Raw genomic sequence first — 144,179 nt, forward strand, 5'->3', positions numbered from 1 at the left:
ATAGCCAGTAATGACGGAATTCCATACTAATTTCAAAACTATCGTTGAAATTATCAGGCATATTATCGCTAATAATCCAATCACTACATATTCCTGAGACTTCTGTACTGCCCTATTGTTAGGAAAATAAATCCATGCTGTTGCAACGAGGCCGCTACTGAGAGTAAGCAAACTAACCCATATTTGCCAAAATTTCTTCATACCATTTTCTCCGTCTTTTTCCGTATTGCTCATCTCCTGGACAGCTCTATCCTGATAGTTCCTGGGTGAACAATGCCCGATTCTCCGGCGATACCGGTTATCTGGCATATTCTCCGTGTGAACATCATGGAGAGTACCAGTGGCAGGCGAACTACTTAACCCAGAAGCTGCTGGGGAAAATATCTGATTTCTTAAGCAATTCTGCCTTACCTGAGAGAGCGTTGGAGCCTGAGTTGATGTCCTTATTGTTCTTCTTGGTGTCTCCATTGTATTATTAAACAAATACAATTATCACTAACAAGTTCGTTGAAGTCACACACAGTAAATCCCACCGCTGCCACCAATGTGACGAAAAAGTGTAGTATGGTACCTGAACTAAAGTGTGTATTCTTGTGGTTGTGTTGTGTTGTTGGGTGTCTAAGTTTCACTCATACACGGACGACAAATGCCAAGTATACTCTTTAACAGAGTTACCCTTGAAATCTACTGGTAGCGTGATTAAGGGAATCCTGGTCACATAAATAAATAAATGGATCCTGGTGTAGTCTGAACGAAGTCGAATAAAAGTTCAATACTGTATTATTAAAATCATAAGACTATAACAAAGTTACAAGTATAACACAATGTACATCTAACTTCAGTCTCAACAATACGGCTCTCCTCTCTACTAAATAAACGCAACTGTCCTCTCCTCACTATAAATTATATATAATATGCTCCGGTAATCCGGGTGCTCCGGTGATCCGGGCTCCTAGTGTTCCGTGCTCCTTACATAAATTTACTAGGGTACCATATGCAAATCATTAGGGCTCACTAGTCAAACAAAGAAATCTAAATATAACTCCTAATTAATATAATCTCTGATGATCTCTAACTGTATTAAATGGCTATGTGTGAAAATACAGATGTACGTAAACCTGATACAATCAGATAACACACTTGACCTAACATATAAAAATGTTACAGAACATTTGCGATCCAATGAACAATGGAAGAAATTTCAGTGTAACCAATGTTACCCAAACAACTAGAAAATATTGTTCGTCCAAATGTCGAATAAGAAAATAAAATAAACTAAGCGAATAGATATATTAATCAATTAATCCCAATCTGCTCATATACTCAAACATATAAATATAATATACTCAAACATATAAATATAATATACTCAAACATATAAATATAATATACTCAAACATGTAAATATAATATACTCAAACATATAAATATAACTAGAACACACTCGCGACATCGCGGGTCCGTGACTGAATAAAAGTTCCTATGCCTTATTTTTAGCCTGGATTTTTAGTATTCGTATTGGACTTTTTTGTGCGCAGTCTGTCACTTTTTCTTCTGGCAATCTCCATTGTTATAAGTTATAATATGGTTCAGAAATATTACTAGTATCGTTTGAATTCTGTAGCGTTTTATGCAGTAACAGCTTGGCTTGGACCTTCCATGCCTTCTGTTTACATACACAAAAAGTAAAAAGTTTTGAATTCAGATCAATTAGACACTATTTTGCAGTTTCTTTTATGCAACAACAGCGAGGCTTGGACATTCCATGCCTTCTGTATGCATACACAAAAAAAATAGTAAATTTTCAGTAATTTCAGAACCAGCAGTCCTTTTGTATTTGCTCTCCTATTTCAATCAGCCAGACTTTTGCCAGATGTTGTTTTGGATTTACCCCGTCAGCATATAATTTAAAATTGTAGAATTTCTTTACAGCTTTATTCCCCCCCCCCCCCCCCCCCCCCCCCCTCTTGACTTGTTTTTTGTATATAAATGATGACTGAAATGAGGTGAGTGGGTATCCAAGTTGTTATTTATGTACGTTATACTTTCATTAATTTGTAATTTGTTCCATTTTTCTCTGTAACTGAATGTCCTGTGCTCTTTAAAAATTTCAGGGTTTGGATGTTTGGCTGCCTTGATGTATTCATAGATTGAGTAGATCGGAATTTCTAATAGTGTTAGCTTGCAGTTTGGATGATTTTCAGTAATGGTGCCGAAATTTTGTAATAATGCTATTTTTATATTTTGATCTGCATCTACTTCTTGAGACTTTAATGAGATGTATCTGTTTTATCCCTTGTGGTTGTGTTACATGTGCCAAGCCAAACGTAAATGTGAAGATTTCCGTAATGTTTAATTTTATCAGTGATGTTTTTAACCAGTCAAGTCCTTGTTGGATTGTTCTACCTTTAGCACACCACCATATAATGATCCTGTCAAACGGGTGGATTACTTGATTAGCCAGACGTAAACCTTTGCTGTCGGATATCATGCACAACGGGTGTAAAGTGTTTCGTCCCTACTGGTCCGAGTACACAGTTATTTCGTAGTGCATTTCTTTTAGACAATAAATGAAAATTAAAAAAATCCCACCTGCGCTTTCCCAATAATATTTTTACAGTGTGTTGTACTACTTTTGGGACAAATTATATCAAAATTATAGAAAACTTCATCGGCTCTAACTCAAAATATGGACAATTTCATGTTAAGGGGGTCTTCAAATCTTTTGACAGCTTCCGAAGTGCTAATTTTTAACCTTTTTCAGCTGGACCAAATCACTACTTTACTTTAAAATTCATGACCCAAATTTTTTTACAGTGTCATTTCACCCCCCTACTTACTATTTGATTCATAAAACATGGAGAAATAAATTTGGAAGGGGTATAAAAAAAATCGACAAGTAACACACTGTCCACACTAGGGACTATATTCGTGGACAACGAAAAAGGACAACGAAAATCAAAGGACGATAACTGTGTACCCGGACCTAATACTAGAGGTCGCCTCGGTTTTTGTAAAAAGTCTAAGTTTTTTCTCGGACATAGATTTGTAAAGTTCGAATGGACACCAGCAAATAAAAGTCTATATCTACAACTAAAACCTCTCTTTGTTTAAAATATTGGTGAAAGGGTCACATACACCAGCTTGAGAAATATTTACATGAATATGTCGGGCGCCAAAAATTCAAATATGGCCGACCTGGGAAGCAAGGCAAATTTTGAGAAAAATATGTACACACGGTTTATTGCACTGTTTTTTTGTAAAAAAATCAATGTTACTTTGTTAATAGACTCCAATGAATGTATTTACAGATGATAACTTGAACACAATGTTAAATATGTAAAATTTTCCTCCAAGTCAGGAGCTATTTTCAGTGCGACCGTCTTCTTCTAAGCCTCTCGCAACTGATTTTTATAGTTTGTTCTTATGTTGTGCTGTTACACCACTGTCCCAGGTAAGGGGGAGGGTTCGGTACCTCGAATGACCGAATAACACCGTTATTATCAGAATAACACTTGAAATTTTAATATTAGCACATTTTGGTTACTTTTAAACATTGATTTATAAATAATAGTATATTATTAATGTATTTTATAACTTAAAAATGATTAAAAGAAAGCAGGTTAGTTCATAAAGATTATTTTAAATATAGTGTGTACATCCAACATGGCGACCAAGGAAATCACAATGGTCGCCATGTTGGATGGACACATTAAATTTAAAACGATCTTTATAAACTTACCTGCTTTCTGTTAATCATTTTTAAGTTATAAAATACACATATACTATAATATTATTTAATAATCAATGTTTAAAAGTCACCAATATGTACTAATATTAAAGTTTCAAGTGTTATTCGGTCATTACAAGTGTTATTTGGATAATAACGGTGTTATTCGGTCATTCGTGTTACCCGGGTGGGTTGAGCGCTCACAAACATGTTTAAACCAGCCACATTCTTTATGTGCCTGTCCCAGGTCAGGGACCTGTAGTTCAGTGGTTGTCGTTGGTTCATGTCTGTCATATTTGTTTTTCCTAGATTGAATTGTTATAAATTGAATTTTCATATTTTTCATGTCGGGGCCTTTTATAGCCGACCATACGGTATGGGTTTTTCTCATTGTTGAAGGCCGTACAGTTGCCTTTAATTGCTTACATTCACTTCATTTGAAATTTGGTGGATAGTCGTCTCATTGGCAATCATACCACATCTCCTTATTTTTATATGTGTACACCTTACAATCATTTCATACACCAAATATAGTATACCTATTGAATATTACAACCGAGAAAAGGACCTAACCCTGAATACTAAATATTGTTTTTTTTAGTAAATTGTTTTGTTATAAATTATGGTGTTAGTTTTCTCAATTGAATTATTTCATATTTTTCATGTCGGGCCTTTTATAGCCGACCATACAGTATGGGTTTTTCTCATTGTTGAAGGCCGTACGGTTGCCTATAATTGCTTACATCCACTTCATTTGAACTTTGGTGGACAGTTGTCTCATTGACAATCATACCACATCTTATTTTTAAATTGATGCATACTGTAAATTCAGAAATTATTGTGATGTTTTTATTAATGCGAATAATGCACCCTTGTGAGTATCGCAATAATAAGAAGTCGCATTCTGATAACTGATGCATATACCTGCCTTCAGCTTTTCCTAAAATCTCAATAATTAATCTCACATTATTGTCCATCCTTCAAAAATCGCAATAATAAATGCACACAATAATTTCTGAATTTACAGTATTTAAGCCTGAAAAGGACCAAACCACGAAAAAAAACCATTGAAAAAGGAACGGTTCCCCCCCAAACCATGACCACCTTACAATCAATCCATATGCCAAATATAGTTGACCTATTGCTTATAGAATCTGAGATTAAGGCATAACCACTTAGACATAGCATTGACAAATAAGTCATGAAAATATATCAGAAATATAGACATCCTGTTCTCATAATAAGCAAAAAATTCACATAAAAATATTTTAGAAGTGGTCGGACCATAAAAATAAGACCAAGGACAAATGTCTTTGCTCAACGGAAACTTATAAAAATTGGTATGCAAGCATCCAGGTGTTCTTCCTCCTGAAATATAAAGCTTTTAACAAATAGTTAATGCCTCATCACCCCTTGATTAGCATATAAATGTCTTCCATGGAGAGCAAGACAATTCATTAGTTTTTTTCAGTTTAGTTCCGTGCCTCATCACCCCTTGATTAGCATATATATGTCTTCCATGGTGGGCAAGACAATTCATAAGTTTTTTTTCAGTTTAGTTCAGCATGTCCAAGCTATATGCCAAATCTAACAAAAATTAGTGTGGTCTACCATTCACTGTTCCATGAACTTCAGGAAACAGGTTGGTTTCCAGTTATATGTGGTAAGTTATACCTATTTCATTATGTCACCAGACTATATTTCAATTCTAATTCAAGAACATTACTTTGGTACAGCAAGAATTAGGATATCTAAAATGTTAGAATTCAAATGTTAGAATTCATCATTATGAAGCTGATGACCAAATATGAAGTCATTCTGTTCAGTAGTACTTGTAAAATGTGTAAAGAAATATGTTAAATACATTCAACATATTGAAATAATACTATAGGACAGACAGGAAGTAGGTGTCTGACATATCCGATACATGCTCACACACTAAAACTCATCACTGTTAAGCTTCAGACTAAATGGTTCTGTTTTGTGGTTCCTTAAGAAAAATGTGACTAAAACATTTGTTGGATGAACAAACAGCAGGATGTGCCACTTTGAGAGTATAAAATAATATCCTCTCATTGTGGTTTTACACAGAGCTAAAAATAGAAATATTTGTTTGTAAAATTGACACAGTATTTTTATTTCTATTTTAATATTCTGTATAAACGATGATAAAAAATGCAATATACAGTCACGATTTCTTATTGATCCATTTTACAATGTTATCGATACAAGTTGTCTCCCTTACCATATGATTGATACTCAATCTTTATTTATGTCCATGAGTAAGATGACGACTTATAATATCAGTTTTTGTTTCATACTTGGTTTCATAATCAAGGTTTGCATGAAACTTGTGGCGATTAATGAAGAACTCTGACCAAAGACAAAATGTTTAAAATGTACAATCATGTATCTAAAATGAATAATGGTATTAAACTCAGACTTTACAGTAAGAAAATTTAATCTACCGCCATGTAGCTCCTCATTTTATCATTTATAAAATCTGCAGAGAAAAGCCACAATCAACATTGTAATAATATGGCTTGAACAGCACTATTTTTCTGGAAAAGTAAATGGAATGTAACAAATTCCTAAAGAAGAAAAAAACACCTATTTAGGCATCTAAACATTTTCTTCATAGCTTCATTCAAAGTTCATATTTTCAAAACCTAAGTCAGTTTTTTTTAATAAACTAAAATGATTGTCCATGTTTTTTTCACTTCAAAGTATTTAAAGAAATAATAAATTTGACCAGATTTTGCAGGGATGAAGTTTAAATTGTAATACAAAAAGTTGAGTGTGGATGACTCCACAAAATTTTCTCAACCTATCAAATTGAAATTGACAGGAGCAATGACCTGCAAACATTCTTGATAAAATATAGGTTGTATCACACAATTAACCTTTCCTCAAATAGAATGTATGTACCTTAATTATTAAGTCATTTAGAACACATCTAATCAGGTTTAATGAATGTAACTCATAATATTCTCTTTCAAAACAGAATTCCACAAACTCATGAGATATGATTTAAGGATGGTCCTATAAAACAACATTTACATTGTCATAAAATACATCAAAATCTCTGATTAAAAACATCAAATCAACATCATATAAAACATCAAAGGTTCCGTCAGTCTTATAATATCTCCTTATAATTTGACAGTAAAACAATAGTTGAAAGGTTTCATCATTCTTTTAGTATCTCTGCCTCTATAATATGCATGATTTAAACACATTAATATAATTTGTACCTAGTTGTTCAATTATCAGTCATAATTAAGAATTGTTTTTGTGTTTCAATGACAGCATATCCTGCATTGTTTTTTTCCTCAATTTTGGTAAATAACTGTTTATTTAATGGGCATAAAACATTCATTGAACTAAAAACCACCAATATGGTGACAATAATATTTCACTGCAAAAATTAAATGAAATTGATTTAAAATAATTGTTGGTCTATTTTGATAGATGATAGTTGATACGGACAGTTTGAGTCAATAACTTATCAAGACCTTTGGATCATTCAAAGATGATTATTGCTCACTTCATCCAATAACCTTTTTTAAATTACATACAAAATCAAATGACGAAAGTATCTACATGACAAATATAAAATGGTTAAAATTTAGGATTCCACAATTTTTCTAGTATCTATTATAACAATTAACAAACATGAAGATTTTTCTGGAGTCACGATACTACGTCCACAACATTATAAAATTCAGTATTTAATGTTTTATTGTCAAACAGTTCATGCGTCTTGCTCAATTTCTCCATTACCATGGTATGACATACTCCTTGACCTTGACCTAGATTTTCTAACATCTTCAGCTGGTCTAGAAACTGATCTCGACCTTGATCTTGATCGGGACCTGGATCTGTACTCCTTTCTTGGTGATTCTGACTTTTTCTTTTCAACGGATCTCTTCTCTCTCTCAGAGTCTTTTCTGCTTCTGCTGCGCTTGGGTGATTTTGATCTTGAACGGTTTCTCTTTACAGGTGACCTTGACCTGAAATAAAGTTTTAAGACAGGACATGAAACAAAGTTCCAAATATTTTTAAAGTTCAAGTAATTATACAGTGCAGACAAAGTAACCTGATTTTGGCAAAATATATCTATTGTGTTGAATAACAAGCCTTTGAAAAATATAACCCATGATGCCTTAGATTTTGAAAAATTGAATAAAGTTATTATTGAAGATATGAAGGACAACAGCAATAAAACAGTTACTCCACAGCACATTAAACCGAATAACAACATATAGAGGTCAATCAAATTCTTCAGTGATGGAAAAGTGCCTGTGTTATATGTCAAATTCTAAATCATGTGAAGACCATACAAGTTGTAGATGTAGGTTAATATGTCCTACTTATCAAACTGTTCTTATTTTTAAACCCAACTCTAGTGGAAAGGCTGAAGTTTGTTTAGTTTGCAAAATCATTCCAACAATAAATGGCATATACTCTACCTGGTTCAGGACCTAATTTATTCCTAACAATCAGATTCAAATGAAAATACTTACCAGTAATACAATTATTTATTTTCTACGCTAAAAAAACAAGCCAAAGGAAAATTTTTTAAATTGTATAGAAAGAACAATAATTGTACAATTAACTATTAACCATCCAACATAAACTGTATTCCAATTACCATGATTACCGGCAATATATTCGTTTGTTTTACATCTTTCTTGAAAGGAAACTGACTTACAGGGAATGATTGCAATGAAAGTATCATTCAGTATAAATAAATCATATGTAACAATTCCATTATTTCTGAACTTAATATAATGTTGTTAGTGGTAATGATGGAAGTCTTGTAGAACAGAAGTAAGTGGAACAAGTCAGCTGATACCCAGCAACACTTACACAACTTACAATTGATGGTTGCTCAATGTTAAATAGTTCATGCATATTTGATATGAAAACAAGTTAACATTAATTCACATAATCTGAAAAGTGTGTGCACCAGAAGATGGTTGGGATTATTTTGACCATATTGAAAATGACCTCAGAATGAAGATTAGACATTTTGCATCATAAGTCACTTATGAACCCCTTTCCCAAGTTTCCATTTATACCGTCCAACAGCTTTCAGTAAACCATGCTGATTATTCTACTACATGTATTGTTATATTTCAATAATGGTTAGCCATTTTATCTTATTTACAACTATTAACATATCATAAACAATTTCCTAGGACAGAAACAATATTCAACATTTTAACTATAACAAGAAATTATTCCTGAACAAAATACTCAACTGCACTGACAACCAATAATATCTTGATATATATCCAACTAGAATGTGTCCATAGTACACGGATGCCCAACTCGCACTATCATTTTCTATGTTCAGTGGACAGTGAAATTGGGGTCAAAACTCTAATTTGGCATTAAATTAGAAAGATCGTATCATAGGGAACACATATACTAAGTTTCAAGTTAATTGGACTTCAGCTTCAGAAAAAACTACCTTGACCAAAAACTTAACCTGACTTTACCAAAAACTTTAAACTGAAGAGACGGACGAACAGACCGAAAAACATAATGCCCCTCTACTATAGTAGGTGGGGCATAAAAATCTAAATTCCAACTCTCAAAGTCTAAAAAGGAACTGATTACAGTAACCATTCAATAGTACAAAGTATAAATTGAGACAGACTAGATTTGACATAGATTATGTTGCAGAATCCTTGATTTTGGAATAGATAATCAATTTTTCCCAAAACCACCATTTCTCTATCTACATTTTGGTCTTCTATTAGATTTGCTTCTGGCATTATACTACACAAACAATAAACTGTGGCAGAATTTGTTGATGTGCGCTTCTGTTTCTAAGAGTTAGCTCCCATTTTTATCAACGTTACGCTCAGAAAGCATAGTTATTTTTGTTAAACATCTTATTTCTTAACCATTAGAATGTATTGATTGTAGTCAAATTTAGTTTGTTCAATCTTGAAAATAATTTGTTGGCATAATAATTCCTTCCATAACTAAATTGCAATGTACGAAAAAAAGAGGCAAGGTAAAGGGAGACAACTCTCAAAGACACACTTAAAAAGGGAGTTAACTCTTATTAATCAGAGGAAAATTAGAAGGGGTAGTGAATTGTTAGATCCATTGATGGCTATCATATACATACCTAGGACTTCTGCTTCTGCGTCTGTTTGAACGTGACCTTGACCTGAACAAACGACAACAGACATTTTTAAGAATTTCAAGGAGCATATAAAAGGATGCTGATTAACATTCTTTCCTATCGAATCACAATAAATAACTTTGGTTGATTTGTACTTTACTTGATGATCACAAAGTATTCTAGAGCCGAATAAATCATATACGGTCTCTTCCAAATTCCTGGTATGTTTCTCACTAAATTCTGAACAAGCTTGTCCTCTTCTTACAATCACCAAAAGCTTGATACAAATAGCTGGTAAAGATACTGATCTACTTCTAAAAATACCTAATCATTAGCATACTCTAATAGCCAACTCATCTTTGCCCAAATAATTCTCCATGCTAATTGTTGACAACTGCACTTAAATACTTGTTTCTGAACTTGATCTCAAAATACCTATGGCATGATATAATACTGATTTACCAACCTGCGATTCTTGGTTCTCTTTGGTGATCGAGATTTGGATCTGGACTTGGAGCGCGAGTAACTTCTGCGTTTTCTTGCAGTGAAGGTATCTCCTCTGTCCCTGAAAATATACAGTAAAACCTTTATGTAATTTGTGAGATTTAACAGGCAAATGTATAAACATGAATTATTTTCCCATAACAGCGGGTGCAGCAAAGGATTACTACTTTGCATATATTTCTTATTTTCCAGGGAAATTTTTTTAATTTTCTCAGTAAAACAAGAAGCAAATTAAAAATTGTTATTCATCTTAACCGAAGGGGGGAAGCACAGTAAATGTATTATCATTTTCTGTCAACCAAAAATATTTTACTCAAAATGATTGTTTACAGATTTAAAAGGATAAAAAAAATGAATTATATGCCCAAAGAAAACCTTATACTTAAGTTTTCAAATATGGTATATTTTATTCTGTATGTGGTATATCTTTTCTAATTTATCACTATATATCAAAATTTTAAAGCAATGATTACACGTCAATCTTCTTACAAGTGTTCAATTCTTTAAAGTTGATTACTGGAGCTAGAGGTTGCTGATTCTATCAAACAGGTTTATCAACACTTAATATTTTATAAGCATAGGCACTTAACATTAGTTATATAATTCTGAATTCTTTGCTGTAATACTGCTAGCGGTTTGCCAATGTTTTAACACTGCATAAGAAAAAAATCCATGTTTATACTTAAATAATAATGAGGCTTTTCTTAAAACACTAATCCATTTGTTGCTGTGTAAAGTACCAAATTTTATGAGGAGCATTCTCAATAGTTATAGGTTGGCTGTTGACTGAGTGGCAACACTTTCTGATGAAGCAAAAGACAAACTTTCAGAAAAAAGTCTGTTTCTTTTAAGTTTAAATTTGGGGGACAATGAAAGAACAGTCAACAAATGATCAATTTTTACCTCATTCCCTGCACCATGTTTATAAAGCCAAGCTACATGCAACAGACTGAGAATGTTTACATATGACTTCTTTAAAATAAACTGTAAAATCAAGGTTCCTCATAATGATTTGTAATGAAAATGACACTTAATAAATTTTGCGTTCGAAGTGATTTTCTAGATTTACTTTCACTACTGTTACAGTTTTTTCAAATGGTATGGATCCTATGTGTCATGTCTATTGTTTTTTTTTCTATTGTTGTGAAAACATTTCCTAACAGAAGTTATAATTGCCAACTATACCCACTATCAATGCCACCAATACAGTTTAGAATCAATATACAGTGTATTTTGTGGTCAATCTTTAAGGGTATTATTTTAAATTATATTCGACTTGACTAAAATGAACTTGGTTTATTCCCTGAGGGTTTATGTATAGTGGGGACACCCTAATATTAATTATGGGGTGATCCTTTTAAAATTTGATATTTTGTATTACCTCTAGAAATATGAAAGCCACTACCCTTTAAAATTTCATAACTCCCATCTTTTCAGTCGATCCTTCAAATAATTTCTACAGAAAAAATTGAACTAGGTAAGTGAAAAGACTCTTTCAAAGTTTTCTTGCACTTTTAATAACGTATTGAAGAATATGGAGATCTCCCTTGATTTTACATTTTATTTCTAATGATTGATGATTGAAATGAGACAGAAAAATAATAAATGTAAAATGCACGTTTTACAAATTAGGTCAATTATTTCATAGACGGTGTTGTAAACGGTCATACTAAATCATATATCATATACTTATAAAACACAGTCATAACATTTATAATCATAAACATTTGTTATCAACACTCTTTTAACTTGAGGGGGTATTTCTGATTATTTTGGAAGTTATAGCTACCAGGAGGACAAAGCTAAATGGTCAATATGGCAATAGAGGTTAAAACAGGGACAAATATTTGAAACTATCTCTGAATACTCAAAATGTATTTACAATTAGCTAAGTCAACACATTCCTGTAGTATCTAGATAGTCATGTTTACTTCAAATGTTTTTTTATATTCAATTTGCAGTTTATAACTTTAAGGGTGCATAGATTGCCAAAAGAAGACTTTTAGAATACATTAAAAGATATTTTTAACTTGAAACCGGCATAAGTTAGGCAAAATTTTGTCCCTGTTTATGAACCTCAAAGTCATACTTGGAAGGAGATTGGATAAGAATACTTATCTGAAACTAAAATTGATTTTATAGTGCTTCTAAAGTGCTTCTGTTTAAAATGGAACTTGGTGGTGATGAGTGAGTCACTATGAAACATTGTTGCTGATCTCTGACCATACCATCTCCACTGCTAATGTATGACCATACCATAACCAATGAACATACCATGTTCAAAGCTGATCTATGACCATATGTACCATGTCCACTGCTAATGTATGACCATACCATAACCAATGAACATACCATGTTCAAAGCTGATCTATGACCATATGTACCATGTCCACTGCTAATGTGACCATTCCATGACCACTGCTGATCAACGAACATACCATGACCTCTGCTGATCAAAGAACATACCATGTCCACTGCTGATATAGTGTGATATATTTCACAGTGACTCACTCAAAATCACCATTATCAATTTTTGCTTTTTACTAATTTACTCTTTGTTTGTTTTTTTTTTTTAAATTGTTCACACATTTTTGTCTCTACTTACCTGTTACCTGCTATAAATAATAACAAACGCAACCAATATGACACAAATCAATGACACATTCTCTCTCATCACATCACTTACAACCATTACAATGGTTTTCCCAACCAATCAAATGGCTCCTTCACACAGAGGAACCAATCATAAACCATGTCATTTCAAATTCAAATTTTGACCAATCATCACCAATACCATTATCACATAACCACTCTTTGATCTGACACATTTTACCAGTACCACTTTCCTGACAAAAATATTTAAAAGTCAGTCAAATTTATTCAAACTGGCATTTTGCCAATTATTTTTCAAAACTTCAAAATAACATTCCATGATTGTTGGTTAGGTTGTGGAGGATGTTAGTTAGTCCGCAGGGAAAATTTGATCCATGTATATAATGTATGGTGTCTGGCATATGTAATTTTACATAAAAACAATTGATCAAATTTAAATTTGATATTTAATTATTAAGTAAAATAGTTTTCTAATTAATACAATTGTTCTTAAACAAAAATCTAAAATGTGTTTTTCACTGTTCAGTTTTCTAAAGAACAAAACACAGTTATCCTATACTTACCCACTAGTACATGGAATGAACAGGTATACAGCAGACAACTTATAAATTAAATTTTAAGTGTGGCCTTAACAAAATAATGGCAATAACTTGTCTTAACATATATATCAACCTATAGTTTTAAATTATTGTACTTGGTAAACTGGGATATCATAAAAAAAATTCACTTCAGAAGAAGCATGTACAAGAACCAGCGAATATTTAGTCTCTGCTACATAAACTTCATACAAACCTTCTAAAACACACAATATAATCATTACGATATATTAAAATCTAAAATTCACAAATCATCTATTTTGATAGGAATAAAATTAAATCAAGCAGCAACTCTTACAGAAAAGTACAACATATGACACTAAAATGACCTTGACATTTTGGCTCACATTTAACTGTATTTTTATACAAAAAAATAAATTTTAGCTGGTCATACCAAAAAAAATACCTTAAATTCACCATTGCCCATAACTACATCTTTACTCATAAAAAGGGTACAACTGGTCCAGACAAAAGACTGGACAAAAAACTTCTTTAATGTCATTATTTCAAAAGGGGAATAAACAATTATATCTAGAAGAATTTTACTTAATTGTTGAATGACTTTAGAAAGAGGGGCCACAAGTTGAGTTTTCGGAAACTGTAGAATTTGTTTGTTTTTATAACAATGTCTAGTATTCTGTAAGGATAAAATTTTGTATACAAAGCATAATCTAGCAGCTATCTATTACCCATGCAAAAAAATATCACTGGTAGAAATATAAGAGTTTAGGACTACATTTTATTTATTTGTTATATATACCAAAGGTCATTTGTTCAACCTAAGTAACATGCATGATTTATTCTTTGAAAAAATTCAAGTTGATATAGTACAACGAAGAAAAGTAAAAACATGCAATGTTCATTTAGTTCAATATACTGTAAACAAGCTTTCTGTTACCAGCTGGTTTATACAAATTGTTTTTGATGCAAAAAATTTAACATGTTTAAAGATTTACAATAATTTAAGCATGGATTGATGTTTCTGAAAGTGTGTGGTTAAGATATCACAAAGGTAGATATTGAGGATCTTAACCAGAGGTATTTTATCATTATATATAACAACAGTACTGCTGTTGAGGATCTTAGATACAGCTATTTTAAATGTTAAATATGATGAATTCTGTTGATTCTATGATATTATACTGTGGTCTATGTACAAAAAAAATGTACCTCTATAGAAATAACAAGAGTTAAATCATGGCCTCATAATCATACCAGTAGCATATTCAGTTTACCACAATTAAAGGTCAGTAAAAGAAACCCCATCTAAGAATGTCCAGAGCAAAAAGTTCGAAAATGTACAAATATCTTTAGAGCTGTATAACTAAAAGAAGTCTAAAAGGAAAAGCCTAAGCTGTGCAAGGTGTACTTGGTTTAATTCCTTCGTTTTTTGTAAAAATTATGAAATAAGGTCAAAAAAATTTCAAAATGTCTTTAATAAATCATTACTAAAAGTCCAGAGCCTAAGCAGATAATACCCTAAGAATCTGACAGTCCACAAGTAGTGGTATGGGCTCCTTATTTCAGATTAAATTAGAAAATACTGAATTTGATGTGTGTAAAATTAACCTCTTAACCAAACACTGAAGGCAAGTAGTTATATGTTAGATATAAGTTAATAGTAAGGATGCCATGTATAAATCACTGTAAAATGAAAAATTAATTACCAATATATTTGTAAACAATTTCAATCAGCTTTTTGTTAAAAAATGCTTGGAAGGATATATGTCTAACTAGGTCTCATTGTCCATTAAATATATTGGCCAGTGATAAGTTATAAAATGTCTAATAATCACAAAGGATTTTATTCATTAACTGTGTAAAATCTACTACAAGAAAATAGGTATTAAAGCTGCAGTAATGAATTATCTATTAAAGCCGTGCTAACATAATACAGGGGGGAATAGTACTGCTACAGTATTGGTAAAGTAAAATTATTCCAAGGATATACTCTGCAGAACAATTTGTGAAGCTACATACATAGAAAAACATCAAATGTGACCTTGAAGGTTTAATATGGATATAGAAAACAACACAAACATTAAAGAAAAAGTTGAGTGGGAGTGTAAGAGGCAATGTATGACCAAAAGACTTATTCAATCTGTATTCTGCAAAGGTATGAGACAAAGGGTCTTCTAATGGCTTCAATCAATATTTTATCTTGTGCTGAATCAAACAAGATTGTGTAGGTTGCAAAATTTCTCATGTATTCATAATAGCGAATGTTAAGAGACTTTTGTTGTATAGCATAATAAAAATAAACGGCTAAGCTGAGCGCAGCTGGATACGCCCGCAGAGGTCCAACCCTGAACAGTTGGGGCAAAAATGGACACAATATTCAAGCTTGATACAGGTCTGAATTTGGATTGTAATTAAATATTTGACATATTATAGGTTTCTGAATAAATGTAGTCAAAGAACTTGAAATTGGTTATATGAATTGAATTTATATTCAATTAAAGATTTCTTGCTGTTGTGCAATACACTGTGCTGTTGCGCAATACTTAGTAAATCTGTTGTCAGACTATAAACAAATAAAGTTCAATTCATTCTCAATGTCATATCAGAAATTTAAAAATGTAAAGGGAGCTTACATCAATAGATATAAACAATTCACCAAAGTTTCATGAGAATTGCTGACAGCATTTTTGAGTTATTGTCCGAAAACTGGAAAATCCCCCCCTTTTTTAATGAATAAAACCCCATAACTCAGAAATGATAAATGAAAAATTTATAAAATTCTAAAGGGAGCTTACATCAATAGATATAAACAATTCACCAAAGTTTCATAAGAACTGCTGAAAGAATTTTTGATTTTTTGTCCTAAAACTGGAAAATCCCCCTTTTTTTAATGAATAAAACCCCATAACTCGGAAACGTAAAATCTAAAATATATAAAATTCGAAATGGAGCTCATGTCAATAGATATGAACAATTCACCACAATTTCTTGCAAGTTGGTGAAAGCATTCTTGAGTTATTGTCCGAAAACTGGAAAATCACCCTTTTTTTAATGAATAAAACCCCACAACTCGGAAACGTAAAATCTAAAATTTATAAAAAACGAAAGGGAGCTCACGTCAATAGATATAAACAATTCAACAAAGTTTCATTAAAATTGGTTACCGTAGAAAGGCTTGTATAGTTCGCACTGGTACATAGTCCGCACCCCCTTCTCCCTACGAAATTTTAGGTAAAAAAACTTTTGTAACTGTTAGAAAAGGTCTAATGAAACTCCGGTAATTTCAAATCCTGTGCGGTCGTTTGCGGTATTTTCTTGGAAAAACCTGTTTTCCATCATCAAACAGAAGCTGAAACTGCTTGTAAACGATTCTAGAACGCTTCATGATTGTTAAAATAAGTTTAATTCACTTAAAAAACAATTTAGAAACTTGTGTATGTTTAAACAGGAAGTTTAAAAAGCACGTGTAAAAGAAGAAATTAACCGGTGAGAGTCGAAATCCGTACATAACAGATATCACTATAATACGACTTTAAAAGTAAAACAGTTCCATCCCTTTGTAAAACAGTCTTTAATATATCTATTACATTAATGTTTGAAGGGTCTTAAGCTAATACAAACCATATTAGTCAGTATGAAACACCAAAACGGAACGAACAATAACTGATTACGTTTTGTAGTTTACAAATTCTAAGCTGGTTTACGGTTGTCTTTTTCACTATGGTTGTATCGTTTCAATCAAGCAGATACCAGTTTTTTTCTACCAATGCATTGAAAAGAAACGAGAAATTTGTAATGAAAGGTTTAGTTTTTATATTTATCAGTATTAATTTGATATTGAATAGAAATCACTTATTAATATGGATGAGTTAAAATTATTAGTTTGAAAAATGATAAGAGCGCCCTCTACAATATAAATAACAAAGATGGCGGAACGTAAACAAACCACCTCGCACGCGAAATTGAAATTTTTCTCTTATTTCTTGCCTATTGTACTCTATAGTCCGCACCCAGTCTGGAAGGTCCAATTTTGGAGAATAAAACCGCGGACTATACAAGCCTTTCTACGGTAAAGCGTTTTTTTAGTTAATGTCCGACATGTTGACGACAGACGGACGGACAGACGGACAACGGTATACCATAATACGTCCCATAAACGGGCGTATAAAAACATAGCTTAAATTATTGTATCTTGTATGTAAATTATATATAATTAGCTTGTTTCAGTTAAAGCAATAAGAAGATGCGATATGAGTGCCAATGAGACAACTCTCCAACCAAGTCACAATGTGTAAAAAGTAAACAATTATAGGTCATTATATAATTCATTCCACGAATATAGGCAATAACTTAAAAATTGCAAAGAAAGCTTAAAAGTTTGCAAAGTGTTGTTGAATGTTCTGAAAACAGGAAGTAGAATTAGAGGGTAGAAAATATGACGTCATTTGGAAATAGGACAATAATAAACAAAAAACCTCCTGAAACTGAAATCCACTGATTGTCTGGTATTAAAATCTGAAATCCAACAAGTTTCATTACCACTTCTGACTTGACCAATTCTCAATACTTTTCAGTTCCTAACTTATTTATTAGAAAATTTAATTTACATTATCCACATGAAAAGATCAAACTGACCTTCCATGAAGGTCATCTATGTGTACAAACCTGCTTCTATTCCTGCGTCTTTGTCTCCAGATTTCTACACAGTCTCTTGAAAAGTGTCCCTTTTCCCCACAGGTATAACAACGTAGATTTGGGTCAAACCCTCGTCTCCTCCTTCCCCTGGTCCTTGGTCTGGCAAAAGATACCCGTATTCTCCCTCCACTCAAAACTCTGTAATCAATCAAAAACATGACTTAAATCACTTATATACATAGAAAACATGTTTTACATAACACATGGACTACAAAGGATATATATATATATATATATATATACACATTCAGTCTGAGTTCATAATCTGCATCATTACCTGTTTAAGTTGACATATAGCTAAAGAGTGGTCTTCGTTTTTGTTATAATTTTTTAAACAATCATATTATTATAATTATTTGAATATATTTTGTGGACACCTGTTTATTATCAAGACTGTATGTTGATCTATAGATTGTTAAGTGTTGTTGGTTTGTTGTCAGAATAATGTCTCACCTATACTCTAATTCTCCTTTTTATTCATTTTGGTTCACTCAATAAAGTGTTTTATTGTATCTGTCTATGCAACATTGATAAACTTCTAAAACTCAAAACTTTTCATTCTAAATACTTTTCAATAACAATAGGAAAAAGAATTTCAAACAAAGTTCCTGTCTTAAAAAAAAATACTCCTTTTATTAAAATTTTGTCAGCTATTTGTGAAATAGTTCTTAACATATAGAAATAAACAATCAGCATATACTTACACCATTACTGAAGAATTTCTACCAATGGAGGATCACAGATGTTACATACATTTATGGAACAGGTTTACTTTAGAGGTTTTTCTGATTTGTACCTTATATTGATTTCCAATAATTTACAATGAAATCTTGAACTCAATCTAAATACAATGATAAACTGTAACAGTTTGCTTTGTAGTACTGGTGATACTCATTAATTCCTAACTAGGGGATTGTAAAGTAAAGCATGTGATAATCTCTACTATAAACCTTTCATTTATAACATGAACAGCTTTCTCTGTATCCAATCTTACTTCCCAACTTCATATGTGATTATCTCTTTCTCTTTATTTGTGATTATCTTCCTTCTTACCTTCCATCCATGTCCTGAACAGCTTTCGCTGTATTCCCTTTATAAGTAATTATCTCCCCTTCTTATCTTCCATCCGTCCTGAACAGCTTTCTCTTTATTCCCTTTATTTGTGATTATCTTCCCTTCTTACCTTCCATCCATGTCCTGAACAGCTTTCTCTTTATTCCCTTTATTTGTGATTATCTCCCCTTCTTACCTTCCATCCATGTCCTGAACAACTTTCTCAGTATTCCCTTTATATTTGATTATCTCCCTTCTTACCTTCAATACATGTATGTGATTATCTCCCCTTCTTACCTTCCATCCATGTCCTGAACAACTTTCTCAGTATTCCCTTTATATTTGATTATCTCCCTTCTTACCTTCAATACATGTATGTGATTATCTCCCCTTCTTACCTGCCATCCATGTCCTGAACAGCTTTGTGTGTATCCTCTTGTGATTATCTCCCATCTTACCTTCCATCCATGTCCTGAACAGCTTTCTCAGTATTCCCTTTATACTTGATTATCACCCTTCTTGCCTTCCATCCATGCCCTGAACAACTTTCTCAGCATTCACTTTATATTTGATTATCACCCTTCTTGCCTTCCATCCATGCCCTGAACAGCTTTCTCAGTATTCCCTTTAGTTTATATGTGATTATCTCCCTTTCTTACCTGCCATCCATGTCCTGGAACATCTTTCTGAGTTTTCCCTTTATATGTGATAATCTCCCCTTCTTACCTGCCAACCATGTCCTGAGCAGCTTTCTCTGTAGTCCCTTTATATGTGATTATCTCCCCTTCTAACCATCCATCCATGTCCTGAACAACTTTCTCTATATTCCTCTAATATATGATTATCTCCCGTTCTTACATGTACCTTCCATCCATGTCCTGAACAACTTTCTCTGTATTCTTTTTATATGTGATTATCTCCCCTTCTTACCTTCAATCCATGTCCTGAACAGTTTTCTCTGTATTCCCTTTATATGTGATTATCTCCCCTTCTTACCTTCCATCCATGTCCTGAACAGCTTTCTCAGTATTCCCTTTATATTTGATTATCTCCCCTTCTTACCTACCATCCATGTCCTGAACAACTTTCTCAGTATTCCCTATATATGTGATTATCTCCCCTTCTTACCTTCCCTCCATGTCCTGAAAAACTTTCTCAGTATTCCCTTTATATGTGATTATCTCCCTTCTTACCTTCCATCCATGTCCTGAACAGCTCTTTCTGCATCTTCTCTGTACTTGTAAACAATAAAAGCAAAACATGGTGGATTTCTAGCGACCCAAACTTCAAGTAACGGTCCAAATTTTTCAAATGCTCTGTCTAACTCTGATTTGGATGGATCCATTCCTAGATCAGCCACATGTATTCTGTATCCTTCCTCTGGGGAGTAACTTCTGCTGTGACTTCTGCTTCGGCTCTGTTGTCTCCCCCTGTTGCGTCCCCTGCTGAAACTTCTGCTCCGACTCCTTGACCTGGATCGTGGCATTTTTGCAGCTTCTTTTTTCTGACTCTTCTCTGTTTCTTTGGTCCTCTTTTTATCTTTACTTTCTCTGCGTGTTTTATCCTTATTTGCAGATCTGCGATGGAAGAGCATTTATAATAATATATGAATACCATCTTATATATTATTAATTAAAAAAGTCATTAAACTATTGGACAGTACAAAATCAATCGAACAAAATTTGACAAATCGGTCATCTCAGTACCAGAATCTATGACAAACGAGACGATTTCAATTTCGAAGTTATAAATTTTCCTCACCTTAGCACCTATGTATCAACCTCACCCGCATATGGAGTATACATTTTTGAACTCATACGATATTCAAGAGCTTGCAGCTGCTACTCATTTTTAAAAACGTCATTGGTGTCTGAGCAAAACATTAATGAGCCCCATTTTTGTCAAAGAACGTCTCGTCCTTTTTCTCAAAAAGTTCATTGGGAGCGACCAAAACTTAATAAATAAATATTCAGTGTCTTCTTCACAAATAATACAAGATAGTCTTGAGTTATAGATTCTAGGTGTACAAGTTGTGCATTGTTTTATTTCACTATAGTTTCCCTGTTATTTGTCTTAGTGCTATTATTTCTTTTGGTCGTATGACTTTTGACGTGACTCGGTATACATCCCGCCCTCAGGTTTAAGACTTTTTCACTTTGGGCATAGCTGGTGCAGGTGGGTCCTGAGGTGCGATTCTAACACAAAGGGTTGTAAGTGTTATTTGTATTTTGTTTATCCCTGTATTTATATTTACTGAATTTTTAGTTTATCAGGAAGTGCTTATACTATATACTTTATGTACTATAAACGACAAAAACTTTTTTTGTTAATAATCATCATTGTCAAATTTAAAATTTACTATCTACGACACCTTTTTTGTTGGTGTCTTTGTTAGATTATTTTGTATGTTTATTTGAATTGTTTAGTCAGTGTTGTATGTTTATTTGAATTGTTTAGTCAGTGTTGTATGTCTGTGATGTATATTTACACCGTTTTGGCTGCTGGATGTCAATTATTGTCACATTAACCTAATATGTCTGTTTGGGTTGCTCACCTAATTTTTTCAATATAATGTAACTATATAGGCAACTGTCATACAAGTGGGAGGTTCAGCTAGATATAAAACCATGTTAAACCTACCATGTTCTTCAGAAAATACCTGTACCAAGTCGGACAAAAAGCAGTTGTTTTTCACTTGCTTTGTTGATTGATAGCGTTTTATTTTGTCACTTTTTATGGACTTCCCCTCTTTGAATTTGCCTTTGAGTTCAGTATATGGAATAATAATTAACCTCAAACCTTTTTCACAAAATTCGAAATTCACTGTTCACTAACATGTGGACATAGGAATGTGGAAGTGATTTTACCCAAATCCACTGTGGATACATGTACAGGATTGTCAGCTTGACATCAGTAATAAGATAATTTGATTCAATTATAGAAAGTATCAAGAAAAGTGCATTTTTTAGCCTTTTAGCTTGTATGAGTTTACATTAAACGACACTATAACACCTGACAAGTAAATGGGTTCAAACCCTCAAGAGCAATTCTAAGGGGAGGTAATCGATGGTCCTTTTTTGTTTTCCAACTTTTACTTTCTTTCTTGTACTGCAAAAATATGCAATCTCAACAACATCTCAATCAAGTACAAATGTTACAGTAATCGAAAATTGTTTGTTCAACAAATTGCATTCTTGTTTAAAAACATTTGCTTTATACATTTTGTACAACCTCTTAGAATAAAAATCACACTTGTTTGGCAAGACCTAGTATATGATAGATCTACCATATGGCATACCAGCTGTCTACAAAAATAAAAATAAGCATTTCCAAAATTTGTTTCAATGTAAAAAGTGAATAACTAAGACCTATCCCTCTTTTCACCTCCTTAAAATAATTATTTTAAAATGAAATTATGATAAAGAATACAATTACCTGGAAGACATGTTTGAAATTACTTCCTTGACCTGTTGAAGTTGTCTTTATAAAATTTAAATTCCTTTGTGTATTGTATACACTGACAAACGCATTAATCACTCTGAAGAACATGTAACCTGACATTCAATCATTGTAACATGTCCAAACTTAAGTGCATAAAATTATCATGCCAACTTACTAACTTTCAATGCTAAAAAAAACATAAATGTATTTTGATGTATTTTTTACACAAATTTTACCATGTTTACAAGTCATAAAAAAACACAAAGTAAATAAAGGTAAAAGTTGCCCTTGACTTCCATTCTGATATAGTTTTAGCTTTTTTAATAAAAAGCTGACATTAACTGCTTTAATTTTTTTTAAGAATTCATACATGTTCTTAGAAGTACATTTTATTAAATATTAAATTTATCAAGTTATAAAAGAAACTTTAACATTTATGATGCCAAATGACATTACTGAGTATTTTTAACTTACACAAAACCAAGCCTATAAATGTATGATTATTGTTAATTGAACTAGCACGTTAATCACATGTTATTGTATCTACAATTATTCATGATGGCTGCAGTAAATGATTGATTGGTTTTCGGTGTTTAACACCACTTTCAACACTATTGGCTATTTCATGGTGGCTAGCTTTTAGCTTGGAGTCAAACGCACCTGCCATGTGCACAATCTCAGGGTAGAAAGAAAGACTATTGATACTATAGTTACACCACTTAGATCTATCTGTCAACCATGCCTATCTGTAGTTAACCCTTTCGCCGACGGCTTCAGACAGCTGACGATGAGTCCCGTTTTACCGGGATCGGAATACCTCTTTTACATTTCCCGCTCAAAACATTTCAAACGTGAGTTATCTTTCTTTGTTGATACCCGGATGAAAGTGTAAACATGGCGCTTCCGTTTGTTGAAAACCTTGTTAAAATCAGATGAAATTCATGGAATTTACGAGAAATTGAAATAAGGGAACATTTTTTTTAAAGAATACGGAAGAATTGAAACCAGACTAGTATTCTTTTTTGACATAAAATGCTGTTTTATGTACAAAACACTTGGAATGGACATCGTTCAGTGTAAGGAATTTGTACAGCCTCATTCAATTTTTCAAACCTATGCCGTTTTGGGTTAAAAAAATTACGATTTTGGGTCAAAAAGTAGAATATTGAGAATTGCACCTAAATAATGCCGAAAATTTGAAAATTTTAATTTTTTATGAATAAACAATTATAAAAACATGAACAAAACTGTGAACATGGTGTAAGTGAATGAAATAAAGACAAAAATAACTACACACTAGTTTTTACTAATATTTATTATGAAGATCCCACTTGAGGCATAGTAGCCAGGGAAGCTATCGTCTCAAAGTAGCTTCTGTTGGGGCAGCTATCGGTGAAAGGATTAAGGTGATCTTAGGTAAGGAATGTCAATATATGTAGTCAACAAAGGAGTTAAAGAGCTTTAAAGGCAAGCTAACAATAAATAAACTGCTTCGTCGAGCGCAGCTGGATAAGACCACAGAGGTCCAACCCTGAACAGTTTGGGCAAAAATGGACACAATATTCAAGCTTGATACAGGTCTGAATTTGGATTGTAATTAAATATTTGACACATTATAGGTTTCTGTCAGAGAATAAATGTGTCAAAGAACTTGAAATTGGTGGTATGATTTGAATTTATATTCAATTGAAGATTTCTTGCTGTTGTGCAATACTGTGCTGTTGCTTAATTAATACTTAGCAAATCTGTTTTCAGACTAAAGTATATATATACAAAGAATTAGCAAAACAAATTGTGACCCCAAATTTTTTTCTTTGGAAAATTGACAATTTCTTAAATCTTGAGGAAAAAAATTTGACAATTTCTTAAATCTTGAGGGAAAAAAATTGACCCCCCAAAAAAATTCTTTTTTTTTATCCCCCTCCAAAAAAAATAATATTTGAAGAGAATTTTCTTTTCAGGAAAAAAAATTGCCCCCCCCAAACAAAAATTGTGTTTTACCCCCCCCCCCCCCCCCCCCTTTCCAAAAAAAAATAATTTTGAAGAAATTTTCTTTTTGTAAAATGTGGTACAAATTAAGAGACATCCATACACCTAAACACAAGTTATCGTCTGAAAACTAGAAAAATGCTTGTTTTAGAACCTTTTTGGCCCCTAATTCCTGAACAATTTGGGCAATTACCCCCAAAATGAATGGCAACCTTCTACTTGTGGTACAATTTCAGAGCAATCAAAATACTTATACACAAGTTATTATCCTGAAACTAGAAAAATGCTTGTTTTGACCCCTTTTTGGCCCCTAATTCCTAAACGGTTGGGACCATCACCCCCAAAAACAATCCCAACCTTCCATTTGTGGTATTGAACATTTAGGATAAATTTCATAGAGATCCATACACTTAAACTAAAGTTATTGTCTGGAAACCAAATGTCTTCGGACGACGCTGACGACGACAACGTGATACCAATATACGACCGCAAAAATTGTTTGTGGTCGTATATAAAAAGAGCACTTTTACAAATGCTGGTCTTTTACACAGTGCAATATTTGCATCCTGCTTTATTCCAGAGTTATGAAAGAGGCAAGTAATTGTATCCCTGCAAGAGTTTTTTTAAAGTGTTCTATTAAAATCAAAGAGCTGAAAGCTCTGAGGAAAAATGACGCCACTGTCTCTAATATTGAGATATTTTTTATGCAATCTTGATTTTCACATGTCGTAATAAGTTTAGCATTACAACATGTCTCATAAGCATATAATTGATATTCGTATATGTGTCTGTTTTTTCAGTACAAATAAATAGGTCAAGACTACCTGAATGATCTACAGTATCCAATTACTACTGGCTGTTTTTTGTATAAATAAATAGGTCAAGACTACCGGAATGATCTACAATATCCAATGACTACTGGCTGTTCTTTTGTACTAATAAAAAGGTCAAGACTATTTAAATGATCTACAATATCCAATGACTACTGGCTGTTCTTTTGTACATATAAATAAAGACTACCTGAATGATCTAAAGTATTCTAAGTAATGTGATTTTTTTCTTGCAATTACATTTTTCTAAATCAAGAATATAGACTACTAGTATCCTTTTCAACCCAAATGATTATGAAGAGCCTGTTGTTAGCAAGCTCTTATACCCCACATACTCATTAAATAAGTTACTAGTGACCTAGTTATTTCTGTTACTTGAAGCAAATTATATTTCTGTATATTTAGACAATAGTATAATATTGTTTTACTAGCACTACAAACCATTGAAAGTCTGAAATGGCCTATGTTTGTACTCGACTGTACTGATTTTTACTCGACCAGTCTGAATTGGTCTGAAATTTACTTGATAATACTCGACTGTAGTCTGAACCATACTTAACAGTCTGAACTTGTACTCGACCACACTCGACCAGTACTTAACCATTTTATTTGCGTCTGAGCCATGCTCGACCTAGTCTGAACAATGCTCGACCTAGTCTGAACCATACTCGACCTAGTCTGAACCATACTCGACCTAGTCTTAACCATACTCGACCTAGTCTGAACCATACTTGACCAAGTCTTAACCAACCTAGACATATTTTTTGTATCTATCTATTGTATTTCATCAATTTAGGAACTGTTTTTAACAACTATTTCCCCTAGCTAGAAATTTGAACAACAATTTGAAATTTAAAATGTATTCAATATGGCATTGAAACCAAAATTTTACAATAAACATAATATAAATTCAACACCATATTCATCAACACTTACATATATATATATATCACCTTTAAAATAAAAATAAAACAAGGTGATCCAATAATCTCAAAACTGAATTGTGACTAATATTTACAATGTTATTCAAAATTTTTTGAATGTTTCAGATATATTTTATGGTAACTGGACAATTTTCACCATTTACTTAAGCCTAGAATAGATTTATGGTGTCAGTTGAGTTTAGTTAATAATGCAGTGAACATTTTTTTTATTAAAATATATTTAGAATAGTATATAAAGCAACTTAATAAATTTAAAAGATCACACCTTTGTTTTGTAAAACCAAGAATTTAATATAATCAGAGACATATATACACAGAGATTGGCAACTCCGTGAAATCCCGTTAAAAAACGCGGCCCGGAATGAGATTCTCGTCGATAATTATTCTACAACATGTAGACAAGTCAGGGATGAATAACCTCGATAGCTAATCAAGAAAAGTAATAGGAAAACTTATTTCAGATCAAATAAATTCTTTTTCTAAAAAACTACTTGAAATAGTTGTATTTTTTTTAATGTATTTGATTGAGAAAATATTTTTTTCTTTTTTTCGGTATTTTAATTTAAAAAGTAAAATCTGGTAATGATCATGATATTACAAGAAACCTTTCTTTGCTAAAGTTTGCTTCTAAATTACACAGTGAAATTATGTGTGTCCGATTTTCCGGTCATTATTTCCATAGAGTTGTGACTGTGGATTCGCAGGTGTGCGATTACGCAATTTATTGCCCTCCGATCACTTATTACTTGGTAATTGTTTTTACAACTAAACAAATTCTGACATTATTTTAACCATGACCAGAACTTTATTTTAACAGAAACACTGGGCTATACTATGAATAGGGTAAACGGACATAAAGTCACAGTACAAAAGTCACAGGACATAAAGTCACAAATTGGATAGGACAAAAAGTCACAAATAATTTATTGACAATTGTTTGAATATATAAGAGAAAGATCTTCAAATAATATCTTTTTTTACATTTATTCATTTTTAAGTTCAGGAAATTGTTCATAAACCTTGATAAATGAAAAATTATTAAATTTTAATCATGCAAATAATATATTTCTTGGCACCATGAAGCCATTTAAGTGCCAAACCACTTTGACATTTTGTTATCATAACAATTATTTGATCATCATTGATATTTATTGAATAAATTTTAATTACAAAGTTGCTTCATATATTATAGTTCAATAAAAAATCAAAAAATTATTTTTAAAATTAGTGTTTTCTTGTTCAAAGAAAAATAATCTCAAAACTGAATTGTGACTTTTCGTCCGTGACTTTTTGTCCTGTGACTTACTGTCCTACATTCTACTATAGTATTCAATAAGGAACAAAAATAGTCATTTAACATGTCAAAAAAAGAAATCAGAAAGCAACTTTTTTATATAAAAAAAATATGTAGCCAGTAGAATTTTGTCTCGTGGAAAACGGATTTAAATGATTAATTTTTTATTGACCTACAATTACATTATTTGTGGAACCTTTGCATGAATTTCCTAAATGAACGTACATTATGTACAGAGTTGTCGAAATCACTATTTTTGCTGTCATGAAATATTGAATATGAATCTGTCATCATTCATAGATGTGCAAAGAATATTTTTGTCGTTGGGTTGTTGTCTCATTGACATATACCTCACATTTCTGAATAGTCATAGCAGCTGTGCCTTTTCAATTTATTGCAGAAAATATTTGCATTAACATTTTTCAAAATAGGCGAGGTGAAACAGTGATCACAGAATGAGGACATGTAAAACTGAAACAACACAACACAACAGATAAATATAAACAAGAACCATTGCTAAAGGACTGAAACAAACTTAGATGATGACTAATATGAGCGACTAGTAGTGTACAAGTAGAGTGAACATTTCTTGCTTCTTATTCTACACATGTGTGTATATGTCTCTGATATAATCATGATGATAGAACTTCCATAGCAATCCTTGATAACCATTTAAAAAAGGAAATGTGTTCCAAAGTTGCAGAAAAAAATTATTTCAATTAAATTTAAATAACTTTTGTCAAAATTAGAGACATGGCATATAAGAAGAACTTTAATAAGGTTTAATTACCTCAGTACATGTGTGTTTTACAGGTAAAAAGAAAGCCCTATTTTTCTTAAACTCGTGTATTACTTATCTAGTGAATTCAAAAGGCCTTGCGATTTAAGTTTTACAGGATGTTGCAATTTTTACTGAATGTTAATTAGAAATTAATTCTCTCTGACCAGGTGTGATCTTTTTAATGAGTTTGCCCCAAGCAGGAGGTATTACTTTATACTTTATCACTATTCAGAAATTTTTTTTTATTTATTTATTTACCTTTTTTATCCCTTTTTGATATATATTATATATATCCCAAATTATAATAAGAATAGATATATTTCTAATATAAGGTTAAACAATTTCAGTGATTTTTTGGCTGTTGTTAACTCATTAAAAAGATAGTTATATAACTATTGTATGTAACCATAAAACCTTTGTAGTTTTTCTTTAGGAATTTAGGAAAATTAAGTTTAAAAAAAAACAAAAAACACATGCCAACCAAGAAACACCTTAATAAGGTTTTATTACCATCAGTAAAGGTGTGGTTTTTAGGTAAAAGAATCTTTTTTTTAACAAAACTCTAAAACTTAAAATTAATATAATTAAATTATTATATAAGATAATTTGATTTAACTATCTGTATTTGATAAATCTGAGAATAATGTAAGGATGTAAAAATATGTTTTTATATATATCTTTATTTTATTGTGGCTGTTATCATGTCAGAAAAAAAGAAATTAATTTTAACAGCTAAAATTAAAAAAAAGTAGAGGTTATTTGGTCAAGTATGGTTCAGACTGGTCGAGTATTGTTCAGACCTTTGGTCGAGTATGGTTTAGACTGAAAAAATAGGTTGAGCACAGGTCGAGAATGGGTTAAGACTGTTTCAGACTGGTCGAGTAATAGTTCAGACTATTTTCAATGGCAAAGATAAGGGTCAAGTACAAATCAGTACGGTCGAGTATGGTTAAGACTGGGGTCGAGTAATGTCGAGTAAAATTCAGACCAATTCAGACTGGTCGAGTAAAAATCAGTACAGTCGAGTACAGATATAGGCCATTTCAGACTTTAACTGGTTTGTAGTGTAGTTTTATTTCACCTTAAAGATTAGACAAATAGGGATACTCCTTCGATTTTTTATTTCATGTCAGTCAGGTCGCTTTATATGAAACTTGAAACCACTTCTCTGCCATATTGTTATTTTATAACAACTCTGCCCTTGACCATGTTGACCCATGTAATTGATATTAATTCTTTAACCATATATCATAGTCAGTTAGTTTTTGATTTTGCACTCCCACACCACCTTTCATGTCTTTCAGGTCAAATGTCTGTCTCCATTTAAGTTAATACCATTGAACAATCATGGTATTAAACACAATTTCAATAGTGATAATGCTGTTCTCGTTGGTCACCATATATTCAACTTGGGTAGCATTCCAGTTATTGAAATTTGTGTCAGATTAGAACAATGATCTAGATCTTTAGGAATGGATCTTATAATTTAATATGGAGCCATAGTATGGGACCCCTACACGGTAACAAAAAAAAACAAGCTTGAAAGGATACAATGTCAAGCGGCAAAATCTATCACCAGAGATTACAAGTCAAAAGAGGATGGACGGGATACGTCTCTAAAATGCTTGCTGAACTGGAACTACAGCAAGATCTCCAGACAAGACGAACAAAGCGCTGAAGCCAGAAGTTAATATTTATGTAAAAAGTAGTTGAGGGGCTGATTCCCGCTATTGAACCATACTGTCATTCTATAATATCATTGCGTAAGTATTTCTGTATTGGCCTTGTTATTGGTCCATGTCTTGGGTGTATTGGTCTGAGGCGAAGCGGAAGGCCAATACTGCTGGCCGAGGACCAATAATAAGGCCAATACAGAAATACACGTAATAGTATCTTTATTAATTAACTACAGTGTTACAATATTTTTTCTATTTCATTTCACAAGAGATAAACATTTTTACCTTGAAGTGGAACTATCCAAATCTCAGTTTCCTTTTATAAGATGCAATATCTAATGATTCGGTGCCGTTTGACTGCTGGCCGAGAACCAATAATAAGGCCAATACAGAAATACACGTAATAGTATCTTTATTAATTAACTACAGTGTTACAATTATTTTTTTATTTCATTTCACAAGAGATAAACATTTTTACCTTGAAGTGGAACTATCCAAATCTCAGTTTCTTTTTATAAGATGCAATATCTAATGATTTGGTGCCGTTTGAAGTATCTTCAGCCTTTACTCATCTGATGAATTTTTCTACCCTTTCCAGTCCTTATAAAGTGTTACAACTTTAATTTAGACACAACACATAAATAGTAATTGGAAAGGTACTGCCATTGCATGTGTAATGCAAATATTTAAAAAAAAAAAATAATGTAAGAGTTGAAATTGATACAACTATCCATAAGCCAATTGACCAAAGAATGAAGATTTGCACAATTACAGAATGCATATGCCTGGTTCGGGTTTAAAAATAAACGACCGTTTAAATACAAAACATGAGAAGCGACAGTAAACAGTAAAAATCGATTTGTACCATCGACATGATGAAATTATGATGTCGTCAAGAAATGAACTTTGTGATAATTTACTCGTTCCCCAAACCTGAAATAATCCCATCGTCTACTTTCAAAATGCTTTTTAAATGAATGGGACCGTCTTTAACCTAAAATATATGCCATACTGAACGTTTCAGCTTGTTTATGGTGAGTAAACCTGCGTCTTACAAACAACTGTTTACTTTCAGTTTGAGTTTATCGTGACTTACGATCTAAAAACTAGAGACGTTCCGAAATCCTGTTTTGTAAACAAAGATTCATACGCACCGCGTGGGTATAACCGTATTACTAATTTCCGATTTTTAAAATCTTCGTAAATCTGGATTAAGACCAGTTTCTATCCAATGGATATCAAAATGATTCCGATTTTCATTTTTTTTAATGATTGTAAAGTTGAAATGGCATGACAGGCTGACATTATTTAGGAGAACTATTTTGTCTAGCGATTGCTGATCATTGGAGGGTAAAAAGTCCAACACCATAACAAAACGGATCTATTTATCATGTATACATACCGATTGTTTACGATTGTAAGACATGTGCATAAAAGTGAAAGCTCGAATAAATAAGAAAAATATAACAAAGGGATAGCTCCAAATACCATTTAATAACAAAAAACATATGGACAGGTCAAGATATCTTTTTGGTAAATAAAATAAAGAATGTAAACTGGTTCCCGTCCGACTACAACACTTTGTTCGTGTGTAGCATAATACAAGCAGATTCCAGTTATTATGTAAAATAGTAAATATGAAACCGAGTGCGGTAGGCGGAGGCAATAATCGACTTCCGTAAGTTCTGGTCAATGGTATCGGAAACATGCCGCTGATAGCGTCATTTTCCAACAAGAGTGCACATGCTGAAATGTCTCGCCTGCTTAACTTATCATGATTGTATGCTTGTTTGTTATCTATATCAACCACACTTGCAATAAAATGCATTAGTATTAAAAAAAAACAAACATACTATATATTCTTTATCTACGTATTCTTTAAGAACTTAAATAGTTCTTGTTAAACTTTTTTTTTTATCTCATTGTTTGTATTGTATTATGAAAAATTATTTATGTTGTAATGTTTATGCCCTTTGGGGCCCATAATTGGAAATAAAATATCTTATCTTATCTTGTATGTTGAAGATTTGAAATATGGACCTTACTATAAGCACCACATACTCTTAACATATTCAATGATCCATGAAAATGAGACAGACAGACGTCACATGTACACCTTACAATCATTCAATTCACCAAATAGAATGGTCCTATATTGGCTTTTGCTTAAAGTACCTGAGAACCAGACCAAACCACAAAAACTTAACATCGACCAATAAACCATGAAACTGAAAGTAAGGCCAAGGTCAGATGAACCTTGCCAGGCAGACATGTACACCTTACAATCATTCCGTAAACTAAATATAGTTGACATACTACTTATAATAATTATAGTATCTTAGAAGAGGGTCAAAATACAGAAACTTAACATTGGCAATTTGACCAATTGCAATGAACCATGAAAAGAGGACAAGGAAAGATAATACCTGCTCAACAGATATGTACACCTTACAATCATTCCATTTTTTGTTATTTTACTTTCTACTGCTTATAACAAATGTACATTGTATAATAGTATTAGAAAAACAGACCAAATCGAATAAAACTTAACATTGACCTATGATTCAATGAACCATGAAAATGAGGACAAGGTCATACGAAACCTGCTAGACTGACATGTAAAGTACACCTTACAATCATTCCAATACACCACATATATATGTAGTTGACATACTGCTTACAGTATCTGAGAAACAGACCTAATCATGCAACTTTAAAAGCAAAATTAAGCAAAAGGGGTGTTCTTAAAAAAGTTAATTCATACTACATTTGGACTTTGAAAATTCAGGATACATAGAGTACATGTACAATACACCCTTAAAAAATGACATTTTTCAATAAAAAAAAAAAGCTGCAGCATCATGTGTGTTTTGTGGATTTCTTCACACCAAAAATTCAGAATCCAACAGTATTTCAACAGATTTTTTATAGTGAAAATGCTGAACCCAAAAATGCTGCCATCGTTACCTACAGTCTACACCATTTAATTTATAGCCACTAACTAATAAAATTTTATATGGGCTAGTAAGTATTTGAAAAATTTGTTTAGACACATAAGAAAAATGTCAGAATTATTGGTCTTTGGACTAGCAGTTGGAAAAGATTTTGGTGCAGACTGGGTCTGTACAAATAATCCTTTTAACCTGCAGGACCTGTGCATGTTGTGTCGGTCAATCAGTTGATTAATTTGTTTACATACCGGTAACAATAAGGGTCTATTAGAATTATGAGGGTCAGAAATCAAGGATTTTAATAGAAAGAAGGACCATTATAATCTTGTGGACAGTTTACATACACTGTATGGGAATATCTGATCAACGTATTGTATAGGAATAACATGACTGGTGTCACATGTGGAGCAAGATCTGCTAAACCTTCTAGAGCACCTGAGATCCACCCTGGTTTTTGTTGGGGTTTGTGTTGCTCAGTCTTTTCTATGTTATGTATTGTGTACTTTTGTTTGTCTTTATGTTGTTTTTCGTTTTTTGACATGGCATTGTCAGTTTTTCATCGACTTATGAGTTTGAATATCTCTTTGGTATCTTTTGCCTCTCTTTGTGTGGCAAGAGTTCTTCAACTTCTTGCAACATTTCCTGTCATGCATCTCATTCTTTGCTTGGATTGCATGATAAATGCCAATTAAATTGTGGAAATTTTCTCTTTTCAAATTGAAGTCAGTATTTTGAATGTATAATAAAACATAGACACATGACTTGATACTTTAATGTTTAAGTTTTAGACAGTTCTAATCTAAAACAACAGTTCTCATTGTAGTAATATACAATATCAGCACAATAAATGACTGCATTTTGTTCTTACCACTTCATCATTATCCTGCCCATATATCTGGTCTACACTACAACTTCAATCTCCTCCTCGAAAACAAGTATTTTCAGGCCTCGACATTTTAATTTATTTAACTTGTCTATTCGCAGCAAGTTGCAAGAAAATGAATTTGTGGAACTTGTCTGACTTCTAAACTCACTTGCATGAATCCAAAGTGCAAAATCTTAAATTAAGTAATGTTGTCTAGTGTCTTTTGACACAATTATTATATCATGTACACACTTTGGAATTATGTTAATGATGAAGGATACTCAAGGAAAGTGCTTTGTAGGCAATGAACTAGTTTTTTACAATATTATAATATACAGATAAGATAAGATACATGTACAGTAATGTCTTTTCAATATTTTCTGTCTGGATGTGCTATATCATGATCAGTGCTTCTGCAGACATGTCCTGGTTACACTAGCTGAATCATACCATCATCAAAATTATCCTTCAAATGTTAATAAGTTATGTGATAGGCTAATGCTTATGGGTAAAACCTGAGGAAATCAAAATGTGTTTTATACCCTGAAGTATAATGTAACAATTTACTGGTAATAAAGTTGTCAAAGGAAGAAAATTTGTTATCAAAAGATTGCAGATCAATGCATTTAAATTGATAATAACGTTATGTAACACTTTGAAAATTTGGGGGGGGGGGGTGAGAGAATGTCACACAGCTATAACCTGATAAGGCACTGGCTACTAACTCTTACAATGACAATGTAATAATAACGAAAAAAAATTGTTACGTTTAAGATGCAAGGTCAGTTAAGAACCGATTAATTACAGACGTAACAATAATATTTGTGTCTACAGTTACATTGTGTTATTGTAACATGTATGTTAGCTTTATCAAAACTTTAACAAACTGATTTTGTTGATGAAAAGTATTAATTGTGTGACACCTTTCAAATTCCTGTTTGTCCCCCCCCCCCCCCCCCCCCCCCCCCCTATCTTTTATAGTTACATGTATATGAACAAAAAAGGTCTTACTACACGATTGAACTTTATCATGTTTGTATTAAGCTGGACATTAAAAGCTGAGTCAAACCTTTAATCAGTAATGGTTGGAAAGGAGATAATCTGAACAGACAACATAATGTAACAGCATGTTTCCGACAAAACTTTTGGACGAAAAACATAAGCTTTTCCAGGATAAAAAGGTACTTTTCACCCGAAGCGTGAATTAATTTAGAATAAACTGTATCTTAATATATTACATACATAGAAATGCTTTCACATAGCAATAACCCAATATAATTATCAACACAAATATTATTGTTGCGTTCATAATTAATCAGTTCCCAACTGGAACTTGCATTCTGGCTATGAGTTGGAAATGTAACAATAGTTTTTCGTAATTGTTACGTTTTCAGCGTTATTGTAGCCAGTGCCAAATGATAAATTATTCTGGATAGTCCAAATCTCCGATACATTTTTGGAGATCAGGGATGTTAATCTGTCTTGACACATTCCCCATTTCCATAATTTCTCAATATAAAATTATGTATAGACCATAGACAATTTATTTGAAATCAGCAAAGTATATCATTAAGGGGTAAGCTTTTAACCGAAAATAAACAAGTAATGAAAGACAAATAAAACATTAAGAATGCATCATCATGCACATATAAAACATAGTTTCATCAAAACATCTGAAATTACAGCCTTGCATAAATCAAACACTATGATAGTCATGATAGTATCTGGTTGCTCACAAACTATCATAATGCTCGACTCAAAACAAACTTGAAAATATAAGGACGTGAATATAGAAACTTACTGATGGTTCTATCTTCTTGAGTGCAAATGAGTCGGTAAGCGATGAATTCTTAATATTGCTAGCTGTTTGGTTAAAAATGTCCAATGCTTTCGCCACACGCACTTATCTAGGTCTATGGCACGCTTTAATCATAAAAGAATAGCATAGTATCTATAAACGTTTTAACAATGATACTATCTTCAAAATAAGTTTTAGTATAAATTTAAATCTAGAATTAAAAATTTACAGGAATTTAGAAGAAAAAACATTCTATAGAATAATTTTTTTTTTTTATATGTTTTAACTTAAATGAAATGTTGCATTATGGGATAGTATTCAACCGCCAGACGCCATTTTGATACATGATTTGACCAGTATTTAGCTGTGTGTGATCCAAAATCCCACAAATACCGTGTAGAAGTGTCCATAATATAGCTGTAATATTATAATGATTTAAAAAAAAAACACTCATCAGTATACTTTTAACAATTTTACTTGTCTGCAAATCTCGTTATGATGCTTTCCCATCACTTAAAATTATCACAAAAATTGTGACACCATAAAACCGATAAGTACAGTTAAAACCTGAACACTTGCTCTACACAGCAAACGTTATTACCTCATCTACCACACTCGCACATGTACCTTGTTTACATTCATATACAGGTTGTATTTTTTTATTGTATACGTCAAAAATATTTATTTTTCATGAATAAAAATTCAAAAATGTTTTGAATAAAAATATTTTATTGTGATAAGTTTATTAATTGTTATTTATATCTGATTACTGTCAAGGAATTGTATATTTAGAAGGAATGGAAACGCGGCCGACTTCAAAGAAAATTGTATGATGCATCTCTGACTTGGGTGGTGTGTTAATTTTATCCCGTCGCTCTAACTGGCTCATTACTTATCTGGCAGTAGTTATCGAACTTGGTCATTTAATCATGAAATGAAACAAGGAATTGTCTATTTAGATATACAATTCCTTAAATGAAATGAACAAAAAATACAACCTTAAACGAAGTTACTTCTGAAAAACATTTATTTCTTGTACCTCCTCTTGATATTTCACGAAGGTATGCAACCATTAAGATCAATTAATAGATGAAATCTGACATTATACGAGTTTTTAAAAAGATTTGAGGTAATGCAAAAAGTTAAAAAATAACTTTTTAATTTTGGAATTATATGACTGGTATAGAAAAGTATAAAGGAAGAAGTACGTGAACAGATGTAGTATTTTGTCTAGATAAAAGAACTTAGATCATAGGTGTTATAATAAACACCGGTTTGGGATATCCAATTTGCAGGTATAATCTATCATGTATCATTGATAAGCTAATTTTTGTCGTATATATATTTAAGCAGGAACAGTGTATACTAACTATAGGCTGTCCCTGATTTAAGGTGTCAAAAAGAAATCACGCCGAGCTCACCTGTTAATAAATGCTAAAATATGCCGAGATGCAATAAAAATTTTAATTAGAAACAGTTAAAACTTTCCCACATTCGCATATTATTTATTTATATACCGAAGGAATATTTTTTGCGACCTCTAGACTACTGCTCTGCGAGAAAAAAGGAAGGAACTGTTTTACTGTTAAGCGTATGGTAATTCGCGGCAACGCTAAATAATGGCAAACTGCAATACCAAACAACGATTTAGTATAAAAAAAATAGTATTTGACAAAAAAATAAATGAATAAAATCGTATATATAACGGCACAATCAATCCCAATCGGAAGTCTTATATATATTTCTTGCCTGTAATTTCCGACTTCGTCGGTGTGGAACTTGACTGAACAAAATGGCGTCAATGTGAACTATAAACATGGGATTTTGAAAAATCATAGCAAATTCGTTTTTATCACCATTTTCATAAAACCAACACTATGTGATAGAAAAAAGATTACGCTTTTAAGTTGTATGTCAATGTCACATCTATTTCAAGTAGTTATTTAACCCTTACCAAAATACGAAGTGTCGATGTATTTATTGACGCACTACTTCAAATTTTTAACATGTTTCGAAATAAAATCATTTACATTGTACCAATTACATTTAGCATTCGTAATTTAGACCAAACTGTAGGAAAATATTCCTTCTTTAAAATGATATCTCATTTTCTCACTTTGTTCTTTCTACTTTCCAATATTTAAAAGAAATCGTAGTACACTCCCAGATTGATAGACATATTTTGACAGAATAATGAAATTCAAAACTGAAATTTCGAAAAATCGTAGAAAATTCAGAAATTTTACCAGAAACTTAAAAAAAGGGCAAAATGATAGAATAAGGTTTCAGCTTCATAATGATATCAACTGTTTTGTTTTGCACTTCGTAGTTGTCGAGCTTTTAGAAAAAAATCAAAACACAGTATTTTTTGTTTTGTAATCCGGATGAAACTCGCTCAAGTTTCAAGACCAAGGTCTATTTTAATGAGAATTTACATAATACAATATTACAAACGTATGTTTGATGAGGCATTAAAATGATACCTAAGGCCTTACCCTTTTCATGGAATAAAAGTTTATTCTTGATTTTGGGTTTCTCTCTCCTTTATATCTTCTCAAGCAAGATGACCCCGTGAATTAAAAGACCGATCTATATGACAGGAAATGGACCTCCGTCATGATTCTTTATGATATTTTATATTATTCATCATACTTCCGACTGAGACAGACATGGATTAAAGCTCTGCGGGTGCTCTGCGGGTATTCCGATTGATCTCGAGCCGCGTTTCCATTCCTTTTAAATATACAATTCCTTGTTACTGTTAATTGGTATTTACAAAGCTAATTTAGTATTGACTTATTTACATTTTTGATATTTAGCTGAATTAGTCTCTGATGACCGCCTCGTGTGCATGAGGTCTTGGGTTCAAACCTGGCCCGGTCAAACCAAAGACTTTAAAATTGGTATTTGCTGCTTCTCTGCTAAGCATGAAGCATCAATGAGTAAGAGCAAAGACTGGTCGGCTTGAAGTTGGAATAATGTGTCCGGGTAGGGTGACATGTCTTCTTGCGGACTGTTACCTTGTGAGCTAGCATGTTAAAAATCCGGCTCAGCGTGTCGGTCTTGTAGAAAGCAGGGTAAATATTCATATTACATTTACATGTTCTCGTCCTGAAGACTACCACTGACAAACTTCTTGAATTTAGTACATTTTGATGCAAATATATTTCCTTACAATGTACCATAATTTTAGTATTTTTATTGATGTATTTACAGATGTCCAGATATTCCAGTCGTGATTCAGATCGTGATAGGGGTAGAGGAGGAGGCGGCGGCGGAGATCCCGACACAAAGTTATATGTTGGTGACCTTGCCAGAGACGCACACGAAAGAGACTTGGAAAGAGCATTCAGTTATTACGGACGGCTACGCAATGTTTGGGTTGCAAGAAATCCAGCAGGATTTGCCTTTGTTGAGTTTGAAGATCCCAGGGATGCCGATGACGCTGTTAGGGCATTAGATGGAACGTAAGCTGTCATTTATGTTAATACCATTAATAGATATGGCTACATATTTGCTCTGTGCCCATTTTGCTGTGACAACCATTGAAAATTAAAAACTAAGCCAAAAACATCAGTCTCAGTCATTTTCTAATAGCTATATGGGTTGTATTTATTCAAAAAATATTATCCATGGATAAGATTATCTCTCATCATTAATTTCTGCATAGTTCAATAGATCTTGTGCATTATTTAATGTAACATGGACAGACATGTTCTTATTCAAGGTTCCAAAGAGTTTTAATAATTTAAAGTGAGTAATTGTGAACTGTTATCATGTAAGAGCAATGTGTCATTCATAAAAAAAATCATAAACCATTCAACACAGTGAATTTTGCTACCTTAAAGGTGTAGAATCGCATAAAATTTAATTGAAAAAATTCATCAAGCATTAAAGTCATCCTAAAAATACTTTCAGACTTGCAGGAGTATTGTATCTTTCCTAATATTGACAGATCTACATATGTAGCATAATATATATGATCAAAAAGGCAACTGATATGAACAGAAAAAATGACTGAAGGCAGTAAAATATCAATGGTTCATCAGCCAGTCTCATGTAACATGGACAGACATCAATTAAATCTTGTCAACCATTTAATTATTAGGGAATATAATGTCTAATTTTTATACGACCGCAAAAAAATTTTTGTGGTCGTATATTGGTATGACGTTGGCGTCGTCGTCGTCCGGCGTCGGCGTCGTCCGAAGACACATTGGTTTTCGCACTCTAACTTTAGTTTAAGTGAATGGATCTTTATGAAATTTTACCACAAGGTTCAATACCACAAAAGGAAGGTTGGGATTGATTTTGGGGGTTATGGTAATAACAGTAAAGGAATTAGGGGCCAAAAAGGGGCCAAAAATAAGCATTTTTGTAACTTCCAGACATAACTTGTGTGTTAGTGTATGGATCTCTCTGACATTGTACCACAAGGTTCCATATCACTAAAGGAATGCTGGGATTGATTTTGGGGGTAATTGCCTCCAAATTTTAGGAATTAGGGGCCAAAAAAGGGGCAAAAAACAAGCATTTTTCTAGTTTCATGACAATAACTTGTGTGTAAGTGTATGGATCTTTCTGAAATTGTACTACAAGGTTCCATATCACAAAGGGAAAGCTGGGTTTGAGTTTGGGGGTAATTGCCCTAAACGTTTAGGAATTTGGGGCCAAAAAGGGGCCAAAAAACACATTTTTTTCTAGTTTCCAGACAATAACTTGTGTTCAAGTGTATGGATCTCTCTGAAATTGTACTGCAAGGTACCATACCACAAAGGGAAGGCTGGGATTGAGTTTGGGGGTGATGAATCATAATGGGGGTTCAAAAAATTTTGGGGGCGGATTTATTTTTTTTTCCTTTTTTTTCTTTTTTTCCTTTTTTGTTTCTTTTAAAATTTTCCATTTTAAGTTGGTTATTTCTGATTTATATTTAAAATCAAATAATAATGATATGGTAGGAGATACACACCAAACAGGATGTGTAAATTATTATATAATAAGTATTGTGCAATAGCAAGAAATTTTCAATTGCACAGTATTGCACAATAGCAAGAAATCTTCAATTGCACAGTATTGCGCAATAGCAAGAAATATCCAATAGCACAATATTGCGCAATAGCAAGAAATTGTCAATTGTACAGTATTGCGCAATAGCAAGAAATATTTAATAGCACAGGATTGTGCAAAAGAAGATACTTCCTATAAATTGCTTATTTCTTGACCAATTTCAATGGGGTTTTATTCTTGATTTCATGGGGTTCTTTAATATGCTGAATCTAACCATGTTTTTGGATTTTGGGCCCCGTTTTTAAATTGGTCCACATTGAGGTCCAAAGGGTCCAAAATTAAACTTTGTTTGATTTCATCAAAAATTGAATTATTGGGTTCTTTGATATGCTGAATCTAACCATGTATTTAGATTTTTGATTTTTGGGCCCCGTTATCAACTTTGTCCACATTGAGGTCAAAAGGGTCCAAAATTAAACTTTGTTTGATTTCATCAAAAATTGAATTATTGGGGTTCTTTGATATGCCGAATCTAACCGTGTATTTAGATTCTTAATTTTTGGTTCCGTTTTCAAATTGGTCTCGTTAAGGTCCAAAGGGTCCAAAATTAAACTTAGTTTGATTTTAACAAAAATTGAATTCTTAGGGTTCTTTGATATGCTGAATCTAAACATGTATTTAGATTTTTGATTATGGGCCCAGTTTTCAAGTTGGTCCAAATCGGGGTCCAAAATTAAACTTTGTTTGATTTCAACAAAAATTGAATATATGGGGTTCTTTGATATGCTGAATCTAACCATGTATTTAGATTTTTGATTTTTGGGCCCCGTTATCAACTTTGTCCACATTGAGGTCAAAAGGGTCCAAAATTAAACTTTGTTTGATTTCATCAAAAATTGAATTCTTGGGGTTCTTTGATATGCTGAATCTAACCATGTATTTAGATTTTGAATATTGGACCATAATAGGTGAATGTCCAATTTAAAATTTTTAAGTTCTTAGACCACATTCAATCTGTGTTAGAAACCTATGCTGTGTCAAATATTTAATCACAATCCAAATCCAAAGCTGTATCAAGCTTGAATGTTGTGTCCATACTTCCCCCAACTGTTCAGGGTTCGACCTCTGCGGTCGTATCAAGCTGCGCCCTGCGGAGCATTTTATTATATGATTGTCTTTCAATAAAGAAAACAAACAAAAAAAAACCATTGCCTTGCAATCCCATAATTAATAGAACAATGTACAATGTCTGGAACCTTGACACCTTTAGATGCAAATGGATTCTGTCGCAGTTTTTTTTAGCCTTTAATCGTGACAATTCACTAATGTTTTATATTTTTAAAACAAGATTACACATTTTAGTTTTAATTCAATTTATTGATATTCTAATTAACAATAATTAATCAAAATGAGTCATTGCATCGCAGTTCACCATGTTCACAAGTCAACAATCTTCTTTGGCCCTTTCTTGAAATCATTGCCTGCAAAGAAATTTTGAAAAAAATGTTTTGAAAAAGACCTTTTATATATAAATACAGTAAAATATGAAATAAAGAAATAGCAGCCTGTTTTATTTATTTATGTTATTAGCAATAAAGTTAAACCAGAGTTGAAGAATCATTTACCAGATTGTATTTTAAAACTACAAACTTCATCTGTGCTTTCATTTTGTCAATGCTGGCCAACATTTAAAGAACACAAGCATAACCTCACTTGAATAAAGATCTATTGAAAAGGCACATTTACCTTATGGAAGCAATATGCAAATTTTGCACATTTTGTATGTTCATAATCATCACATAATCAGTGTAATAAGTCTTTATTAGAGGTAGCTGCAAGATTTGTTCATTATCTGGACTTGCTCGGTTTAGCTGCAAGATTTCTTCATTATCTGGACTTGCTCGGTTTGCTGGGGTTCGTGTTGCTTATTCTTTAGTTTTCTATGTTGTGTCATATGTACTATTGTTTGTCTGTTTGTCTTTTTTCTTTTTTAGCCATGGCGTTGTCAGTTTATTTTCGATTTATGACTTTGACCAGTTGTTGACTGTCCCTCTTTTACGGTTATTTGTATACTACTGACAAAGTCAATAATTTTATAATTTAACTTGTTTAATCCCATATAAAATATACTTACATGCATGCTTTGTTTTGTTTATTTTATTAAGAGAAAAAAATGTTTTTAAGACACGTCATGTTTGAAATGTTGTGTGAATACCTACCATTAAATATATAATAAAGGCGACGACCTTCCATTCTTATGTCTGGTGGATCCAACGTATCAACAACATCTGACGTTGCAATGGTATACGTTGGCCCACCATCCATCCATTTTCCATCTTTAAGATACTTATAATACATAATCCATGGCCATTCAGAAACCTTTAAGAAAAATTATATATATCAATAAAAAAGTATTAGAACGACAACCAACTTTGGACTTTGTTTTATTTCGTTCATGGTGTTTAATAAAGAGCCGTTCTATACATTGAAATATACTGAAATTTGTGTACATTCAACCTAATTCACATTATATCTGAACTTTAGAACTTTTGATAACTGCATTAATTTGTAAATTTCCAAATAGTACTCACATGACTCACAATCTTGACCCAGTATGGACTATTTCAATAAAGGATGACCATCAAATTGCAAAATGAAAGTTTATGCAGCAAACTAAATTGCATATTAAATTGCAATAAATGAAGTACATGAGAGATGATTATTTTTTGACAAAACCAACATATTGTAAACAACAATCTGCACAAAATAATTGCTTTCTAATTAATATTTTTTATAAAGGTATTGATCCTCTTGGATGTCAAGTGTTCAATTAGACAATGTGAATAGTATCAGAAAATAATCATCTCTGGGTGCACTGCGTAAAAAAAACCCAAAAAGAAATAACAACAAATGTTCTTCAACTCCACTTACTACTGCTGGATAAATATTAGAACCAAACTTTACAGCTATGTTTGTTCCATTATTAAAGTTTCTGTTAAAAAAATTGAGTAAAAGTTCAACAGGTAGGATTAAATTCCAATTAAACAAATGTCTGAAATAAGGCTGTTCCATTACGGCATTTTAACTCAAATTAAAAAAATAGATGTGGTATGATTGCCAATAAGACAACAATTTACTTAGATCTTAACTTTAGGTCACTGTACAGCTTTTGTCAATGAGCAAAAGTAACACAGCATAGACACAATTTATATCAATGTAATTTACTTTATTGAGAAATTTAGATACTAAAACCACAAAGTGAAAGAAATAAAACATTACATACAAGAAAACTAACAGCCTTATTCGTGTACAGTACATTACATAAAAATATTATATACAGCAAAAAAATAACCCTCAAATAACATGTTTCTATGTTAGAACAGACAAATAATAACATACCTTGAAGGAATACATTTTTCTTGAACATGTTCAACGTTTTCTGTGTTTTCATGGTTCCTTTAAATAAAAAAAACCCATCAATATGTAATGCATTTAAATGATAAAACAAAACTAACCCTACTACAGATAAAAAAAGTTATCAGAATTTTGCATGGTTTATGAGCTAATGCCTTTATTGTGTTTTGTAGTGGTTAGAAAAAGTAATAGATGCCAAACAAAACCCTGAGGCACCCCTGACTGATGAATACAATATGATTTCAATATTTTTTTAATCTAAAATTAGCATGCCAAACTTGTAAAATGTAATGTGCATTACAAAACTTGTGTAAGAATAATATAAACATGCAGAAAACCAAATGCATTTGAGATTTCTTTTCTTCTGAAAATTAAACATCAAGACAAAAACCTACCAATTGATAAATTGATCAATAAATGAATCATGTGCATTGAAAGATTCTTTTTCGCAATCAGCATCACTGAATGACATGTTGTTGAAGTTGAGACTCGTCATACTGGTGTCTACAAAAAATAAAAATATATATATGCAAACATTTAAATGTGGCTAATAAGTAAAACAATTAGTTGAAGACATTGGTTGCATTATTATGATTATCTCAGACATGAAATTATTCATTCAAATTATAAGTATCGCCATGGCTTAAACCACAAAATTTGATGTTCATTTTCATTCAAAATTTAGCAGTTGTTCAATGTTAAGTTTTGGAATCTGCAATCTTATTAAAAAATTCTGTTTAAATTCAAATCATTTTAAGCAGTAATTATGATAGTTATTGTATGTCAAGCATGTATTGTTTTTGGCTTTATACATTGTCGCATGAAACAAAGAATACCATACACTTTTGTTAAATTAATATTAAAACATGTTTAGATTAATGCTTTTGTCATGATTGTATACCCTTTAGCTCTGGTAGTTCAGTAAATAAGTCACTTCCAAGGAAATCGTCAGGTCCATCTTTTGTTACTATTTCATCGTCATCATCTCTATTATCTTGTTCGTTTTCATTGTCTTGCTCTTCATCATTCATGTAATTCCTGTTTAGCATGTTGAGATCAGGTCCATCTTTGTTTACTATTTCATCATCATCATCTCTATCATTTTGTTCGTTTTCAATGTCTAGCTCTTCGTCATTCCTGTTTTCAATGTCTTGCTCTTCATCATTCCTGTTTTCAATGTCTTGCTCTTCGTCATTCCTGTTTTCAATGTCTTGCTCTTCATCATTCCTGTTTTCAATGTCTTGCTCTTCATCATTCCTGTTTTCAATGTCTTGCTCTTCGTCATTCCTGTTTTCAATGTCTTGCTCTTCGTCATTCCTGTTTTCAATGTCTTGCTCTTCGTCATTCCTGTTTTCAATGTCTTGCTCTTCATCATTCCTGTTTTCAATGTCTTGCTCTTCATCATTCCTGTTTTCAATGTCTTGCTCTATGTCATTCCTATTTAGCATGTTGAAACCATTCAAGTTTACACTCCTCCATTCACCAACAACTGCCTCATTCTCGCATGTTGAACTTGTTCCTTCAGCATGTTCAGTGGCAGTGCAAAAACCACAAAAACAAGCCAGTCTCCTGACTTGAATTTGTCCTGCTCCGATACCCCTCACAGAATGTAGACTTCGGGTACCTTTAACTGTTTTACATACTCTGTTTGGTCTTACATGTCGTATGTTGCTTCTTTCAACCCAAATTAATTTTCGTCTGTTATGGTTACAAGTTCCATCAGGGTTTGTAAGTTCTTTTTGCAAACATAAACACTGTTCATACAAATCCTTAGCAGAGTTGATCAATCCTCCGTTCCTTATTATTCTTGCTGCCTTCGATTTTATGACCCCCCCTTCTCCATCACACCTGTTCTTTCCATGCCTGGAGCCATAAAATGCCTTTTCTGATTTGATATTATTGTCCACCTCTGACATGCTGGAATCTAAAAATGCCACCTTAGACTTGTACTGGGCAGCACATCCGTCTGAAAGAATGAACATTTTTTCTACATCTATTCCTCTTTCTTCCCTCAAAAATTTTATAATCACTTCTGTAAATTTTTGAACTGCATGTACATCATGTTGTAAATCATTACTGATGATGTCAATGATGTCATCTACCATTGAATTGTAACATTCTTGGTTTTTGCACTGATATCTTGCTATAACTGGATGTATTGTAACTGAGTCTTTGGCCCAATGGGCGCCTTGGATTTCATTTTGAGAAAAGCAAGAAAAGTTTTCTGCAAAGTCCATTGTTAGGACAACAGTTTTTTCTGGGGGTCTATTGTTTAATTGTCTAAACTGATTTTGTTGCCAACTGGCAACAAACAAATGATATAGTAGGAACTGCAGTTCATCCAATAGTTGAACAAACAACTGTTGTGCTGGGGTGAAAAATGTAACCAACTGCCTTTTTTTTATTTCTTTTCCTGTTTTGTGGTTTGGTACATTCACAAAATCCCATTTTTGTCATTTTATTTCTTCATTAGCTATGATAAGAGGTTCCATTCTTTTACTTAGATTCTCTGTTCCACAATTCACACACTTTCCTTCTATACAAGTAATTTTGTTAAATTGTTCCCCATTTTTTTCGCATAAAATCATATTAATAGCTTCATACTTATCTCTAATTCTAAGCTGTTGTTGATTCTTACGTACTGCAAAATTGTTAAATGCTGTGATTTTCAAATTCACATTTTCACAATATTCACATAGACACTGGATTAGTTTTCTTTGGTTCTGTAATTTTACATTCGTTGGTCTCATTTTTAAGAATTTAGATTTTGATAACTTTGTATTTTGGTTTTCGGCTTTCCAATCTGAATATATTTCTGTCATTGACTTCTGTAGCACAAATTGATGGTCTTCTGTATTTGCTTTCATTGCTTTTATATTTGGTACATTAATTGATATGTCTTCACGTACAAGAAATTTGTTAACAGAATCTGTAGTATCTTTTGAAATAGTATCCTTTCTTTGTTTCTGTTCCGTGTTTTTACAATATTTTGTTAAGTATCTTTTTTCAATTCCAAAGGTTTTACAAACTAAACTTTGCATGCCATATTTTCTTTTGATATGGTCTGATAAATTGGAAACAAATTTTTTCCTGGCCATCTTTTCTGTCTTTGTTTTTCCTTTTAAATTGTCATGTGCTGCTTTCACTATTGATATGAGTGTTCTGTTCTGTTCATTACATGTGTCATTTGTTTTACTCAATTGGTTCAACACCTTTTGCCTTTTAGAAGGACTTCTAGGCAAAGCTGATTTTACCCTGCTTATTGCTTTTCTTAAAGCTGGTTTGGTCCATTGCTTTGACACTTGATTAGATTGATCATTTTGAATAAGTACTATTTCACTATCTGTATTTGAAATTATATTGGATGTAGTGTCTACTTGATGAACATGATGAACTGCAAGCTTGTTTAATTTTGTTTTTTGTCGTTTTAACCTTTTCTTGTTTCGATCTTTTTCTTTAATTCTTCTTTTCTTTTGTGAAGACAGAGTTTCTCTGTATTGTCTCTTTTTTTCTCTTTGCACTCTTTTTCTCTCTTCTTCTTTTTTTAATTCATGTCTTGTCAGAATGTTTTTACTTACAGAATTTTGAGTATGTTCTTTTTTTTTCCTTTCACGCATATTTTGCATCCTTATTCTGCTTCTTTCTTTATTTTCTTGTTTCTGTTGTTCATTCCACTTTGCTCGTCTTTCACGCATTACTTTGGCGTGTTTTTGTTTCTTGTTCAATTCTGGAGTATCTGGACTCTGTGCAGATGGTAGGGCACTCAATCTGATTTCAAATCTTTTTCCCATCTTTAAAAAGAAATTGTAATGTATAAGTTCACTATGCACTAGTTTTACAAAAAAAAAACATTTATAATTTATAGGCAAGTGTGTTTTATTAAAGATTTTAATATAACGCGCTGGTTTTGATATGTGAACCAAGTCCAGTCTGTGTTTATGTTTCATTTTTTTCTTCTTTGTATTGATCTGACAAATAAGAAGATGTGGTATGATTGCCAATGAGACAACTTTCCACAAGAGACCAAATGACACAGAAAATAATAACTATAGGTCAATGTACATGATCTAAGGCCTTCAATAACATGAATAATGAGCAAAGCCCATAGCGCATAGTCAGGTATGTATAAGGCCCTGAAATGACAATTCAAACAAATATATAACACATAAACAAACAACAACCACTGACTTACAGGGTCCTGACTTGGGACAGGCACATAAATACAGAATGAGGCGGGCTTAAACATGTTAGTGGGATCCAACAATTCCCCTATCCTCTGACAGTGGTGTAATAGTACAACATAAGAACAAACTATAAAAATCAGTTGAAATATAGGCTTAACCCATCAGATGGATACAAATAAAAATACTACACATAGTGGAGGTGGCTGGGTACTTGTATATCCAAACAACAAAAAGACACTAAGTACAGATCTGAGAGTACTGACAGAACTTTACTGACAGACATATTTCTCTTGTCAAGGCCTTTTATAGCCAACTCTACGGTATGGGTTTTTTTCTCATTGTTGAAGGCCGTAAGGTTGCTTACATCCACATTATTTGAACTTTGGTGGAACGTTGTCTCCTTGGCAATAATACAGGTCTCTATTAATTATTTTTACAAAGCAATGTTCTAATTCCAATAATAATTGAAAAAGGGGGGTGGAGGGCTACGTCATAAAATAATACTCTAGTAACATACATGACATATATTTCAATTAATTTTTAACATTGTGAAACAACTTTTTTACTGGAACGTTTGTTCTTCATTAAATTAAAATGGCTGCCTTTAGAACGTGTCTTATGCGTCGGCTTGGGAGTACATAAGATTTAAAATGGGTACAACACCCCCCCTTTTCCTCCATATAAGGCCAGGATTTCCATGTTTGACTCAGAAAAGAAACCTGAAACCCTAAAAATCATTTTTATTGAAATAAAAGGTACTTATCAAAGAAGCTTATTTATTTTGAAGTATACAGTATACCTATTTGCAATTGAAGTTTATGTAACAAAATTTGACAGACATGTCTGTGTGTCTTGTTACATGATATCAGAATTTAATGTTATTTCTTATTTTCTTCAACAAATATTTTTACCTGAAACAGGAATTATTGTTTCCTTTAAAATTCTAATTGTAAGCACATTTCATCATATAACCTTAATAGTGGATGGTCACAAATGGTTTCTGAGTAAACAATTCATGTAACAAGACAGACATGTTTGTCTGTCATGTTACATGAAATGTTAAACAAAATGGAAAATTTACATTAAAAATGATATTTTGAAGAAATGTTATATAAACACAATTTTATCACTTATGAAAATAAAGTCATAAACAACCAAGATCATTTTACTTTTATACTGTACTAAATTGCAACTCAAAATTAATGCAATGTAACAAGATGGACACATCTATCTGTCTGTGTTACATGATATCAGAATTTAAAGTTATTTCATAATAAGTTTAAACAAATATTCCATTCATGTAATAAGAATTTTTTTTCATACACAGGTTAATATCTTAACCATTTTATTTAATAAAATTTTAAAGGTAAACTGTCATTCAGGTACCCTCACTAAATAGAATCATGTAACAAGACGGACAACTTATTTATTGTGATACAGATTTAATGTAACATGACAGATTTTATTCTGTCCGTCTTGTTATGTGAAATGTTAAAAAATATAGACCAACTTTTTTAATTTTCGATGAAACAAACAAAATCTCAAAGTGACATTGACATTTGAGTGGTGGGATCATAATGAAATAGTAACAGAACAGTGCAAAATTACAAGATAATCATGTATGTATTTTTCCATTTCATGCAACCATGACAGATATTGCTTTCTGTCTTTGTTACGATAAATTAATATTGATATCTGTCCGGATGACCAAATAAAGATAAAAGTCTCACTTCGATCTTATCTCGAACCTTTTAAATACACCTTATCGCTATTTGTCCGCCATTACTGGACATCCCACAGGTTCCCGTAAAATTTTGACGTCACAATACAAAATATCTGACGCCACAATGGAAAAGTGATTGTTGTATGACGTCAAAAGTTCAAGCGGGACAGATTCTCGGGTCAGCCGGGAATAGCGATAAGGTGTATTAAAAAATTGCTTTTCACATTGTATTCTAGCGTAGTAAAAACACAAAAAACAGCCTTCAAACACAAGGAAATAAACACTTAATATGGAATTTTTATGATATTCATTGCATTCACGTAACTTACCTTTAACGTAACATTTTGGACAGAAATGATATCTGGACGTTTATCTGATCTTCGTCTTTCGTGCCAAATGTTGACAACCGGAAATTATAGTCCTAAACTTGTTTGCCCATGTTCCAGCCTCTCTCTGGCTTTCTTATATTTAGATTTCTAAATTTACAACATGGGATTTCCTAATCACGTAATGGATTCGATCTGGACAGAACTTCCAACCGCAACTTCAACATCGATTTTCTACAACTTATGATGAATTCATGGCCATTTTGAGTCTTAGTAAACGAAAATAACAAATAAGAAAAGATATTTATTTAATCTACAATACGAATAATTCTCATATAACTTTAAAAAAAAACGAAATTTTGAAATGAAGCCTTTGGACAGAAGTTACGTTAAAACGAGAAGTCACTTTCATCAAATAATTTTGATGTTAATTGCGGAAAGTTTATCTATTAGAGTGTTCCTTCTTGTTTATTATAATCATGACAATCTTTCTACTCATGTTTAGGGTGGTTTTTCCCTTCAAAACAATTTCAAATTTATAGAAATAAAATCGTTATTGCGTATGTCACAATTTACACTGAAAAAAACACCAATTGGGGCCCTTTAAACATTTGATCATTTAAAACGAAAAACTTAATGAGCTTGAAACTATTTTTTTTATTTCTTTATATCATAAACCACACTCCTACAAACACAAAAGTTTTAAAAGATTGAGATAAATGCATAAAAATACAATTTAATATAAATTATACGAAAGTGCTATGGAGTGAATATTGACCCAAATCAGAGTTAAACATAACTTTTTAAACACCTTGTTCTAAGAAACCCAAAACTCATTCTGTTTTGTCTTATAGAGAGAAAACCAAGATTTAATTAATAATCAGACACAACTAGACAAATAAGGCTATAGATCTGTTGTAAATTTATGTTCGTCATGTCCTATAAGAGTCAGGAATCACATGACCTGCTATTATTTTATAATTATAAATAAAAGGAGATATGGGGTTATATATATTCAATCAAATAGCAACTCATTAAAACATCTAGATAAAATTGAGAATGGAAACGGGGAATGTGTCAAAGAGACCACTACCCGACCAAAGAGCAGAAAACAGCCCGAGGCCACCAATGGGTCTTCAGTAAAGCGAGGAAATCACGGTCTAGATGTCTACATATATGGTCTTATATTATTTTCAATTTTATTTTAGAATACCAAAGCATGATTTATTCTGGATCAAAATGCATCAATTTTAACAATTATATGTCCTTTTTATACGACCGCAAAAATTGTAAATTTTTTGGTCGTATATTGGTATGGCGTCGTCGTCGTCCGGCGTCGTCCGAAGACACATTGGTTTTCGCACTCTAACTTTAGTTTAAGTGAATGGATCTCCATGAAATTTTACCATAAGGTTCAATACCACGAAAGGAAGGTGGGGATTGATTTTGGGGGTTATGGTACCAACAGTTAAGGAATTAGGGGCCAAAAATAAGCATTTTTGTAACTTCCAGACAATAACTTGTGTGTAAGTGTATGGATCTCTCTGACATTGTACCACAAGGTTCCATATCACAAAGGGAAGGCTGTAATTGATTTTGGGGGTAATTGCCTCAAAATTTTAGGAATTAGGGGCCAAAAAAGGGGCAAAAAACAAGCATTTTTCTAGTTTCATGACAATAACTTGTGTGTAAGTGTTTGGATATTTCTGAAATTGTACTACAAGGTTCCATATCACAAAGGGAAAGCTGGAATTGAGTTTGGGGGTAATTGCCCGAAACGTTTAGGAATTGGGGGCCAAAAAGGGGCCAAAAATAAGCATTTTTCTAGTTTCCAGACAATAACTTGTGTTCAAGTGTATGGATCTCTCTGAAATTGTACTGCAAGGTACCATACCACAAAGGGAAGGCTGGGATTGAGTTTGGGGGTGATGAATCATAAGGGGGTTCAAAAAATTTGGGGGGGAGGGGATTTTTTTTTTTCTTTTTTTTTTTCTTTTTTTCCTTTTTTTTTTCTTTTAAAATTTTCCATTTTAAGTTGGTTATTTCTGATTAATATTTAAAAGCAAATAATAATGATATGGTAGGAGATACACACCAAACAGGATGTGTAAATTATTATATAATAAGTATTGTGCAATAGCAAGAAATTTTCAATTGCACAGTATTGCACAATTGCAAGAAATCTTCAATTGCACAGTATTGCGCAATAGCAAGAAATCTTCAATTGCACAGTATTGCGCAATAGCAAGAAATATCCAATAGCACAATATTGCGCAATAGCAAGAAATTGTCAATTGTACAGTATTGCACAATAGCAAGAAATATTCAATTGCACAGTATTGTGCAAAAGAAGATACTTCGTATAAATTGCTTATTTCTTGATCAATTTCAATGGGGTTTTATTCTTGAATTCTTGGGGTTCTTTAATATGCTGAATCTAACCGTGTATTAAGTTTTTGGATTTTGGGCCCCGTTTTTAAATTGGTCCACATTGAGGTCCAAAGGGTCCAAAATTTAACTTTGTTTGATTTCATCAAAAATTGAATTATTGGGGTTCTTTGATATGCCGAATCTAACCGTGTATTTAGATTCTTAATTTTTGGTTCCGTTTTCAAATTGGTCTACATTAAGGTCAAAGTGTCCAAAATTAAACTTAGTTTGATTTTAACAAAAATTGAATTTTTAGGGTACTTTGATATGCTGAATCTAAACATGTATTTAGATTTTTGATTATGGGCCCAGTTTTCAAGTTGGTCCAAATCGGGGTCCAAAATTAAACTTTGTTTGATTTCAACAAAAATTGAATATATGGGGTTCTTTGATATGCTGAATCTAACCATGTATTTAGATTTTTGATTTTTGGGCCCCGTTATCAACTTTGTCCACATTGAGGTCAAAAGGGTCCAAAATTAAACTTTGTTTGATTTCATCAAAAATTGAATTCTTGGGGTTCTTTGATATGATGAATCTAACCATGTATTTACATTTTTTATTTGTGGACCCGCTATCAAATTGGTTCATATTGAGGTCAAAAGGGTCCAAAATGAAACTTTGTTTGATTTCATCAAAAATTGAATTATTGGGGTTCTTTGATATGCCAAATCTAACCGTGTATTTAGATTTTTAATTTTGGGTCCCGTTTTTAAATTGGTCTACATTAAGGTCCAAAGGGTCCAAAATTAAACTTAGTTTGATTTTAACAAAAATTGAATTCTTGGGGTTCTTTGATATGCTGAATCTAAACATGTGTTTAGATTTTTGATTATGGGCCCAGTTTTCAAGTTGGTCCAAGTTGGGGTCCAAAATTAAACTTTGTTTGATTTCAACAAAAATTGAATATATGGGGTTCTTTAATATGCTGAATCTATACATGTATTTAGATTTTTGGCCCAGTTTTCAAGTTGGTCCAAATTGGGGTCCAAAATTAAACTTTGTTTGATTTCAACAAAAATTGAATATATGGGGTTCTTTGATATGCTGAATCTAACCATGTATTTAGATTTTTTATTTTGTGGGCCTGCTATCAAATTGGTTCATATTGAGGTCAAAAGGGTCCAAAATTAAACTTTGTTTGATTTCATCAAAAATTGAATTATTGGGGTTCTTTGATATGCCAAATCTAACCGTGTTTTTAGATTTTTAATTTTGGGTCCCGTTTTTATACGACCGCAAAAATTAAAAATTTTTTGGTCGTATATTGGTATGACGTTGGCGTCGTCGTCGTCGTCGTCCGAAGACACATTGGTTTTCGCACTCTAACTTTAGTTTAAGTGAATGGATCTCCATGAAATTTTACCATAAGGTTCAATACCACGAAAGGAAGGTTGGGATTGATTTTGGGGGTTATGGTACCAACAGTTAAGGAATTAGGGGCCAAAAAGGGGCCAAAAATAAGCATTTTTGTAACTTCCAGACAATAACTTGTGTGTAAGTGTATGGATCTCTCTGACATTGTACCACAAGGTTCCATATCACAAAGGAAAGGCTGTAATTGATTTTGGGGGTAATTGCCTCAAAATTTTAGGAATTAGGGGCCAAAAACAAGCATTTTTTTAGTTTCATGACAATAACTTGTGTGTTAGTGTTTGGATATTTCTGAAATTGTACTACAAGGTTCCATATCACAAAGGGAAAGCTGGAATTGAGTTTGGGGGTAATTGCCCGAAACGTTTAGGAATTGGGGGCCAAAAAGGGGCCAAAAATAAGCATTTTTCTAGTTTCCAGACAATAACTTGTGTTCAAGTGTATGGATCTCTCTGAAATTGTACTGCAAGGTACCATACCACAAAGGGAAGGCTGGGATTGAGTTTTGGGGTGATAAATCATAAGGGGGTTCAAAAAATTTGGGGGGGGATTTTTTTTTTTTCTTTTTTTTTTTTCTTTTTTTCCTTTTTTTTTTCTTTTAAAATTTTCCATTTTAAGTTGGTTATTTCTGATTAATATTTAAAAGCAAATAATAATGATATGGTAGGAGATACACACCAAACAGGATGTGTAAATTATTATCTAATAAGTATTGTGCAATAGCAAGAAATTTTCAATTGCACAGTATTGCACAATAGCAAGAAATCTTCAATTGCACAGTATTGCGCAATAGCAAGAAATCTTCAATTGCACAGTATTGCGCAATAGCAAGAAATATCCAATAGCACAATATTGCGCAATAGCAAGAAATTGTCAATTGTACAGTATTGCGCAATAGCAAGAAATATTCAATTGCACAGTATTGTGCAAAAGAAGATACTTCGTATAAATTGCTTATTTCTTGATCAATTTCAATGGGGTTTTATTCTTGAATTCTTGGGGTTCTTTAATATGCTGAATCTAACCGTGTATTAAGTTTTTGGATTTTGGGCCCCGTTTTTAAATTGGTCCACATTGAGGTCCAAAGGGTCCAAAATTTAACTTTGTTTGATTTCATCAAAAATTGAATTATTGGGGTTCTTTGATATGCTGAATCTAACCGTGTATTTAGATTCTTAATTTTTGGTTCCGTTTTCAAATTGGTCTACATTAAGGTCCAAAGGGTCCAAAATTAAACTTAGTTTGATTTTAACAAAAATTGAATTTTTAGGGTTCTTTGATATGCTGAATCTAAACATGTATTTAGATTTTTGATTATGGGCCCAGTTTTCAAGTTGGTCCAAATCGGGGTCCAAAATTAAACTTTGTTTGATTTCAACAAAAATTGAATATATGGGGTTCTTTGATATGCTGAATCTAACCATGTATTTAGATTTTTGATTTTTGGGCCCCGTTATCAACTTTGTCCACATTGAGGTCAAAAGGGTCCAAAATTTAACTTTGTTTGATTTCATCAAAAATTGAATTATTGGGGTTCTTTGATATGCCAAATCTAACCGTGTATTTAAATTCTTAATTTTTGGTTCCGTTTTCAAATTGGTCTACATTAAGGTCCAAAGGGTCCAAAATTAAACTTAGTTTGATTTTAACAAAAATTGAATTTTTAGGGTTCTTTGATATGCTGAATCTAAACATGTATTTAGATTTTTGATTATGGGCCCAGTTTTCAAGTTGGTCCAAATCGGGGTCCAAAATTAAACTTTGTTTGATTTCATCAAAAATTGAATTCTTGGGGTTCTTTGATATGCTGAATCTAACCATGTATTTAGATTTTGGATATTGGACCATAATAGGTGAATGTCCAATTTAAAATTTTTAAGTTCTTAGACCACATTCATTCTGTGTCAGAAACCTATGCTGTGTCAAATATTTAATCACAATCCAAATTCAGAGCTGTATCAAGCTTGAATGTTGTGTCCATACTTGCCCCAACTGTTCAGGGTTCGACCTCTGCGGTCGTATCAAGCTGCGCCCTGCGGAGCATTTTATTTAAATTGGTCTACATTAAGGTCCAAAGGGTCCAAAATTAAACTTAGTTTGATTTTAACAAAAATTGAATTCTTGGGGTACTTTGATATGCTGAATCTAAACATGTGTTTAGATTTTTGATTATGGGACCAGTTTTCAAGTTTGTCCAAGTTGGGGTCCAAAATTAAACTTTGTTTGATTTCAACAAAAATTGAATATATGGGGTTCTTTGATATGCTGAATCTAACCATGTATTTTGATTTTGGACATTGAACCATAATAGGTAAATTAAAAAAATTGAAGTTCTTAGACCACATTCTTTCTGTGTCAGAAACCTATGCTGTGTCAAATGTTTAATCACAATCCAAATTCAGAGCTGTATCAAGCTTGAATGTTGTGTCCATACTTGCCCCAACTGTTCAGGGTTCGACCTCTGCGGTCGTATCAAGCTGCGCCCAGCGAAGCATTTTATTGTCTTTTTTTTTCAGAAGTTTTTTTCAAATGGATCGCATCAATTGGTAAACTTTATATAGCCTCTCTGTCTTTTTTAGAAATCTATGTGGATCCAGAATCCGTGTTGAACATTCCACTGGCAAGGTTCGACCTAAACCATGGTTGAGGGGAGGACGAGGTCCACCTGGAGGAGGAAGAGATGGTGGTGACCGTGGTGGTGGTGGTGGTGGAGGAAGAGGGGGAGAAAGAAGTGGAGGTGGAGGAAGTAGAGATGGAGGAGCAGGTGGACGTAAACCCTTTGACCCAGCAGACAGATGTTATGAGTGTGGAGACAGAGGACATTACGCCTATGACTGTTCACGATACAGAGGCAAAGATAGAGCTCGGAAAAGCAGCAGTTATTCAAAAAGATCAAGGTATGTACCAAACAAGATCTTGCTCAATGAATATTTTTTTCTGTTGTGACCTTTTTTAGCTGTAAATTGTGCAATGATACTTTGTGGGAATAGTCCAAGAGTTCAAAGTAAAAATCACCAATACATAATGAGGTTACATTTCTGATCACAGTACACCCAGGTTTTATAATATTCTCAATCCTGTAGAGAAGTGACTTGAAATTTTGCATTTTGGTTAAAACTAAATTTTCTCTCCAGTGAAATTTATATTTTATAGTAAGACATTCATAAAACATGTAAAAATAACGTAAAAGCATGGGATACACGTTTATTGGTATGAAAAAACAGAATGGTGATCCTTGAACTTTGGCAATGCTCCTTGTTTCAGGCAACATCGTTCTATTTTGTTATTTTAGTTGAACAAAACTAAATTGGTTCAAATATCTTTTACTTGCCTTTCTTAACAAGAAGATGTTATGTAAGTGGTAAATGTCGACAAAAGAAATCAACATTAAATTTAGGCTACTGTCATTGCCAGATTAGACATTGTAATAGCTTGAAGATGATTGCCCCATATTGTAAAGCTTAAATTCAGTGTATAAACAAAATGTTTAACAATACAAAAAATGTGACACTATTATAATAAATTTTTATTTATAAACAAGATATTTTATATATATATTTCTTAACAAGTGCTGCTGTTTAATTTCAGGTTTTTGTTGAATTATTTTGAATATGAATTATGTTAAAAAAAGATAATATAAATTTGTTTTCTAAATACATACACATATACGCATTATTTTTTACTATTTGTCTTCAAAAGTGAACTTGAAACATTTAACACAACACTTCTTTAAAAATGATGATTTTTGTCATTTTTCTTTTATATTTTTTTTTGCATGCATGCTGGCTATGGTGTGTGCTTAAGAATGACTTCTCTGTCAACATGATAAAATAATAGTTTTCCTATCCATGCATTGCAGAAAAAATCCACCGTCATTTGATAGCAGTGATCCTCATCAAAAGTTTGATCACATGATAAGGCAACGTGCTTAGTGTTCACTCAACACATCTACACCTTTAAATCAATCTACCGAGAGAGATAGCAACCCTTCAATCTACCGAGAGAGATCGTCATTCTTCAGTTCAGATCTCTTCACTCCTACAGGAGAATCAGTCAGCCTATGAGAATGAATTTCTGCTTCAGCCCTCATGTACACACTGGGACTGTCAGAACGACTAACGAACCCTCTGCGGCAATTCTCTTCTACACACACTGAGAATGTCATCCCAGCAGATCCTCGCCCTATGAGAATGATTTCTTCACAGCCCAAACACATTGAGAACGATTTCTACTCATCTTTTCTTCTTCAACAGATTTTTAACAGCACTACATATTTTTGATATCATCTTAACAATTGCATTTGACAGCTGTGTGCGTAAGTGGGGAATTTCTGAATATGAGAGCGTACAGATTTAAAAGTTCAAATTTTCCAGATTTTAAAAATTGTATTATATTTTATACAAATGTTAAAGTATATCTTGTATAAATTCAGGGGATTTTTAAAGGAGAAATTAAAAAAAAGAGTACACTTTTGGAGGGGTGGTAAACTAGGGGCCATATCAAGATGTGTTTTTTTTTCCCTAGTGACACCATTTTTGAGCAGATGGCACAACATACACACTAATATTATTAATAATATCAATAAAATTAAATACAACAAATAGAATCAGTCTCTCAAAGAATTATTTCAAAAGTTAAAAATTGTATCTTGAGATGGTGCTTTAACTCATTAATGGACAGAAATTTCATCAAAATCCAAAATGTCATGTGTTTCTGTTATCTTACTGGAACAAATGGACTTTTTTGAGGAGAGAATTTCATTCTAAAATCTTAAATTAAAAGGTGATTTATATGAACTTTGGTGGATAGTTGTCTCATTGGCAATCATACCACATCTCCTTATTTTTATAGAGAGCTAAAAAAAAAAGTGTATACATCGCATACAGGTATTGAAGGTAAACATTTAAAGAAAAATGATATTATTTCTAACCTTAGTGAAAACATTTTGTGAAAAAAAAGTAGACGGGTGGTATTAAATAGTCATGGGTAACAATTTAATTAGGCTTACTGTTTATGATTTAGAATGTCTCTGTTGTAGATCCAGATCATACTCAAGATCACGATCCAGGAGTCATAGTAGGGGGAAGGCAAGATCTTACTCAAGATCTCGTAGCAGGTAAGGGGATCTTATTAACCAGCTTGGTCCAGATATATAGAAGTCATTATAAGATTGATTCAGACAGGAAGAATTATATACTTTTATGACTCAAAACTTTTTAACCAAAGTATAAATCCTAGATGTCTTGGAAAGTTCAGTGCATTTTAAATGTTCATTTTATATATAAAATTATATCTGTGTTTGTTATATGGTCACACTGGAGTGGAGCAATATTGCAATCCCCCTTGTCCTGTAGTTTACGTTTCACTTTTCTCAGGTACTACTAAACAGAATGACTTTATATTTGGTCTGCAGCTTGACAATGATGTGTTGTAATGTGTAAGCACTTGTTGGATCTACCAGACAATATATTATAATTTTTAGTCACATTTATTTAGTTCTACTGAACAGAATAACTTCATATTCAGTTAGCAGCTCTACTGTGTGAGAGCTTTTGGAATTTGTCAAACACCTACTTTCTGCTTAATAATAAATTATATGTAGGGTATGCTTATCCTGACAGTGTTATCATTTTTCATTGTTCTTCAGTTGCCTCTTATTGATTGAAAGGTTTTAATTTGATATGTTGCCTTTGTAATTACAGGTCACCAGTTGCCAGATCTAAGAGCAGAAGTCCAAGCCCTTATTGATTTGATCCTATATGTTGCCTTTGTAATTACAGGTCACCAGTTGCCAGATCTAAGAGCAGAAGTCCAAGCCCTTATTGATTTGATCCTATATGTTGCCTTTGTAATTACAGGTCACCAGTTGCCAGATCTAAGAGCAGAAGTCCAAGCCCTTATTGATTTGATCCTATATGTTGCCTTTGTAATTACAGGTCACCAGTTGCCAGATCTAAGAGCAGAAGTCCAAGCCCTTATTGATTTGATCCTATATGTTGCCTTTGTAATTACAGGTCACCAGTTGCCAGATCTACGACCAGAAGTCCAAGCCCTTATTGATTTGATCCTATATGTTGCCTTTGTAATTACAGGTCACCAGTTGCCAGATCTACGAGCAGAAGTCCAAGCCCTTATTGATTTGATCCTATATGTTGCCTTTGTAATTACAGGTCACCAGTTGCCAGATCTACGACCAGAAGTCCAAGCCCTTATTGATTTGATCCTATATGTTGCCTTTGTAATTACAGGTCACCAGTTGCCAGATCTAAGAGCAGAAGTCCAAACCCTTATTGATTTGATCCTATATGTTGCCTTTGTAATTACAGGTCACCAGTTGCCAGATCTAAGAGCAGAAGTCCAAGCCCTTATTGATTTGATCCTATATGTTGCCTTTGTAATTACAGGTCACCAGTTGCCAGATCTAAGAGCAGAAGTCCAAGCCCTTATTGATTTGATCCTATATGTTGCCTTTGTAATTACAGGTCACCAGTTGCCAGATCTAAGAGCAGAAGTCCAAGCCCTTATTGATTTGATCCTATATGTTGCCTTTGTAATTACAGGTCACCAGTTGCCAGATCTAAGAGCAGAAGTCCAAGCCCTTGAACAGATCAAAGAACAGACTAGATGAAATCATTTATTACTATATTGTTTTTACTCATTGCTTAAGGTGGTACCCAACACCTTCACTAAAATTAATTTGGCTCGTTTAATTTTCATAAAATTTTGACAAAGTATTTACTTTGACCCTTTGACAAAAATATAAAAATTTCAAAAAATTTGAACCAACCAATTTATCAGAAAAATTAGACTGGTTATATAGCAGTTTGACAAACACTAACTTTGATCATTGAGAAGCTTAATATTCCCTTAACAATACAACGTAATTAAAACGTTTAGCTGATTTTTACAGAGTTATCTCCCTGTAGTGTTAGGTACCACCTTAAAATCTAAAATCCATCATTACACAAGAGCTATTTCACAAACTTGTGTGTTGTATATATATCTTGTTCTTTTTCAACTTGTGTATTTTCATGACATTGTATATTATTATAGTGGAAAAATCACTAAATTTGAACAAATGTTTCTTAATGTCCATGAGAATCAGCTTACTTCTCTTAATCATTCATAAACATCACGAAGTTTGAAAAAATCTGACATCCATTTATTGAAAAGATTAATTTCACACAATATTATTTGAATTAGTAAAGTTTTTATTATCCAGGTCATTGACCTAATTAATGGTGTAAATACTTATGGCCAGTGAAAACTTGATCTGCAATTTGATTTTATTTACATATTTTTTTCCCTCATGATTTCCCAAATAACTGCATTTTAGTGTTTAGGCCAGTAAAAATGAATGTTTAATAATATAAAATTCAGATCACACTGCTAGCATCAGATACCAATTATATTTTGGACTTAACTCTTGCAGAGAGGTTATGATGTAGAAGTTAGAACTGTTCGTGTACTGTGTATAAAAGGCAGCATCTCATTTATAATTCATCATGTTCTATTCATAGGTGTAAAGATTGTTTGCTAGTAGAAGGCCTTCCCAGTTTAGTTCCTACAAATGGAAAATTAAGGAACCATCTTGTTTATAGGTTAAGTATTAGGACAGTAAATTGTACACTTAATCCACTATTAGGGTAGTAAGTACAAATCATGTTGCAACTCTAAATGAATCTCTGACGGTATAGTGACTTTTGCCAACATATTCCAATTCATCCAACCAATGTCAGAATTTACATTCAACCTTTAGATGACGACATCAAGATGTTATTTGTCTTCAGGGTTCTGGATAAATTTCCATCTTGAAAATATGGCGTGTTGGAGATGGCTTTATTTAATCACAATAAAACTAACGGATAATGATTTTACTTTCACCATGGTTTTATGTTTAATAGTATGCATTTGTATTAAATGCGTTCTGATTGTGTAAATAAAAGTTAAAAACTATTTTAGTTGGGAATTTTTATACGACCGCAAAAAATTTTGTGGTCGTATATTGGTATGACGTTGGCGTCGTCGTCGTCCGAATACACAATGGTTTTCGCACTCTAACTTTAGTTTAAGTGAATGGATCTCTATGAAATTTTACCATAAGGTTCAATACCACAATAGGAAGGTGGGGATTGATTTTGGGGGTTATGGTACCAACAGTTAAATAATTAGGGGCCAAAAAGGGGCCGAAAATAAGCATTTTTGTAACTTCCAGACATAACTTTTGTGTTATTGTATGGATCTCTTTGCCATTGTACTACAAGATTCCATATCACAAAGGGTCGATGATGGGATTGATTTTGGGGTTAATTTCCTCGAAATTTTAGGAATAAGGGGCCAAAAAGGGGGCAAAAAACAAGCATTTTTCTAGTTTCATGACAATAACTTGTGTGTAAGTGTATGGATCTTTCTGAAATTTTACTACAAGGTTCCATTTCGCAAAGGGAAAGCTGGAATTGAGTTTTGTGGTAATTGCCCAAAACGTTTAGTAATAAGGGGCCTAAAAAGGGGTGAAAAATAAGCATTTTTTAGTTTCTAGACAATAACTTGTGTTCAAGTGTATGGATCTCTCTAAAATTGTATTACAAGGTACCATACCACAAAGGCAAGGCTGTTATTGAGCTTGGTTTGGGGGGGAAGGGGGGGGTCAAAAAAGGGGTAATTATTTTTTTTTCGTTTAAGGAATAAGGGGAAAAAAGGTTAAAAAACTAGGGTTTCCATTTTAATAGACAAATAATTGAGTAAAGAACATTATTTAAAAGCAGTGTAAGGTTGGTAATTCAAACTCATTTAAATATCTCACCTGCACTATGTTTGAATTATGTAAATTGGAAATTTGCCAATATAAAATTTTGCTGATGAAGGTTTTTTGTTTACCTTTAGTCTGACTATGATTTCATTTTCTATTTTAATAGCCTTATGATGTAGTTAAATTTTTTTTAATACTTTTATGATGTATTTTAATGCGCTTTTATGGTTGCAAATTTATTGTTTTAATATAATAAACTCCATTGGAAATTTACCAATAGTTTGTTTATTTTTAGCTATGACTATGATGTCATTTTCTATTTAATTTTAAGGTTACAAATTAATTTCAGTTTTAAATATTATTGTAAAATGTTTGCCCAAAACATTTATTAATAAGTGGCCAAAAAAGGGGGCAAAAATAAGCATTTTTTTAGTTTCCAGACATTAACTTGTGTTCAAGTGTATGGATTTCTCTGAAATTGTACTTAAAGGTACCATACCACAAAGGGAAGTGGGTCAAAAAAATTTGGGGGGGGGGGGGGGGATTTTTTTTCCTTTTTTTTTCTTTAAAATTTTCCATTTTAAGTTGGTTAATTCTGATCACAAAGAGAAAGTTGGAATTGAGTTTGGGGGATAATTGCTCAAATGTTTAGGAATAAGGGGCTAAAAAAGGGGTTAAAAATAAGCATTTTTTTTTAGTTTCCAACAATTAATTGTGTTTAAGTAATTGGATCTCTGTGAAATTGTACTGCAAGGTACCATACCACAAACTGAAGGCTGGGATTGAGTTTGGGGGGGCGTGATGTGTGAAAATTTTCCACTTAAAGTTGGTTAATTATTTCTGATTTAGATATAAAAGCAAATAATAATGATGTGGTTTGATTTTATCAAAAACTTAAATTGAAGTTATGTATATTGTAAGTTTTCTGGTCTGTGCGTCAGTCTGTCCCGCTTCAGGTTAAAGTTTTTGGTCTAGGTAGTTTTTGATGAAGTTGAAGTCCAATCAACTTGAAACTTAGTACACATGTTCCCTATGATATGATCGTTCTAATTTTAATGCCAAATTAGAATTTTGACCCCAATTTCATGGTCCACTGAACATAGAAAATGATAGTGTGAGTGGGGCATCCGTGTACTAGGGACACATTCTTGTTTCCTATTATAGTAAAATTTATACAAGATCTACCATCAAGTCACATGACCACAAAAAACTGGCAACTTCCAGCAATTACTTATTGGGGTTTTTGCCATTTATTGACAATTTTAACCTTTCACCTCTGAAACAACTGAATCAATTTAAACTGAACTTAACGTGGAGGATCCTATTTAGTTAAAATCTTTCAATCAACATTACAGCCATGACTTCCAAAATAGAACATAGTGTAAAAAAATGCAAATTATTGTCCAATAATCTTGGTGCTTCATAATTTGTATACAGATGCCTATGTGACAAGAGTATCCAACTATTATGTCCATTGCTCGACCTCATTTCCATTTGCCCAGTGACTGCTTTAAATACTTTTAATTTCTCACTTAAAATGATAAATAGGAAAACTAATTGGTATATGGAATTCTTTCAAGGCTTGCATGTACATCTGACATTAGATAAACAAAACATCCACCGTTTTCTGGAGTGGAGCACTTCTCTACAAACATGTTGTTTTAGAATATCCCTATATTTCTATTGAAGACAGACCATGGATTTTTAACTGCAATATCCTCAATTCTTGACTGCTGGATTTGCCAAGTATTGCTAATAGATTGAGTTCAAACCATTTAAACAGTTTAATCATGTACTACTAAGAGAATTTTATCATTATTTTACAGCAAAAAAACCGGAAAAATAGTGGAGATACAACAGTATAAAATTTATATTTCTCTGAATAACTATATAGGAATAAGCTATTATACTCCAATGGAAGTGTGGAGATAGAGTAGTGTAGTTGTGACAAAAACTCGTAAAGTGTAGAAATCTCGAATAATAGTTGTATAGGGAGATATACAATTGCTCTTCTGTATCTGTATGGGTACGTTGTGATACCAATACTGGCTTTAATACAACGGTAGAGAGAGCGCTTTCGATTTATTGACGGTGCGCAAGAGCAGTTTTGAAGCTCTCAACGCTCGGTGTGCACACTAGAGTTTCTTCTAGGTGGTTCCACTCGATCTCTGTTTTCATGAAGAATGGGTTTGCATATTGTGTCGTTTTGCTATTTGGAGTCTCAAAACACTTTGTGTTGTTCTTAACTTGTTTTTCCCCAATATTTATTGTCTGGTAGTTATCAAATTTCTTGACAGTAATTGTTCTTTTTGGACGTGCTTTTTTTAAATATTCGTCTGCTTCTATAGCAGGAACCAGCCCCTCAACCATTTTGTACAGAAATATTAGCTTCTGGCTTGAACGTCTTGTCTGTAAATCTTGTAGTTCCAGTTTAGCGAGCATATTTGAGACGCAACCATCTCTAGATTTGTAGTCTCCCGTTATAAATCTCGCTGCTTTTCGTTGTATCCTTTCAAGCTTGCTGTTTGTAGATCTGTAGAGTCCCATAGTATTGCTCCATACTCCATTGTTGAACTGACAACATTCTTGCATTCTTGTGGGCAATATCTCAAATTCCTTCTCAGGAAGCCTAGTATTGAGTTAGCCTTTTTCGTTGGAAATATGGGTAGACCATTTTATAATTAGGCCTTCTGAAATGTGTAGGCCCAAGTATGGGTTATGTTGGACTTGTTGTAGAATGAGTCCATTTAAACTAGAATTTTTGGCTTTTGTTTTTACATCTTAGGATGTAGCATTTCTTTGCGTTGAACCTCATTCCCCAGTTATTTGCCCATACTTCTAGGTTCTTGAGATCTTCTTGGATGATGTCATAGTCTTTCTGGGACTTTATGGATCTGTAGAGTAGGCAGTCATCTTCGAATAGTCGAACTGCAGATCTGACTGCGTCTGGGATGTCATTTATATGACAAAGGAAGAGTAACGGTCCTAGGACTTGTATCCTGATCTTAATGTATATCAAATGTATAGCTATCTCCATTTTTATCAAAAGTGGACATATAGCACTATAAGATTTACACGACGACCTGTCAGTCCTTGACCTCATTTACACGGATCATTGATAATGTTAATATTAAATAAGATGATGTGGTATGAATGCCAATGAGACACCTATCCAACAGAGTTCAAATGATGTGAATGTTAGCAACTATATATCACCGTACGTCTATATGATACTTATATTAATCCTTAAATATGTTCAAAATAAATTCAATAGCAAGTGCGACATCTCAGCGTGTTATATTTGGTGCTTACTTAGTTTCTTTGATGCAGACCAAAAATTGTCACCTTCAATGAAAGTTATTGGAAACATGCTCCTAAGCAGATTAAGTTTGCTATTTGGATATTTATATTCATCAAATATTATTAAAATTATTGATGAGTTTAGCTGTTTATTCTTGAAAATATACCTTAATGCAACTGCTGCTTGGTCCCTAGAAAGGTTTTATTATTATTTAAATAGGAAAAATATTGGGCAATGCAATTTCGTACATGAAGTGGAAGGATGGAAAATGTGACAAAAAGTTAAATCCATTTTGATTAGATTGTTTTCTTTAATATGTCAAAATTGATGCTGAGATAAGATTCAAAATGAAAGTAATGCTTTAAACATCGCGAGTTAATACGTGTACTGTATAAGGATGGTATATTTCTGATGTCAAATTGAAAAAATATAATGACATGACCAGTTTTAATCTAGGTATACAAAGTTTGTACCAATATTGTAGAATTTTATATTGTTTTCTACTCGGTGCAATACCAGGTAGATGAAAACATATTGCAGTCAGATGTCATTTAAAATAGAATTGTAGAAAAACGGAGAATGATAAAACAAAACGCACAAAACTGTGTGCATATGTTTATCAATCGATGCATGAATATATTGAAAAAGATCACAAAACAAATGTTCTGTGTAATTATGCGTTTAAATTCGATGTTAATCGATTAATTTTCAGCTAACTAAAAATAAAAAAATAAAAATGATACATAGAAATATAGGTACAATTCCTGTCTTTCCATTTATGGTTTTGAAGAATTGGAGGAAACATTTACTGCAAAACTGGTTACTTCTATTTTTCTTCTATGAAGAGGTGTTATATAAACAATTTCTGATGTTGAAACTATATACTAGTAATTGCTTAGACGGAACAAAGTGACCGATCGTATAGGCAAGCGCAATACCGAACAAGTGAGTATATAGCCTGGTGTATATTAAATCAAATTAAACTAGTTACAAAATAGCATCCACATGTGATATATGAGGGGCCTGATGGGTTATTTTCGTTCTTCGTGATCGGCGCATTTTCGCTATCGTGATCCGTATTTCTACAGATTTTTTTTTTATATTTTCGTGATCCGTGATCATGGAAATTTATTTTCTGTGAATCGTGATTGACAAAAAAATCAACTCATGAATCGTGATGCCCGCCCCCCCCCCCCCCCCCCCCCCCCCCATCAGGCCCCTCATATGTACTGATATACTACAAAAAGACATATACAAACTTACAGATTTGGAAACCACCTGGTCATGGATTTCGACCAAATAAAGTGCAACTTATCAATAGCCAGCAGATCACACTCACCTTTTAAACATCCTTACATGCGCGAGTGATAAGTTCTTAATCAGAGAACCAAAGTACAACATTCCTTGGAATTAATATCCAATCTGACATGTCCTTTCAACAGAATATCACGGAGTTTAGATGCATGGTCAAACACCGTACTACCCGTTCTGCTACCAACGTCAATCGAAACGCCAGTAGTATGTTAGAACTTGGCTGGGAATCTCTAACAGACAGGAGGAAGAAACGACAATTGACAATACTTTAGATAGCGGTAAGTGATCTAGTGGACATACCATGTGAACAATATCTTACAGAAATGGTAACCAGAACAAGATCAGAACATATCAAGAGCTTCAGGCAATATTGAATAGAAATCAATTGCTGGATACACATGCAGCTTTTCCAAAGAACATTGACAACCTGGAACTCTTTACCAGCAACAGTAGCTGAAACTCCCTCCTTAGTAATCTTTAAGAGGGGCTTTCGGCAGGTCTTAGCTTCCTTTTTCTTATATCGTTTCTGATTCTTTCTAGTCATTCTCATTTTCTCTTGCTTTGTGTATTTTTTTATATTTACTTCATAATTATTATTTTTTTCTTGCACCTACCAGAAGCTTTGGGTATTGGTCAAGTTAGCGTATATAGGTAGATGTTGCAGAAGTCAGTTAACTCATACTTAGATGTAAACACGATTATCTATAAAAGAGTATTCATGGCAAAAATCCACACGATCGAATCATTTTTAGTGTGGTATATGAAATTGTTTAACTTCTCTCCTCTTTTTAATTAGCATCCACCCTCTTTATTTCTCTCTCTTTCTCTGTATCATCTGAGGCTCTATCAAACCCCCACAGAAGTTGAATCTTATACAGAATTTCCTCTGATTGAACGCTTATTATAAAATATGTAAAAGAGACAATTATAATGACAACTATGACCAATGTCAAAATGCACATTACCTGACAAACATACATAATTTGACACCACGTAAAATTGGTATCAATTATCATGTTTTAAGTGAGCTTAATAGCGAAAACATATCGAGTAGTCTCATGTTTGGACATTTTTTATTGAGGCCCCGTATGATGGGATACATTGTAGGTCTAATATTCAATGATTTTGATCTTAATATAGAAATAATATCAAAATTGTAAATACGTTTCTTTATCTTGACGCAGTTATAAAAATATTTCTGCTGTAGAAAATGTCAGTTAATAGAAAAGATAAACCGGAGTTTGTTCCTTTGTCCATTTCCGTGTATTTCGTGATTTTGTTTGACTTATGGATATCCACCTTATTCTTTCGTTTTCTTTTGAAACCAAACAAAAATGCGCTAACAGAATCCAGTGATATTGAGCAGCTAACAGAATCCAGTGATATTGAGCAAAGATCACTGCTGCTATAGAGACCATTTACATTTTTTTCTCATTTTTTACTGTCCTCGACCGATAATTCGATTTAGAAATATTGTAGAAAAATCATGACAATAATAATCATTTACATCAACCTTCATAATTCAGTTTACATTCAATGCTATCAGCAATTTTCTGCTATTAAAAATGATAATTAAATTAGTAATGGCACTACCATAAATACATAATATACAATGTATACGTTTTTTCCCATTTAGACCCTCAAAAAGCTGATATTAAACACCAGGTATTAATTGATTGACCATAGTGGTGACAAGAAGAAATGGACAACTCTTGTATGTGTATTCATTTAACATACTATAAAGACTAATTATAGGGTTAATGCACATTTTTTCTTTCTAAAATAACATGCAAAAAACGGGCTGGTAATTTTCTCACGAACACACCGGATCTAAGCATGGAATGGTATAGGTGCCTTGTTTTAATTTATTCGATACTGTTTTCAATATTTTCAATTTCAAATAGTGCGCCTGGAAGATTTACTAGAAGCTTAAGTAAGTATGGGTTTCAAGATTAATTAGCATCATGAACCAAAATTTATATAACTGCATTATTTAAAGGTTCTATTACCAAATCTAAACCTTTGTGATTAAATTTTAGTTCAAATAGGAAATCGAATAACCTTTACTTCAAATATGCATATACAAAATAATATAGATACATATAAAACTTTCTAATGGATAATATTTATATCTTTTTTTTTTTCATTGGTGGAAAAAATGTAAAAATAAAAAAATCGCTGCGACTAGGTTGTCAGAGATGCCGTCTTTTATCATTTTACTTGTAGGGTATTGGTTATATTTTCATTTACCACGGACGATGTTATATAATTAGCATAACGATTATTTGCCACTGTGGTGTAATTTTGCGACTTGTTTGCATTTCTTTTTATTTTAGGTCTTCTATATTTTTCTGTTATCATTCTATTACTTTATATGACTAAACTAGATTGGCTTTGTATCAATTTTTGTTTATTTATTTATTTTTCATTTTATGATTATTTTTCAATACTTCATGTGATGTAAAATATATTTCCTTTGCTCTAGGGAATTTTCTGAAATTTTACGTAGAGATAATTGCAAAAAAATCTTACTTTACTAAGAGTAAAATTGTGAGGGTAAATATATGCACAAAATAATGTCTGACAATTAATTATGATAAATCGCGGGTTTTTCTTACACGACACATGAAAATAACAAGGGAAATTTAAAACCATAAGTCAACAGATCCTGCTCTACTAGTGCCCCCCCCCCCCCCACTCCATCCAAAAAAGACAGAAGATACCAAGGGGCAATCATAAACCATAAGTCGAGGAAAAACGACGAAAAAACAAACATCAGTTTACAAAACCAAAAAAACTAAACTCAGCAACACGAACCACAACCAAAAACCGGGAGTGACCAAAGACAAATGCCGTGTTACTGCTGTTTAAATACGTTGATAAGTCATATCTGCTTACAATATATCATGCAATATCGGATAAGTATCTCTTTTCTAATCTTTAGAAATCATGAAATTCATAAACCATCGGTGCAAGTAAATTCTCTATACCTAATACATGACCGAATGTGATTTTTTAATGAAACACGGCTTTCAGTCACTACAAAATCAAATAATGAAGAAAAAATACATGTCTGAGACAAAAACCAAATCAACGAGAACCTCTTTACAACATTTCGGTAATTCGGACGGTATGCAGTTCCTGTTTCACAAGAGTCACTTGTCGTGTTTCTCATGGCAAGTCAAGATCTGGTTATGAGTCGCATTGATTCAGTGATGTCGCAATCGAGGAAAAGAAAACGGGATTATAGCTACAAGTGGAACATTTGCGTGGTCATCTGTGATACAGCTATTCCATAATGGTCACCCAAATTATAATGAGCTGTAAAACTTTCGATATGAAGCAGATTTTAATACATTGTATATCTGGGGTATCATATTTCGATTATAAGGGTTCAGATGTGGTCAATATAGTCGCCAAACTACGAAATATTCGCTGAGAGGACGTCTTATAACGTGAATATAAAGAAATGCTAGTCTGATTTCATTCTTCTTGAGAAGCCCCTATATGGAGTCTATGTCAATATAAAAATAAGAAGATGGGTCAAGTCTGCCTTATACGAAAGAAGTTCCCACAGGGATCCTGCCTGTCTTTAAAAAAGGATACTTGTGCAATGTGTGTATCCAGCAAGGCAAAGGAACATCCAGTTTTCCCCCTTCTTGGATTAAATCTCAAAAGATCAATAGACCTTTGACTGGATTTTCTCTTTTAGTAAATGCCATGCCATGTGGAGTACTAGTATGTGTTTGTTTTACACGTGAATTTTCAAACACATGTCCTTATCAATCAGGTTTCATAATATGATTTACACACACACTCGATATTGTTTGGAGCTTTGTCAGCCATAACAACAACATATTTGCCATGGATGATTGAATACACTATTTCAACGATTCAACAAGGTTTAATGAACAATGAAGATATATCTATTGAAAGAATTCGTTTCCAAAATTTAAGAGAAAATTCTGAAACTTAAATAATATAATTTAATTTTGAGGCTACCATGCATTGAAAAACACTTTAACCCTGTTATTTAGGAGAAGATCTAAAATTCAAACCACAAAAAGAATATTTTTTATCCAGAAAAGTTCTTTTAATTGAATGAATGTTTTTTTTTGGTGAAATTTTAACATATTACAAAATTAGCTATAACTCATTGCTTTGTAACACATAAAAAGGGAATATAAAAAAAGAAAATTTGTATTATTAAAAAAAAAACATAGATTCTACATGTTATTCTCTAACTGAAAAACAAATAATTATTTAGGCAACTTGTAGAAATTCGGAAACATGCATGGTTAAAAGCCAAGGTGAAAATGTTCCCAATCAGACCATTGGGTGGACATGTTGAATGTAAATATTTGTATTTTAGATATAATGAAAGACAACGAAATATACCAATACTGTCGGATGTAAGATATCCCTACTTACATCACAAACAATGTCAATACCTAAACACGTCAATAAACTTTTGAAACAGAACTAACACGTCATTAAATTGAATGAATTGTGGTTTACATCCATATCAATATCTTAAGTATCAACACTGCCTAAAAAAACATAAAACACAACAGTATTTCATTGTATTATTTCTTGTTAATTTTTTTTTTGCTGAACATATTTTTTGTGTCAAAATGACATGTCCTTCCTGAACAACAAATTTCGTTGTTGGAACTTGTTAACACATTGATACTTTTTCTGTATTAACACTCCTATTAAATATATCTAAAGGCATTCATAATATGCAAGACATTTATGATAAAAGTACCTATTTAAAAACTAATTCTTTCTGTATTAGGACATTCAAAGCGTTTCTTGCTATGTTGGATTGCTGATATCTCCTTATTTTCAAACTCTTTGTGTATAGAAAATCCAATACTTTTCCTGACTTACTTTTGAATTATCAGTAAATTATATGACATTTTGCATATCAGATGTATTATTAACCCTAGGTTATGATATCAGCCCGAACCAACATCTCGAGAACTAAGAAAACAGCTGATACGAAAAATGTTCATTCCATTATCTTTTATCATGTTTCATCCTTATAGCACAATCGGAAGCTTCCTTCTACTCAACCCTTCATTTTTGACCGTCAGACGTCAGTAGTTACAGATATGAGATATCAATTAGTATTTGGATAACTTGTCATTACCAATTATAGTCACTAACATTTACAAACATGCATATTCACTTTCCATGTACAACATGTCATGTCATACAATTGAGAGGAATGCTACCCACAATATAATTAAAGTGATAAATTAAAAATGTATGTCAAATAGATCACAAATACGATAAGAACATAATTGTTATATGCTGCCATCTAGATTTCTGTTAGTTAGTTTTGTCATTGGGTTTAAGTTCATATTTTCCATTAATGAATAAAGGGAGATGATGGTATTACGTTTAATCATTAAATTCATTTATTCGTATATCAATAATAAAACGAAAACAGTAGAACAAAACACAAAATAGAAAATCTCCATTCTAAACAACACGAACACTACCAAAACTGAGGTTTAATTTCTATGCAAATGACAATACCAAAACTGAGGTTTAATTTCTATGCAAATGACAATACCAAAACTAATGTTTAATTTCTATGCAAATGACAATTAATAATCTGGTGATAAACCCCATTCGGTGATGGTAAAAAAAAAACAAGAGGAAAGGACCATATAGTCGTTACGACAAATGAAAGCTAAGTGAAGAATTATCGTCCTTGAATAATTGTGTTTCCTTTCTTCATGAGAATTATCGCCCTTGCATAATTGTTTTCTTTCTTCGTGAGATTATCGCCTTTGAGTAATTGTGTTTTCTTTCTTCATGAGAATTATCACCCTTGCATAATTGTGTTTCCTTTCTTCACGTTTGCAGAATGTCTTACCATTTGTTCCACAATTGATCATTATCATTTATTATTGTAGAATGCCGTTCACTTTTGGACCTGATCGTCGTGGTTGATGGCTCGGACAGTATCACGGCTAAAGATTTTGTTACTCTGAAAAAATCATTAGCGGATTATCAAGATGCATTACATTTAGCAGATGATCAAGCCAAGTTTGGCCTTGTGTTGTACAGTAGTGATGTATCTGCAAACATTTCATTATCATCTAATAAACAGCAGTTGAGAAAGGACATCCTTGCTCTACGCCATCCTAGAGATGGAACAAGAACAGATCTAGGTAATTTAGCTCTATAGTACATATATATTTCATATTGTCTTGTTAAGGCTTTGGGTTTTATGCAATTCAGTAAAATGTGTCTCTGCTATCATGAACGAAGTATTGTTATAATCGTAACAATCCATAAGATATAAACTTTTTTTATTCTATTATGATTTCGTGTGTAAACATCACAATCTTCAGTCTTTCCAGGAATATTACACCTAGTTATAATATAAATAGCATAAACTGGTTTCTGTTGAGCTTCTTTTTTAATAGTTGGATCTTGATACTTTTGTTAACAGGAATAAAAGCTATGAGAGAGATGTTTCAGAAGCAAGGCCGAAAAGAAGTTCCGAAGGTAGGAATAGTTATCACCGATGGTATATCGAAAGACCCCGAGAAAACTGCAAAACAATCTTTAATTACAAAGACTTCTGGTGTGACAATATTTGCTGTGGGAGTGTCTCAATTAATTGATAAAATCGAATTAAACTCTATTGCATCGAGTGCCGACAAGGTTTTATCTATAAGCACTTTCGATCAGTTAAAATCTGTTGTTTCAACACTTGTTAAAGAGGTATGTCCCACAACCACCACATCAACTACAACAACTACAACCACAACCACAATAACGACAACGACGACGACCCCACCACCAACTACAACAACATCTACAACAACTTCTACGACTACTCCAGCAACAACAACAACCATGATGACAACAACAGCCGACTGGGGTAAGTATCGTGTAGATCATAAAGATATGCTGCATTCAAGTTAATCATTTTGAAAGTCCAGAGATTTTACTAATTGTCTCTATCAAATTATAAGAGAGGGACAAAGGGTAGATTATATATTTATGAAAATGAACCAAATCATTCTGTTGTCTACTAAGATTTTTAATTAAGCGTGTCCATAATTGTACAAATTTTAAAGCAATATCCGATGAGAAAAGGTCATCTGTAACAAACCCTTTCGTATTAAAGGCAATTCTTATCTCACAGAAAAAAAAAGGATTATGAGATGTGTTATTCCATATTGATAGAACTTTAATAGGTTTTTCTATATGAATGGGATTTTGAATAAATAAGCATATTCACCTGCGGAAAAAGTATATTTGATATTTGTTTACATTTACGTCATTTGGGCACTGTTTGATAGTTGTTTACATTTACGTCATTTGGGCACTGTTTGATAGTTGTTTACATTTACGTCATTTGGGCACTGTTTGTTTGATAGTTGTTTACATTTACGTCATTTGGACACTGTTTGATAGTTGTTTACATTTACCTCATTTGGACACTGTTTGTTAGTTGTTTACATTTACCTCATTTGGGCACTGTTTGATAGTTGTTTACATTGACGTCATTTGGACACTGTTTGATAGTTGTTTACATTTACCTCATTTGGACACTGTTTGATAGTTGTTTACATTTACCTCATTTGGGCACTGTTTGATAGTTGTTTACATTGACGTCATTTGGGCACTGTTTGTTTGATAGTTGTTTACATTTACGTCATTTGGGCACTGTTTGATAGTTGTTTACATTTACGTCATTTGGGCACTGTTTGATAGTTGTTTACATTTACGTCATTTGGGCACTGTTTGTTTGATAGTTGTTTACATTTACGTCATTTGGACACTGTTTGTTTGATAGTTGTTTACATTTACGTCATTTGGACACTGTTTGATAGTTGTTTACATTTACCTCATTTGGGCACTGTTTGATAGTTGTTTACATTTACGTCATTTGGGCACTGTTTGATAGTTGTTTACATTCACGTCATTTGGACACTGTTTGATAGTTGTTTACATTTACGTCATTTGGACACTGTTTGATAGTTGTTTACATTTACCTCATTTGGACACTGTTTGATAGTTGTTTACATTTACCTCATTTGGGCACTGTTTGATAGTTGTTTACATTGACGTCATTTGGGCACTGTTTGATAGTTGTTTACATTTACGTCATTTCGGCACTGTTTGATAGTTGTTTACATTTACGTCATTTGGGCACTGTTTGATAGTTGTTTACATTTACGTCATTTCGGCACTGTTTGATAGTTGTTTACATTGACGTCATTTGGGCACTGTTTGTTTGATAGTTGTTTACATTTACGTCATTTGGGCAGTGTTTGATAGTTGTTTACATTAACGTCATTTGGGCAGTGTTTGATAGTTGTTTACATTTACGTCATTTGGACACTGTTTGATAGTTGTTTACATTTACGTCATTTGGGCAGTGTTTGATAGTTGTTTACATTTACCTCATATGGGCAGTGTTTGATAGTTGTTTACATTTACCTCATATGGGCAGTGTTTGATAGTTGTTTACATTTACGTCATTTGGGCACTGTTTGATAGTTGTTTACATTAACGTCATTTGGGCAGTGTTTGATAGTTGTTTACATTGACGTCATTTGGACACTGTTTGATAGTTGTTTACATTTACCTCATTTGGGCACTGTTTGATAGTTGTTTACATTTACGTCATTTGGACACTGTTTGATAGTTGTTTACATTTACCTCATTTGGACACTGTTTGTTTGATAGTTGTTCACATTTACGTCATTTGGACACTGTTTGTTTGATAGTTGTTTACATTTACGTCATTTGGACACTGTTTGATAGTTGTTTACATTTACGTCATTTGGACACTGTTTGATAGTTGTTTACATTTACCTCATTTGGGCACTGTTTGTTTGATAGTTGTTTACATTTACCTCATTTGGACACTGTTTGTTTGATAGTTGTTTACATTTACGTCATTTGGACACTGTTTGTTTGATAGTTGTTTACATTTACGTCATTTGGACACTGTTTGTTTGATAGTTGTTTACATTTACCTCATTTGGGCACTGTTTGTTTGATAGTTGTTTACATTTACGTCATTTGGACACTGTTTGATAGTTGTTTACATTTACGTCATTTGGACACTGTTTGATAGTTGTTTACATTTACCTCATTTGGACACTGTTTGATAGTTGTTTACATTTACCTCATTTGGGCACTGTTTGATATTTGTTTCATTGTCGATCATACCACATTTCCTTATTTTTATATTCATGAATTTTGCATTACAGACCCATGTGATGGATGTAAAATGAGGAATGGAGCAGGATTTAATGGCCATCCTACCGACTGTGGTAAATTTGTCCAGTGTTATTTTGGAAATGCCGGGATTAAAGCAGCTGTGATCCAGGAATGCCCATGGGGAAATTTCTGGAGTCAGGAATCTTTAACTTGTCAACCGGCTGGTATGGTCAAATGTCCAAACGGTAGGCAGCAGCTTTTTATGAAATTGTTGTACCGCATAATTCGCATGCGCTTCCTGAACACAAAAAGGATTCGTCCATCTTTTAAAGTAATGTTTTATTCAAGAAATCCACATAAATATGATATGAATTCCTCGGATTATAGATATGATATGAATGACTCAGATTCAGATGACTCCGGATCCGATGATTAATAATTAAGATTAGTGAAACACTGGTAATTAGAAGATAAACAACAGTATAGTGTGAACTTCATTCTACAAATGACAATCCGTGTTATGTTATATTTGTATGGTTTGTGGTATTATGTTTTTGGGGTTTAACGTATATTGTTTTAAATGTGTATTTTTTGTTTGTTTTCTTCTATTCATTTTTGGGGTGCTTCTTTCTAGTACGTTTTTTTTTGGGGGGGGGAGGGGGAGGGGGTCTTTTTTTTCTCGTTTTGTTTTCTTGTTCAATATTTTTATTATTTTGGCAAATGTATATTCGATTGCTGTTCTTTATTTCATACAATATCTACCTCAATTATTTTAGAGTTTCAAACTAGAATATACGACTATGTGTATAAAAGTTAGAATTTGAAATGTTCAATCAGTTTTTCGTTTTACAATAATGCAATTGAAACATTTTTGTACAATATTGACTTTACTTCAATAAAATATAATACAGTTTACGCATTTTTTCTTTTGGATCGGAGATATCAATTAGCAAGAATTAAAAAGACGGAATTTGACACAATTTTCCAATGAACGTCTAAATTGAACATTTCAAATACACTTGAGTGTTGATACAACATTCCATATTGTGCACACACAATGCTTTTGACGACCTTTAGGTAAAAGTTCACTTTGTCATGTTAAAGTGCATTTTGGAACAGCAACGAAATTTTCAAAGTGAACTTAGTCGAAGCTATATGGAATATCGAGTCTGAACACCCATTTTTCTGCTTGAAATAAAAATCATGTATTCTAATAATATAAGTAAAAATAAAATAGTAAAAATATCTCCATGGTAAAAGAACACTTTTTAATTCTTGCAGACAGATGTCTCGTTGATCAAACTCTCTACACTTACGAGTCCACCTCTGGTAACTGTCGCTCCTTTTGGGCATGCGAAGGGAACCAGTCATATCCTATGTGCTGCCCTGTAAATTATAGATACAAAAAGGGCATTGGATGCGTTCCAGACGAAACTTGTAAGGAATCTTGTCCACCTAGACAGGCCTCTTTCTTGGCCTCCGATAAAGTCGTGAAAGAACGTATTCCAGATGCTGACACGATCAACAATAAGCTTGAGAAGATGCCAGTAGTCAAAGCTGTAAAAAAACGTAAGTCAGACATCCTACATCATATTAACGTAGGAGAAAAAATATTATTCACCAAAATGCATTCAGATTGCCAATGAGACAACTAACATCCATTACCATAATTGTAAATAATGTGAAAAATGCTTACAATTTATATGATTGTTACCGATAGGATTTGCTAATATTACGAATCAATTCCGATTTTTTTTAAGTTAAAAGATTTGTCACGTGATAGACTATAACAATAATGTAATTATCATGGATTTGATCGTCAACTTTGCAATTATTTTAATGTTTTGATTAACTCTGTCGACTACAATGACATGTTTCTATATTAATTATCTCTATCGACTACAATGGTATGTTTCTATATTGATTTACTCTGTCGACTACAATGGTATATTTCTATATTGATTTACTCTGTCGACTACAATGGTATATTTCTATATTAGTTAACTCCGTCGACTACAGTGGCATGTTTCTATATTGGTTTACTCCGTCGACTACAATGGTATGTTTCTATATTGATACATGATTAAAGAAATTCATACAAACTGTCAATAGTTTTAGTTTGTGATAAGAAACCGGTGAAGGATGACCCAGATTTCTTCGAACAATATGTAGAATTTAATGGTTGGGTGAAGATGCCGTGTGCACCTGGTACTCATTTCAATGCCAAAGATTGTCACTGTACTGAGATGGCGGTATATAATATGACTACAGGTAATGGTACTGTTGATTTCTGCGTAAATCTTTATACATCTATATGCCAAATCATAGAAGTATTATCATATTGACTCGACATTACTCCATGGCCAAATTAATTTAAAAAAAAACAATATTAACAAATAGATAACAAAGAAAGACACAGAAAACATAATGTTGAACTACAAAGCTCTTTTGAATCTCATGGGGAGTATAAACAATTCCCTAACAACGTGAAACAAATTAATGAACCAATCAAAACTCTAGACCGACTCGTGTACGGTAGGTTGTTCCTGAACCAACAGAAACTCTAGATGAACTCTTGTACGGTAGGTTGTTCCTGAACCAACAGAAACTCTAGATGAACTCTTGTACGGTAGGTTGTTCCTGAACCAACAGAAACTCTAGATGAACTCTTGTACGGTAGGCAGTTCCCGAACCAACTAAAACTCTAGATTGACTCTTGTAAGGTAGGCAGTTCCCGAACCAACTAAAACTCTAGATTGACTCTTGTAAGGTAGGCAGTTCCCGAACCAACTAAAACTCTAGATTGACTCTTGTACGGTAGACAGTTCCTGATCAACAAGTGACACCGTTCTGGTTACTTTTAATCAAACAATGAGAATTAACACGAGTCCATGATTAGGAAATGTATAAAACCATTTGTTAAATTAATATGAAAACAACTTTTTATAAATTGTGTACGTCCGAAGTGTTTTTCTTTATTTGCAATCATTAAGAACCTAAACATTTGTAAACCAGGATAAGTAAGTACGAAGTAACGTTAGGAGATAACCATAACGAAATAATGATAAACCATTGTTTACGAATGTACTGCGAAAAGAAATCCGTAAACGCAACAGATTTAGGAAAAAAATCGACATGTTTAAATACAATTAGCAGAGAAACAAGGTCAATAATTTAAAAACAAAATGCAAAGGAAAATTTTGAAAAAAATCTAGATAATATTATTTTAGAAAATATATCAAATCCAAAAATTTACCGAAAAATTATGAAAATGCTCATAAAATCAAATAAAGGTTCATGTAATATCCCTCCACTTCAAAATATAATAAAAGATGAAAGTCTAGATGATATTGTCTATGAGGACAATGAGAAATGCGAACTTTTGAACACATATTTTAGTTTAATTTCTTCATTAGAAGAAGAAAACGTTCCTCTACCAAATGTTGAACAAAAAACTGGAACTATTTTAAATGACATCACTATAAATCTAAACGAAATTGTTGATGTTGTTAAGATTCTAGATCCAAGGCATCGGGACCTGATGTAATAAGTCATAAGATGTTAAAAATTTGTCATGAAAAGATAGCCATACTCCTTCAAATAATTTTTAATAAATCCCTTAAGCAGTCAAAATATCCATCAAGCTGGAAAATTTCCAGTGTTATCGCTATATTCAAAAAGGGGGATAGCTGCCTTCCCTCTTATTATTGCCCAATATCATTAAGTTGTGTGGGAAAGGTTATGGAACGAGTAGTATATAAACATGTGTACAACCATTTACAAAGACAAAAACTTAATTTTGAATACCAGTCTGGATTTTAACAAAAAAATTCAACCACTCATCAGTTGATAGAAATTTACAATTTGTCTTTTGTGATTTTTCTAAGGCTTTCGATAAGGTTTGGCATAATGGCCTTTTACACAAATTAAAATCCTGTGGAATTCAAGGTAACTTACATAAATGGTTCCATAGCTATCTCAATGAAAGAAAACAAATGGTAGTAATCAAACAGTCCTGTTCCTCTCCAAGATCTGCTTTAGCCGGTGTCCCCAAGGGTCGGTCCTAGGACCTCTTCTTTTTATTATTTATATAAACGATATTGCAGAGAATCTAATATCACTTAATTTATATAAACGATATTGCAGAGAATCTAATATCACTTACTAAGCTCTTTGCAGATGACACTTCTCTCAGTTATTCGAGTGATGATAGATTGCAAATACAAACTGTAATCGGTCATGACCTGAAAATCCTAGATGAATGGTCAAAAAGATGGCTTATGTCATTCAATCCAGATAAAACAGAATTTATGCTTTTCTCGAATATCGAAGAACCAAATATTAATTTTACCTTTTAATGGCCAAGATATTCCATTCACCGATTACCACAAACACCTTGGAGTTTGTTTAAACAATATTTTATTCGATATATCAAATCATGCTATATAATATATTATCGCTATTTTACGAATTTTTCCTTTGATCTTGCTGACTGATAATTTCCGTTCTCAGCGGAGTCGAGTGATATGAAAACGGAGTCGTGTGATATGAAAATTATCGCTAGAAACTAAGGGAACATGTGCCGTTGTCAAGGAAATTAACAACGTCTTCATAGGTAAAATAGCGATAAACAGATTATCATTGGTCATCTCAACTCGATTGCTTTTCTCGCTTTCGCCGTACCGTCTCAAGCGAGAAAACCAATCTCGTTGAGATAACCAACGATAATCTATAAATACAGTATAAACAATGGGATCCAGAAGCAAGCAACATTGCTTATTTTAATCTGTCTACCTTGCAGTTACACTTATTAACGATGCAAAATGGAATACGCACATCGATAGCATTGTACTTAGTGTATCAAAATATATAAATACATTACGTAAGCTAAAATACAAACTTAGCAGGTCAAACTTTGAAACATTATACTTAGTATATATACGACCGATTTTTGAATATGCGAGTGAAGTTTGGGATAACTGTGGAATTTGTAATACTAACAAACTAGAAAAATTGCAACTTGAAGCTGCAAGAATTGTAACAAGATTGCCAATTTTTACAAATAAAAATAATATTTATAAAGAAATTGTATGGGAATCTCTTCAAGACCGTCGAAGAAGAAGAAAACTGCAAATGCTTTACAACGCGTACAACGGAAAAGCCCCTTATTATCTCTGTGAATTGATTCCGCCATCGATACAAAGTACAACTACATATCCTTTAAGAAATGGTGAAGATATTATGTTACCTTTTTGTAGACTTTCGATAAGTAGTGACTCGTTTATCTCATCAACTATTAGGCAATGGAATAGATTGGACATATCCGTGCGAAAAACAGAAACTTTATCAAAATTTAAAAATAAATTAAAAAAGAGTTCTACAGTAGGTAATAAAACGGTGCCTAGTTACTATGCATTTGGTCCAAGAAACCTCAATATTATTTTAACGCAATTAAGATGTTCAGCTACATTCCTTAATTATGATCTCTTTCAAATAAATATTGTATCAGATCCATCTTGTCGCTGTGGATTCCCCCGCGATGATTCTAATCATTTCTTCTTTAAATGTCCTTTATATACAAATTTACGTCACATTCTTAGGAATAGTCTTAGTTGGTTACCAGATGACCTTGTTTTGGATCTAGAGATTTTAACATCTGACAAATGAGCAAAATGAAGAAATATGTAGCAATGTTTTTGATTATATAAAATTGACCAAAAGGTTCCTTGTTTAATCATGTGTATAATCTGAATGTAGTGATCCACACACACACATGCATATTTTTTTCCCTTCTTCCTATCTTTCCCTTTTTCTATACTGTTTCTTAATATGTCATTCAAATTACAGATGTTTGATTATATATTGTGTAATAATAAATTTGATATTTGCATGCTATGAAATTCTATTGTCTAATATTGTATCTTAGGAGAAGACGATCTAAGTTGGACTAACTTGTGTCTAATCCTTTTTGTGAGTTTTTTTTTGCAAATAAAATATGTTTAAACAAAAGGGGGTCTAAATAGAATAGCCAAATCCATCTAAAGTGAAGAAGTTGGCACCTTAGTTTCTTCAAAGTTCCTCATGTATCAACGAAAAATTGTAATTCATGTCAGTGTACTGAATCGCTGAGTACTGACCAGATACCACCGGGGACTTAATATTCTTGTAATACTTGTAATTTGTATTTAGGAGGATGTAAATCTAAAGTAAAATTAGATTTTGGAAAATCATTTGAAGAGGCAAAAAATCCTGTTTATGTTGTGAACCAGAATGTCGACGTCAAGAATGGTATTGCTAAGTTTGATGGTAAAAGCTTACTCCGTGTTCCACAACTATCCAATGTTGATCTAGGTGGCACTGTTGTTCTACGTCTGCGCATTAAAGACACACGTAGGAAGAAGCTCGACAAAAGATCAACACGTCCACAAGCTATCGTTAGTAATGGTGATTGTGGAAACAATGCTTCTTTGTTAGTGGCTAAAGAAGAAGACGCAATAATATTTGGTGCGCAGGCAGATGGTGGACAGTATACTAGTTTTGAAATTCCTACACCAGTAAGTTATATCAGTGTAATGGACAGCAAAAACAAAACAATTAGTTAATCAACACTACTTTGATAAAACCATAGACTTCAAAATGATAATGATTCTAAATTCAAGTTTAACTCAAAATGTACCGCAAGTGTTACTCAAACTGTAACTTAAATTTCAAATCAAGCTTTGACTTTAACACGAACTTCCCCTCTATCTCGAACAATAATTCGAACTCTTACCAACGTTAGCTCGAACTTGTTCTTGAATGGCTGGTTACACTTAGAATCCTATATCAATTTTTAACTCCCCGAAGTCTATAAGATATTATCCAATTAAAATCCCGTATCGGACTCCCCCTTTTTTTAACCATAGTCGTTTATGGCATCATGTAGATACATGTATAATTATAATCATTTCTAGTTATTACTGTTACGTATGTGTGCAAATGTCTTCTCTGTTTTATAGGGTGATGACTGGAAGGACATCGTTTATAAATATTCCGATGGAAAATTAGAAGGAGAAGTAAATAAAGTAAAATATTCAAAGTTCCTTGATGGTTCAGGTAAAGCATTCTGTAAAAGAGATTTGTGTTTAATGTTTTCTATCATATATAGTGAGAAACATACTGAGGTCAATTCTAAATATGTGTTTATACAATGTATCAAGCTTTAGATCGTCTCGAATCTATAAAAGTTGTGAATAAATTAAACAGAAACCATACAAGAGTTGACATCAACATCAATAAAGCTAAATATATTATTTTCATTGGCTATCTATATCAGGATATTTTTTCTTCAGAATACTAATTATAAGAAATGGAAATGGAAACAAGCAACCCGTTCTACATTCTGTTTTAAAGACCTTTCGGGATCCTCTGGTTTTGTCGTAATGATACACCCTTTCCAAATTATGTAGGCAGGAATTTCATTGGCTGATATGATAATGACCAAAACAGAAAGTAATGTTTTAAAGACATTTCGGGATCCTCTGGTTTTGACGTAATGATAGACCCTTTCCAAATTATGTAGGCAGGAATTTCATTGGCTGATGTAATAATGACCAAAACAGAAAGTAGAACAGCACGTTTGTAAGCGAAGGGTAGAGACAAGATATAGATGTTAATCAGATTGGAAAATAAGAATATTTACCATAGAGGATTTTGTTTTTATTTGTCTAAATAATTTATAAGATAATAAGTTTCATCTTCATTGAACACGATGCAGTTTTTGACCCCAATGTAGATAATAAGTTTCATCTTCATTGAACGCGATGCAGTTTTTGACCCCAATGTAGATAATAAGTTCCATCTTCATTGGACACGATGGAGTTTTTGACCCCAATGTCTGTTTTACCTTGACCTGATACGTTTATCAACAGAAGAACAAACATAAAAAATACCGAGGAGAGAATCAAAAGTCAGAAGTCGGAGAAAAACAGACAACAAAATGGCAAATAGAAAAACAGATAACAAAATGGCAAATAGAAAAACAGACAACAAAATGGCAAATAGAAAAACACAACAACAAAATGGCAAATAGAAAGACGACAAAAACAGTCCTCAGAGCATTACACATAAAACAAAAGGATGTGTAACATGAACCTCGCCAATATCTTTGGGTAAACTCGGGTGCTTCAGAAAGGTAAATTGTGCCTTCTCCACAAGTGACACCCTTCTTATTGCTCATTGCAAGTGAATTTTCGAAGGGATTAGTTCAACTTTTTTAATCTTTTTGATAATAATTGGACCTCATTGATAATAGCCAGATGTGAGTCCGGATATTAAGCAGACTTTATTGAATTTGAATTATTTTTTTTCCTTGTGTGTAATTTTTACTGTAGGTCCAATAGAAAGACGAGCGTGCGCACTGCAGATAGGTCATGGAGAAGAAATGGATGACTTTGAAGGAGAAATGGATAACGTACGTATTTTCATCATTTCATTGTTTATCTTCTGTTAATGTTTAACAAAGATTCAAAGAATCATATGTATAGATAAACCAGACTGTCATCCAAAGGCAACAAACACAAGCACATCTAATAGTCCTGTTAAAGTTCTCAAATTTGTCGTATCACAATTTCAAAATGGTTCCTGTAATCAATATAACAGAGATGACCAAACATCGTACATACATCACACAAACAACCTGCGACTCTTTTCACAAAATTTTTTTTCGATTAAAATTAATCGTAAGTTATACTGAAATGTGTATGACTTACAATTCCTAAAGTTTTTTTTGTGAAAAGAGCCACAGTAGCTTAGGTTAATGACTTATGTGCTATGTATGGTAATACTAATTTTGTAACTGTGTTATACCCACGCTAATATCAGCTAGATAATTAGTCAATTTAAAGAACAATAGATCACGTTAAACAAAAGAAACAGCTAACTACAAAAAGCACTAAAATACACAATATCAAAATTAAAACTCGAAAGACACTTGAAATATTCTGTTGATTCGGTCATACTATTTACCACAGAAATAAAAGCTGCAATACTACTGTAAAGATACAATAGAGGTAAATGGTATACAATAATGAGACAGCGACCTGACGACAAAGATTACAATAAAGGCATCTAGAGGACAACATACAGACTTCAACAATAGACAGTTGTCTACACAAAAAGCAACAATAGACAGTTGTCTACACAAAAAGTTGAGACTTCAACAATAGACAGTTGTCTACACAAAAAGTTAAGACTTCAACAATAGACAGTTGTCTTCATAAAAAAGCAACAATAGACAGTTGTCTACACAAAAAGTTGAGACTTCAACAATAGACAGTTGTCTACACAAAAAGTTGAGACTTCAACAATAGACAGTTGTCTACACAATAAGTTAAGACTTCAACAATAGACAGTTGTCTACACAAAAAGTTAAGACTTCAACAATAGACAGTTGTCTACACAAAAAGCAACAATAGACAGTTGTCTACACAAAAAGTTGAGACTTCAACAATAGACAGTTGTCTACACAAAAAGTTAAGACTTCAACAATAGACAGTTGTCTTCATAAAAAAGCAACAATAGACAGTTGTCTACACAAAAAGTTAAGACTTCAACAATAGACAGGTGTCTACACAAAAAGTTAAGACTTCAACAATAGACAGTTGTCTACACAATAAGTTAAGACTTCAACAATAGACAGTTGTCTACACAAAAAGTTAAGACTTCAACAATAGACAGTTGTCTTCACAAAAAAGCAACAATAGACAGTTGTCTACATAAAAAGTTGAGACTTCAACAATAGACAGTTGTCTACACAAAAAGTTAAGACTTCAACAATAGACAGGTGTCTACACAAAAAGTTAAGACTTCAACAATAGACAGTTGTCTACACAAAAAGTTAAGACTTCAACAATAGACAGTTGTCTACACAAAAAGTTAAGACTTCAACAATAGACAGGTGTCTACACAAAAAATCAAGACTTCAACAATAAGACAGGTGTCTACACAAAAAGTTGAGACTTCAACAATAGACAGTTGTCTACACAAAAAGTTAAGATTTCAACAATAGACAGTTGTCTTCACAAAAAAGCAACAATAGACAGTTGTCTACACAAAAAGTTGAGACTTCAACAATAGACAGTTGTCTACACAAAAAGTTGAGACTTCAACAATAGACAGTTGTCTACACAAAAAGTTAAGACTTCAACAATAGACAGTTGTCTACACAAAAAGTTAAGACTTCAACAATAGACAGGTGTCTACACAATAAGTTAAGACTTCAATAATAGACAGTTGTCTACACAAAAAGTTAAGACTTCAACAATAGACAGTTGTCTTCACAAAAAGTTAAGACTTCAACAATAGACAGGTGTCTACACAAAAAGTTGAGACTTCAACAATAGACAGTTGTCTACACAAAAAGTTAAGACTTCAACAATAGACAGTTGTCTACACAAAAAGTTAAGACTTCAACAATAGACAGGTGTCTACACAAAAAGTTAAGACTTCAACAATAGACAGTTGTCTACACAATAAGTTAAGACTTCAACAATAGACAGTTGTCTACACAAAAAGTTAAGACTTCAACAATAGACAGGTGTCTACACAAAAAGTTAAGACTTCAACAATAGACAGTTGTCTACACAATAAGTTAAGACTTCAACAATAGACAGTTGTCTACACAGAAAGTTAAGACTTCAACAATAGACAGTTGTCTACACAGAAAGTTAAGACTTCAACAATAGACAGTTGTCTACACAAAAAGTTAAGACTTCAACAATAGACAGTTGTCTACACAGAAAGTTGAGACTTCAAACAGAAACTACCAAAGGACTGCCATCCTCACCAAACTCTCAAAATAACAAAAACATAAAAGAAGACTACTACTGACGAGAGATCCCATTTTTTTCCATTGTATCTTTTTTGTTTGTATCACTGTTATTTGTAGATTGAGATGTTTACATGTATGCCAGATGACGAACGTTGACGATAGAGGTCGCTGTTTTGACGAAATCCATGCTGTGTTCCGTGCTTTTTATTTAAAAAACTCTTTCTGTCTTTCTTGTCTTTTTAATGCGCCTGAATGTCTTATCATATTGGTTGCATATATTTATAAGTAGTTGCAAAAGTTTTTATTAATAATACCAATTGACAATGAATTCACAAAGAGTCTATCTGTTTATTGATACCGTCTGTTTTAATGTCTGAAATCACAGTTTGTTATACGGAATTATTCATACCTCTTTTTGTTATCATTGAGTTATCATCATGATCACGTTCGCAAAAGTTACATTCACAGAATACATTTTTTTGTATTTTTGTTCTATGTTGTTTAATAAGCCTCCAAACTGTATGACAATTACAAATATATAGAGTATCTAACCGAATTGTACCGGTGCCTTTGAATGTTAGGGCAAAAAAAGTTGCTACCTATAATTCCTTTTATCTTTCATGGAAAACAATTATCTGCTTCATATCTTCATGTGTATTTGAACAGACAGTTAGTCTATTTTCAGAAAAGGAGTAGTTTCTTTTAAAGAATCTCATGTCTCGTAGCACAAAAGATAAATGTATTTTAAATACACTGTATATGGGTCTTTTTTTTGTGTTACAAAACAAATATTACTTAATTTGTTTCTACACGTCTTTTCATATGAAAGTATCACTACAAGTTAGTAAAAAGAGTGTAAATTTTTGTTTTACCATGTACATGTAGTGAAATCTAGAGGAAAGTGTATGAAGAAAAACAAATAAAAGCAACAAAATAGCTGTGTCGACAAACACGACAGGTTTACGGACAAACGCGAAAGATGTACGGACAAAGACGACAGGTGTACGGACAAACGCGAAAGGTGTGCGGACAATCCAACAGTTGATCAGACAAACGCAACAGGTGTAGAGACAAATCCAACAGGTATACGGACAAACGCGACAGCTTTACAGACAAATCCAACAGATGTACGGACAAACACGACAGTATAAAAATAAGAAGATGTGGTATGATTGCCAATGAGACCACTCTCCACCAGAATCGGACCAAATGACGACGAAGGTACGTTAAAAATATGAAAACAGACAATCCAACAGATGTACGGACAAACATGACAGGTGAAAAGACAGACGCGACAGGTGTACGGACAAATCCGACAGTTGTAAACACGACAGATGTACGGACAAACACGACAGGTGTACGAACAAACTTGGAAAGACATAAATGAACAAACTTTACGAATCATGTACACTAACAACTCCGATACTGTGGATCCATCATTATTCGTGGTATAACAATTTTCATGGATTTCGTGGGTATTCGTGAACTACAAATTGAATGATCACCAAAGTACAAATTTTCGAAAGGTTTGTATGGCGAATCTGACAAAACCACGAAATCAAATAGCCATGAAATACGTATTTTTCCCTAATCCACGAAAGTTAGTGTTCACGAAAATAAATGAATCCACGTCACTGTAGCAATCAACCTATTCAGTATGTGAAGGGATAATATAAGTCGTCTTTCTTTTAACCTTGAAGAAATAGTTTTTGAGCATAGAGTAGACTTTCAGAAATTGCCATTTTATAAGAAAAACCTGAAACATGCATATCTTACATACTTATATACGTTAACGCAATAGACTGGAGCAAATGGGTTTATATCTGGGTTTGCGAACAGATGCTTCATTCAGTGTATGCCGTTCTATATTGGTTACAATAGTTTATATTTACTTTACTCCATTCATGTAGTCGACATCTATTTGTTTAAATAAACACTAAATATTTCAGTCTATTTAATTATATAAGTAAACTATCAAATTAACTGATATAGTTAAGGCTTTCTTTGTGATTTTGTACAAAATGATATTGAATCTACCTCCATATCTCTACAATATCTATTGTCCAAACGTCTGGTGGACGGGTTCACATTTTTTTGGGGAATTAACATAACATTTTAATTGTGTGCACTTATTTAAAACAAAAAAAGAAGAAAACCATGGTTTTCGTAGTGTTTTCTATTAAATCATTTCGTACAGAGTGTAGTACACTTGATAATAATCTATGATAGCTTAAACTAAAGTTCTGTTAATGGGTCAATACAAATAACTGCAGCGTACATCGTGTGACCCTGGGCTTAAAATGTTTCTAAAGTTCACATTTTTTTTCGTTAACACATGTTCTCTTTCTTATCATTATATTACACAATTTTTAACTACTCATTAATAATCATAACCGATCTTTTCGTGCGATTTCTTAACAACTGCAAACTATGGCTAAATCCATTTAGTGTAGTTACCGTGTGACACTTTTGCACTAAAAGTCGCAAGATATAACTTCTTGTTTTTGTACCACTCCGCCGTTTGGAGAACTTTGTCCTGGTCGTATCGATGCCACCCAGACGACACCGGATGCGGCTTGGTCGGCTGTCTGTAAGCCAGTATCCTGGCAGACCCCACCCAAAAACTCCACACTACCATCGGTGTCAGTCCATCCCGGACAACAAGCATTGATGAGTATATTTTTTCTTGGGTCGCCTTTTAAATCACGTGATAAAATTTTTGTCATTGCAACTATTAAAGTTTTTGTCATTTGCTTAGGGGATTCTGGCCACCCACCATTTGCATGCGTTCCTGTCTTTGCAGCTTTTATATAAAAGTCCATAATTAGCCACAAATCTGACAGTGACATTGTTGAAACGTCCAATTTATTCTGCGCATGTTCACCGAGTGCACTTTTCTTTCCGATGTAACTGTTTGTAAGATTTACAATTCTGGCATGCGGCCGTAACAGGGGAAGAAATATTTTACACATGTTTAAAGTTCCCATGAAATCAACTTCGTAGCACAGTTGTGCTTGTCTAAAAACTGGGACTTTATCCTTTCCAAAACTGATACCAGCGTTGTTAATAAGTATGTCTATTCCGCCGTATTGTTGGGTAATGAACTCCTCAAACATGCGAATACTGTCTGGCTGTGAGACGTCAAGTTCATGGAATATAGGATTAAGACCTTCCTGTTTCAATCTGTCTACAGCCTTTTTACCATTGTCTGCCATTCTGCTTGTTAAATATACGTCACCGCTGAATTTTTTACATAGCTGGCGTACGATGGCGAGACCAATGCCCCTGTTCGCACCCGTAACTACTGCAACTTTTCTCATCCTGCAAATAATTCATCAAGATATGTTGAAATGATTTATAAGATAGACAACTAACTGTTGGTAACCACTGGTTATAGACAGGCCTTTAATAAAAAAAAAGGTGTAAAATTGTATATTTGTAACTTTTTATCAAAAGACCAATTCCGTATTAACAAGTTCAAAGGCACCTATGTACTTTTAATTTTACAGATCATGAGAATATACATATTTGTTTGTTTTTTTTTTATTGCTGCTAATAACCTATTTTCAACCAACATAAATGTTCTCGTATCAATGTGAGAAATTCTGAATTTTTAAAGTGGAACGCACATGAATCAAGAGCTAAATTTCTCATTGACACGAGATATAAATCTGAAATGCTACGATTTGTGTTATATATTTATTAAACTGTCTCATATATGATGCAATTATACCAATTAAATCGGCCATAGGACACGAAAATAAAACGGATAATTTTTGAAGATGAATTCATTCAAATCTGTGTTTTTCCGATATTGGACATGGGGACTTTTAGTTTATTTCTTTCAAAGATATTTTTATTATGTATGCTTAATTTTTTCTGAAAGTTTGATTTAGAGTTCAACGGTCGTTGTGTTTTGAATAACTTTCTTAAATTTCATTTTATCTATGATTTAGTGATTCACGAACTGTTTCTATGTATGAAAACAAACTTTACAGGGATTATGCTAATTTACTCAAGCCAGTTCATTTCTTGCTTAAATTCGTAAACGTTTCATCATATCGTGACAATCTTTTCAATATCCGTTTTAATCAGTTCTTGTCCAGGACATGCATAATCCATTATTCAATCATCATCTATTGTTACTCTTAAGTTTTGAAAACTTTGTCAGTTTTATTGTTACATAATCTTAATACTTTGACAACCTGTAAACATTATCTTACTTTATAATTTGTTGACTTAAGTTTAGTAGCCTTTCGAACTGACACCACCCTTTATTTGAAAGTGAAAATAAAATTCCATATTACTGAAAGTCATTGTTTGTAATCGTTTTACCAGTCTCTTGAGTAAATTCCTCCAATGGGTTTGTGTTCTATGGACAGGTAAGCATGCAGTCGTCACTGCCTGTGTTTCGAATCTTTGCCAGTTTCCGCAACAGAACCTGTTAACGTTGCATTATGGTTATCTAAGATGTCCAAATTTTACAACCAAACGCTTATTTGAAAAAATAAGAAATAGTGATCGACTCAAAACAAAAGAACGTGTCTAAACACTTTTTACTGTACAGCCAAGATAACAAAAAAATAACGTATAAATCGTTTTTATATTATTACGAAAGAGAATCCTATATTTCTATTTCCAAATCTTACTGATATTGAAAAATTCCGAGTGGTTCTGCTAAATCCCATAAATCTAAACCAAGCAAAAAAACAGATTCCCATATAAAGTATTTAGAGGAAGGAGTCGGGACGCTTAGTTCTAATTGCTTTTATATGTATATATTCAAATCTATTTATTTTTTATTCCTATTTGTCAAGCTCTTGAATGTAATGCTAATATATCTCATATATGTATTTATATGCGTGTTCTTGAATTTAATGCTTTACAGTATGAATTTAACTTTACATTTCTGACAATTTGTTGCAAGTTTTATGTTTGCTCTTCCAGTTGTATCTTTTGCACAACAGAGATGTATAAACAGTCTAATGTGTAGATGTATACATAATATCAGTTATTACATATAATCGTGTTACTTTATTTCTCAAGAAGATATTTAAATTGAAAAAATATCGAGTATCTATAATGTGCGGGGCGGATCCCGGATTTGAATTTGGTGAACATTTCACGGTGGCATATTTTGAATATTATTGATAAAAATCCGACTAACGTACTTAACAATTGCTGATTTCAGGGGTCGCGTTGCTTACGTCACATCTAAGTCCGTCTTTTGATACAAAACTAAACAGTTATGGAATATCTGATCTCATCAGGTTATACAATGATCCATGGCAATGATATGCAGTTGGTAAATGTTTTATAGCGAGCAAATCTAGGCTACGTATTGAAGTTAATATCGAAGTTCCTTCTTATCTATATAATTAAATTAAAATATAGCCTCTTTATACAATAGCAGTGCAATTCCCTGTCCATACCTTTTAAAAAATTACACAAAATTTCCATAGAGTTAGGTGCTTATACAAACATATTGTAAACAAAATTACAAAAATTGCAATAAAATCCATCTCACAAAGTATACAATATATACCTTACTCGTTAATGTACATAACAATTTACTAAATAGTTATCAAAGGTACCAGGATTATAATTTAATACGCCAGACGCGCGTTTCGTCTACACAAGACTCATCAGTGACGCTCAGATCAAAATAGTTGTAAAGCCAAACAAGTACAAAGTTGAAGAGCATTGATGACCCAAAATTTCAAAAAGTTGTGCCAAATACGGCTAAGGTAATCTATGCCTGGGATAAGAAAATCCTTAGTATTTCGAAAAATTCATACTTTTGTAAACTTTGTGTACTAAGTTAATAGTCTAAGATGTTTGGTCGTTTATGGATAACAAATTTACTAAGTACGATGTTTGTGTATAAATCAATGAAAAATATTATCATCAATGAACATGTTATTAACATGACTGATTTATTAATTAACTACATGCATTAAATGACAATACATATATGCTTACCTGTCGTCTGCCTCAGGTGTAACCGGAAGTGATTGTAACGACAGGTAACCACTCAAACATAACAAATCGATTCAACTCTGATTGATAAAGATCAATACAAGATATTTTAAAAGGACTACAAACACGAGGGACAACATTTAAATAAGATTCTTTTGAAATTTAAATGGACAATGTCAAAATAAATATTTACGACATGATTTTCATTTCACATACTTATTTTTTAAAGCCTACACGTCTTCTGTAAAATTTTCTTTAAATTCAGTATGATAATCATGAGTCCATCCGTTACTGGCTACAAATGATAGGTATTCGCTATCAAGCGCTTTTATTGTATAAAATGCAATTCCAACATTGGAAAATTTTCTTCGAGACTGAGTCTCAAATCCATTTGTTGGAAAATAGCTTGCAACCGGATATTTCTAGAATAAAAGGCACAACAGATATTACATGGAATATTTCAATGTAAAAAAGATTACAAATGTCTAAGTTAGTTAAAGTTTAATTCCTTGAAAATCCACTGAATGTTATATCTTTTCTCATTTTGTATATTAATTTTCTTCTTTTTTTAAGTATGTATCTGTCTCGTTTTTTCCAGGAATTAGAAAAACACTTTGTTTTCAGTTTCACTTGTGAAATTGACCCTTGATGGTGTTGTTTTGGGTTTTACGCGGTGCAAATGATTTTTGTGCATTGAGCCTTTCAAAACTTTGATATCAATACTTTTTCAGAAAAGAATCTTGTTTGCTTCATTTTGTACAATCGGGTATAAAAGGTCCCGAATTGAAAAATGTGAAACAATTCAAACTAGAAAACTAACGACCTAATTTATAACAAAACAATTTACGAAAAACAAATATGACAGACATGAACCAAAGACAACCAATGAATTAAAGGTTCCTGACTTAGGACAAGCACATACAGAATGTGGCGGGGTTAAACATGCTTGTGAGCGCTCAACCCTCCCCTAACCTGGTGCAGTGGTGTAACAGCAAACTGTAAACATCAGTTGCAATTGGCTTAACTCAAATGATCGGCACGAGACACAAAAAACGCTAACACAAAAACAATAGACACAAAGCACCGAAATAAGAGTACATGCAGTTACTGAAAGCTATTTCAAAGCCCATTACAACTAATAAATAAATCTTGTTCTCCCAGACTAAAGTATCAATCAGAACACACCCAACAGGTTTAGTGTATAGAGGTCACGGACAGTCTGAGTAACGCAATACCTTGAGCAATGCCAAAATATATGTAAACAGTATCGACAGGATGTAGGCTCATGAGTTTGCATAACTGTTCATATATAGCAATATACATTAGTTAAGTTTTAATTTTTCAAAAACAATATCAATGTTAGTACCGATAAAAACAATATTTGTAAATATATTTTACTACTGTGTTGAATTGATAACCTTTTTATATATAAGTTTATTCAAAGGATCAATTAGTTTACATGGATCGTGTCTAAATTTACGGGCTTTATAAACAACATCGCCTTAGAAATTAGGATGTGATATCCCGTTTTTAATAAGAACCTTACAAGTACAGTCAAACTTTTTAACCAAATCTTTGTATCTATGAAATAATTTGGTAAAGGTTTTACTTAATTTGTGGTTACTTTGTTTCCGATTCTTTTATACCTCACTTGTACAATTGTATTCTATTCCTTCTGTCTAATTAGTTTCAATCTCATTTATACAATTGTTTCCTGATCCTTCCAGCGATTTCATACAATTCTATTCCATTTGATAGTCTCCTTTAATGTGATTCCTTTTGTGTCATTTGCAAAGTGGTTATTGTTCCTTTTATGTCATTTGCACAGTGGTTATTGATCCTTTTGTGTTATTTGCACCGTGGTTATTGATCCTTTTATAAGATTCCTTTTATGTCATTCGACAGTGGCTATTGATCCATTGATGTGATTCCTTTTGTGTCATTTGCACCGTGGTTATTGATCCTTTTATGTGATTCTTTTTATGTCATTTGCACAGTGGTTATTGATCCTTTTATGAGATTCCTTTTGTGTCATTTTCAAAGATGTTATTGATTCTTTTATGTCATTTGCAGTTTGTATTGATCCTTTTATGTGATTCCTTTTGTGTCATTTGCACAGTGGTTATTGACCCCTTTGTGTCATTTTCACAGTGGTTATTGATCCTTTTATGTGATTACTTTTATGTCATTTGTAAACTGGTTATTGATCCTTTTATGTAATTCCTTTTGTGTCATTTACACAGTGGTTATTGATCCTTTTATGATATTTGTACGGTGGTTTTTGTTCCTTTAATGGGAATCCTTTATGCCATTTCTATTGTGGTTTTTGTTCCTTATATGTGATTCCTTTTACTTGTACCTCATTTGCACGGGGGTTATTGATCATTTTATGTGATTCCTTTTGTGTCATTTGCAAAGTGTTTATTGATCCTTTTATGTGATTCCTTTTATGCATTTGCACAATGGTTATTGATCCTTTTATGTCATTTGCACAGTGGTTATTGTTCCTTTTTTGTCATTTGCACAGTGGTTATTGATCCTTTTAAGTGATTTCTTTTGTGTCATTTGCACCGTGGTTATTGATCCTTGTGTGTCATTTGCAAAGTGGTTATTGATCCATTTATGTCATTTGCACAGTGGTTATTGATCCTTTTAAGTGATTTCTTTTGTGTCATTTGCACAGTGGTTATTGATCTTTGTGTGTCATTTGCACAGTGGTTATTGATTCCTTTTATGTCATTTGGACCGTGGTTATTGCTCCTTTTATGTGACCCCTTTTGTGTCATTTGCACCATGGTTATTGATCCTTTTATATGATTCCTTTTATGTCATTTGCACAGTGGTTATTGATCCTTTTATGTGATTCCTTTTATGTAATTTGCACAGTGGTTATTGTTCCTTTTATGTGATTCCTTTTATGTCATTTGCACAGTGGTTATTGATCCTTTTGTGTGATTCCTTTTGTGTTATTTGTACCGTGGTTATTGATCCTTTAATGTGATTCCTTTTATGTCATTTGTACAGTGGTTATTGATCCTTTTATGTGATTCTTTTTAAATTATTTGTACGGTAGTTATTGTTCCTTTTATGTTATTTATACAGTGGTTATTGTTCCTTTTATGTGATTCCTTTTATGTTATTTGCACAGTGGTTATTGATCCTTGTGTGTCATTTGCACAGTGGTTATTGATTCCTTTTATGTCATTTGGACCGTGGTTATTGCTCCTTTTATGTGACTCCTTTTGTTTCATTTGCACCGTGGTTATTGATCCTTTTATGTGATTCCTTTTATGTCATTTGCACAGTGGTTTTTGATCCTTTTATGTGATTCCTTTTATGTTATTTGTACAGTACTCATGATCCTTTTATGTGATTCCTTTTATGTCATTTGCTCCGTGGTTATTGATCTTTTTATGTGATTCCTTTTATGTTATTTGTAAAGTGGTTATTGTTCCTTTTATTTTATTTGTACGGTGGTTATTGTTCCTTTAATGTGATTCCTTTTATGTTATTTGCCCAGTGGTTATTGATCCTTTTATGTGATTCCTTTTATGTTAGTTGTACGGTAGTTATTGTTCCTTTTATGTTATTTGTACAGTGGTTATTGTTCCTTTTATGTGATTCCTTTTATGTTATTTGCACAGTGGTCATTGATCCTTTTATGTGATTCCTTTTATGTTATTTGTACGGTAGTTATTGTTCCTTTTATGTTATTTGTACAGTGGTTATTGATCCTTTTATGTGATTCCTTATATGTTATTTGCACAGTGGTTATTGATCCTTTTATGTTATTTGTACGGTAGTTATTGTTCCTTTTATGTTATTTGTATAGTGGTTATTGATCCTTTTATGTGATTCCTTTTATGTTATTTGTACAGTGGTTATTGTTCCTTTTATGTGAATCCTTTATGTCATTTGTATGGTGATTTTTGTTCCTTATATGTGATTCTTTTTACTAGTATCTCATTTCTACGTAGATTTGTGTTCCTTTTATCGGATTTCGTGTATCTAATTTGTACGGTGTTTTTCGTTTCTATCGGGTAAATTTCAATTTCATGAGCACAGCGGTGTCCTTTTCCGTATACCTGATTCAATTCATTGTATATACACTGTGGTCCTTCCTGTTCATTGTATCGGATTCTTCTCTATCTTTTTCGTACGGTGATCTCCTATTCCTTGTATTTGGTTCCTTTCTATCTCTTTCGTACGGTGATCTCCTATTCCTTGTATTTGGTTCCTTTCTATCTCTTTTGTACAGTGATCTCCTGTTCCTTGTATTTGGTTCATTTCTATCTCTTTTGTACGTTGATCTCCTGTTCCTTGTATTTGGATCCTTTCTATCTCTTTCGTACGGTGATCTCCTATTCCTTGTATTTGGTTCCTTTCTATCTCTTTTGTACAGTGATCTCCTGTTCCTAGTATTTGGTTCCTTTCTATCTCTTTTGTACAGTGATCTCCTGTTCCTTGTATTTGGTTCCTTTCTATCTCTTTTGTACAGTGATCTCCTGTTCCTTGTATTTGGTTCCTTTCTATCTCTTTTGTACAGTGATCTCCTGTTCCTTGTATTTGGTTCCTTTCTATCTCTTTCGCACAGGGATCTCCTGTTCCTTGCATTTGGTTTCTCTCTAACTCTTTCGCACATTGATCTCCTGTTTCTAATATCTGCTTCCTCTCTATCTCTTTTGTACAGTCTCTTGTTTCTTGAGTCGGATCAATTCCAATCGAATATGTACAATCGTTTCCCATCATGTGTGTCCAGTTCCTTTCTACCTCGTATACATGTTTGTTTCCTATTATGTCTATTTGGTTCATTTCCATTTCGTCTGTACGACTATTTGTCGTGTCCTTTATCTGATTCGATTCTCTCTTATATGCACAATAGTTACACATTTTCTTGAGGAGCAGAATGATTTCATTCCTCATTTTGGTTGACATGACGAAATAGATGATGAAGTTTGACATACATCCTACTATTGTAATTAGATTAATACCTTCCATGGGAAACTTAAAGATAATAAATCTGTAGCGGTCACTACCACGCACCATATCTGTAAAATAAACCAGTAACCATGACATCGCATTCTCATACCTTCGTATCAACCACAAAGAACTCATCTCATTACCCCTGGTCATCGTGGCGCTAAAATGACCAGCGATATACTTATAACACCACCACAAGTATAAAATTACTTTTGGAACTTCTGTCAGGAGAAATACCACTAGAATTATAATCACCATTATAACTGATCTTCTTTCCTGCCTTCTTTGCTCCGTCATTCGACCCCGGAACTTGTTAGTGAGTAACTTGTATAAGATAAACACTGTAGACATCAGCATGACAAGACAACAACACGTGACTAGAATGGTCTGAATCATCAGGTAATATATAGAAGAATATTGAAGTATTCCTTCTCCTTTTGGATGAAGAGAACATTGGTTGTTTAAGCTATTGCCTTGCTTAAACCAAGCGCTGAAGTGTCGCGGAATACTGATTGTAATGGACAATAGGAAGAATACAACACAACAGACGACGGCTTTCTTGTTTGTCAGCTGATACTTTGTCCAAATTGGGAATAGAATGGCTACGACTTTTTGTATCCCAAGACATGTTGTGATCGTGTAGGATACTGTGTGGAATGTAAAGGATGATATCGACAGATGAAAAGCCATTGAACAATACGGGTAAGGTAGATAACACTCGTTGTATAGAAATATATCCTCTTTTGTATCACAATGATATTGTGACTGAAATACTGGTTCAAGTCCATAGTATGACAACGCTGTTAGGAAGTCAGCTGCAGCTAAACCTTGCATTAGTATTGTGGCTGGCGAAAGCAAAGTTTTACGACAGAGTATAACAAATACCACAATGTTCATTAGCATTGCTATATAAGATATAACAGAACCAGCTTTGTAAAGGTCCAGTAAATACTTATCTTTGTCCACACCGAAATTGTCATAATAACTCATCATAGTACATATCAGATCACGTGGCTTCAAACCTGGTTTTATAACATACACAGTTTTTGCAGATAGTCCCGCAGCTTATTTTCCTGTTCTTATTATGTAATGCGAAATAAACTTTTATGACACAAAAATATCAGTAAGATGTAGATGTGTTACTCCTGGTTTTTTAATACGTCGCCATTATTTGGAACCGGTGCAGTTCTCATTCACCAATAAGATATCAATTAGTCGCCATTATTCCGAACCAAGTAGTTCTTTTTAACAAATAAAATCTCAATAAGTCGTCAGTATTCCGGACTGATATGGAACCAACTCATACATAAGTGAAATACGGTTCTAAACTTTGTGATAAGTAGGGCCATAAGGCTACTAAGCCTCCGTAAATCATTATTGATGTATTAATTACAGAATAGAATATTTTATTGTTCAATCAAGAACCTACAGGGCACATACAACATTGTTGACATTCATAATTTGTAGACATATTAACACAAATGCCTCTAACGATAAAATAGTAAATACTAAAAGTCAGCTGCCATTCAATAAATTCCAGCTCACAAGCTTATAAGAAATTGTCCTTTTAATCATTCTTTTTTACATTATAAGCTTGCTGATTTTTTTCTTTTACTGATAAAGTTTTTAAATATTCTTTTGTTGTCCATTCATTGCGTCTGATATTTTTGGGAATGAACATCTATGTATTTTTGGGAATAAACATTTATGTTTTTATGCATTGAAATTCTGTACATGTAAGTTTGGGGCATTGCACAAATTTGGGTCTTCGTGTGTTCCGGTACTGTCTGTGCATTGCTGTTTGAGTACAGCTTCTTGTATAAGAATGTAGGACGGCCGGATTTCTTAGCTGCAGGCCATGCAAGTACCTCGAACCTTATAGTAAATAGTTATCAAAGGTACCAGGATTATAATTTTATACGCCAGACGCGCGTTTCGTCTACATAAGACTCATCAGTGACGCTCAGATCAAAATAGTTATAAAGCCAAACAAGTACAAAGTTGAAGAGCATTGAGGACCCAAAATTCCAAAAAGTTGTGCCAAATACGGCTAAGGTAATCTATGCCTGGGATAAGAAAATCCTTAGTCTTTCGAAAAAGTAACTGCGAGCTTTCTTTAAAGTAATAGTTTACTATTGTTTGTGCTTGTATATTATACCGTTAGTTTAGAGTAATGTGCTTTTCATGTACTAATTTTAGTGTACGGTCTCTGATGTACCTTTGTTAGACCACTGATAGAGATTATAACAGGGGTTGATATATTAAGGAACTAGTTTATCCCCGACCATGTTATTGTGACTGTACAAAGTCAGGAACCTCGCCAGTGGTTGAAACATAACTCATCTTAACGTTGATGTTTTTTTTCATTAGAATATTTAGACTTTGTGTACATTTAGAGCTTGGCATAATTTCAAAGAAACTTGTGTAAAGACTGTGTTATACCTCTATATAGATGTTATTCTTGTTATCATTTTCGTCGTAAGGTTGCTGTCTCATAGGCGTTTACCGACATCTGTTTTTCTTCGTACTTTATAATGAACCGTAGCAAATTAGTTTAAAAGCCATCAATAAAGATTATCTCCTCGTGTCGAAATTACAATTACAAGACCTGAATTACAAATTACCGAATGATATCTCCAATCAAACAAGATGTCGCAAAAGAACAGAATACACCAAGGGTAAATGGTGAAGGGTCAAGTTTAGACACACACATATATATACATATCTATCGGAACATTTCTTAATGGTTAAATATATGCCAATATAACGTGTATACAAGTGATAGATTACATATAATTATAGCATATGAATAAAATAAACACTACTTAACAACTTTTAAGACCTTCGCATATCTAAAACGCAAAGTCAAGAACAGAATGACTGCTTAGCTGAATAAAAACTGGAATTTCAATCATCGTTTGATTTTTTTTCGATAAACCGTGCAATACATGAAAGAATCGGGATATCATCGTATTGAATAATTCCATTAACCAAATTAATTTGCCGTTGGTAAAATTTGTGCTATTCAGATACGTTTATCGATAATGTTCTAAACGTTTATTTTATGTGATATAATTATAATGAATACAACCAGCATAACAAAACAAAACCACATTGTGTTATAATACAACTTGTAATAATATATGAAAACGTATTTGTTCTTTTGCAAAAATGTTAATAATAAAAGTTTGGGTATATTCGCGTTTTGTTGAACAAATTAAAATTATCTTCGTCTCCGGCACCTAAATGTTTAGTGTTAAGCTGGCTGCTTCGATGTTAATCTTTTCTCAACATACTTTTTTCATTTGATAAAATTTTATTGACAAATATATATTTACAATAAAAAGTGAATAGGATAAAACCCAAATTCACTTTACATGATAAACATTGTTCATACCAATTGCTTGTTGATAAAATAGTAAAATACAGTTTGATGTCGTAATTAGTTCAAAAAATTAGTTCAAATACAACATGTATTCTTTACACACACCAAAACTGAAAATCAAGAGTTACCCTTCATAGCATAACAATACAATGCTCATCGGCATAGTGTAAAGTTTTTCAAAATAATATTTTGATTTGTGATCCATTATATTGTAAAACGGGGTTTCTATATAAAAAGTATTTTTCAAAGAGAGTTGTCTCATTGACACTCATACCACATCTTCTTATATCTAAGCTGTTTTTCATTGTATAATAAAAAAAAAAGCGCATATTCCGTGTACTTTTGAACCTAATAATTTCGTTTATGAAAATAAACCAAATTCGGAAAAAAAATCTCAGTAGTTTACATATATTATTATAACCACCTAAACATTCCTTTATAGTAACATGAGGATAACAAACATTTCAAGTATAGAGCGCAATCTCAGTAGTAAACATCTGTATGGAAAAAGAACCAGCTAAAACTCAAATACATTATAAAGAAATAAAAGGAGAATGTGTCCATGGGACACAGATGATGCCCCCGCTTGCATATAACGTTATAAAGGGACATAACTCAAGAACAGTAAAAGTGACGCCACCCAAATTCGAAGTTGATATGAGTTTTGCGGTAATAAGCATTGTGTATAAGTTTCATAACATTTGGTTGAGGCAAACTTAAGTTAAAGAACGGAAACGAAACATTCAGCAATTTATCCGTTTGTAAAGGGGCATAACTCTAGAACGGTAAAAGTGACGCCACCCAAATACTATCTTGATCTGTGTTGTGTGGTAATAAGCATTGTGTATAAGTTTCATAATATTTGGTTGAGGCCGACTAAAGTTAGAGAACGGAAACCAATTTCGGGACGTACGTACGTACGGACGGACATACAAACGGACAAGGGTAACACTAAATACCCCTTCCGCTGCGGCGGGGGCCTAAAAAGATACTTTAGGAGGGGTCAACAATTGTACGTCGACAAAAGACGGACAACAACACTAAACTCGTTTCCGTGATTGGATAAAATATCCCTCAGTGCAGTAATACGACATCATCTTTGGTAACCAATGGCTAATAAATCAGGTTGAGAATTAAGTATACAAATATTTAACGAGTATCTGATGAACAGTTGGCAGTCTGACAATGGGATAGGAGTCGCCAATACTTTATTGTCACTGAATATACTTGCCAATGACCCTTCAAAGAAGCCGATGGAGGACTTCTTTATCGAGAGAGGGAACTCTCCAATCATTTTTGGCATTACCTGAAAGTCCTTATAATTACCCAGCGTGACTGTGTATTGATGTTTAAATACCCTGTACAAAATGTGTCATACAACAGTAAGAAAACTCTCTGTACAGAATGTCATACAATAAGACCTCCTTGTACAGAATGTCATACAATAGTAAGACCTCCCTGTACAGAATGTCATACAATAGTAAGAAAACTCTCTGTACAGAATGTCATACAATAGTAAGACCTCCCTGTACAGAATGTCATACAATAGTAAGACCTCCCTGTACAGAATGTCATACAATAGTAAGACCTCCCTGTACATAATGTCATACAATAGTAAGACCTCCCTGTACAGAATGTCATACAATAGTAAGACCTCCCTGTACAGAATGTCATACAATAGTAAGACCTCCCTGTACAGACAGTCACACAATAGTAAGACCTCCCTGTACAGACTGTCATACAATAGTAAGACCTCCCTGTACAGACTGTCATACAATAGTAAACCTCCCTGTACAGAATGTCATACAATAGTAATACCTCCCTGTACAGACTGTCATAGGCTGATAACTATAACACACTGTACGTACAGAATGTCATACAATAGTAAGACCTCCCTGTACAGAATGCCATACAATAGTAAGACCTCCCTGTACAGAATGTCTTACAATAGTAAGACCTCCCTGTACAGAATGTCATACAATAGTAAGACCTCCCTGTACAGAATGTCATAGGCTGATAACTATAGCACACTGTACAGAATATAACTCAACAGTTAGAAACAGTATAGAATATAGAATGTTTCATACAACACAATCTGATTAAAGTAGCTGGGGTGTCTTCCTCCATCTTGGATTTTGAAATAGCAGATAACAATCGGTCTAGATCTTCAAATTTCGAGAGTAGTATGTAGTTCATGTGTAAGACTTTTCATGTTTATATAGACAATTATGTGTTTTATCATATTTTACGGCTGTATTTTACAAAAAACAATATTTTGGTTTGATTCATTTTTTTTTCAACTTTGCCACATAAGGAGAGTCTCAGATAAAGTAACTTTAACCATAGAATGTGTTGTGAATTTACCTATTTTATAATGTAGCAAGAAAACGAGTCCGGTGACCCCATTTTTTTTCTTTTTCTTATCTTAAAGCATAGTATTAGGGCTATCTTCTCATATTTTATTTAAAAAGTCTATGGTGTATTTTTCTTTTTATCACACAAAACTGGGTTTCCCATGCATAATCTATACAAGTTGATTTTAGTCTCTGATGCATGATTTTTTTATTATTAATTGTTTTTGGCTTTTAACTAGCTGTCAGTAACTGCGAGTACTCTCAAATCGTATTTTCTTGTTTATTTGACCTGTTGATACTAATTGTAATGCTTTTTTGTTATTTAATGTTTACTTATTCAGGGTTATATCTGGTCTATATACCAGCTTTGGTTAGTGTTTGGTATTACTATAAATTTTCACTTCTTCGAACTATGAACAACAAAATTATTTTCATTTGCCTGTGTTTAAAGTAATTGCAAATGGCTGATATTTTTGTTCAAGCATATTGTTTTTCTTAAATTGTTTAACATTTCACAGCGGTATAACATGTTACTTTAACTAATCTTCCCTTAGTTTATTTGTTTTGTATTTACGTTGTAGCATAGATCAAATTTATTTGTTCAGTGTATGTTCACTGGTGTTAATATGTCTTTTGATTGAGTTAAGCCATTTCAATTGATATTTTATAGTGTCTCGTTCTATGTTGTGATGTAACACTATTGTTTCAGATAAGGGTGAAGGTTTGGTACCATTAAAACGTTTAAACCCGCTGCAATTGTTTGCACCTGTCCTAAGTCAGGAATCTGATATTCAGTAGTTGTCGTTTGTTGATGTGGTTCATGATTGTTTCTCGTTTCTCGATTTTTTATATAGATTAGACCGTTGGTTTTCCCGTTTGAATGGTTTAACACTACTAATTTTTGGGGCCCTTTATAGCTTGCTGTTCGGTGTGAGCCAAGGCTCCGTGTTGAAGACCGTACTTTGACCTATATTGGTTTACTTTTATAAATTTTGACTTGGATGGAGAGTTGTCTCATTGGCACTCATACCACATCTTCTTATATCTATAAAATCAGACTATTTTGCACAACCTGTAGCGGGAAAAAAGCCCGGTGGCCCATACTTTTTATTATATTTTGAAAAAAGCATGATATCAACTACATTTTGACAAATTATCAAAAAATTATTTGAATTTAGATTTAGACTCTTCCTGCCCCCCCCCCCCCCCCCCCTTTTCCAATCTACCTTAAAATGCAGATTCTGTGTTCAAGCTTTGCTACAAGGATCCGAAATCACTCCGTACTTGTAATTATTACATCAGTCAGTGATATTTCAGCCTTCAAATTTTTCGACAAAACCAGAGAATCCCAAAAGATCTTTAAAAACAGACAGTAGAACAAAGCGTTTTTAGATCCTTGTAAGCAAAGCTTGGACACGAGATCTTTTTTTTTTTTAATCAGATTGCACACAACAGTAAGAAAACTCCATGTACAGAATGTCATACAACAGTTAGAAAACTCCCTGTACAGAATGTCATACAAAAGTAAGAAAAATCCATTTACAGAATGTCAAACAACAGTAAGGAGATACCCTGTACAGAATATCACACAACAGTAAGGAGATACCCTGCACAGAATGTCATACAACAATAAGGATGTACCCTGTACTGAATGTCATACAACAGTAAGAAAAATCCATGTACAGAATGTCATACAACAGTAAGGAGATACCCTGTACAGAATATCATACAACTGTACAGAATATCATACAACAGTAAGTAGATACTCTGAACAGAATGTCATAAAACAGTAAGGAGATACCATGTACAGAATATCATAAAGCAGTAAGGAGATAATCTGTACAGAATGTCATAAAACAGTAAGGAGATACCCTGTACAAAATATCATACAACAGTAAGGAGATACCCTGTACAAAATATCATACAACAGTAAGGAGATACCCGGTACAAAATGTCATACAAAAGTTAGAAAACTCCATGTACAGAATTTCATACAACAGTAAGAAAACTTCATGCACAGAATGTCATACAATAGTTAGAAAACTCCCTGTACAGAATGTCATACAACAGTAAGAAAAATCCATGTACAGAATGTCAAACAACAGTAAGGAGATACCCTGTACAGAATATCACACAACAGTAAGGAGATACCCTGTACAGAATGTCATACAACAATAAGAATGTACCCTGTGCTGAATGTCATACAAAAGTAAGAAAAATCCATGTACAGAATGTCATACAACAGTAAGGAGATACCTTGTACAGAATGTCATACAACAATAAGAATGTACCCTGTGCTGAATGTCATACAAAAGTAAGAAAAATCCATGTACAGAATGTCATACAACAGTAAGGAGATACCTTGTACAGAATGTCATACAACAATAAGAATGTACCCTGTGCTGAATGTCATACAAAAATAAGAAAAATCCATGTACAGAATGTCATACAACAGTAAGGAGATACCATGTACAGAATATCATACAACAGTAAGGAGATACCCTGTACAGAATGTCATAAAACAGTAAGGAGATACCATGTACAGAATATCATAAAACAGTAAGGAGATAATCTGTACAGAATGTCATACAACAATAAGGAGATACCCTGTACAAAATATCATACAACAGTAAGGAGATACCCTGTACAGAATGTCATACAACAGTAAGGAGATACCTGTACAGAATGTCATACAACAATAAGGAGATACCCTGTACAGAATATCATACAACAGTACGAAGATATCCTGTACAGATTATCATACAACAGTAAGGAGATACCCTGTACAGAATGTCATAAAACAGTAAGGAGATGCCCTGTACAGAATGTCATACAACAGTAAGGAGATACCCTGTACAAAATGTCATACAAAAGTTAGAAAACTCCATGTACAGAATTTCATACAACAGTAAGAAAAATCCATGTACAGAATGTCATACAACAGTAAGGAGATACCCTGTACAGAATGTCATACAACAGTAAGAAGACACCATGTACAGAATCGTGAGAATGTCACACAACAGTCCGAACACACCTTGTACAGAATGTCATACAACAATAAGAATTTACGGACGCCATCACGAGTTGGTTGACCGTTATGGAATATCCGTTTCACAGATGACAGCGGATATGTTCCAAATGTCGTAACTAATGTGACCTACGGAATTCGACTTATTACCGGGTTTGTACTAACATGAGCAACACGACGGGTGCCACATGTGGAGCAGGATCTGCTTACCCTTCTGGAGCACCTGAGATCACCCCCAGTTTTTGGTGGGGTTCGTGTTGCTCAGTCTTTAGTTGTCTATGTTGTGTTTTGTGTACTGTTGTTTGTCTGTTTTTTTTTCAGCTATGACATTTTCAGTTTATTTTTGATTGTTTGAATGTCCCTTTGGTATCTTTCGCCTCTCTTTTAACACCAGTGCTGCATGAGGTTAACCGTAGAATATTACAAATTTATAAATTTGTTTTTGTTTTGTCCATGTACAGAATGTTATACAACAGTAAGAAAACTCCATGTACAGATCGTCATACAACAGTAAGAAAACAGTTGTACAGAATGTCATACAACAGTAAGAAAATGTCATACAACATTTAGAATTCTTTCTATACAGAAGGTATGACCTTGGGTACAACCAATCAGACCAAAGCGTAATTTTAGGTATTAGTGTACTAGTTAACCATCTGATTGTGTCAATCACCGTACATAACTCTTAAATAAAGTTTGACTGAAATTCAAGAGATCATTATTCAACGCAGCAACGATATTTTCGTCTTGTTTTTATATCTTTCCCCAGAAAATCATACATTTATATGTTCTATTATAATGGGAATGAATTTAAACTCTATGAAGTAGCATCTATAAAAACAATTCTTTAGAAGACAAGATTACCTTTTATTAAATGGCACTAATAAATATTCACAACACAGTTCCAACTTCTTGTATGATTAAGTTGTGGTATGTTAAATGTGTATATATGGTTTTGTGTGCAGTCGCAAAAACGTCTCTTATATAGAGAGCAAAGTTCTAATTATAGGCTAGTAATTGTTTATGGTAGCGCTTTTGGATAAATTATCTATTAATATTTAACATGTATGTCCGTTGGAACCATATACACACATTAATGTGACTTTATTGCAGTATATATAACACAACATGAACCACACAAGTTTATCAATGTTCGTAACAAATGTCTTTTACTCCATCTGTCGATACCTTCTTCAACCCATTTGTCTCCTACAAGCAAACAACAAAATATCAACTTCAAAAAATGAAAACAACACTCTATTGATTTCATGCGTACGAAAACCTATTCTGGATTTATATTTATTCATCAGAAACGCTCAAAGTCGATAATTTGAAAGCCTAGGATGTATAAGAACCGAAACAGTTGAAGAGATATTTGACCAAAAAGGACATACAAATAATAGCCAAATCCAACTTAGGTCAACTTTCCACTATAGAAAGTTGAAACCTTAGTTATTTTAATAATTTCGAAATTTATAATCGAAAAAAAGAAAGGTTTGTTGTAAATCATGCCAGCATCGAAGTACTGACTACTGGGCTGATGATACCCTCGGGGACTGATAGTCTACCATGCAGCAGAGGTATCGACCCAGTGATGTAAAAGATGAAAATAACACTTTATAAATGTCATGCGTCTGAATCGATTTTCTGGATTTACCTTCATCAGCCTTTCATTGATCCACTCTGGGAACAGTATATCTAATATATGTGTTCCCGATCCACTCTGGGAACAGTATATCTAATATATGTGTGTTCCCGATCCACTCTGGGAACAGTATATCTAATATATGTGTTCCCGATCCACTCTGGGAACAGTATATTTAATATATGTGTTCCCGATCCACTGTGTGTCAACTACTTGTTAATGCGGTTAACGGATCCAATAAAGAACTTATATCCGATCCTGTTTGCAAACGATTTACAAGTGCCATTTTTTTAGTTTGGTGCCTACATATATCAATCACTCACAGAAACACAATCTAATTAAAATATAGTTCTCTGATTTCGTTATACTCATACGAGCACGCGAGTTAATATGGATCAGAATTTTAATCAGATTGTCGCAGAAATACTTTGTGTACATGTGGAATCGATCAAGTGGTATCAGCTACTAACAAAAATATAGTTCACACTCTATGAATACATAAATGCATTCGATCGAGAGGCGTCAGCTACTGGCAAACATATTTTGTGCGCTTTGAACATGTGCATTTGATTAAGCGTTTTCAGCTTCTCGCAGAAATACTTTTAAAATATGCTTTGTCTCTGTGCCGATGTTAGATACTCACAGAAGACTTCAAGTGTTCGTTCGTTTTGAACTCGTTCTTGTATGGTTTGTTCCCATGTTGTAGGTACACGTAAATAATGTTTTTACTTTACATGAGACACACGACGGGTGCCACCAGTGGGGTAGGCAATGTTTACCCTTTATGAGCACCTAACACCTAAGTTTGCTCTGGTTTATGGTGGGGTTCGTGTTGCTCAATATTTAGTTTTCTATCCTTTATGAGCACCTAACAACTAAGTTCGCTCTGGTTTTTGGTGGGGTTCGTGTTGCTCAATATTTAGTTTTCTATCCTTTATGAGCACCTAACACCCAAGGTCGCTCTGGTTTTTGGTGGGGTTCGTGTTGCTCAATATTTAGTTTTCTATCCTTTATGAGCACCTAACACCTAAGTTCGTTCTGGTTTTTGGTGGGGTTCGTATTGCTCAATATTTAGTTTTCTATCCTTTATGAGCACCTAACACCTAAGTTTGCTCTGGTTTATGGTGGGGTTCGTGTTGCTCAGTATTAAGTTTTCTATCCTTTATGAGCACCTAACACCTAAGTTCGCTCTGGTTTATGGCGGGGTTCGTGTTGCTCAATATTTAGTTTTCTATCCTTTATGAGCACCTAACACCTAAGTTCGCTCTGGTTTTTGGTGGGGTTCGTATTGCTCAATATTTAGTTTTCTATCCTTTATGAGCACCTAACACCTAAGTTCGCTCTGGTTTTTGGTGGGGTTCGTATTGCTCAATATTTAGTTTTCTATCCTTTATGAGCACCTAACACCTAAGTTCGCTCTGGTTTTTGGTGGGGTTCGTATTGCTCAATATTTAGTTTTCTATCCTTTATGAGCACCTAACACCTAAGTTCGCTCTGGTTTTTGGTGGGGTTCGTATTGCTCAATATTTAGTTTTCTATCCTTTATGAGCACCTAACACCTAAGTTCGCTCTGGTTTTTGGTGGGGTTTGTTTTGCTCAATATTTAGTTTTCTATCCTTTATGAGCACCTAACACCTAAGTTCGCTCCGGTTTTTGGTGGGGTTCGTATTGCTCAATATTTAGTTTTCTATCCTTTATTAGCACCTAACACCTAAGTTCGCTCTGGTTTATGGTGGGGTTCGTGTTGCTCAATATTTAGTTTTCTATCCTTTATGAGCACCTAACACCTAAGTTCGCTCCGGTTTATGGTGGGGTTCGTGTTGCTCAATATTTAGTTTTTCATCCTTTATGAGCACCTAACACCTAAGTTCGCTCTGGTTTTTGGTGGGGTTCGTGTATGAGCACCTAACACCTAAGTTCGCTCTGGTTTTTGGTGGGGTTCGTATTGCTCAATATTTAGTTTTCTATCCTTTATGAGCACCTAACACCTAAGTTCGCTCTGGTTTTTGGTGGGGTTCGTATTGCTCAATATTTAGTTTTCTATCCTTTATGAGCACCTAACACCTAAGTTCGCTCTGGTTTTTGGTGGGGTTTGTTTTGCTCAATATTTAGTTTTCTATCCTTTATGAGCACCTAACACCTAAGTTCGCTCCGGTTTTTGGTGGGGTTCGTATTGCTCAATATTTAGTTTTCTATCCTTTATTAGCACCTAACACCTAAGTTCGCTCTGGTTTTTGGTGGGGTTCATATTGCTCAATATTTAGTTTTCTATCCTTTATGAGCACCTAACACCTAAGTTCGCTCTGGTTTTTGGTGGGGTTTGTTTTGCTCAATATTTAGTTTTCTATCCTTTATGAGCACCTAACACCTAAGTTCGCTCCGGTTTTTGGTGGGGTTCGTATTGCTCAATATTTAGTTTTCTATCCTTTATTAGCACCTAACACCTAAGTTCGCTCTGGTTTATGGTGGGGTTCGTGTTGCTCAATATTTAGTTTTCTATCCTTTATGAGCACCTAACACCTAAGTTCGCTCTGGTTTATGGTGGGGTTCGTGTTGCTCAATATTTAGTTTTCTATCCTTTATGAGCACCTAACACCTAAGTTCGCTCTGGTTTTTGGTGGGGTTCGTGTATGAGCACCTAACACCTAAGTTCGCTCTGGTTTTTGGTGGGGTTTGTTTTGCTCAATATTTAGTTTTCTATCCTTTATGAGCACCTAACACCTAAGTTCGCTCCGGTTTTTGGTGGGGTTCGTATTGCTCAATATTTAGTTTTCTATCCTTAATGAGCACCTAACACCTAAGTTCGCTCTGGTTTATGGCGGGGTTCGTGTTGCTCAATATTTAGTTTTCTATCCTTTATGAGCACCTAACACCTAAGTTTGCTCTGGTTTTTGGTGGGGTTCGTATTGCTCAGTATTAAGTTTTCTATCTTTTATGAGCACCTAACACCTAAGTTCGCTCTGGTTTATGGTGGGGTTCGTGTTGCTCAATATTTAGTTTTCTATCCTTTATGTGCACCTAACACATAAGTTCGCTCTGGTTTTTGGTGGAGTTCGTGTTGCTCAGTATTTAGTTTTCTATCCTTTATGAGCACCTAACACCTAAGTTCGCTCTGGTTTTTGGTGGAGTTCGTGTTGCTCAATATTTAGTTTTCTATGAAGTGTTTTGGTTGAGCTCGTGTTGCTCAATATTTAGTTTTTTATGAAGTGTTTTGGTGGGGTTCGTGTTGCTCAATATTTATTTTTCTATCAAGTGTTTTGGTGGGGTTCGTGTTGCTCAATATTTAGTTTTCTATCAAGTAATTTGGTGGGGTTCGTGTTGCTCAATATTTAGTTTTCTATCAAGTGTTTTGGTGGAGTTCGTGTTGCTCAATATTTAGTTTTCTATCAAGTGTTTTGGTGGGGTTTGTGTTGCTCAATATTTGGTTTTTTATCAAGTGTTTTGGTGGGGTTCGTGTTGCTCAATATTTAGTTTTCTATCAAGTGTTTTGGTGGGGTTCGTGTTGATCAATATTTAGTTTTCTATCAAGTGTTTTGGTGGGGTTCGTGTTGCTCAATATTTAGTTTTCTATCAAGTGTTTTGGTGGGGTTCGTGTTGCTCAATATTTAGTTTTCTATCAAGTGTTTTGTGCGCCTTTTCGTTTTTCTTTTCTTTTCTTTTCGCCATTGTGTTGTTGTCTGTCTTTATTCGATTTATGTTTTTTGGTTAACCCTTGGTATATTATTTCTTTTTTCATCCCGGCACCCCTAAGGCACCAAAATTGTTGCACTGGACTCAATTAAGCATAAACATATGGGTTTATATGAAATAGTTTTACTAATCATTTGTGCAGGTAAATTTACATCTTGAACGTTGCATGTTTATTCATAGATCTGTAAAATGTATATATATAATAATCGTGAAATTACATAGGATCATTCTTGCTCGACTGGTTTGTTACGATCTGTGTATTATATATGAAGTGTGGGTGGGTACATTTCGGTTATAAATTTACGGATATTATACAAAGTCCTAATTTATGACTCGCCATTAAAAATATTTTATAAAATATACCCATCAAAAGAGATATTAAACTTTACTACTCAGAGCACATTTTAAAGCATATATATAGCATTTCTGCAACAACTGAACGGATGTTGAAAAAGGATAAAATTCAGGATTTCTAAAATAAAACTTTGTTGTATACATGTAACTGAAGATGTAATGTGAATGAAATCACACACACACATATTATATATATCACCTTTTTTAGCCACTATTTCATCATTCTTTAGTTCTCTGATCTCTGGTAACATAACAATTGAGGTATAGATTCCACCGATGATAAACAAACATGGTTCTACCAGCCAAAGATTTTTATAAGGTGAGGTATCCATAAAGAACAAAACCACGTTGGCTGCTGTATTTACCGTTCCGACACCCAGCTGTAAAGATAAAACAATAAACCAGTAAAATACTATGTTTAGTTGTAAAAAAAAGTCGCTCAAAGTTTGGCAGCTAATTAACCAAATAACATTTTTTTCCAGCATGATTTAATGGACATTTTAACACATGTTTTACAAAAAGAATTGTAGCCATGTCGGTCGTTCGACGATAACGTCAGAAAAATTATTGCAGCTAAGTGAGGTTTAAATTGGAATATTGGTTTCAGATAAATAAAAAGTTAACGGACGGGTAGACGACAGACACTAAGTCATTGCAACAGATTTTGATCTATCACACTAGACGGAGACGAGTAAGATGCATTAAGTCCGAGATAAACAAAAATCTGATAGGTCCATTTTAACTTGAGGAATTCAACACATTTCTTAACAGGCATCAGGCTTCATTGAACGAGCCGTGAGTCACCATTAAAAAGACCAGACTAGCAACATAAAAGTGTGCATACATTAAAAATAAGATTCTCCACAGACATATATTATATAAATGTGTGCATTTGTTTTCTAATTGCTCGCATTATTATATAACCAGAAAGCTTTCTATAATTTAAAAAAAAAATAAGAATTCCTACCACAAAAACAGCAGCATTATCAAAACTATCACTCCATTGTTTTCTCATGGATTTGATGTCTAACTTCGCCCGGCTCTTGACTTCTACCACAGAAATATACACCGCTGTACCCGCCAGGAGGCCACTCGCAGCCACTGCAATACTTTTCAACCCTTCCTGAAGTGTGGGTAATTCTAACGCCATTTTTTGTTGAGGTGTGTTAAAAGATAACTACTAGACTGTAAAACTCAATTTGTATTGCTTCTATTTTTATAATTAAATGGAGTAAATGACCTATATCTGTTCAAGGGCATTTATTCTTGATAACACTGGTCGATACAGTAGTGCAATATGATTGTATTCTTAAATCATCATGAATGATGAAATTAAATCGTTTATGTCATTCAGTTCAAAAAATAGAATAATAATTTAATAACCTATTTCTTGCGTTTCATGTTTGTTTGTAGCTCTTTAGAATCAGCGTGTCTTGTTGTTATATATATAAAGACTAGGAATGTTAAAGTAAATTTAAATTAGGTATACCCAAACATTACACAGGTTAGGGAAAAAGGGGGAGGGGTTGAGCGTTCACAACCGTGCTCAACCCCGCCACATTCTTTATATGTCTGTCCCAAGTCAGGACCCTGTAATTCAGTGGTTGTCGTTGGTTCATGTCTGTCATATTTGTTTTTTGTAAATTGTATTGTTGTAAATCAAGTCGTTAGTTTTCTAATTTAAATTGTTTCAAATTCTTCTTGTCGGGACATTTTATAGCGAACTATACGGAGGGTTTTTTCCTCATTGTTGAAGGCCGTTCGGTGACCTATAATTGCTTCATATCGTCGTCATTTGAACTTTTATGGATAGTTAAAGCATTGGCAATCATACCACATCTCCTTATTTTTATATATTTTGTCAAACAAGAAACGCATCACCCTATTGTAGACCCAGTTGTAGTTTAAATTATATATAGTTTAAATTGGAAAGCTTCTATAATTTACTGGAAATCAATATAAAGCTGGTGGCGAAAATTCCATTTTTTCAAACAACACCAGAAGTTTCTTCTTAAAATGTCATACATCTAAAGTTCGAGATTTGGCATTTTCAGAATAATGACTGCTTTTTAAGAATGTGTATAGAAAACAGAAATCATTTTTTTTTTTCTATTTCCCTTCATAATTGAAGATTTTGAATTAAAAGGTTGAAGTTTCCTCAAAACTTTCAATTTTTTGTGTAAAAACCTGGTTTTTTTTAATAGAATTTCAGAATATCTTTATATTTACATAATTTGTTTTCCTTTCGGTAAAATATGCAAAATATTCAGTCACTGAACCATGACTAAAGGTACAGAGCCAAATAATTTCCATGGAAATATTATAAGCAAATGTGCATACAGTTACATACAAAATATCATTGACTTATCATAAGTGGTTCACATTAAAATGACCAAATCAGAAATTTTAACATGGCAACTATGCTGTTTCAAAGTCAATAGACCGTGACTGTGGGAGAATGGCCAAATAATTTCCATGGAAATGAGGTGTGTCAATGCTAAAACAACTGCATACCAAATACCATTGACTTTTCATAAGTGGTTTCCCTTAAACTGATCTAATCACCAACTTTAATAAATTGTTAATGCTGCTGCTCCCTCCGCCGAAAATAGCATACCTTAGTCTCGCTTTTTGACTCTGTCAAGGTTAGACAAAAATGTTCATTTAATGTCAGTTATTCCTATAAGGTCATAATCGGTTCCTCAGTCATCCAATGGTTTCAGTTATATGGGATTTTTGTAGATCTTGTATTGCTGAAAATTTGGACATTTGCGATTTCTACCCTTCTATTATATTTTTCAATATACTGGCAAAAACACAAAATTAATTCATAAATCTACATTTAAGGGCAATTACTCCTTATGGACTTTTTCCAATTGTTGTATTGACATTTTTGTAGATCCTGTGTTGCTGTTTTAATACAGTTTCTACTATCTAATATAGATTTTTAGCTAACAAGCAAAAACATGAAAAATAGCAAAACAATTGTCTTTTAAGGGCAAAAACACATTAGACAGTCTTCTGAAAATTTAGGAAAAATCAGTGAGTAGGTAGATCTGGACGTTCTAATCATATATTGCCCTTGTCAGATTTTCTCTATCTTTTATGGTTCTCAAGATAATTTATGCATATTACCCCTATGTTCTATTTTTCGCCATGATTACCATGTCTGTTGACTGACCAGGATACACTATGGGTCATTCAGGCCAAGTTTGGTTGAAATTGGTTCAGTAGTTGCATAGGATCTTTTAAAAAGTTTACGACAACAGATGTCAGTCACCAAGTGTTGGCAAAAGTTTCCATGGCCTTTAAGGCCAGGTGAGCTAAATATGTGATGACAATCTTGAATATCCTTATTTTCTAAATATCAATAATCATATCTTCATCACATTTTTAGATGAAGAGCTTTTGATAAACAAGAGGCTCCCAAGAGCCTGAATCGCTCACCTGTAATTTTTTGCTTAAATCTTTCATCAATGATTATTTTTGCTTTTTAATGTATATTAATGAGTGGCTTAAAAATTCCATTGAGATGTTCTTTGAATCTGTCATATTTTCTTCAAAAAAAAGAAATACATTTTACCCCTATGTTCCATTTTATCCATAGTGGCTGTTTCTTGACGTACAAGAAAATAAAATACAAAATTTATACTAGATACTCTGAAACTCATTCAGCCCAAGTTTGGCTGAAATTGATTCAGCAGTTTCAAAGGAGAAGATTTTTTAAAGTTAGAAAACTAGATGAACAAATTGTGAAAAATTGTCTTTAAAGGGTAATAACTCCTTAAGGACATATTTGACAATTTTGGTCATATAAACTTATTTGTAGATCTTACTTTGCTGAACATTTTTGCTGTTCACAGTTTATCTTTATCATTTAAACTATTCAAGATAATAACCAAAAACTGCAAAATTTCCTTAAATTTACCAATTTAGTGGCAGCAACCCAACGATGGGTTATTAGATTCATCTGAAAATTTCACCTAATGAACATGTTTACCCCATGTCAGATTTGTTCTAACTCCTTTGGTTTTTTTAGATATAAGCCAAAAACTGCATTTTACCCCTATGTTCTATTTTTAGACATGGTGGCCATGTTTTTTGACGAAACAGAATATAAAACACAAACTTTATTCTAGATACCCTAAGGATCATTCAGCTTAATTTTTGTTGGAATTTGTTCAGTGGTTTCAGAGGAGAAGATTTTTTAAAGTTAAAAAAAATGATAAACAAATTATGTAAAATTTTCCTTAAAGGGCAATAACTCTTTCAGGGGTCAATTGACAATTTTGGTCATATTAAACTTATTTGTAGATCTTACTTTGCTGAACATATTTGCTGTTTACAGTTTATCTTTATCATTAATACTATTCAAGATAACCAAAAACTGCAAAATTTCCTTAAAATTACCAATTTAGTGGCAGCAACCCAACAATGGGTTATTAGATTCATCTGAAAATTTCAGGGCTGATAGAACTTCACCTAATGAACATGTTTACCCCTGTCAGCTTTGTTCTTACTCCTTTGGTTTTTTAGATATAAGCCAAAAACTGCATTTTACCCCCTATGTTCTATTTTTAGCCATGGCAGCCATGTTTTTTGACGAAACAGAAAATAAAACACAAACTTTATTCTAGATACCCTAAGGATCATTCAGCTTAAGTTTGGTTGGAATTGGTTCAGTAGTTTCAGAGGAGAAGATGTTTTAAATAGTTTACACCAGACAGACGACAAGGACGGACGCCAAGTGATGGCTAAAGCTCACAGTTCCTTTCGGAACGGTGAGCTAAAAAGATAAATGCCTATTGTTGAAAACTTAATGTTGATCTCTTGATGTCTTTTTGGTTATCTGTGTGTTGGGTTGCTGTCTCATTGACCTCTACCCCACATCTTCTTTTATTCATAGGCTATGTAATGGTCAAATATAATTAGGGATAACTTCAGGATAAGATTCCTATCAATGTATTATTCAGTATTGATTTGTATAAAATGACCATGGCCATATGCGTGCTGGTTGATTGACAATGTTCAAGGACTCAGAAAATAAAATATGTGTAGATTTGGTTGAGGCATGTCCAGGGATCCCATACTACTAATTCTTTCTCAAAAGTTGCTTTCATTTTTGTCTACTGTGATATTTTTTATCAAGTAATAAATGTACAAGTACAAAATAGATAACACAAGATTGAGATTTCACATGATTTAATAAAACATACGAGAGTGTTAACACATCACACTACACATTATAACAATAATACATTAGGCTGCCCTAAACATGCAACTCTCTTTCATCTAATCCAAGGGACGTAATCAATGTCAAAACTTTAAAAAAGAGGCTTCAAAGTGCCTGTATCACTAAACTGGTATCTAAAAAAAAGGTCAAGAATGGCCCATTCTCAGTCCAATTAGTTGAAATTTAGTATTAACTGGCCCTTCATAGGATTTTCCTTTTTTATTTTTTTATATAATTATCTAGTTTTTAAAATGGTGGTAACCATAGTTTGGATGACCTTGACCTGTCATTTGGTAGGGCCAGTCGAGCTTAAAAGGGCAAAAGATATTCACTCTGTAAAATTTAGACTTCACTTGAGAAAAAAATCTTCTTGGATTACATGAATATCCTATTAAATAACTCCATTAAGAAGATAAACAGCATTTTACTTTTCATAAGAATAAAAGTTCCACATGTGAGCTAACATATATTCTATAAATTACACTCTCCCACTCAATAAATACATGATTATAGTGTGATGGTTCTTAGTGAAATTTTAACCAATTTATTTGGTAAGGGGTTTTTGGATTTGGTAAATTGTAACTTAACTCATTCATAAAATGTGTAAATAATATGTATTCTATTAAACTGAAATATGTTGAACTTTCCCTTACTTCAAATTACTTGTAAACAATTCTTATACCATGTAAAGCCAAAGTAATTTGATAGAATTCATCAGTTCTAAAGGCAATGACTATACAATATTAGCTGTTAGTCTGCAGTAAGATCTTGATACAGGAAATATACATAACTTTGAAAATGTGCATATTTTAACTATTTTCCTTATTTTAGGGGAGATAACTGGTATTTTTTTCTTTATTATCTCCCTTCAACAAATGTCATAATCACAACTAATAAGTTAACAAATAGTACTAAAAATTATTTACCACATAAAATAGCCATTTCACAGTAATAAATATTTTTATTACAATGTTTCTTTTTGCAACCATCAAACATGATGAAAACCATGAATATTTCATTGTCAATTATTACCATCCGAAATAATAAAAATTTGATTGTATTAGACATATGAAGAATGAGTTAATTTTATGAGTCATTCCCTTCTGTGTTTAATAACTTAATCATATGTGTATACTATTAATCAAATTCACATTTCCCTTCTCTATAAATAAACACTGAAAAACAAAAATCTACAAACAGATGTTAAAATATTTATATCTACATTGGTCATGCTTAAAAATCTATAAAATTACCACATTTGTATACAATTTACAATAACTTCAACAAAACAATTACTACTAAGGAAAAAAAAGGATTATGTTGGGAGTTGTACTTCTTCAAAATATGTTTGTGTTTAACCAATTAGTAATCATAGAAACAAATATTATCTATTGTATAATTTAGACAGGTTACATAAACAGCTTTCTCATATTCTGTTAGTGGCAGAAGAAAAACAAGAATTCCTTCATAAAATAATAAAAAAAATTCTTAAAAAAAAACAGAGTAAAAAAGAATGATTTTGGTCCTTTAAATTTTGATACCATGGTTAGTGAACATGCTGAAAGTGAAGGGTGACAACAATGTATCGTGACTACAAAAATGACAAAACCAAATGATTTTTTTCTGTAAAAAAATATATATACAAGTAAAAAAAATGAACTCTGATAATTCCTTATACCGGATGTTTGTAATCTAACAAAGTAGTGTTTTACAAATTGCACTCAATCCCAGTATATAGATAAGAATATTGTTAATTGATCAATTAAAGAGCTTCTATTATAAGTGTCTGGGTGATTCACACTGACCTTCAAAAATGACCAATGAGTGTTTTGTTTACACTTAAACACCTTGCATTGTACCATATGGTCATGTTAATATCCTCACAGTGATTTTATCCCTGAAAAAACCCTTACAAAGTCCTTACAAGAATTATCAATAAAACCAATCAATCTACAACTTTCTATATCAAACCGATTATATATCAAAAACCTAAATCCTGTATTATTTGACCAAGTAGTTGTAACTATTAAAGGACATTTTATATTGGTACAAATATTCAATGAAACCCCTGGATATGAATATATAAGAAATGTACTATTTATATTGATAATTAAAGTCCAAAGTCTAAACTCACAAATTCCAAAACCATTCTTATCAATCACTGAATTGAAATTTAAATATAAAATTCTAAAAAGTAATGACCTTGACCAACAGTCAAGAATCACTTCACTTTCTAAAAGTTTATGACCTTGTCCAGAGCCAACAAACATTTTGCTTTCTGAATAGTAATGACCTAATCCAATAGGGTCAACAATCACTTTTTTTATTTTTCGTTCTAAATAGTAATGGCCTTGTAGAAAACAGTCAACAATCATTTTTCTTTCTAAATAATAATCACCTTGTTCAACTCAGTCAAAACTGACTTCAAGAGATTTTTGTATTCATAATGGTAATTTGTGAACTTTAAAACACAATCTAACATATCCAGGGAAACATCGAATTACGAGAATTTACGAATTTTCCTTTTTTCTGAACAACAAATAAACATATATGATTACAATACCAGGTAAACAAAAGTTGTGAATACCAATTAAAAAGATATTTAACTGAATCAATATTTATAGTTTTATATAGTCTTAAAATCCGAAGGCTTATGGTGTGAATATCTGAAGATTTATTTTAACAGCAATGTTCTACCTATTCATTGGAACAAACATCAATTATGTACAGAAAAAAACACTCATTTCAAATTTAATTTACTATGTTAAGGAGTTTTCAAAGAGGAACATGCAGATTGAAAGGTTGACTTATTTAAAAAAAAGAAAAACTTTTCAGATAAAGAATTCATACTTAAACATATATTTTGTTCTATTTCAGACTACCCACAAATACAGAAAGTTTGTAGTTTGTATAATTAATGCAGGATTTGAAACAGAAAAAATGGATCTTTGTTTAAAAAAAAAAAAAAAAATTGTTAAAGATGTTAATTTGCAATGACATATATGATCTTTTTATTTTGAAGATTAATTTGCACCTTGTCAGCAGGGAAAGGTAGCACTTAACATCCTGGCAACCAAGGGGATAGAAAAATAAGACAGCTGTGGCTTGTCAATGAGTGGGGATTAAAAATAAAAGGTTAACAAAGAGAAGAGGAAAATCACATTATTCATTTCCACATACAAATAGAATTAAGCTGGTATATCAAAGTTTTTTTTTCAAATTAAGGTCAAACACCTTACATAGACAGTAACATTATAAATACTGAGATACTGAATGGATACCTGAATAACATTTGTAATAGAATCTCTTTATTCTGGTGAATTCTGAATCTGACTAAAATCATTAGGTTGTGGTATAGAAATACTGAAGGAAGTATCTCCTAACTTGAGACGAAGTTTTTTAGGAAATGAATGACTGTTAGATAGTGGATAAAAAGTGCTGGGAGCTATCGGTGATTTAGATGAATGTGTCGGTGAATGAGCGGAGTTTATTGGTGATCGTGGTGATGTTTTCCCAGAACTTCTCCGCCGTCGTCTGTGACAGCTTTGTTTCAACATGTGATTTTCTATCTGTATTTGAGATTCCAGTTCATCTTCTATTCGTTTTGCTGTGGACAGACTCTCCTCCATTGTTTCCAAAATGGGGTCTCGTCTCATTTTGATCGTCAGTTTTGGAATCTTTTTATCGGGAGATGTTTCCGGAGATGACATGATTGAATAAGACAATTTTCGTTTCTTTTCTCTATTCTTACTTTTGTTCAATAATCTAAGGCACTGATCGGAGTAAGATTTGTCAAATTTTTTATCACTGGGTTGTTGAGTCCCTAATTTTCTTGGAGGAGTTACATTTTTTATAATAGACTCAAAACTTTCAAACATATTATCAACTGGTTCCTGGTCAGATGTTTCATCAGCATCATCAGTTTTGTGATGTATTTCTGATTTTAATCTGTTCGCTAATGAATCTTCCTGTTGTTCATCTGAAAAACTACAAACATCTATAAAGTTTTCTTCTAACATTGTTAAACCTTCATCACTCTCTGATTTCACGTCTCGTTTCAATTTTTCTGACAAGTCTTTTGCTGCCTCAGGCTTTTCACATAGTGAACTTTCTGTGTCACGCTTCCTGTGAAGTCTAGGGCTCTGACGAACAGGTGCTTTCTTAGAAATATCACTTTGAATGTTTTTGAGTCCTTTGCTCTTATGATTTTGTCCCTGAAGTGTTTCTGAATTACTATGACTGAGAGGTGTTTCTATATGATCTTGACCTATGAATGAGTCTGTATGACCTGAACTTTGACCCTGAAGTGAGTCTGTATCACAGTGAAGCTCAAATGTCCCTGAAATTGATATGTCTAATTGTTCTGATTGTTGTTTTGATTCATCATCCTTTTCTTCCATTTCCAATTTTACATCTTGTTTTTTTGTTTCAGTTTTAGATATTAGCTTTGGACTATTTTTAACCTCTTGCTTTTCTTCACAAGGTTCAGTTTTAGGTATAAGCTTTGGACTAATTCTAAACTGTAACTTTTCTTCACAAGGCTCAGTTTTAGGCATAAGCTTTGGACTATTTCTAAACTGTGGCTTTTCTTCACAAGGTTCAGTTTTTACACGAGAAATTAAATCTTTATCTATGCTTACTGACCCACGACTTTTGAACCTAGGGCTGCACCTTTGATTGTTATTAGGGGAATGTTTTAGAACTGTATCCCTGTCCATTATTGAGTTGGTCCTTGAATCAGTTTTCCTAGATCTAGTCCTACATATAGATGGTGATGAATTCATATTTATATCAACATTTGTTTCATCGTTCTGATTAAGTGTTTTAGTTTCTTCCTGTTCAACAGTATCCTCACAAATTCTACAGGCCTGCTCCACTATAGAATCTAACTCTTCATGATCAAACTCAGGATGATCAAGTTCCTCAAAACAGAAACTCATTCTTTTATTTGGTGATTTAATTTTTGCTGCCACTTTAGGAATCTCTTCTTCACATTGTTGACTTGCCAGTTTTGATCCCGACATTCGTCCACATTTTAGAAAACACCCATTTTTGTCTCTCTGTGGTAACTTTTTTGACTGTGCCATTTTCAAATTAAGGTCATTTAAAACACTCTTTGATGATTTAATTGGCAATTTCCTAGTCACAGGTACCCTTGGTTCCGGAAGTTTTAGTCCCTGAGACAGTAACAGTTCAGCATCATAGCGAGTTATGCCCCTTCTTTTCAGTTCTCCAGCCTTCAGTAATTCAGCGTTTTTCTTTAGATTACCATCTCTGATATTCCAGTTTTCTGAAATATTATATTATTGTTTTATTCATATGAAACTAAACAGTTCCCTACATGTATTTTGTAATATACAACAATAAATAAATTAGTATGCATTGTAAATGCCAATCAGACTAATCATTGTCATTTCAGGGCCTTTCATAGCTGACTATGCAGTATTGGTTTTGCTCATTATTGAAAGCCTTACAGTGACCTATAGTTGTCAACTTCTATGTCATTTGGTCTCTGGTGGAGAGTTGTCTCATTGGCAATTATACCAAATCTTCTCATCTTTATAATGCATATAAATAGAATCAACCACTGCATCGAGTGTGATATGATATTTCTCCACTCAAGACAACTTAATTTTCAAATTTAGAACGCAACGCTTCCAAAGCATTTTAAATATCTAAAATTTAACTGTCTAAGTTTCTCTTAATGAAATAGACGATATGCAGACAAACTGAATCCCTCTTTTCCAATGATCTGCAAAAAGATGTGTTTTTTCTATGTGACGTCATCAGACATGGCTATCTTTTTTCATGACATCACAATAGGAAATTCAGAGGGAAGCAAGAAAATTTGACATGTTAATTAAATTTTGATCAATGAAGAACTGAGTTCAAATGAACCACACGTTGATTAAATGAAAATAATCAAACAGATCAGGAAAGGATAAATCGGCTAACAATTAGAGAAATTTAAAAATCCAGGTCATATTTATTAATGCAAATGATTTACTAATTTTTTGTTGACTCTGAATTGCATTTTATAGTAAAAAATTACTATTCTTCCATCCAGGCAGCAGTTAGTTAATCAGAGATGTGATCTCAATTCACGTAATCTATTCTATATAATTTACCATTGCCATACAGAGCAGCACCTGTCATTTGTGCACTTGGCCTTTCACGCTCCAGAGGGTCGGATTTTAGTCTGGTAAGTCTATCATCTGTGTCTCGGAGTCTATAACCTTTTACATGTTGTGGACTTTTTATTCCATCTTTAGGCTTAAATGCTCCTTGTTTTCTCCTGTGTCATAGAAAGTTAATAAATTAGAGAATACATAGATTTACAAATGTAATAAAACTTACCAATATAGTTTATAGAAGTAACATGACGGATGTCACATATGGAGCAGGATCTTCTAACCCTTCCTGAGCACCTGAGATTGTTTCTGGTTTTTGTTGTATTTTGTAGACTTTTGTTTTGTCTTTTGGTTGTTTTTCGTTTATTTTGCCATGGCATTGTCAGTTTGTCTTCGATTTATGTGTTAAATATCTCTTTGTTATCTCCCCCTCTCTTATTTAACTCTCTTACTGAGAGAATTGTTTTTCCAATATAATTTTTCCTTTCAATACAATGTTATTTCATTTTTTTTATATATTGCTTACTCATAACAACATTTTACATATTAAACATACATATATTTATACTAAAAATTTAAAAGATTCTAGGATAAAAAAAAAATTCTTCATTAACACGCTGAACATGCTGAATACATAAGACAGTTGCTAAAAGCGACAATTGAGACTAGACGTAATGCCAATAAACTGATAAAATCTGGAATATTGCTATGTGTTTCTTTATTCTACATTGGCTAGAGGTATAGGGGGAGGGTTGAGATCTCACAAAACATGTTTAACCCCGCCGCATTTTTGCACCTGTCCCAAATCAAGCCTCTGGCTTTTGTTAGTCTTGTATGTTTTTTAATTTTAGTTCATTTATATGTTTTGGAGTTTAGTGTGACGTCCATTTTCACTGAACTAGTACACAATTTTATTTAGGGGCCAGCTGAGGACCACCTCTGAGTGCGGGATTTTCTCGCTGCGTTGAAGACACATTGGTGGCCTTCGGCTGTTGTCTCTTTGACATATTTCCCATTCCCATTCTCAATTTTATACTACTGCCACAATGCATGAAACTAACATTCCAAGGGAGGTAACAAATGTTTATATGCATCATTTCTATTTTACAGTTTAAAAATATGAGTATTTTTTTTTGGAAAAAGAAAGTAATACATTTTGTTCTCTATAACTGACAGTTTCATAGAAATGTATCTTGGTGTCTAACACCACATATGTATATTTATAACAGAATAACATTTTTTTATTAATTTCAGTGGATGGATCCAATAAGAAAAGATTCTTTTTACATAATTGAATGATCTGCCAAACCATATTTAATACTTAATCTTTGAATATGAGTTTAAATAAATAGGTTTTCGTATAACTTACCTTTCACAAGTTTCACATTCACAGAAGCAATTGCTTTCTCCGAAGAAACTTTCTCCATAATGACATGTGATTTCTTCCCCAGGCTCAATGTCTCTTAAGACTCTCACACAGGCTGTATCTCTACCAGTGGATACGAACTGTACAGATAAATTAATATATCATATAATTCTATTCTATAATTAGATATAACAGAACAGTTTGTAATATAAAATTCTTGTACAGCTGAATCAATATATTTAATAGCCTATGATCAGGTCCGGAGCCAAGTGACAATAGTGACGGACAAAGGTTGTAGCAGCATCATATTCATATCCTGCACTTAACAAAAGTGGCAGTTTGTCATCCTACATTGTCCTATGGCCTTCTATAGCTGACTATAAGATATGTATTTTGTCTCATTGTTGAAGGCTTTACAGTGACTTGTAGTTGTTCACATCCTTGCCCTTTGGTCTTTGAAGGATAGTTGTCTCATAGGCAAACATACCATAAATATTTATTTTTATATTGACAAAGCTAGAAGGACCTCCAATACATACCCTGCAGTTTGATCGACAATCGTGATTGACAAAGCTGGCAGGACCTAACCAGAGCTGGCTACAGTTTTTCCTAGTGGAGTACATTACACTGAAGTCATTTAGTCCTGGTTTCAGTAGCTGCTCCTCTTCTTCTGCATCCAGTTCAGCGATACATCCAACTAAATACTCAATTTTATCATTCTTTTGCCTGTTTTATAGAATTGGAAATGAAAATCTGCCTGACTATTACATAACTTAAACTAACATGTCACATAGGGTCCAGCTTAGAATGGCTAGAGACAAGAACATTTATATAACCATAGGAATATAGTAAATTTTTCTGTAAAGTTATTTTCAGGTAAAAACTTACTATAAAGCTTAATGAATACATGTTGTAATAGTGACATGTAAAATCAAGTCTTCTTATTTAGTATCCACCCCAATAAAAGATAACTCTTTTAAAAATTCTGACATAACAAAACAAGAGTGACAGACCCTCCTGGGTAGTCAAAGTCTTTAAGCACTGGTGGTAGTACATGTAGAAGTAGTATGAAAAGATCAAAATTAAATAATTGCTTCTGTGTATTGTTTTGTAGGTGGTTGTTCTGTTATTGTCTATTTCTCTGGGTTTGTTATTGTCTGTTCTAGTTCAAATTTACAGTTTCCAATTATCTCCCTTAGATCACATTTCTTACCAAGATTTAGTTGCACAAATTTTTGCTCCTACTTCATTTTCCATGGAGTAACGATGACATGGCAGAATTTCAAATCCAGAATCTTTGTCAAACATCCTTAAATATCTGAACAACTGGAAAAACAAAAATAAAGTTATAATACAGGAATGTACAAATGTAATTACTACCTTTGTCAGACATTCTAATACACAGGTTTCTAAATATTTGTAAAATATTGTCCATCTGAAATCAATAAATAGCTAAAAGAGTTCAACAGATTTTCCACAAGAATTCACCAAATTGGCAACTAAATACAAATTTTGCTAAATTATAAGTATTTTTTGGTTTCCATCAAGGAGGTTGCCATTTTTCAGTTTAGTATGAAGTTACTGCTATAACTTACATGATCTTTGACTATAACTTGTTGTGACTTAAGTTTAGTGACAAAAAATGACTTGACAGGAGCTAAAGCAGAAAATTCTCTGTAGGCCTTTTCATAATTCTGTTTCTCCACAAATCTTTTCATTATTTCTTTACAAGATTGCTGAAGGTCTGTTTTCATTGGTCTGTGTCTGAAAATTATACAAAATATGTTAAATGTACATGATATATAAAAGAACATTTAATGTTGGTCATCAGCTACAGACAAATGCACACATCTACATAAAATCTCAACTGTTCACTTCAGGTTTAATCACTGATTCAAAAGCCCCCCCCCCAAAAAAAAATGTATGTGTGTTTAAGATTTCACTCACAACCCCTCATTTTAAGTTCTGACCCTAAAGTTTTTGTAAGGATTTCTCCAACACATCAGTTGTTGTAACTGCCAACTTAGTCTATCAAAATAGCAGACAGAATTGATGAAAACCACATTATTTATTCGTCACTTTATTCATTGACAAATTAAAAATGGCAAATTGCAAACTTCATGTAAACAATATATATATCTGTAATACTGGAATTGAATTTGGTGGGCTTTTCCCCTTGTGACCGAAAAAGGGACAAGATATCAGCTTATTGAACCTTTAACTTTTGAACAAGAAACCATCAAAAGATATGCGTTTTGCCTATTATTCTAGATAAAGTTCCAGGGATCTGTTTCAAGTTTACTTAGTGTCGATCATGACATTGAGATATTTCAACCTGAATTCCAAAATTTTTTTGGTTATTTGACTCTGATAGAAATGAACCAGGACTTGACAAACCTAGATCAACTTACCTCGAGTTCATTTTATGTGTGGTTAAGGATAGAATGAACCAGGACTTGACAAACCTAGATCAACTTACCTCAAGTTCATTTTATGTGTGGTTAAGGATAGAATGAACCAGGACTTGACAAACCTAGATCAACTTACCTCAAGTTCATTTTATGTGTGGTTAAGGATAGAATGAACCAGGACTTGACAAACCTAGATCAACTTACCTCGAGTTCATTTTAGGTGTGGTTAAGGATAGAATGAACCAGGACTTGACAAACCTAGATCAACTTACCTCGAGTTCATTTTAGATGTGGTTAAGGATAGAATGAACCAGGACTTGACAAACCTAGATCAACTTACCTCAAGTTCATTTTAGGTGAAGTTAAGGATAGAATGAACCAGGACTTGACAAACCTAGATCAACTTACCTCGAGTTCATTTTAGGTGTGGTTAAGGATAGAATGAACCAGGACTTGACAAACCTAGATCAACTTACCTCGAGTTCATTTTAGGTGTGGTTAAGGATAGAATGAACCAGGACTTGACAAACCTAGATCAACTTACCTCGAGTTCATTTTATGTGTGGTTAAGGATAGAATGAACCAGGACTTGACAAACCTAGATCAACTTACCTCGAGTTCATTTTATGTGTGGTTAAGGATAGAATGAACCAGGACTTGACAAACCTAGATCAACTTACCTCGAGTTCATTTTATGTGTTGTTAAGGATAGGTAGGGATCCAGCGTCAGACTTGAAGCCAAGTCGTCATTTTCACACAGTTCCTTGGAGGTCATTCCTGTGGATGGTGCATACCTCCCTCCTCCTTCCACAACCATGATGCTAAAAATAAACACACTTTTTTATAAGTCAGAATAAGCACATTGTTTCATCAGTCTGTTCCCATTGATAATCCTGGAACAAACAAGCACTTTTTGTACATGGGAATTCTGGTTAAGAACTTGGCATTTGTGTATTAATTCTTAAAAATCTTATTTCTGCCTCTATGCATGTGGTAAACATGTCTCATCTTATTAAGGAAATACTCAAACTTCTTAAACACACTAATGAAAATCAAGCTTTTTTCAACTCTCATGTACAAAGGTCGAATGAAATTGTTTTGAATCGGACACTTGATAAAGAAGGAAACTGAAAGTTCAAATTACTTCCTGGATAAAATATTTGATTGTTTCTATATTTATCTTCTGACAGCAAAGTTATTTTCAGAAGTTTATCTCTACAATATAAAATTATACATACAATCTTTACTGTAAACAGTAAAGATTGCCTGTATAATTTAAATATTTTACATGTACATTAATAAAGACATTTAAATTAAAAAAAAAAAAAAAAAAAAAAATGGAAGTCTGATTAAGCTATGTATGTTTTACATGTGATATAAGATAAGAAAGAGAGAATTACTCTATGAAGAAAAAAAAACCCAGCTGGTTGCTTTCTTTTTTTAAAACAATTAAATTACAGCACAAAATTATCTTTTTAACCCCTTTTCACGAGTTTCATTTAAAAAAATTCTTTTTCACTGCCGCAATAATCAATACAAATGTCCTTCAATTACAAAGTATTAGTTCATTTTATCTTTAATGTCAATATCTAAAATATATATAAATAAATGTTCTGTCTAAACTAATAGTTCTTATTATGAATCCTCATATTCATCATTTAAGTTCCAGAACTGCCAATGACTGGCACACATGACATTCAGACACTTGGCAGCAAATACGATTTTACAATTACTTGCCAGCCAATAATGAAACTGTAAGCAAATGAAAACAAATTATCATTAAATGTTAGTTTATTTGATAACTTTATCATGTTCATGTAACAAAATATGATTTGGACACATCCAAATTCACTTTGTCAATTATATATTTGTAAACTGAATTCCTAATTCACATTTAACATGACATAAAAAGAGCCCTACTCCCATTCAAACAGAAAAATTTTGAGACAGGAAATCCGAAAATTTCTTTCCCAGATCCAATATATATTGAAAACTTCTTTGAGTTATACATTTATGTTTGACATTTAGGACCAGAGGTTCATTCAGCCTCAGTTGAACTAGCATGGGAGAAAAACATATTGTCAGGCCAAATAAAAGTATATGTATGGTTCCAGTTACCCGACCCACCCTAGCTTAAACCCCCCCCCCCTAGAACTTTTTTTTTCCATTTCTGAAAAATAATTTTAGAACGATCCCATTTTGTGGAATGTGAATTTCAATAATTAAATTCACAGACTTCTGTCATCTGAATTTTCTTTAGAAGTATCCATTATGGCTAAAAATGCAACAAATTTTTAACAGAATGCAACAAAATTACCTAGAACAATAACATGTCTGTTTATTTTACAACCAAACATATAGAAAATGGTGAACTTCTGGTAGGGACTTGTATAATACTGGAATCCGACTCAGTGAACACACATGTATGATATTATTAAAAAAAATAAAATACTCTTGAAATTTATTGTAAATTATGTTAAGATTTTTAGTTTTCCTAGCATGCACCTTCTTACATTCTTCTACTTTTTGAAATTAAGAAGTTTCCTGTAGCTGTGGATGCAGTTACATATTGACACTACTACATGGTTAAAGGGAAAAAGGTCACAAGAAAAAAATCCCACATTTTATAAATGTACATGTAGGGAAAAAAGTCACAAATCTGATAGGAAATGCTTACATTTCGTACAGTAAAATGCTTTAAAATATTGAATAGAATGTCATTTCTTTTCACTTTCTTAAAAGTTATAGGGAACTTTCATTGGTAATTAATTGACATAAACTTAAAAAAAATAAAACAATGATTTCTTTTAAAGGTTTTAAAGGTTTCATAATCTGTCCAGACAGAGGATTGACAGGATATGTAAATAAAGAGTTGAAGACATTGGATTATTTTATATTAACGTCTTCTGTTAATGTTAAATTGTTATATAAACTTGACATTGTTATAAAAATCAGCAGACATATACAAAACCACATATTATTTGAATTCTTTCAATTTCCTACTCATTAAAAGCTGTTGCATTATTCTGAACACAATTTCAAATAAATTGCTTGTGACTTTTTTCCATAAATCAGAAACATATACCAGTAATACAGATATGTTTCTGCCTACGTGCAATTGAAAAACTCTTAATATATAAATATATATCTAAAAATTTAATACACATACCAAATTTGCTATTTTGTTCTTATAATTGTGACTATTTCCCCTACAACATTCTAATATCTAGCTCATAATGTAGTAAGAGTTATTTCCCTTGAACTATAAAATTTTTTGAAAAAGGTTTACCTTCGTAGTTTTTCTTGGTGTGACTGCATATGTAAATGCACAACTGAAAATTGTGTCTTGGGCTGCATGCAATATTGCATTTTTTATAGCTTATCTGCCATGAAGGTTTTTTGCATTGTCCAAAAATGTTTCCTGGCTGCAGGCAAAACAAAGACCATTTTCTCTTGCTACAGCCAGCGTATTTCCTTGGGAATAATCAGTGGGAAAGTGTGACTGCTATAGAACTTAAAAACAGTTTACTTTGCTTATAACTTACATTATTTGAAGCTCTTTACCTGTTTTTAGTTTACAAAAGTAGTCGCTTTAGAAAAATGTACTGTTGTTCGGTCATAATCTTCATTGCGCATAATATAGTTCTAAATTTTTTTTTTATAGAAATACATGTTTTGCGCTTATTTAGCATGTGATATGACAAAAAGTTTAATCAATCATTGATTTTTATAATGGTCAGTTTGTTTTGTCCCTGAGAACGATTAATGATTACTACTCGTAGTAATTTTAAATGATCCAAAAATGCAAATCGGTCCTTATTGACAAGGGAGATCACTCTAGATTTTCAGAGCTGCACCATGTCTAATTCGATGTGGCGAAAACTGCAGAAAAAAATAGATAATGAGACATGTCAACCAACAAGCCGTTATTTAAAGTATTGAAATATTCTATCTACATCAAAACACATATTTTGAAGTAACCAAACTAAATTTATGTGCTGAATTAGCTGTTTATATGTGATGGCAAAAATAAATTAATTAAATAAAAATAAAATCTGCGACTATTAATATTATACCTGAGATTATACTAACGTTATAATAGTCCCAGATAAAATGTAACACACAGTGTGTAAACAAAACTTGTATTGGTAAAGGCTGTAACATAATTATATTTGTTGAAACTATTTAAAAGTATGAACAGTAAATAAGATTATTAAATATGGAAATAAGAATGTTATTTAAGCATTATTAAGTTAAATTCTAGTCACTTCAGCACCTGGTTAAATCAGCACCAGGTCAAATCGGCACTCAGTATAGTCGGGTAGTTATTTCGGCACCCATGACTTAAGTATTATGTTTTGCAAAGTAAACTATTGAAGACTCCCTTTTTCATACTTTTTAAGATATTTCCCTTAAGGTGTCAACCTATATTTGTCACGCATAACAGAAGTTCCAATGGAAACTTTGTTATAAAAAATGTTGTAACATCTGTTCCTACTGGAACTTATATTATCAAGGTACTTCCATTTCATGACAACTGCTTGTACAATTGCTACTAAACATACAAAATCGGTGCCAGCGTTATTCAATTTATATAAGAGGACAGGTAATGCAGAAAAAAACAATTCAAATTACAATGATTAAATTTGTTTTTATCCTCATATGTGGATTAAACAATAGCTTGGGTGATGGCTTCTCTGTTTAATCTAAGTTATTTCTATTTATAAAACATCAAAAACTACCTGAAAATGGTTAAAACAACAAGTGGGTTATTTTTTATTGTGTATTCTAACTGCTTAATTACAATTGTGTGCTTGGTTTTTTTAACGATGTAGGAAATGTATCTTTCCGATTAACCTTGGCAATTGTAAGTTTTGCTAAACAAAATATATAAAAAAAGCAAAAAACTATTCTCCCCATATCTCTAAAAAAAATTAAAGAAATAAGGTAAAAAATAAATATTTGGTGCCAAATTGACTACAAACAACATGAACACAATAGATAAAAAAAAAACAAAAAACTATTCTCCCCTATCTAAAAAAAAAATAGAAAACAAAAAAGGTAAAAAAAATATTTGTTGCCAAATTGACTAACCAAATGCCAAAATGACTTTAAATAGGTGCCGATTTGACCAGGTGCTGATTTTACTTATTCTATAGGTGCGGATTTGACATAAACCCATTAAATTGCAATTTCTGAATATTCTGTACACTGAAGATTGAAAGTCTGTTTAGAATTGATGTATGACTGCTGTGGTCTTTTCCGTAATGATATGAAAATAATTGTGGTCACAATACTCTTTCGCTGTATAAATCATTGAAATCTGACTGGTGTATGAAAAAACAGGTTTGCCACATGATAGTGCATGTTCCAATTTTTGCCCTTTGGATGCTTTTTGTAATTTCTCTACGAAACCAGTCTAATTGATTTCTTCTAAAAAATGAATCCTGTAATCCCATATAAATTTAATATTAAGAATCACTTTTAAAGAAAAATTACATTCTAAGTTACATTCATTTTCACCATTTCCGACTATGGGCAACAAAACAAATTATTTGGACACCTGTCTAGTTTTGCTTGCATTGACCTCTTTGTGTCTCTTGAATATATTCGAAGTTGGGTTGCTGTCTCATGGTGAATTTCAATCATATTAAACTACTGATAGTTTACTTTATTATTTCTTTCTTACAGGTACAAAATAGCAGAAAGTCAAGGTAAGATTATATATTGTACATATGAAAATAAAAAGATGTGGTATGACTGCCAATGGGACAACTCTCCACCAGAGACCAAATGACATAGAAGTTTAACAACTGTAGGTCACAGTACGGCCTTCAACAATGAGCAAAACCCATACGGCATAGTCAGTTATATAAGGCCCCGAAATAACAAATGTAAAACAATTCAAACGAGAAAACTTAACGACCTGATTTATGTACAAAACAAATATGATATACAGCAACAAACAGCAACTACTGAATTACAGGCTCCTGACTTGGGACAGGCACATAGAGAATGTGGTGGGGTTAAACATGTTTGCGGGCACCCAACCCTCCCCTGACCTAGGATAGTGGTTTAACAGCACAACATATGAACAAACTATAAAAATCAGTTGAAAAGAGCTGTACTCATCAGATCTATACAAAGCAGAAAAACAAATAACAAAAGCACAGATCGGATGTTGCAGGGTATTTATACATCCCCACAACAAAAAAGACACTAATTACAGATCTGAGATTACCCGCAGTTACTGACAGCTGGTTCAAAGCCAATAACAACTTATAAAAAAATCATGTATCTAAGACTAAAATATCAATCAGTACACATCCAATATCCAATGGATTTAGTGTAAAGATGTCATTAACAGTCAAGAGAAAAACATGACCTTGTGCAATGCCAAAGTACAGGTATCGGCAGTTGTAGAACCGTGAATGTGCATATGTATATAACAATAATATTAGTTTGGTTTTAATTAACTGATACCAAAATCAATATTAATACCAATAAAAACAATATTCAAAGATCTTTTCATGTTTGTCAGAGAAGCATTGTATTTTTGTGAGATAACCAAGGTAAAGCCAAACGTTCATTGTGTGTTTGTCAGAAAACTAAGGTATGTAGCAATGGTTTGACATAACATACAGGAAAAGTTCATGTTGGATAGATAGAAAGAATAACTGTTAACCAAAGGTCTTGTAGGCTGATAAAAAATGTATCTGCTATATTTATCTTTGCCACTGTTCAACTCTTAAAGGCGAAAATAACTCAACCATGTTCTAGGAACAAGGAAATATTTGAATCTGGAATAATTTTGAATTCTGGAAAATGTATGATGAAAACTAACCTAACTAAATAGGGTAAGCCATGATGTGCATATGGCAAATGGGGTTAGTTAGTTCATACTGAAATATCAGTGAAAGTAAGCTGAACCTTAGCCATGCATGCATGGCCAACCCTATTTAGTTGGGTTAGTTTTCATCATACATTTCTTATCAATTTTCCAGAATTCAAAATTATTCCATATTCAAATAATTCCTTGTTTAGGTTAGAATTTTGAACATTATAGTCATAAAAAACATGATGACAATAACATCATTAAACAAAGCTTGATTTATGTGTTAACTTTTGAATGTGATTCACCATTGTTTCATGATGGAAAAGTTTTTATTATGTATTTCATAAAATGTTCTCAAAGATCATGTAGAAGAAACAGGATAGTAAAGAAAGTGTTACAATTAAAAGAAGTTTTACAAGATTAAGTTGTAGTATTCAAATACTGCGGATTCCTAATTATATGTGGTATTCTAATTTTTGTCTAGCCTGCGGAAGGCGAGACATAGGGATTGCTTTTCCGGTGATGGCGACGGCTTCGATGACAGCGTCAACAATTGTTAAATTTTCTGCTTAAGTTAGTTTGATAGGAACTACTTGTGATAGATCATTGATATTTTGTATGAAAATGCATTACTATCAGTACATATCAGTTTGATGACAATTTTGAGGCCCTGCCCCCTAGGCCATGGTCCAGTGACCTTGAATTAACTAGCAATTTTAAATGTTAAGTTTTCTGCTTAAGTTAGATTGATAGGAACTACTGGTGATAGATCAATGATATTTTCTATAAAGTTGCATTACTATCAGTTCATATCAGTTTGACAACTATTTTAAGGCCCTGCACCCTAGGTCATGGTCCAGTGACTTTCAATCAATTAACAATTTTCAATGTTAAGTTCTATGATTTAAGTTAGTTTGATAGGAACTACTAACAATAGACAATATTTTCTATAAAGTTACATTGCTGTTTGAACATCTCAGTTTATCAACCATTTCGAGGCCCTACCCACTAGTTGGTCCAGCGACTTTGAATTAATTAGCAATGTTGCTGTCCATCAGATTATCTTTTTCTGAATTTTATGTCGACAGGCGAGACATATCTCTGTGTCAACAGTTTATTGTTTGGATTTCCTGGTACATGTATAAGTAAACCAATAATATAAATCACAATGATATGTACATTTTCTACAGGCATGTATGCAGACTTTGGCAAATTACAATTTTTCCTCAGTTCGCGAGATAAGTACACATGCAAATGACGGGAGAATCCACAGTAACTTGATACCTTACTGCAGGCAGATATAAAAAAAAAGAAAAATTGCTGAGACCTAATAAAAAAATGTGTTTCCTGTGTCAAATATTTCTAATTTTTGGTGTTGACCTTCATTGAATCTTTAAATTAAAAAAATATTGCTTTTTGATAAATCAAATTTTGAGTTGAAGAAATTATAATTTTTAAGTTGTTATATAAAATTACCTAATTGTAACAATTCTTAAATTAATGTATGCTTAAAACTTTGCTTTTTGTCAGATCTAATAGCTCAGGATCCAATGACAGCATGTCAGTTTTGTGGGAGTGATTACACACCAACACAGCGGAGAGTTAGAATCAAGTCAAAGGTCAAGCTAAGCAAGAAACTTGGTGTATTGTTACGGAAGTATGAAACTGATCCAAATAGCCTGGGGAAGTTCCAGTCCAACTTAGTTCAAACTTATTTAAAAAGTTGTAATACACTTGTAAGTAGTAAACAGGTCACAAACCAGACTTTATCTGTGGTACAAAAAGCTTCTCATATGAATAGTCAAAGTTATTGGGCATATGGTAGACTATTACCATGGTCCCCCATTAGAGTGCATTGGGCTGACAAAGTCAAAGTTATTGAAATCATTGGAGGAATGATTGGAAGAGATGTGTACATAATTTTTAAAAAACAATATTTTAGTCTTTGATTTGTCCAAAAGCCTTCATACTTGTAAGGACTGTTAGTATTCATGTGTACTGACTGGTATGATAGTGTCACATGTTCATATAATGTCATGTGTTTATAAAATGTCACATTTTTGTCGAGCAGAAAGTGAGACATAATTATCCTAGATGTCGTCATGGGCGTCTGCAACATTTAGGTTCAGTCTGTGGTTAAAGTTTTTTTACACATCAATAACTTTGTCAAACCTACATGGAATTTTATGAATTTTGGACAGAAGCTTGTTTATGGATAAAAAGACAGTATCCAGAGCAAAATTTTGAAAAGATTTATTTTCATTTTTCCGTATATTACTAATAAATGGACCAATTATTTTAACAGTTAACATTCAGATTTAGTCTGAGTCTAAAGTTTTTCAGTCATCAATAATTTTGTCAAACCTTCATGGAATTTTATGAAATTTGGACAGAAGCTTTCTGTCATTACAGGTTGTTATGTGTAATGTGTGTGTATATCGTTACAGGTTGTTATGTGTAATGTGTGTGTATATCGTTACAGGTTGTTATGTGTAATGTGTGTGTATATCGTTACAGGTTGTTATGTGTAATGTGTGTGTATATCGTTACAGGTTGTTATGTGTAATGTGTGTGTATATCGTTACAGGTTGTTATGTGTAATGTGTGTGTATATCGTTACAGGTTGTTATGTGTAATGTGTGTTTATATTGTTACAGGTTGTTATGTGTAATGTGTGTAAAAAGAAAACCAAGTATCCATGTCTAAAGAGAGAAGATTTAATACAACAAAAAGTTAAAGAAAAACAAAGTAAGTATAAAATATAAATATCTTGTATACTGTAAATTCAGAAATTATTGCATGCATTTATTATTGCGATTTTGTCATTTTAGACTAAAATGCGATTTTAATTTTTGCGATATTGTGAAAAATCCTGTTTAATTCATGTACAAAGTTTTAAAATGCGAGTTTAAATTATTGCGATTATAACCCTGTCGCATTTTTCGCAATAATAAAAACATCGCAATAATTTCTGAATTTACAGTATTTATTTTTACTATAGTGAGATATAGTCTTGAGATAAATTTGATGCAACATTAAACAAGGAAAAGCAGTATAAGAGTAAAATATCAAGTATTCCTGTGTGAAAATGCCACATATAATAATTGTTAACACAAATCACAGTGGAAGCCTATTGGGAAATAAAGAAGGAAAATGTTTGGCAATGAATGAAATATCAATTTAGCCTCTTCCTAGATGGTGAGATACCTCTGTGGATCTCATAGAGTATTGGAGAACTGGAGAAATTCATGACAGTAAAATCCGAATTGATAATCAAATTTCAACAGTTATTCTGATTCAATGTCAAAGTTGCAATTTTTCTTAGTGGAAAAAATTTTAAATTACAGGAAATGTTGTCTGCAGTTGCCGTTTATATTTGCAAATAAGTTTGCATAGTTTTCATACAATAAAAATCATGGTTATAAACAGTAGGGAGATAGAATATTTCATATCTGTGGTCAAATAATAAATATTTGGAAATCTTTTGACAGTTTTACAGAATAAGTGTATTATTGAGCCAGAGAAGAAATCAAAAAAGAAGAAAAGGAAGAAAAAGAAAGAAAGAGATGAAGTACTTGACCAGAAACCACCATCTCTGCAATCTGACACTGTTGATGATATAGACAGGTATTTTATGAATAAAAAGAGATGTATGTATACCTCAATGAGACAGCAACCCAATGATACAAAAACAAAATGACTTCTAGAGGTCAACGTAAAGTCTACAACAATATAGGTGTCCATACAATTTGCCAAGCTCTACATGCAAAGAGTCTGAGTCTAAAAAAAGTTGTGAATTAAAATAACATAGACTATTAAAGATCTTCCATGAACATATAGTTTCCCAAATGAAAAAAAACCAAAACAACACAAAAATAAAATGCAACCAATGAAAATGTACATGACTTGGGACAAACAATTATTTTATTTGTGATTTCAAAAGATGACCCCTGTTTGTTTGATCTTGGTCAGTGGAATAACAAACAGAACAATAAAGATCATACAATAAAATCGACAGTGACATTATTATTGATAACAAAAACACTAGAAAATAATAAGCAAAAAATATGTTATGTTATGAAAGAAACCTTCATGAAGAACTTTATAGAGATTATGGGATGTACATCAAATAAATATTTATTTATTGTTAATTTGTTCTCGTCCTGAATATGCATGAAATATTTGCCACTGGACATTTAGCAACCAACAATCAATCAATCAATCAAATAAATATTTTCTTCTTCACTTTAATATATGATGATTTGTCTTATTTAGACAGGAAATAAGAATAACATCTCCTCAACTAGGAACCAGTTCTCATACATATTCAAAGAATAGTTTAATAGATGCTACTGATCAGGGAACATTGTCTAAGTTAACAGATTCACGTAAATCATCTGCTGTGACACACAATAGACAATCTCTAACAAAGAAACCAGATATACAGGGTAATAAAAGAACAAGAAGTGAGGAAAATATTACAAAAAGTGCCAAGAAGAGGAAAGCTAAAAATTTAAACCAACAGCTTAATCAAATTTTAGCAAATGAGAAATCTGAGAGCAAGTCAGGAAACCTAATGGATTTTTTATCTAGCTTATAATAAATATGCAATTAATTTACTTTCCTTGACTAGTTTATTTTAGAAGTCAAGCAAATATGCCATAAAGGTCATCTCTCTTGAAAACATGTCTTGAAGGGTAAACTCTCTTCTTGTCCTACTTGTCCTATGTATTTTGAACCTCTATTTAAGGGTCACCTCCATATAAGGTCACATTTTTTGGGGTCTGTTAATAGTTAAAATATTGAAAAAAAGATTCAGATCCCCCACCCATAAACCATATATATTCTCCATTGCCTGGATAATCCTTTTATATAGTTCACCATAGGTTTTGTCCCAGGGGAACATAACCCACCCCTTCATATAGTTAATTGCTAAAGATATTAAAAACTGTTCAAATCCCCACTCCTAAACCATATACCTTATTTTCATGACAAGAACATTATAGTATACCCTAGATTTTTTCCCCAGTGGTTCATGCCCAGCCTCTTTAGTTTGTTAATTGTTAAAAATATCAAAAACTTTAGATCCCCATCCCTTAACCCTATTTAGTTTTTATACGACCGCAAAAAAATTTTTGTGGTCGTATATTGGTATGACGTTGGCGTCGTCGTCGTCCGGCGTCGTCGTCGTCCGGCGTCGGCGTCGTCATCGTCGTCGTCGTCCGGCGTCGTCCGAAGACACATTGGTTTTCGCACTCTAACTTTAGTTTAAGTGAATGGATCTTTATGAAATTTTACCACAAGGTTCAATACCACAAAAGGAAGGTTGGGATTGATTTTGGGGGTTATGGTAATAACAGTAAAGGAATTAGGGGCCAAAAAGGGGCCAAAAATAAGCATTTTTGTAACTTCCAGACATAACTTGTGTGTTAGTGTATGGATCTCTCTGACATTATACCACAAGGTTCCATATCACTAAAGGAATGCTGGGATTGATTTTGGGGGTAATTGCCTCCAAATTTTAGGAATTAGGGGCAAAAAAAGGGGCAAAAAACAAGCATTTTTCTAGTTTCATGACAATAACTTGTGTGTAAGTGATGGATCTTTCTGAAATTGTACTACAAGGTTCCATATCACAAAGGGAAAGCTGGGTTTGAGTTTGGGGGTAATTGCCCTAAACGTTTAGGAATTTGGGGCCAAAAAGGGGCCAAAAAACACATTTTTTTCTAGTTTCCAGACAATAACTTGTGTTCAAGTGTATGGATCTCTCTGAAATTGTACTGCAAGGTACCATACCACAAAGGGAAGGCTGGGATTGAGTTTGGGGGTGATGAATCATAATGGGGGTTCAAAAAATTTTGGGGGGGGATTTATTTTTTTTTCCTTTTTTTTCTTTTTTTCCTTTTTTGTTTCTTTTAAAATTTTCCATTTTAAGTTGGTTATTTCTGATTTATATTTAAAATCAAATAATAATGATATGGTAGGAGATACACACCAAACAGGATGTGTAAATTATTATATAATAAGTATTGTGCAATAGCAAGAAATTTTCAATTGCACAGTATTGCACAATAGCAAGAAATCTTCAATTGCACAGTATTGCGCAATAGCAAGAAATCTTCAATTGCTCAGTATTGCGCAATAGCAAGAAATATCCAATAGCACAATATTGCGCAATAGCAAGAAATTGTCAATTGTACAGTATTGCCCAATAGCAAGAAATATTTAATAGCACAGGATTGTGCAAAAGAAGATACTTCCTATAAATTGCTTATTTCTTGACCAATTTCAATGGGGTTTTATTCTTGATTTCATGGGGTTCTTTAATATGCTGAATCTAACCGTGTATTTAGTTTTTGGATTTTGGGCCCCGTTTTTAAATTGGTCCACATTGAGGTCCAAAGGGTCCAAAATTAAACTTTGTTTGATTTCATCAAAAATTGAATTATTGGGGTTCTTTGATATGCCGAATCTAACTGTGTATTTAGATTCTTAAATTTTGGTTCCGTTTTCAAATTGGTCTACATTAAGGTCCAAAGGGTCCAAAATTAAACTTAGTTTGATTTTAACAAAAATTGAATTCTTAGGGTTCTTTGATATGCTGAATCTAAACATGTATTTAGATTTTTGATTATGGGCCCAGTTTTCAAGTTGGTCCAAATCGGGGTCCAAAATTAAACTTTGTTTGATTTCAACAAAAATTGAATATATGGGGTTCTTTGATATGCTGAATCTAACCATGTATTTAGATTTTTGATTTTTGGGCCCCGTTATCAACTTTGTCCACATTGAGGTCAAAAGGGTCCAAAATTAAACTTTGTTTGATTTCATCAAAAATTGAATTATTGGGGTTCTTTGATATGCTGAATCTAACCATGTATTTAGATTTTGGATATTGGACCATAATAGGTGAATGTCCAATTTAAAATTTTTAAGTTCTTAGACCACATTCAATCTGTGTTAGAAACCTATGCTGTGTCAAATATTTAATCACAATCCAAATCCAAAGCTGTATCAAGCTTGAATGTTGTGTCCATACTTCCCCCAACTGTTCAGGGTTCGACCTCTGCGGTCGTATCAAGCTGCGCCCTGCGGAGCATTTTATTTTATTCTGAACTACTGTGATATGACCTTTCCAGTGCACCATAGGTTTTGTTCGGAGGGGGTCATGCCCCTGTCCCTCTCATATTGTATTCTTTTACCCCAAAACCATAAGAGTTTGATTTTCCACTTTCTACTGCTCCATACATTTTGTCCCCATCCTTTACCACAACTTCTATACAGGTAATAACATTTCCACCTAGTTTTGGATTTAACTTATAACTTAATTTGTTATATTTCTGATGTGTGATCTTTCTTTGATCTGTTATATCTTACAAATCATTGAAAAACCAGGGGAATATACCAACTGGGTAATCAAAAAGCACAAAATGGCCAAATAAAACGGGTGAAACTCTGGTGAAAAAAAACATTAATCCACAAACAGCCACACAAACAATCCCCCAGCTTAAACCAGGGCTACCTCAGGTGCTCTGGAAGGGTCAGCATTTCCTGTTTCACTATTGACACCCACCACTAAATTACATCAAAACTGAATATGTTTTGTTTTAAGTCTCATTGAATATGGTAAAGCGTTATAATTTGAATAATTTTGATATTAAAATGGCCTTTGATTAGTATTTTCACAAAATTCACATTTTCTTTTATGATATACCACAAATTTAACACTTATCTCATCGAGATTTGGAATGAAATGACAAGTATTGAACATTCTTCAATAAAGAATGGTTAAATTGATATGTCTTAAGGCAATGACAAGTATCGAACATTCTTCAATAAAGAATGGTTAAATTGATATGTCTTAAGGCAATGACAAGTATTGAACATTCTTCAATAAAGAATGGTTAAATTGATATGTCTTAAGGCAATGACAAGTATCGAACATTCTTCAATAAAGAATGGTTAAATTGATATGTCTTAAGGCAATGACAAGTATCGAACATTCTTCAATAAAGAATGGTTAAATTGATATGTCTTAAGGCAATGACAAGTATCGAACATTCTTCAATAAAGAATGGTTAAATTGATATGTCTTAAGGCAATGACAAGTATCGAACATTCTTCAATAAAGAATGGTTAAATTGATATGTCTTAAGGCAATGACAAGTATCGAACATTCTTCAATAAAGAATGGTTAAATTGATATGTCTTCAGGCAATGACAAGTATCGAACATTCTTCAATAAAGAATGGTTAAATTGATATGTCTTCAGGCAATGACAAGTATCGAACATTCTTCAATAAAGAATGGTTAAATTGATATGTCTTCAGGCAATGACAAGTATCTAACATTCTTCAATAAAGAATGGTTAAATTGATATGTCTTAAGGCAATGACAAGTATTGAACATTCTTCAATAAAGAATGGTTAAATTGATATGTCTTAAGGCAATGACAAGTATTGAACATTCTTCAATAAAGAATGGTTAAATTGATATGTCTTAAGGCAATGACAAGTATTGAACATTCTTCAATAAAGAATGGTTAAATTGATATGTCTTAAGGCAATGACAAGTATCGAACATTCTTCAATAAAGAATGGTTAAATTGATATGTCTTAAGGCAATGACAAGTATCGAACATTCTTCAATAAAGAATGGTTAAATTGATATGTCTTAAGGCAATGACAAGTATCGAACATTCTTCAATAAAGAATGGTTAAATTGATATGTCTTAAGGCAATGACAAGTATCGAACATTCTTCATAAGGCAATGACAAGTATCGAACACTCTTCAATAAAGAATGGTTAAATTGATATGTCTTAAGGCAATGACAAGTATCGAACATTCTTCAATAAAGAATGGTTAAATTGATATGTCTTAAGGCAATGACAAGTATCGAACATTCTTCAATAAAGAATGGTTAAATTGATATGTCTTAAGGCAATGACAAGTATCGAACATTCTTCAATAAAGAATGGTTAAATTGATATGTCTTAAGGCAATGACAAGTATTGAACATTCTTCAATAAAGAATGGTTAAATTGATATGTCTTCAGGCAATGACAAGTATTGAACATTCTTCAAT

The 144,179-nt window shown here is 32.8% G+C and overlaps 9 protein-coding genes and 4 long non-coding RNA genes across 83 annotated transcripts; 4 read left to right on the top strand and 9 right to left on the bottom strand.

Moving 5' to 3' along the window:
* Positions 1–5,851: 5,851 nt before the first annotated feature.
* LOC127704569 (serine/arginine-rich splicing factor 7-like) lies at positions 5,852–35,992 on the bottom strand. Of its 5 annotated transcripts, none has more exons than XM_052208691.1 (6): positions 35,870–35,992; positions 20,491–20,874; positions 18,215–18,382; positions 10,342–10,440; positions 9,879–9,920; positions 5,852–7,743 (listed from the first exon to the last, which is right to left on the bottom strand). In XM_052208691.1, exons 2-6 carry the CDS (start codon positions 20,781–20,783, stop codon positions 7,485–7,487), a joined length of 861 nt encoding a protein of 286 aa, XP_052064651.1. In that variant the 5' UTR covers positions 20,784–20,874; positions 35,870–35,992; the 3' UTR covers positions 5,852–7,484. The 5 variants fall into 5 exon arrangements, 4 of the variants coding, with proteins under 4 accessions (XP_052064651.1, XP_052064649.1, XP_052064650.1 ...); XM_052208689.1 differs by lacking the exon at positions 35,870–35,992 and adding an exon at positions 22,733–22,933; XR_007983367.1 differs by lacking the exons at positions 9,879–9,920; positions 35,870–35,992 and adding exons at positions 12,985–13,225; positions 22,733–22,945 and having other exon boundaries at positions 7,652–7,743.
* LOC127704577 (uncharacterized) lies at positions 18,954–20,155 on the bottom strand. The gene is made up of 4 exons (XR_007983391.1): positions 19,756–20,155; positions 19,595–19,695; positions 19,494–19,558; positions 18,954–19,297 (listed from the first exon to the last, which is right to left on the bottom strand). It is a non-coding gene; the product is annotated as an uncharacterized LOC127704577 (long non-coding RNA).
* A 183-nt stretch (positions 35,993–36,175) lies between the features above and the next one.
* Positions 36,176–62,280, top strand: LOC127704571 (serine/arginine-rich splicing factor 7-like). Of its 23 annotated transcripts, none has more exons than XR_007983371.1 (6): positions 36,176–36,285; positions 39,083–39,333; positions 56,904–57,221; positions 58,184–58,639; positions 59,363–59,440; positions 60,807–60,847. XR_007983371.1 is itself a non-coding variant. In XM_052208694.1 (6 exons), exons 2-5 carry the CDS (start codon positions 39,083–39,085, stop codon positions 60,304–60,306), a joined length of 693 nt encoding a protein of 230 aa, XP_052064654.1. In that variant the 5' UTR covers positions 36,176–36,285; the 3' UTR covers positions 60,307–60,338; positions 60,651–60,783. The 23 variants fall into 23 exon arrangements, 12 of the variants coding, with proteins under 12 accessions (XP_052064654.1, XP_052064664.1, XP_052064653.1 ...); XR_007983370.1 differs by lacking the exon at positions 60,807–60,847 and adding an exon at positions 60,729–60,769; XR_007983376.1 differs by lacking the exon at positions 60,807–60,847 and adding an exon at positions 60,651–60,691.
* Positions 40,709–56,464, bottom strand: LOC127704575 (uncharacterized). Its single transcript, XR_007983382.1, has 2 exons — positions 56,333–56,464; positions 40,709–41,996 (listed from the first exon to the last, which is right to left on the bottom strand). It is a non-coding gene; the product is annotated as an uncharacterized LOC127704575 (long non-coding RNA).
* Positions 42,250–46,623, bottom strand: LOC127704562 (uncharacterized). The gene is made up of 5 exons (XM_052208679.1): positions 45,189–46,623; positions 44,683–44,791; positions 44,273–44,329; positions 43,093–43,252; positions 42,250–42,354 (listed from the first exon to the last, which is right to left on the bottom strand). Exons 1-4 carry the CDS (start codon positions 46,522–46,524, stop codon positions 43,129–43,131), a joined length of 1,626 nt encoding a protein of 541 aa, XP_052064639.1. The 5' UTR covers positions 46,525–46,623; the 3' UTR covers positions 42,250–42,354; positions 43,093–43,128.
* LOC127704567 (uncharacterized) lies at positions 46,724–50,607 on the bottom strand. The gene is made up of 2 exons (XM_052208687.1): positions 50,524–50,607; positions 46,724–48,078 (listed from the first exon to the last, which is right to left on the bottom strand). The coding sequence occupies exon 2, from the start codon at positions 48,076–48,078 to the stop codon at positions 46,741–46,743; it is 1,338 nt and encodes a 445-aa protein (XP_052064647.1). The 5' UTR covers positions 50,524–50,607; the 3' UTR covers positions 46,724–46,740.
* A 7,219-nt stretch (positions 62,281–69,499) lies between the features above and the next one.
* Positions 69,500–88,191, top strand: LOC127704673 (protein PIF-like). Its single transcript, XM_052208811.1, has 10 exons — positions 69,500–69,621; positions 73,619–73,876; positions 74,161–74,595; positions 76,943–77,137; positions 78,174–78,461; positions 79,005–79,163; positions 83,082–83,446; positions 83,891–83,987; positions 85,265–85,344; positions 87,820–88,191. The coding sequence occupies exons 1-10, from the start codon at positions 69,525–69,527 to the stop codon at positions 87,856–87,858; spliced, it is 2,013 nt and encodes a 670-aa protein (XP_052064771.1). The 5' UTR covers positions 69,500–69,524; the 3' UTR covers positions 87,859–88,191.
* LOC127704675 (uncharacterized) lies at positions 86,693–87,410 on the top strand. The gene is made up of 3 exons (XR_007983456.1): positions 86,693–86,829; positions 87,051–87,126; positions 87,279–87,410. It is a non-coding gene; the product is annotated as an uncharacterized LOC127704675 (long non-coding RNA).
* Positions 88,192–89,639: 1,448 nt separating the features above from the next.
* Positions 89,640–93,800, bottom strand: LOC127704674 (carbonyl reductase [NADPH] 1-like). The gene is made up of 2 exons (XM_052208812.1): positions 93,685–93,800; positions 89,640–91,023 (listed from the first exon to the last, which is right to left on the bottom strand). The coding sequence occupies exon 2, from the start codon at positions 91,020–91,022 to the stop codon at positions 90,177–90,179; it is 846 nt and encodes a 281-aa protein (XP_052064772.1). The 5' UTR covers position 91,023; positions 93,685–93,800; the 3' UTR covers positions 89,640–90,176.
* Positions 93,801–108,271: 14,471 nt separating this feature from the next.
* LOC127704552 (uncharacterized) lies at positions 108,272–114,347 on the bottom strand. 2 transcript variants are annotated; one of them, XM_052208640.1, is made up of 3 exons: positions 114,085–114,344; positions 113,317–113,497; positions 108,272–108,637 (listed from the first exon to the last, which is right to left on the bottom strand). In XM_052208640.1, exons 1-3 carry the CDS (start codon positions 114,265–114,267, stop codon positions 108,522–108,524), a joined length of 480 nt encoding a protein of 159 aa, XP_052064600.1. In that variant the 5' UTR covers positions 114,268–114,344; the 3' UTR covers positions 108,272–108,521. The 2 variants fall into 2 exon arrangements, with proteins under 2 accessions (XP_052064600.1, XP_052064599.1); XM_052208639.1 differs by lacking the exon at positions 108,272–108,637 and having other exon boundaries at positions 112,715–113,497; positions 114,085–114,347.
* Positions 109,850–112,570, bottom strand: LOC127704553 (uncharacterized). Of its 36 annotated transcripts, none has more exons than XR_007983346.1 (7): positions 112,016–112,570; positions 111,788–111,939; positions 111,511–111,662; positions 111,283–111,358; positions 110,979–111,206; positions 110,246–110,853; positions 110,024–110,169 (listed from the first exon to the last, which is right to left on the bottom strand). It is a non-coding gene; the product is annotated as an uncharacterized LOC127704553 (long non-coding RNA). The 36 variants fall into 36 exon arrangements; XR_007983362.1 differs by having other exon boundaries at positions 111,511–111,586; positions 111,712–111,939; XR_007983360.1 differs by having other exon boundaries at positions 110,246–110,625; positions 110,778–110,853; positions 111,511–111,939.
* A 3,955-nt stretch (positions 114,348–118,302) lies between the features above and the next one.
* LOC127704324 (histone-lysine N-methyltransferase KMT5B-like) lies at positions 118,303–131,880 on the bottom strand. 9 transcript variants are annotated; one of them, XM_052208322.1, is made up of 8 exons: positions 131,823–131,880; positions 128,939–129,079; positions 127,443–127,611; positions 127,061–127,173; positions 126,387–126,573; positions 125,851–125,987; positions 124,479–124,645; positions 118,303–123,640 (listed from the first exon to the last, which is right to left on the bottom strand). In XM_052208322.1, exons 2-8 carry the CDS (start codon positions 129,073–129,075, stop codon positions 121,659–121,661), a joined length of 2,892 nt encoding a protein of 963 aa, XP_052064282.1. In that variant the 5' UTR covers positions 129,076–129,079; positions 131,823–131,880; the 3' UTR covers positions 118,303–121,658. The 9 variants fall into 9 exon arrangements, with proteins under 9 accessions (XP_052064282.1, XP_052064281.1, XP_052064284.1 ...); XM_052208321.1 differs by having other exon boundaries at positions 131,804–131,880; XM_052208324.1 differs by lacking the exons at positions 128,939–129,079; positions 131,823–131,880 and adding an exon at positions 128,871–128,882.
* Positions 131,881–132,081: 201 nt separating this feature from the next.
* Positions 132,082–139,712, top strand: LOC127706184 (uncharacterized). The gene is made up of 6 exons (XM_052210634.1): positions 132,082–132,193; positions 133,950–133,972; positions 136,624–136,829; positions 137,751–137,841; positions 138,585–138,720; positions 139,369–139,712. The coding sequence occupies exons 1-6, from the start codon at positions 132,117–132,119 to the stop codon at positions 139,691–139,693; spliced, it is 858 nt and encodes a 285-aa protein (XP_052066594.1). The 5' UTR covers positions 132,082–132,116; the 3' UTR covers positions 139,694–139,712.
* The last annotated feature ends 4,467 nt before the right edge of the window (positions 139,713–144,179 follow it).

The sequence above is a fragment of the Mytilus californianus genome, unplaced genomic scaffold (assembly GCF_021869535.1).
Source record: "Mytilus californianus isolate M0D057914Y unplaced genomic scaffold, xbMytCali1.0.p SCAF_6, whole genome shotgun sequence".
NCBI lineage: Eukaryota > Metazoa > Mollusca > Bivalvia > Mytilida > Mytilidae > Mytilus > Mytilus californianus.

Excerpts from the sequence above, each read along its gene's own strand:
- LOC127704569 (XM_052208689.1), bottom strand. Across the intron at positions 10,441-18,214 it reads AGACGCAGGAATAGAAGCAG|GGACAGAGGAGATACCTTCA; the intron begins GTTTGTACACAT and ends GTATATTTTCAG. Across the intron at positions 7,744-9,878 it reads CGCAGAAGCAGAAGTCCTAG|GTCAAGGTCACCTGTAAAGA; the intron begins GTATGTATATGA and ends ACTTTATTTCAG.
- LOC127704571 (XM_052208693.1), top strand. The coding sequence starts at position 39,083 with ATGTCCAGATATTCCAGTCGTGATTCAGATCGTGATAGGGGTAGAGGA. Across the intron at positions 39,334-56,903 it reads GTTAGGGCATTAGATGGAAC|AAATCTATGTGGATCCAGAA; the intron begins GTAAGCTGTCAT and ends TGTCTTTTTTAG. Across the intron at positions 57,222-59,362 it reads AGTTATTCAAAAAGATCAAG|ATCCAGATCATACTCAAGAT; the intron begins GTATGTACCAAA and ends TCTCTGTTGTAG.
- LOC127704562 (XM_052208679.1), bottom strand. The coding sequence starts at position 46,524 with ATGGACTTTGCAGAAAACTTTTCTTGCTTTTCTCAAAATGAAATCCAA. Across the intron at positions 44,330-44,682 it reads ATTGATCAATTTATCAATTG|GAACCATGAAAACACAGAAA; the intron begins GTAGGTTTTTGT and ends TTTTATTTAAAG. Across the intron at positions 43,253-44,272 it reads GAAAAATGTATTCCTTCAAG|GTTTCTGAATGGCCATGGAT; the intron begins GTATGTTATTAT and ends TTTTTCTTAAAG.
- LOC127704567 (XM_052208687.1), bottom strand. The coding sequence starts at position 48,078 with ATGGGAAAAAGATTTGAAATCAGATTGAGTGCCCTACCATCTGCACAG.
- LOC127704673 (XM_052208811.1), top strand. The coding sequence starts at position 69,525 with ATGGAATGGTATAGGTGCCTTGTTTTAATTTATTCGATACTGTTTTCA. Across the intron at positions 79,164-83,081 it reads GGTATATAATATGACTACAG|GAGGATGTAAATCTAAAGTA; the intron begins GTAATGGTACTG and ends ATTTGTATTTAG. Across the intron at positions 85,345-87,819 it reads TTGAAGGAGAAATGGATAAC|ATTGAGATGTTTACATGTAT; the intron begins GTACGTATTTTC and ends TGTTATTTGTAG.
- LOC127704674 (XM_052208812.1), bottom strand. The coding sequence starts at position 91,022 with ATGAGAAAAGTTGCAGTAGTTACGGGTGCGAACAGGGGCATTGGTCTC.
- LOC127704552 (XM_052208639.1), bottom strand. The coding sequence starts at position 114,267 with ATGGCGTTAGAATTACCCACACTTCAGGAAGGGTTGAAAAGTATTGCA. Across the intron at positions 113,498-114,084 it reads ATAATGCTGCTGTTTTTGTG|CTGGGTGTCGGAACGGTAAA; the intron begins GTAGGAATTCTT and ends TTATCTTTACAG.
- LOC127704324 (XM_052208322.1), bottom strand. The coding sequence starts at position 129,075 with ATGGTTGTGGAAGGAGGAGGGAGGTATGCACCATCCACAGGAATGACC. Across the intron at positions 127,612-128,938 it reads ACACATAAAATGAACTCGAG|ACACAGACCAATGAAAACAG; the intron begins GTAAGTTGATCT and ends TATAATTTTCAG. Across the intron at positions 124,646-125,850 it reads GAATGTGAAACTTGTGAAAG|GAGAAAACAAGGAGCATTTA; the intron begins GTAAGTTATACG and ends TCTATGACACAG.
- LOC127706184 (XM_052210634.1), top strand. The coding sequence starts at position 132,117 with ATGTCTAATTCGATGTGGCGAAAACTGCAGAAAAAAATAGATAATGAG. Across the intron at positions 133,973-136,623 it reads CAAAATAGCAGAAAGTCAAG|ATCTAATAGCTCAGGATCCA; the intron begins GTAAGATTATAT and ends GCTTTTTGTCAG. Across the intron at positions 138,721-139,368 it reads ACTGTTGATGATATAGACAG|ACAGGAAATAAGAATAACAT; the intron begins GTATTTTATGAA and ends TGTCTTATTTAG.